General features: G+C 46.9%; 2 protein-coding genes across 2 annotated transcripts; one reads left to right on the top strand and one right to left on the bottom strand.

Moving 5' to 3' along the window:
• Nucleotides 1–66,346: 66,346 nt before the first annotated feature.
• Nucleotides 66,347–101,677, bottom strand: TEPSIN (TEPSIN adaptor related protein complex 4 accessory protein). Its single transcript, XM_066587703.1, has 13 exons — nucleotides 101,549–101,677; nucleotides 100,876–100,948; nucleotides 91,589–91,680; nucleotides 91,418–91,511; nucleotides 89,168–89,235; nucleotides 86,850–86,928; nucleotides 86,708–86,767; nucleotides 84,533–84,727; nucleotides 84,286–84,463; nucleotides 81,897–82,010; nucleotides 81,285–81,363; nucleotides 77,027–77,161; nucleotides 66,347–67,066 (listed from the first exon to the last, which is right to left on the bottom strand). The coding sequence occupies exons 1-13, from the start codon at nucleotides 101,582–101,584 to the stop codon at nucleotides 66,578–66,580; spliced, it is 1,692 nt and encodes a 563-aa protein (XP_066443800.1). The 5' UTR covers nucleotides 101,585–101,677; the 3' UTR covers nucleotides 66,347–66,577.
• Nucleotides 101,678–115,995: 14,318 nt separating this feature from the next.
• LOC136587441 (nucleolar protein dao-5-like) lies at nucleotides 115,996–119,378 on the top strand. Its single transcript, XM_066586009.1, has 2 exons — nucleotides 115,996–116,026; nucleotides 117,136–119,378. Exons 1-2 carry the CDS (start codon nucleotides 115,996–115,998, stop codon nucleotides 119,376–119,378), a joined length of 2,274 nt encoding a protein of 757 aa, XP_066442106.1.
• Nucleotides 119,379–119,635: the final 257 nt, after the last annotated feature.

Here is a 119,635-nt window from a genome sequence, read left to right as displayed (position 1 = left end):
CCCCAGTATATAGTGATATGGAGCATGCTGGTATATCACTTGAAAAAGACTGACTGCGTTCAGTCGAAACGTTGCTTCTGTATGCAAGGTCGTGGCAATAAAGAAAGAACTTGGTGAGAAGATTATGTTGCTTTTGAAATTCTTGTACCCTTGATGCTGCTCTATTATTGATTTATACTACGTGGACAGTGGATGATGGGTCCTCATCCGTGGAGCTTGCATTATTGCCTGTAAGTGCTCCCTTTTGAAAAAGGTGGATTGACAGTGTGCTGCATCCATACACGTTATACCGTGAAAACAGCCGCGCATCACTGCAGGGATTAAGGGAATTCCTGCCACGGCTGTCACAGCCACAGCAGAGGATCGCGAGCTTAGCTGCAAGTCAGCAGGGAAACATTAAACATGATACAAATAGCACATATTCACAAAAGGTGATGTCACATCTTACCTCCTCCCCATCTCTGCAAAATGACCTCTGTACAGGTCACAGAGCATGCCCACAACACTCTCCAATCAAAATTAGTGCCTCTCCTATCCATTATGTCTATGGCTCATGAAGCTGCTGTAAAGCATATCTCTAAATGATGTTAAAAGCCACTCAGACAAGATGGCCACCCCCATAGTTCTGTGCAGGCAATAAAAGATCTACAATTAGAAAATAACAATCAATTATAAGAATGGAAAAGCTTTCTTAATCTGGTTTTAATTTAGTATAAAAAAACATAGGTGATACATTCACTTTGTAGCATGATTTGTCACTCCATAGAACGTTCATTGCTCAACTGTTCAAAGATGACGCTCCTTGCACCACTGTAGACAGGTCAATACATCTTCTATGAGAGAATTTGGCAGAATTTGCTACGAGTCCCTAGGGTGCGTCACTAGAGTAGTCACTGATTGGAGCAAACAACTTGGAGCTGGCTTTTCTGGTTAGCTGCTCCTAGGGACTTCAGGTTTTCACCCTTTAACCCCTTTTTGAGGAATCTGGCCTACACTGCTACGAGTCCCTAGGGTGCGTCACTAGAGTAGTCACTGATTGGAGCAAACAACTTGGAGCTGGCTTTGCTGGTTAGCTGCTCCTAGGGACTGCGGGTTTTCACCCTTCACACCCCTTTTGAGGGATCTGGCCTTCACTACTACAAGTCCCTAGGGTTCATCACCAGAGTAGTCACTGATTGGTGGAGCAAACAACTTGGAGCTGGCTTTTCTGGTAACTGCTCCTAGGGACTGCAGTTTTTCACCCTTTAACCCCTTTTTGAGGTATCTGGCCTTCACTGCTACGAGTTCCTAGGGTGTGTCACCAGAAAAGTCACTGATTGGTGGAGCAAACAACTTGGAGATGGCTTTTCTGGTTAACTGCTCCTAGGGACTGCAGGTTTTCACCCTTTAAATCCCTTTTAAGGAATCTGGCCTTCACTACTACAAGTCCCTAGGGTGCGTCACCAGAGTAGTCACTGATTGGTAGAGCAAACAACTTGGAGCTGGCTTTTCTGGTAACTGCTCCTAGGGACTGCAATTTTTCACCCTTTAACCCCTTTTTGAGGTATCTCGCCTTCACTGCTACGAGTTCCTAGGGTGTGTCACCAGAAAAGTCACTGATTGGTGGAGCAAACAACTTGGAGATGGCTTTTCTGGTTAACTGCTCCTAGGGACTGCAGGTTTTCACCCTTTAAATCCCTTTTGAGGAATCTGGCCTTCACTACTACAAGTCCCTAGGGTGCGTCACCAGAGTAGTCACTGATTGGTAGAGCAAACAACTTGGAGCTGGCTTTTCTGGTTAGCTGCACCTAGGCACTGCAGTTTTTTACCCTTTAACCCCTTTTTGGGGGATCTGGCCTTCACTGCTACGAGTCCCTAGGATGCGTCACCAGAGTAGTCATTGATTGGTGGAGCTAACTGGCAACAGGTAGGTGAGTTGTCAATACTGTGAGGTCAAATGGAACTTCATATTTAGTTGTGGGAGAAGACAGATGATTTGGGAAACTATGTTTGATGGAACACTTCTGTTTTCTGGTCACAAGACATAAGACCTGCATATTGATCGACTTGGGAGAACTTGATCCTGGAAAATAGAACAAATACATCATTTACTTCTATGTAATTCTTAATCAATAATCAACCAAATGTTGAATTTCCTATTTTACTGGTAGGAGTTGATCATTAGTTACCTGGTTGGAATCAAAGCTTTAATATCATCAACTTCCAGGCTCCCACTCTGATGGAAGTTGGTCTCATATTGGGTTGTGGAAGACAATGGATCTTACTGGAAACTGTGATTGATGGGACATTCCTGTTTCCTATTCAAAAGACATAAAATGGGATTATACATTAATTGGAGAAGAACATACACAACATTCAAATACCTAACAGCTCATCCAATAATATACAAATAACTATTACTGCCACCTAACTAGATAACATGGGTTATATAGGAATACACTACCTTGCTGTTATCTGCTGCTGAACATTGATGGATTCAGGAGAATATGGCTCTAGAAAATACAACAAATGTGGTCATTTACTTCTATGTAATTCAACCAGGTCTTTGTCTCTTATTTTACTAGAAGCATTTTATTATCCTTAGATACCTTGATGAAGAAGAGCTCTATCCTCATCAACTTCCAGGCGCTGGTTCTCATGGAAGTTGGTTTTGGGAGAAGAAAGATCTTACAGAAAACTGTGATTGGTGGAACATTCCGGTCCACTGCTCATAAGACCTAATAGAGAATCATATATCAATAAAGGAGAAGGCCTAAGAACATACACAATATGAGACTACCTAAGTGAGAACACTGATGAAATGATAGGATTATATATAGGAATATCCTACCTCGCTGTCTTCTTCCGCACGGCCCTGCATTTAGTCGTTCTTCCTAATACCCGCTAAAAAAACCTTGCGGGCAAACTGTCCTCCGGCCAAGGGGATGCTATAATGAGAAATATATTGATGAAAGACATATGATAATGTTAAAGGTAACACCCAGGAGTATAAGCAGCTGCCCCGAAGTGTGAGCTCTGGTTATAATGCCCCAGTACTAATGGCAGACACTGAAAGTATCTTGCCCATAATGTACAGGAAAACAATACTTACTCATCTGTGCCGGGCGTGAGCTTGACTGCAAAGATACCATACACTGGTTTGTGGTCCGATGTTTTGATTAAAGGCCAAGAGTTGTATCTTAATACTTGCACATCCTCACAATTTTGGCTTTTGTATAACACCCTGTCCTGTAGAGATCACATAGTAATTAGAGATGAGCGAGCACACTCGTCCGAGCTTGATGCTCGTTCGAGCATTAGGGTGCTCGAGATGCTCGTTACTCGAGTCGAACACCACGCGGTACTCGAGTCAATTCCATTTCCTTCCCTGCATGTTTAGCGCCATTTTCTAGCCAATAGATATGCAGGGAAGGCATTACTACTTCCTCTTGTGACGTGCCAGCCCTATCCCACCCCCCTGCAGTGAGTGGCTGTCGAGATCAAGTGACCGCCGAAATACTTAAAGCAGTCCCGCCCGCGGCTCGCCTCAGACACACACTGGCAGAGTATAGGGAAAGTGCTGCTGATATAGGGAAAGTGGTAGTGTAGGTTTCCTGTCTTCAAGAACCCCAACGGTTCTTCTTAGGGCCACATCTGACCGTGTGCAGTACTGCTGTGGCTGCTGGGAGCAGTTTTGCACAAAAAAATTTTTTTTTTCATCTCAGGCTGTGCAGGCTATTACAGCTATAGCGTTCTCAGTCTGCAGTCAATCATACAGAGTATAGGGAAAGTGCTGCTGAGATAGAGATAGTGGTAGTGTAGGATCCTGTCTACAAGAACCCCAACGGTCCTTCTTAGGGCTACCTCTGACTGTGTGCATTTTACTGGGTGCCTGCTGGGAGTTGTAGTGCTTCAGTATTTCACAGCTAGGCCTGTTGGCAGCCTTCCATATAATTTTTTTCTGGCTGGAGTTAGCGTTACAATACCGCTGTCAGCGTGAAAGTGTACGCAAATAATTCTATAATTATTTACACTGGTCTGCGTTTGCAGTGAATTATACGCACAGCCCAGGGCCAACACAGACACTTTTTTTTTTTGTAATTCGTTTTATTTTGAAAAAGGCATTGCAAAATATAGAATGAAAAAAATTTTGTTAGGTGCATCCTTATTCCTATATACATTTTCCATTATGAATAAAGCAATGCAAATCTTCTTACTGTATTTCTTAGATTACTTGACAACAATAAACTTTACAACTTTTTTTTCTAACCAGTTCTGTTCTAACTTATTTCGGTCTTAGTAGAAAAACTAAAGTGTAGGCCTGCTGACACTTGTCTGGGGGGGGGGGGGAGGGGGGAGAGGAGAAGGAAGAAGGGAAAGTGGGGTTGTAGAGGGAAGGAGAGGGGAGGGTGTATAGATCGGGCCTCGAGGCTCATTCCATAGATAAGGTAGAGTGGGAATCGATCCACATCCCCCATATTTTCCTAAATTTGGCCGGGCATCTCCGGTTTTGGTAAATAATTTTCTCGTAAGAGGTTACGGTATTTACCAGTTGGGTCCAATGTAGGATTGAAGGGGTTTCCATAGCCATCCACTTCATGGCTATTACCTTACGGGCCAAGAACAGCACTTTTTCCAGAAAGGTACGGGTGTGGTGTGGCCACACCTCCTCCTCCAGTAGGCCAAACAGCGCCGCCCTGGGGTCTAGGTCGATAGCCAGTGGGGGAGGTAGTAGTGTGTTTATGAGGTCAGTAATTTCCGACCAGTACTCGTTAATTGGGGGGCATTCTCATATCAAATGCCAGAAGTTCGCCTCTGGTTGGCGACATCTGTGACAAGCATTTGAAGACGCAGTGCCCATTTTGTATAGGCGGCTAGGGGTAAGATAGGCCTGGTGCGTTATGTATAGTTGAATTAATTTGTTGTTTACGGTGGGGGAAACTGCCAAGTGGGATTCGGAAATGTCCTGCCACTTCTCGGGTGTGAGGGATGGAATAGCTTGTTTCCATCTGTCATATGCTAAAGCCGGGTTGAGGGCTATTTTAGCCAAAAGAAGATGCGTGTATAGGGCCGAGATTAGCCCCCTAGGTCCCTGAGACTTGAGGATGCCAATTGTGGGGAACTTGGATATGTGTGTTGAGGCGGGCGGAAATTGGGAGTTCAAAGCGTGTCTTAGCTGGAAAAATCGGAATAGTTGGAGATGCGGGGACTGCAACCTGTCGCGTAGCTCTGTGAATGTAGGGAATGCTTCATCTACATATATGTCACTTAGTGTATGTACCCCCTGAGCCATCCAATATTGTGGATCTGGGACTGATTGTAAGGTGGTGAGACCAGGATTATTCCAAAGGCGGAGCTTGGGTATTATGTCTTGGTATCGCTGCAGTATCTTCACCTCCCTCCACAAGCCAAGGGCTAGTTTGTGAAGCGGGACCATGTCGGCGGAGTTAGTGTATTGCGGGAATTCTAAGAAATTTAAGAGATTGTTACCTTTTACTTGCTTCGCCAGCTGTTTATCTGCTATGGGTAGTTCCCCGTCTAAGACCCAGGCCCGTATGTTCCTCAATTGTCCTGCCAGGTAATAGAGTCGGAGATCCGGGAGGGCCATTCCAGCTTGCTCTTTGGGCCTTTGTAATGTCGACAGGCTTAGTTTGGAACGGGAGGAGTTCCATACAAAGGAAATGATAAGGGAGTTTAATGACTGGAAGAAGCGTTTGGGGACGGTTACTGGCATGTGCTGCAGTATATACAAGCATTTGGGTTGGATAGCCATTTTAATGAGATTTATACGCCCAGCCACGGAGAGCGGTAGTTTAGCCCATCCTTTCAACTTGTGTTTTATATTATCTAATAGCGGGTCTATGTTTTCTGCTATGGCGTTATTATGGTCATATGGCATAAGTATCCCCAGATATTTGAACGTTTGAACCGGTTTTAGCCCGTACCTAGTAACGCAGGGGTCATTTCCGGGGTTGAGGTTTGTATACAGGATTGTCAATTTAGACCAATTGACATATAGACCCGAGAAACTGGAGAACCTGTCTATGTGGATCATAGCTTGGGAGAAGGAGTTTATTGGGTCTGATAGAAAGAGAATTGTGTCATCCGCGTATAGTCCTACCTTACTCTCGAGGTCTGCCCATCTAATACCTTTCACGCTAGGGGCGCTTCTCAGACAAATCGCCAATGCCTCAATGGCTATGGCAAATAAAGCCGGGGATAGAGGGCATCCCTGTCGGGTGCCTCTTGCCAATTGAAATTCGGATGATGGGATGCCGTTTACCACCACATTTGCGCTCGGGGATTTGTATATGGTTTTGACCCATTGCTGGAATTTGGGTCCAAATCCAAAGCGAACCAGACAAGCCTCGAGAAAGGCCCACTCCAGTGAGTCAAAGGCCTTTGCCATGTCCAGTGAGACTAAAGCCCAGGGCATATTGTATTGCTTGCCTAATTGCATGGCTGTCTGGACTCTACAGATGTTTATTGTCGTAGATTTCCCAGGCATGAAACCCGTCTGGTCCGGGTGGATAACGGACAAAATCACCTGATTTAATCTAGTAGCTAGGATTTTAGTTAGGATTTTGTAATCGGCGTTTACCAGTGAGATTGGACGGTAGAAGCTACAGTCTGTAGGGTCCTTCCCAGGTTTCTGTATCACCACTATGGAGGCTTTGTAGAATGAAGGCAGGAGGGTTTTATCTATTTGGGCTTGGTTTAGTGTCTCAAGTAGTAGCGGGGCTAGTTGTTCGCTATATTTTCGGTAAGTCTCTATTGGGAGGCCGTCCGGGCCGGGCGATTTATTAACCCCTTCCCGCTCCAGGACATACCGTTACGTCCCGGGAGCCTGGTACTTCCCGCAAAAGGACGTACCGGTACGTCCTGGAGATAGCACGGGATCACATAAGATCCCGCGCTATCCCGCAGCGGGAGCCGGCTGTCAGTCACAGCCGGTGTCCCGCTCCAACAGCGGGGGGACATCGGAGATGCGCCCGCCGCTGTTAACCCCTTCCCTGCTGCGATCTAAGTAGATCGCGGCAGGGAAAGAGTTCACAGAGGGATCGTGATCCCTGTGTGTCTCCGGCCGGAACTCGCGATGTCATCGCGAGAGCCCGGCCTGTCACCATGGCAACAGGACGCCAGACACTGGCGTCCTGTATTGCCTGTGCCTATAATCGCTGTACAAGCGATAAGGCATGGCAGAGCAGTAGCTCTGCCATGCGTTATGACAGCGATCATAGGCACAGTGATGTAAGTCCCTCAGAGGGACTCAAATAGTATAAAAAAAAGAAAAGAAAAGTGTAAAAAAAAGAAAAATGTAAAAAAAAAAATGTAAAAAAAACCCTTTTTTATGCTTTTTCTAATATTAGCATAAAAAAGGGAAAAAAAACTAAAACCCCACATATTGGATATTGACGCGTCCGTAACGACGTGTACAAAAAGTTGAACACACTTTTTATTTTGTACGACAAAAAGCGTAAAAAAAACGCTAAAAAACAGAGGCAAAATGCTAATTTTTAGCATTTTGCCTCACAAAAAATGCAATAAAAGTGATCAAAAAAGCCGTACATTTCCCAAAATGGTACCAATAAAAACTACAGCTCGTCTCGCAAAAAATAAGCCCTTAAAGAGCTCCGTACATAGAAAAATAAAAAAGTTACATGACTTTGAATGCAGCTATAGAGAAAAAAAAAAGATTTCCAAAAAAAGGGGGTTTTATTGCAAAAAAGTGTAAAAACCTAAAAAAATATAACAATTTTGGTATCGTTGTTACCATACCGACCCGCAGAAAAAATTTAGTGTGTCATTTATGCTACATGATTAACGCTGTAAAAAAAAAAAAAAATCTATGGCAGAATTGATGCGTTTTCTCTCCCTGTTATCATTAAAAAAAATAAATAAAAATTTTACGATATTGTCTATATACCCAAAAGTGGCACCGATAAAAACTACAGATCGCCACGCAAAAAACAAGCCCTTATACGGCCGCGTCCACGGAAAAATAAAAAAGTTATGGCTTTTGAAAAATGGAGATGGAAAAATACCAAAAAATCGCTTGGTCCTCAACGCCAAAATAGGCCGTGTCATTAAGGGGTTAAGGGTAGAGATGAGCGAACGTGTTCTTCCGAGCTTGATATTCGTGCGAATATTAGGGTGTTCGGTATGTTCGTTATCCGTAACGAACACCATGCGGTGTCCGGGTTACTTAAACTTTCTTCCCTGAGACGTTAGCGCTTTTTTTTGGCCAATATAAAGACAGGGAAGGCATTACAACTTCCCCCTGCAACGTTTAAGCCCTATACCACCCCCCTGCTGTGAGTGGCTGGGGAGATAAGGTGTCCGCCTAATATAAAAGTCGGCCCCTCCCACGGTTCGCTATGGATGCATTCTATATGCGCTCAATGGGGCCAAAAACGTAAGTAATGCTTTTTATTCTTTGCTCCACTGTATTGCCGGCGTGTAAGGTGACAGTTGGGGGGTCGTCTTATACGCCCGGTCGCCTTATACGCCGGTATATATTTTTAGTGTAACACATTTCTGGATGAATTGCAGGAAAGGGGTTATATATTTAACCCCTTTCCGACCATTCATCCTGCGATCGCGGGCAGCCCATTGCATTCAGTGGAACATGCTGTATTGCCGCTCCATTGAATTCAATGGGCAAACATCGTTCTTCTCTGCTACAGCTGTTACAGCTGTGCCAGAGGAGGACGATCTTTATGCTGACAGTGGGGGGGGGGGGGCACTCTTGCCGCTATTGTGGCTTAATAGTGGGACCTATGAACTTGAGATGCAGCCCACCATGTAGCCCCTCGCCTGCCCTATCCGTCACTGTGTCATTCCCATCACTTTCTTGAATTGCCCAGATTTTCACACATGAAAACCTTAGCGAGCATCGGCGAAATACAAAAATGCTCTGGTCGCCCATTGACTTCAATGGGGTTCGTTGTTCGAAACGAACCCTCGAGCATCGCGGGAAGTTCGTTCCGAATAACGAACACCCGAACATTTTGGTGTTCGCTCATCTCTAGTTAAGGGCCATATCCTGAATTATCTGCTGGACCTCCTCTAGCGTGATTGGGGCCTCCAGGAGCTCCACCTGGTCCGCGGATAGAGTTGGGAAATTTAGATCTTCCAAGTAACTCAGGATATCTGCCACTGTGCTCTGGGAGGAAGAGCTGTAAAAGTTGGTATAAAAGTCTTTAAAACAATTTGTGATAGACAGGGGCGTCAGTCAGTTCCACCCCACCTTGGTTCCTAATCTTAAGGACCGTATTAGTTTTGTTTTCGCGTCTGACGAGGTTGGCCAGCAGGTGGCTGGATTGATTCCCCACTTCAAAATAATGTTGCTTGGTGAAAAATAATTTACGCTTAGCTTTAACGTATATTTGATGTTTGTGGAGTCGGACTAAACTGAGCCAGGCTGTTTTATTGGCGTCTGTGGGGTTAGATGTGTACATCTTTTCAGCCTCCATTGTCTGAATTTCTAGTTCTCTGTCGGCCTGGGCTGTCGACTTTTTAATGTACGAAATGGCGGACTTGAGGAATCCCCTAACATAGGCCTTCAGAGTATCCCATTTCAGAGCGGGGTGGGTATTATCACTGTGGGCCTCTAGGAATAGGGATATATGGAAAGGTGTTTGGTCGTCTGGTCCGATTAGCTTCAGCCAGAAGGGGTGGAGCCTCCAGGTGGGTACTGTAGTGTTAACAGTATGGGGCTGTGATCAGATATACCACGCGGGCAGTGCGTGATGTTGGAAAGGTATATTGCCAGCTCTGCAGAGCTAAATATATAATCAATCCTTGCCAGCGCACTGTGTCCCGGGGAATGACAGGTGAACTCCCGCACGTCAGGGTGTTTAAATCGCCAGAGATCGATCCAGCCGACGCTTTCGATTAGTTGTTTTAGGGAAGAGCTTTGGGTGGGGGTCATACTAGGGGCTGTGTGGAATCTGTCTTCGGCAGGATCCATTACCATATTAAAATCACCTAAGCAGATCACCCCCGCCGAGGGGTATTGATGCGCATATGTTATAGCGGATTGTAAGAGATGAAGGTTATTGTGGGGCGGGTTGTAAATAGATAGGGTAACGTAGGGTTTAGAGTCTATTTCGCCGAATATGAATATGAACCTTCCTTCGGGATCCCTGCGAATATTGATAGGGTTCCAGCGCAATGACCTATGGATGAGCACAGAGACGCCCCTGGAGGAGGAGGTGTGGAAGGAGTGGGCAGCCCACTGCACCTACGGCTTTGCAAGGGTGTCAGCCTTTTCCTTAATAAGGTGGGTCTCCTGCAAGCTTATAATATGTGGGTTACTTTGCCTAATATAAGTAAAGACCGCTCTCCGCTTGAGCGCGGTACCGAGACCCCGGACATTCCAACTAAGACATTTTAATGTCATTGCTGGCTATGTGGACATATAATTGAAGTGTTACCTCTGTGTCCCTGGGGTAAGGAGGAAGGGGAAAGACCGGCGAGTGTAGGGAGGGGAATTGTGTCAGTACAGACCTGCTGAAAATATTGTTAGAGAGCAGATTACAACAACTTAAACATTTAACCTTTGACATCCTGCTTAATTTCGGCATAAGTGTCAAAAACAACATGCAAAAAATAAAACAATTTAGCTACAATCTGTTCGGAAGTAGCAGATGTTACTCTAATAAGGGGGGGGGGGGGAATATCCCGATGGCCTATAGAGGATCGTGGGTGTCTGCCAAGTCCCGTTGGCAATTCAAAGATATCGTCACCCCACGTTTTCACCGTCTGTAGGTCAGAGGGGTATCAGTCGCATGGGTTATGACTGGGTTTAAAGTCCTGCCATAGGTGCGGCGGGATCAGTCGTCCTTCGGTGTCTCCGGGTGCATGTCCAACCACTCCAAGGCCTCAGTGGGAGATTGGAGGAAAACCACCTTTCCTTGGGTTACGATGCGCAGGCGAGCTGGATACGCCATTGAATAAGGGATATTTCTTTCTTTAAATTTTCTCTTTGCTTCTATGAAGGTAGCTCTTTTCTTTCGTAACTCGGCGGAAAAGTCAGGGAATATGGAAATTGTTGCATTGTTATGTTTTAATGGGCCCTTTAATCTAGCTTGTCGAAGCGCAGCGTCGCGATCTCTGCAATTCAGAATCCTTACTAGAAAGGGGCGCGGGGGGGCTCCCGGCTGTGGTGGTTTTGATGGAACCCGATGGGCTCTTTCCACTGTGAAATGCGTAGAGAAGGCTTCGTCGCTCAGTAAAGATTTCAGCCATGTTTCGGTGAATGTTTCTGGGTGGGAGCCTTCTGATTTTTCGGGTAGGCCTATTATGCGTAGGTTATTGCGGCGCGACCGGTTTTCCAGATCGTCCGTCTTGGACTGGCAAAATTCTGCTACCCGTATGGCTTTTTTAACCGCCACAGAGAGCGGACGTAGGGAGTCTTCTGCATTGGAGATGCAGACTTCCATTTCCTGCATTCTGCCTCTCATATTCTGTAAGTCTTGTCTCAGTAGCGAAAGATCAGACTTTATCTCTTCTATTTTATTGGTGAGAGAGGATTTGCAGGTGTTGATTGCTTCAAGGAGCTGTCGCATGGTCGGTTCCGGGGGTTGCCCGCTCTCGCCTTCGGGCTCTCTCATCTGGGTAGGTCGTGTTGATCGCGGCGTATGATCCGGGGTTTCGGAGCGGGCAAACTCTTTTAGCTTTTCTGCTGCTGAGCCGCTTTTGGCTCGTGTGCTCATGATGGGGGACGTAGATTGGTATAGTGGTTTATGAGAGTGAATGGCTTTTCTTCTTATCCGGCCTGAGATTTTAAATTGTAGCGGGTTAATGCGCCTCTTACAGAGTTTAGATGTTATCAGCTATAGAGTCTTTGTAATTATGCAGTTGCAGTGCTTATTAGATGATAAAGGTCTTTTCCCGCTTGGTATAGTACGGTGTAAAGAGTATCAAGGGTTATTAATTGTAACAGAGGCCAGGGAACGATTCCGGCGGTTTGGCGTGACTTTGCCGAATTTAGATGTTATTGGTTATAGAGTCCTTGTAATTATGCGGTTGTGGTGGCTGTTAAGGAGTGAAGGTTTCTGTCTTTTCCCGTTTAGTGTAGTATGATATAAAAGGTATCAAGGCTGTTACTTGTGGCAGACGCCTGACAGCGAATCCAGCAATTTGATGCGACTTTTATGGGGTTTAGATGTGATTAACTATCCAGTCCTTGTAATTATGCAGTTACAATAACTATTAGAGGGCGAAGGTCCCGCGACCCCGGTCGCAACTATACAGGTTTTGACCAAGCCTGAAACTGGCGGTGATAGAGAGGTGGGAGATGGTGCCGGCACCTTGCCGCGACACTATCCGCTGCGGGCAGAAGCGCAGTTTAAGGTGCAGGGAGCGTTTTATTTCCTGTGGGTTCCGCTACTTGTCGGATAGATGGGGTTGTGAGCTGAGGCAGTCCACCCCTTGCGCACTCCCCGAGGCGTTGTTATATAGTGGCGTAGGCCGCTAAAGGTGTTTTCCAAGAGGTACTACTCACAATTTTGCTACCGGCTCCGCAGGGCTGGGTCTGGGAGGCAGGATCCTTTGGCACAGAGTCCCTGGGGCCGCCGGATGTCACGGAACGGGCCGCAGGTGGGTGACCGGTGGTACGGTCGGGCCGACCGCGGCTCCAGGTGGGTCTGTGGGTGTCTATCCGGCAGCTGTATCAGATGGAGGGACTCCCAGTCCGCCGGTCTGCAGGCAGGGCGGCTCTCCGGGCTGAGGTCGGGGCTCCGTGAGGTGTCTGGCACCACTAGAAGGCGGCGGCAGGGGGTTACAAGACGGTCAGCTGGCCGGGTGAGCTGCAGTTTCTGTGCAGCTCCCGCAGCGGAGGAAGGAGTCCGGAGGCTGTGAGCCAAGCGGCCCCTCCCGTCCAGGAAGGATTAATCTCCTGTCGGCTGCGGAGGATCTTCCAGGCGCACAGGAACAGATGTCAGAGCGGGCCGCGGTCCCGGCCGGGACCCCGCAGCAGGTACTCTTCGCTGAGGGTTGCAGAGCGGGCCTCCCAGCCCGGGAGGGTAGGTCCCATGCCGATCGCGCCGGAGCGCGAGTCGGCCCAGGCAACCGGTGGCAGAGGTCTCGGGACGGCGGGGCGGCCGGAGCGGCTTGCAGGCCGTGGTTCGTCCTTCAGTCCTGGCGTAGTGGCTCTTTATCAGGAGCAGGTCACTTCGTCCCGCAGGCCGGGGTCCGGCTCAAGGGGTCTCTCTCCGCTCGGGTCGGGTCCGGTCAGCGGCAGCAAGAAGGGGAGGGGGAGGGTCGGCCCAGGCAAGATGACCGGGTCCCGGGGGAGACTCGCCGGGTAAGCTGTGTCCAGGTGGGAGAAGGCAAGCCCACGGGTCCCGATCCGGCTTACAGGCAGGGGATTGGAGAGGTCGGCGTCAGGCTAAGCGCGGGAAAGCAACAGGGCGTTGGCACCACTCCTCTTCCTCCTCGGTCCACGGTCCTGTTATGGCTGTCAGGAGGCTTTAATTGCTTCCAGCCGTGGTCCAATTGCCCCCTCAGGATCTAGAGGTCCTTAGGCTGTGTTTTGGATCTCAGGATTTGAGTATGGCCAGGATTTTTTCAGGATTTTGGTTTTTCCCCTGGGGAGCTCTCCTCACATGCGACGGTCAATGTCGGTCACTGGCCAAGCCCCCAACACAGCCACTTTTAGAGGGAAAGTGATATAGACAGTATACAGCCTCTATTCTTTTTCAAACAAAAAAAAAATACAGCTCCTTCGTTGGCCTGCATCTCACCGTCTGCATTTTTTTGGGGGCCTGCTGGGAGTTGTACTGCTTCAGTATTTCACAGCTAGGCCTGTTTGCAGCCTGCCGTATAATTTTTTCTGGCTGGAGTTTGCGTTACAATACCGCTGTCAGCGTGAAAGTGTACGCAAATAATTCCATAATTATTTATACAGTCCTCTGTCTGCAGTGAATTACACTGCGGTCTCACCGCTAAACAGTACTGTAATATTACTGGGGCCACTGCTAAGTATTTCAGCTCAGCCGCTGTGCAGAGCGTCCCACAATACCATTTCCGTTGGTGGGGTTGAGATCGCCGCAGTTACCAGCACTATCCACTGGCTTTACAGTCTTCTCCCACTTCACACAGCCTCTATAATCTACAAATCTCTGTGAGCAGTAAATTACCCCTGGGTATCAGCGCTACCCAGCGGGTTACTTTTTCCTAGTCACAGCATAGAGCCTCTGCTATCTACAAGTCTCTGTGTGCGGTGAATTAAGGCCCAGTTGTCAGTGCTGTAGAATTTATTTGGCCCCTGTTCTATTCGTTATCCGCCATGATGAGGGGTAGGGGTCGAGGACGCGGACGCGGACGAGGAGGTCTAAGTGAGGGTGTGGGCACAGGCCGAGTTCCTGATCCAGGTGAATCACAGCTGGCTGCTGCGGGATTAGGAGAGAGGCAAGCTTCTGGGGTCCCCAGCTTCATATCACAATTTATGGGTCCACGTGGTAGACCTTTATTACAAACAGAGCAGTGTGAGAAGGTCCTGTCGTGGAAGGCAGAAAATGTATCCAGCAATGTATCGGCTACCCAGTCTTCTACGCGGTCCACTGCTGCAACTCTGAATCCTCTGGCTGCTGCTCCTCCTTCCTCCCAGCCTCTTCACTCCATGAAAATGACATATTCTGAGGAGCAGGCAGACTCCCAGGAACTGTTCTCGGGTCCCTGCCTTGAGTGGGGAAAAAATGGTTCCTCTTTCACCTCCAGGAGTTTGTTGTGACTGATGCCCAACCTTTGGAAAGTTCCCGGGGTCCGGATGATGAGGCTAGGGACTTCCGGCAACTGTCTTAAGAGCTTTCAGTGGGTGAGAAGGATGATGATGATGATGAGACACAGTTGTCTGTCAGTGAGGTAGTAGTAAGGGCAGTAAGTCCGAAGGAGGAGCGCACAGAGGATTCGGAGGAAGAGCAGCTGGACGATGAGGTGACTGACCCCACCTGGTTTGCTAAGCCTACTCAGGACAGGTCTTCAGAGGGGGAGGCAAGTGCAGCAGCAGGACAGGTTGGAAGAGGCAGTGGGGTGGCCAGGGGTAGAGGCAGGGCCAGAGTGAAAAATCCCCCAACTGTTTCCCAAAGCACACCCTCGCGCCAAGCCTCTGTGCAGAGGGCTAGGTGTTCAAAGGTGTGGATGTTTTTCAGTGAGAGCGCAGATGACCGACGAACAGTGGTGTGCAACCTGTGTCGAACCAAGATCAGCCGGGGAGCCACCACTACCAGCCTCACCACCACCAGCATGCGCCGTTCACCACCTCCGGGTCGCACCACTGCCTCTTCCCCTGTGCCCCAACCTGCCACACAGATCCAAGCCCCCTCTCAGGACACAGGCACGAGCGCCTTCCGGCCTGCACCCACACCCTCACCTCCACTGTCCTTGACCCCATCCAGCAATGTGTCTCAGCGCAGCGTTCAGCTGTCGCTAGCGCAAGCGTTGGAGTGAAAGCGCAAATACGCCTCCACGCACCCGCACGCACAAGCTTTAAGCGTGCACATTGCCAAATTAATCAGCCTGGAGATGCTGCCGTACAGGCTTGTGGAAATGGAGGCTTTCAAAAACATGATGGCGGCGGCGGTCCCGCGCTACTCGGTCCTCAGTCGCCACTATTTTTCCCGGTGTGCCGTCCCAGCCCTACACCAGTACGTCTCCCGCAACATAAATTGTGCCCTCACCAACACAGTTACTGGGAAGGTCCACTTAACCACGGACACGTGGACAAGTACTGGCGGGCAGGGCCACTATATCTCCCTGACGGCACATTGGGTGAATTTAGTGGAGGCTAGGACCGAGTCAAAGCCTGGGACCACTCACGTCCTACCCACACCCAGAATAGTAGGTCCTTCCTCAGTGCTGGTATCTGCGGCGGTCTATGCCACCTCCTCTAAACCCTCCCCCTCCTCCTACACAACCTCTACCTCTCAATTAAGAAGTGTGAGCAGCACGTCGCCAGCAGTCGGTGTGGTGCGGTGCGGCAGCACAGCGGTGGGCAAGCGTCAGCAGGCCATCCTGAAACTACTCAGCTTAGGTGACAAGAGACACACGGCCCCCGAACTGTTGCAGGGTCTAACAGAGCAGACCGACCTCTGGCTTTCGACACTGAGCCTCCAACCGGGCATGGTCGTGTGTGACAACGGCCGTAACCTGGTGGTGGCTCTGCAGCTCGGCAGCCTCACACACGTGCCATGCCTGGCCCACGTCTTCAATCTGGTGGTTCAGCGGTTTCTGAAAAACTACCCACACTTATCTGACCTGCTTGGCAAGGTGAGCCGCGTCTGCGGACATTTCCGCAAGTCCACTACGGACGCTGCCACCCTGAGGACCTGCAACATCGGTTTAATCTGCCAGAGCACCGACTGCTGTACGACGTGCCCACACGGTGGAATTCTACGTTGCACATGTTGCGTAGAGCAATAGTGGAATACCAACTCCAACATGGGTGGCGTAGTGGTAGTCAGCCTCCCCAATTCTTTACCGAGGAGTGGGCCTGGATGGCAGATATCTGCCAGATCCTCGGAAACTTTGAGGAGTCTACCCAGATGGTGAGCGGCGACGCTGCAATCATTAGCGTTACTATCCCGCTGCTATGCCTGCTGAGAAGTACGCTGCAAGGCATAAAGGCCGACGCTTTGCGGTTGGAACAGGAGACGGGGAATGAAAGTATGTCGCTTGATAGCCAGACCACCCTCATGTCTATATCTCAGCGCGTTTTGGAGGAGGAGGGGGAGGAGCAGGAGGAGGAACAGGAGGAGGGGGAATAGACAGCTGGGCACACTGCAGAGGGTACCCATGCTGCTTGCCTCTCATCTGTTCAGCGTGTATGGGCTGTGGAGGAGGAGGATCCTGAAAGTCATCTTCCTAGCAAGGACAGCCATGTCTTGCGTACTGGCACCCTGGCACACATGGCTGACTTCATGTTAGGCTGCGTTTCTCTTGACCCTCTCGTTAGACGCATTCTGGCCAACACGGATTACAGGGTGTACACCCTTCTCGACGCACGGTACAAGGAGAACCTTTCCACTCTCATTCCCGAAGAGGAAAGGGGTACGAGAGTGATGCAATACCACTTGACAGCGCTAGCGGCAGAAGGCGCAGTTCCGAGGGCCAAGTAGCAGGGGAGGCGCGGAGATCAGGCAGCATGTTCAGCGCAGGCAGGGGAACACTCTCCAAGGCCTTTGCCAGCTTTATGGCTCCCCAGCAAGACTGCGTCACCACTCCCCAGTCAAGGCTGAGTCGGACGGAGCACTGTAAAAAGATGGTGAGGAAGTATGTAGCCGATCGTACTACCGTCCTCCGTGATGCCTCTGCTCCATATAACTATTGGGTGTCAAAGCTGGACATGTGGCACGAACTTGCGCTGTATGCCCTGGAGGTGCTGGCTTGCCCTGCCGCAAGCATCTTGTCAGAGAGGGTGTTTAGTGCAGCTGGGGGAATCATCACGGATAAGCGTAGCCCGCCTGTCAACTGCCAGTGCCAACATGCTTACACTCATAAAGATGAACAAAGCCTGGATTTCCCCAGACCTCTCTTCTTCACCGGCGGAGAGCAGCGGAACCTAAAGATTTTTTTTGCTGCAACCGCAGATAAAAGCACTCTTCTCTATCACCAGAAAAACGGGGCATTTAGCTTTGTCATTTTGTCTCTGATATTAGTCCTCCTCCTGCTACTCCGCCTCCTGAAACAACATGTCATCACGCTAAACTGACAATTTTTCTGCGGCCCAAAAGGCTCATCTAACAATTTTTTTTACAATTTTTCAAAGTTTCAAAAGTATTAATACTTTAACATGAACCAATTTTTTTAACAGGGCTGCCTCCAGGCTCTGTTACAAATTAAGCAACAGCGAGTTGTATCTTTCAAAAAATATTTCTGGGTTTCACCTGGCCTCTCGGTTGATAAGTTTTTCTGAGATACACTTGTACTCTTGGTACACTAATTTTTCTGGCCCTCGCCTATACTCTTATCCAACTAATTTTTCCGGCCTTCGCCTACACTCATGGTACCCCAATGTTCCAGGGGTTGGCCTATACTCTTGCTACAGAAATTTTACTGGGGTCTGCCTGCCTATACTTCTGCCACATTAATGTTACAGGGGTCTGCCTATACTTCTGCCACGTAAATGTTACATGGGTCTGCCTATACGTCTGCCACGTAAATGTTACAGGGGTCTGCCTATACTGCTGCTACATAAATGTTACAGGGGTCTGCCTATACGTCTGACACATAAATGTTACTGGGGTCTGCCTATACTTCTGCTACAAAACTGTTACAGAGGTCTGCCTATACTTCTGCAACGTAAATGTTACAGGGGTCTGCCTATACTGCTGCTACAAAAATGTTACAGGGGTCTACCTATACTTCTGCCACGTAAATGTTACAGGGGTCTGCCTATACTGCTGCTACAAAAATGTTACAGGCGTCTGCCTATACTTCTGCCACATAAATGTTACAGGGGTCTGCCTATACTTCTGCTACAAAAGTGTTACTGGGGTCTTCCTATACTGCTGCTACATAAATGTTACAGGGGTCTGCCTATACGTCTGACACATAAATGTTACTGGGGTCTGCCTATACTTCTGCTACAAAACTGTTACAGAGGTCTGCCTATACTTCTGCAACGTAAATGTTACAGGGGTCTGCCTATACTGCTGCTACAAAAATGTTACAGGGGCCTGCCTATACTTCTGCCATGTAAATGTTACAGGGGTCTGCCTATACTGCTGCTACAAAAATGTTACAGGGGTCTGCCTATACTTCTGTTAAGGACCGCTTGGCGGCCACGTAACCTTTCAAGTCTTGAGGTTCAAATTAGTTCGTACCTGGATGCATCAGGGAGGCCAAAAACTATATGATTTATAGTAATCAGTTCCCACAGATATGTAGAGATGAGCCGCGGCAAGTATACAGCCCACTCTGCTTAAGGCGCGTACACTGAAAGTTTATTCACTTTGGTATAGTTCTAATACAGGAAAGGAATACGTCATTAGTCACGGGGTTAATGTCATTGGGTTAGAAAAACATTAAGAAACATGCATTGTTCAGCAATCAGTGTAGTGAGAATATATCTGTTATGTTCTCAAGTGTCTGTTTCTCCCAGCGTTATCTGGTCCTCCCTTGTATTCACTTTGTGATTCAGGTGGCTGTAGTACAGTCTGTTCCTTTGTCCAAGTCTCCGAATGTAGTCGTGGGAGGACTCCTCATAACAACCGTGTCCAGACTTGGTTCTCATGAAAAAGAACAGAGGCACATCATTAGACATTGCACCGCACCTTCTGCTCTAAAGCTATTTCTGCTTGAATTATTGTTTCACTACACACAAGCTTATTTACATCTTATAATGCTCCATTTTGTATCTAGCGGCCATTTTGAGACAGATTCTTCCATTTTATGAGCCTGTACTTTCTCACTTCTGCCATATAAATGTTACAGGGGTCTGCCTATACTGCTGCTACATAAATGTTACAGGGGTCTGCCTATACTGCTGCTACATAAATGTTACAGGGGTCTGCCTATACTTCTGCCACGTAAATGTTACAGGGGTCTGCCTATACTGCTGCTACATAAATGTTACAGGGGTCTGCCTATACTTCTGCCACGTAAATGTTACAGGGGTCTGCCTATACTGCTGCTACAAAAATGTTACAGGGGTCTGCCTATACTTCTGCCACATAAATGTTACAGAGGTCTGCCTATACTTCTGCTACAAAAATGTTACTGGGGTCTGCCTATACGTCTGCCACGTAAATGTTACAGGAGTCTGCCTATACTGCAGCTACAGAAATGTTACAGGGGTCTGCCTATACTGCAGCTACATAAATGTTACAGGGGTCTGCCTATACGTCTGCCACGTAAATGTTACAGGGGTCTGCCTATACTTCTCCTACATTAATGTTACAGGGGTCTGCCTATACTTCTGCCACGTAAATGTGACAGGGGTCTGCCTATACTGCTGCTACAGAAATGTTACTGGGGTCTGCCTATACTGCTGCTACAGAAATGTTACTGGGGTCTGCCTATACTGCTGCTACAGAAATGTTACTGGGGTCTGCCTATACTTCTACTACAGAAATAGTGCTGGGGTCTGCCTATACTGCTGCTACATAAATGATACTGGGGTCTGCCTATACTGCTGCTACATAAATGTTACTGGGGTCTGCCTATACTTCTACTGCAGAAATGGTGCTGGGGTCTGCCTATACTGCTGCTACAGTAATGATACTGGGGTCTGCCTATACTGCTGCTACATAAATGTTACAGGGGTCTGCCTAGACTTCTACAGAAATGGTACTGGGGTCTGCCTATACTCCTGCTACCGAAATGTTACTGGGGTCTGCTTATACCTTTTCTACTGGAATGTTACGGGGTCTGTTTATACTATGGATGCTCACAGACTTCCCATCGCGGTGTTTTACCTATCTGGCCCAAAAACACTCAAGGACTAGGGCATAAATTGTGGGCCGAGGCCAATATGTATTTTCTCTCGCGTTACCCCAGTTATCTGGGGCACTGCTTTGGCCCAAACAAGAGCAGCGATACTGCACGTATGAGACGTTCACAGCTGCACTAGCATCGGAGTCCGCTCTATGCCCGCAATTGCTGAGGATTTGTGCAGAGGCCTATGTCCTCGGCGCAGTGAATTTCTGCCATGTTTGGGCACTCTGATTTCTTCATGGTTCATTTCTTGGTTGCCTAGGACCCACCCATGTTGTGGGTGCACCCAGACTTCCCATGGCGGTGATTTACCTGTCTGGCACAAAGTCACTGACTGACTTGGGTAGGGTGCAGAGTGCAGATGGCTTTCCCCTTGCGGTGTCAATTGAGCTATCCGACACTAACACAGAATGAATAGTGTGAGGGGACCCGGATTGCCCATCGCTATTTAACTCGCGGCACCTTGGGTCACACAGTGTGTTTGCTGGGACCGAGCCTAACCAAGGGCCCGCTCACATACTTCCCACACAGGCTACAGCGGTTCCTGGTCATGGTTTCTTGGCCTTGTAAGGCCACCTCCTCCTCCTGCTTGGGGTCAGGGGATTAGCACTGGGCATCATGTATTTTCTCTCGTGTTACCACAGTTATCAGAGAAACTCGTTTGGGACAAACAAGAGGACCGATACAGCGCTAATGAGACATTCACAGCTGCGCTAGCATCGGAGTCCGCTCTATGCCCGCGATTGCTGAGGGTGTGGGCCGAGGCCTATGTCCTCGGCGCATTGAAAGTCTGCCATGTTTGGGCACTCATTTCTTTATGTGTCCTGTCTTTGGGTTCCTTGGACCCACCCATGCTGTGGGTGCACACAGACTTCCCATGGCGGTGTTTAACCTGTCTGGCACAAAGACACTGACTGACTTGGGTGGGGTGTAGAGTGCAGATGGCTTTCCCCTTGCGTTGTCGATGAGGTATCCGACACGCAAACACAATGAGTAGTGTGTGGACACATGGATTCCCTATTGCTATGTCACTAGCAGCACCTTGGGCCACACAAGGTGTTTGCTGGGACCGAGCCTGACCCAGGACCCGCTCACATACTTCACACACAGCGTATTACTGCATTGTGGAGATGTGTAGAAGTGCTGGGCTGGCACCTGAGTCCCCTTTATGCCCACGTTTGCGGCTCGTGACATTTTTGCGATGGAGGTGGCACGGGATTGGAATGATGATCGTACGTCAATTTCTCATCGATTCTCAACAGTATTGTGGGCTATCGACCACCCCTTTCAAAGAGGGTCGCTGCCTGGCGCTGCCAACCCTCTACAGTGTGTGCCTCCAGTTCCTCCTCATCGTAGATGCACTGAGAAATAGACATGAGGGTGGTGTGGCTGTGAAGCGAGCGTGTGGCATGAGGGCAGCTGAAGGCTGCGCAGGGACACTTTTGTGTGCGCTGTGGACACAGGGTCGTGCGGGGGGTTGGGCAACATGTAACCCAGGAGAAGAGGCAGCTGTGTGACCCGCAGGCAGTGATTGTCCTTGGTTGCAGGTAGTGTGGTGCTTAGCTAAGGTGTGCCTTGCTAATGAGGGTTTGTCCGAAGTAAAAATTGTTAGGGGGGGGGGCGAGACTCTTGCCCCTATTGTGGCTTAATGGTGGGACCCGGGAGCCTGAGATGCAGCGCTGCATGCTGCCCTTGCCCTTCCCTATCCGTTTCTGTGGTGTTTCCATGACTTTTGATTGTTTTCTGGTTTTTCTCAAGTGAAGACCTATCCGGAGCATCGGTCATATACAAAAATGCTCGAGTCCCCCATTGACTTCAATGGGGTTCGTTACTCAAAACGAGCTCTCGAGCATCGCGAAAAGTTCGACTCGAGCAACGAGCACCCGAGCATTTTGGTGCTCGCTCATTTCTAATAGTAATATACGCCATCAGTAATTATTATTGGAAGCATATTAAATCAATACAGCTAAAATGGACACAATTTTGCTCTTCACCGTGGACTCTGTTGCCTCTCTAGCCCTGTAGACCATTGAATGAGATCTTACCGTATAAGATGGGATTCTTTGTTTTGCAGAAGTGTCATAGTTATCAGTGTCAACACCGAATTTATAAGTTGGATGGAATTGTATGGTGTGTTCATGAAATCCTTTAAAGGGGTTGTCCCGCGCCAAAACGGTTTTTTTTTTTTTTCCAATAGCCCCCCCGTTCGGCGCGAGACAAACCCGATGCAGGGGTTAAAAAAGAAAACCGGATAGTGCTTACCTGAATCCCCGCGCTCCGGTGACTTCTTACTTACCTGGTGAAGATGGCTGCCGGGATCTTCACCCTCGGTGGACCGCAGGGCTTCTGTGCGGTCCATTGCCGATTCCAGCCTCCTGATTGGCTGGAATCGGCACGTGACGGGGCGGAGCTACGAGGAGCCGCTCTCCGGCACGAGCGACCCCATTCAGAAAAGAAGAAGACCGGACTGCGCAAGCGCGTCTAATCCGGCGATTAGATGCTGAAAATTAGACGGCACCATGGAGACGGGGACGCTAGCAACGGAACAGGTAAGTGAATAACTTCTGTATGGCTCATAATTAATGCACAATGTACATTACAAAGTGCATTAATATGGCCATACAGAAGTGTATACCCCTACTTTGTTTCGCGGGACAACCCCTTTAAATATGGACCCTTGAGTTAAAAGAAAGGAATCGTTATAAGAAGCAGCAAAAAAAAAAACTGAAACATTGCAACTGATTTTCATAAGGTCATAAGAATGTGGGGAACATATTAACCATCAGTTTAGTGATTGGATATGATTCTGTATGTGTGATGTGAAGAATGGATAGCGCTCTGCGTACTAGTAAAAATACCACTGTTCTCTGTGGTACAATCCATGACTGCCAGAATTCCTTAAAGGGCCACTCCTGCAATTTTTTTTCTATACAATTTCTTGGCCAATGAATTAATTGTAGGGGTCCTAAATCCTTTTAGGAATATGATCGGCCAATATGTTCTTCAGACACATTCAGTTACATCATGTATATTATGCACAATACATAGCTCAGCCTTTGGAGTATCTTGGCTTCTTGTGTGCTTATGTCCATACAGTATTTCTAAAATACTGTGTGATGGATACTGGATATATGACGTTTCACATTTTATGTGTATTTTGTTTGTTTAAAAAAACTTTTGTGAATGAAAATTTACCATTGTTCTTGGCTTCGTTGAGTCAGTCAAGCTTCACAAGGCTGCTCATGTCTCTTCCTTCGATGGTTTGGAGTAGAGACTCCACAGTTTTTCGGTCCTCTTTGAGTTGGTAATTGAGGTCCCCGAACCAAAATACCCGATCAAAACGGCTGGTGTCGTCAACTGTAGACTCAAATAATAAACAAGTCCCATAATTAGACTACATGAAAGCATCGGACCCCCAATGACGGGTAAGGCGTTGAAGAGAATCATAGGCTGCAGGTTGATAACTTGTACTCACAGGCACTGGAATCAGTTCTTGCTGGAATTTTTTTAGGCAAACGAAGACCCTCTGTGATGACCTTATTGTCCACAATCCTTTTCTCAGCTGCTCTAACTGTCAACAAAATATACATATTAGTAAATGTGACCTCCTGGAATTTAGAAGGAAGAATTTTGCACCAAAACATTCACAGCACAAATCTTTCTATCATCTATAATCATTCAGTTCTCATTACATAGCATCACTTTCCACAGTAATATATGGGGAGCAGACACTTACATCTGAGATGGGTGGTGATAAATAGGAATGATGTACCAAATATAGTGAAGGCCACACCCAGGGCTCCCTTTGTTTTTACATAGTGGAACCATCTTGTTGTCACATGGGCATTTCCGACTTCTATATAGAACAATTAAATATGGGAAGAAAGGTCAGTGGTTAGGAGAAGTACATAGAACAATTTCTTCTTTAAGGGCTTATACAGCATTAGAAAATCACGTCTTCCTTCTTTAAAAAACAGCGCAACACTTGCCCACAGATTGTGTGTGGTATTGCAGTTTTGTTTCATTAATTTTAATGAAAATGAGATGACATATCAGCCATAACCCATGGATGTGTGGAAGAACGTAAGCTATGCAACTATGGAGTCATCTCTCCAATATCCATTACTTCATATCATCAAGAGGCTTTCAGGAAAGAAGTTCTACCAACTAGGCCTCTTTCCCTGGCAGCAGTGTAGGGAGAGCAAAGTATTTGTAACATTTCAGTAGTAGCAGTATAGTCAGACCCCAGTATCATTTACGTAGAATTTGTATGGACAGAGCCCACTATTAGTTACATTTCTGTTATAGCAGTATAGACTTGCCCCAGTAACATTTCCGTTAAAGTATTATGGGCAGAGCCCAGTATTAGTAAAATTACAGTAGTAACAGTATACACCAACCAAGGTAACATTTCAGCAGCAGAAGTATCGGCAGACCGAAGTAACATTTCTGTTGCTGAAGTATAGTCAGACCCCTGTAGCATTACTGTGGCAGAAGTATAGGTAGGCAGAACAGAGTTACATTTCTGTAGCAAAAGTGTAGGCTAACCCCAGACACAGTGGTGTACCATGAGTGCAGGCGAAGCCCATAAAAATTACTTGGATTACATTGTAGGCGAGGGCCCGAAAAATTGGTGTACCGACAATACAAATGTACCCCAGAAAAATTGCCCATGCCCAACCCAGAGGGCAGGTGAAACCCATTAATCGCTTAGCGTACTGTTGCTTAATTCCCAAAGGACTTGCAAGAAGGTGGCTTAATTTTTAACTAGTCCTGGAGGCAGCCCAGTCTGAAAAACAATTGGTTCAGGTGGAAGTTTCAATGCTTTAATGAGATTTGAAACAGATAAATATTATTTAGAAAAGTTATATGAGCCTTTTGGCCCACAGAAAAATTGCCCATTCGCGGTGATTACGAGAGGTTTCAGGAGGAGGAGCCGGAGGAGGAGGACGAATAGCATACACAGATTGACAAAGGTCTTTAGGTAGCGCTGCTGTCCGCTGGTGGAGAACAGAAGTCTGGGGAAATCCAGGCTTTGTTCATCTTTATGAGTGTAAGCCTGTCGGCGCTGTCAGTTGACAGGCGGGTACGCTTGTCCGCGATGATTCCCCCAGCTGCACTAAACACCCTCTCTGACAAGACGCTAGCCGCAGGGCAAGCCAACACCTCCAGGGCATACAGCGTGAGTTCGGGCCATGTGTCCAGCTTCGACACCCAGTAGTTGTACGGAGCAGAGGCGTCACGGAGGACGGTGGTACGATCGGCTGCGTACTCCCTCACCATCTTCTTACAGTGCTCCCTCCGACTCAGCCTGGACTGGGGAGGTGTGAGACAGTCTTGCTGGGGAGCCATAAAGCTGGCAAAGGCCTTGGAGAGTGTTCCCCTGCCTGCGCTGAACATGCTGCCTGATCTCCGCGCCTCCCCTTCTTCTTGGCCCTCGGAACTGCGCTTTCTGCCACTAGCGCTGTCAGATGGGAAGTTTATCATCAGTTTGTCCACCAGGGGCCTGTGGTATTGCATCACTCTCAAACCCCTTTCCTCTTCGGGAATGAGAGTGGAAAGGTTCTCCTTATACCGTGGGTCAAGCAGTGTGTACACTCAGTAATCCGTAGTGGCCAGAATGCGTCTAACGCGAGGGTCACGAGAAAGGCATGCTAACATAAAGACAGCCATGTGTGCCAGAGTACCTGTACGCAACACATGACTGTCCTCACTAGGAAGATCACTTTGAGTATCCTCCTCCTCCTCAGGCCATACACGCTGAATGGATGAGAGGCAAGCAGCATGGGTACCCTCTGCAGTCGGCCCAGCTGTCTCTTCCTCCTCAGGCTCCTCCCCCTCCTCCTCCTCCACGCGCTGAGATATAGACATGAGGGTGCTCTGACTATCCAGCGACATACCGTCTTCCCCGCCTCCGTTTCCGCCCGCAAAGCATCAGCCTTTATGCTTTGCAGGGAACTTCTCAAGAGGCATAGCAGGGGAATGGTGACGCTAATGATTGCAGCATCGCCGCTCACCATCAGGGTGGACTCCTCAAAGTTTCCAAGGACCTGGCAGATATCTGCCATCCAGTCCCACTCCTCTGTCAAGAATTGAGGAGGCGGACTCCCACTTCGCCGCCCATGTTGGAGTTGGTATTCCACTATAGCTCTACGCTGCTCATACAGCCGGGACAACATGTGAAGCATAGAGTTCCACCATGTGGGCACGTCGCAAAGCAGTTGGTGCACTGGCAGATTAAACTGATGTTGCAGGGTGCGCAGGGTGGCAGCGTTGGTGTTGGACTTGCGGAAATGTGCGCTGACCCAGCGCACCTTGCCGAGGAGGTCTGACAAGTGTGGGTAGCCTTTTAGAAACCGTTGAACCACCAAATTAAAGACGTGGGCCAGGCATGGCACATGCGTGAGGCTGCCGAGCCGCCACTAGGTTACGGCCGTTGTCACACACGACCATGCCCGGTTGGAGGCTCAGCGGCGAAAGCCAGCGGTCGGTCTGCACTGTCAGACCGTGCAACAGTTCGTGGGCCTCTTCTCTCCTAAGCTGAGTAGTTTCAGCACGACCTGCTGACGCTTGCCCACCGCTGTGCTGCCACGACGCGCGACACCGACTGCTGGCGATGTGCTGCTTCTGACAAGTCTTGATTGCGAGGTAGAGGTTGCGTTGGAGGAGGAGGAGGAAGCTTTAGTGGAGGTGGCATACAACGCCGCAGATACCAGCACCGATCTGGGGCCCGCAATTCTGGGGGTGGGTAGTACATGAGCGGTCCCAGGCTCTGACTCGGTCCCAGCCTCCGCTAAATTCACCCAATGTGCCGTCAGGGAGATATAGTGGCCCTGCTCGCCTGTGCTTGTCCACGTGTCCGTTGTTAAGTGGACGTTGGCAGTAACCGAGTTGGTGAGGGCACGTACGATGTTGCGTGAGACGTGGTCGTGTAGGGCTGGGATGGCACACCGTGAAAAATAGTGGCGACTGGGGACAGAGTAGCGAGGGGCTGCCGCCACCATCACGTTTTTGAACGCCTCAGTTTCCACCAGCCTGTAGGGGAGCATCTCCAGGCTGATCAATTTGGCTATGTGGACATTTAAAGCTTGACCGTGCGGGTGCGTGGCGGCGTATTTGTGCTTTCGCTCCAACGATTCTCTTAGCGACAGCTAGACGCTGCACTGAGAGACATTGCTGGATGGGGCCGGGGACAGCGGAGGTGAGGGTGTGGGTCCAGGCCAGGAGACGGTCGTGCCTGGGTCCTGAGAGGGGGGTTGGATCTCAGTGGCAGGTTGGAGCCCAGGGGGAGAGGCAGTGGCGCAAGCTGGAGGCGGTTAACGGCCTTCGTTGCGATATGAAGCTGGGGACCCCAGAAACTGTCCTCTCTCCTACTCCCGCAGCAGCCGGCTGCTATTCACCTGGACCAGGAACTCGTCCTATGCCCACAACCTCACTTGGGACTCCGCGTCCTCGACCGCGACTGCGTCCACGTCCTCTGCCCCTACCCCTACCCCTCAGCATGCTGGATTAAGAATCGAGCAGAGGGACTTCCGCCCAAGACACAGAGGGAGCAGGACGTGTCCTACAGAGCTCCTGCCAACACAGCCTCCCAGAACCATCGGGACCCTCTGGTGCCTCACAAAAGCAGCTGTGGGGGATGAACATCTCCCCCGCTTGCTTGGCAGAAGCCCCCCAAACCTTAAAGACACCCGGGAAGCCCCCGGGAAACCCCACAACGCGACCCGCGGAACTGCCAAATCGGGACAGAGGCGGGGGGAGAAGGAGGACGTGGAGCCCACAGCACACCGGGACTTTACCTTATTGGACACCCCCGGTAAGACCTGCCGGACCGCGGACCTCCGCCCGAGACGCGCCGGGGATTCCCAAGGTGCTGCGGCCTAGGAGACGCCCGAAACTGCGGCCTAGATTTCTGCCGCGAAGGCCGCGATAACCCCTGGTCGGAGAGGACCCCGAGAGACTACAGAAGGGGGCCGGAAGAACCGCGGTCAGCCATGAGCCCGCCGGGAGATAGCCGGAAAGCGGAGGCCAAACAGCGGCGGGAACTGCGATCCAGCCCCCCAGCCGCCACAGCCTCCACACAGCGCAGCATGAGGGGAGAGACCCCCGCAAGACATCCAGACGCCTAGATTTCTGGCCGTGACACCCGTGGCAAGCCCCGCCCACCATAACAGCCGCCGGAGCGGCTCTTAGGAGACCGGCTTCTCCATCAGAAGCGCGCCGCTGCCCAGCGGCACCCAAATCACCGGCCCCGGCGGAGAAGAGGCTGTTGGCGGGCCGCGACCCAATAAAGCCCCAAAACTGCGGCCTGAGGCCCTGGCGGCGGCGCTAGTGAGACCCGCAGCGTGATCCTGTGAGTAAGGGGAAGGACACAGAAATCCCCCTAGAGGACTGGGAAGCCCCCAATCACACTTCACTCCAGAAAGAGGCCACAGGGAAAGCAGCAGGGGGAAAGAAACAGACACTCCACACAAAAGCCCCCATAATCACACAAAGGAACAGTAAACAAACCCCACCCGGCCACAGCCTTGGGCAGGGCCCCAACAAAACAACAAAAATATAAACAAAGCCTGGGGGGGAGGGGAAGGGGGAGAGAGAGGAAAGAGGAACACAGAAGGATAACACAGCTAAAAACAAAGTACCCTAAGGAAGAGAGAGGGAAGAAAAGGGGAAGGAAACAAACTGGAGGAGAAAACACCCACAAAACATAAACCCCCAACCCCTCGGAATAGAGTGGAGGTGAGAAAGGGGCAGAAGCAAACATAACAAGAACAATTATTACCAGAAGAACCCAATAAAATCCCACAAGCAAAAATGCAAGAATAATAACTAAATGAGAAGCCACATCCGCACTAAAAAAACAGCAACAAAGCAAAAGAGATCTTGGATACAGGCAAAAAGCAGCTCCTTGTACACATAGTCTGCATACTCACCAGAACTGAAAACTAAAATACGGACATATACCTAAAACGAACGTAACGCAAACACCTCAACACGAGCAACGCGCCACATAGATACAGACAAAACAAATATAGGAGGAAAGCAGAAAAACAGACCGATCAAAAGTACAAAAGAAAAAGAGAGCAAGAACATACAACAACCCATACCCTCCCCAAGAAACACCCCACCCCGAGCTACAATAACATCGGACCAAAACCCCGAAACCCCACCTCCGCAAACCACTGAACCATCGATGGACAACAGCGCAGAAATGACACAGGCCACAATGGTGGCGCAAGAGGTCTCAAAAATACTACTACCACTATTTGATAACAGACTAGAGACACTGCACAAATCCATAAACTCAGCTCTGTCGCAAATCACAGACAACACCCAAAGACTGACAGAGCTAGAAGCAAAGACCCAAAATACGGAACACTCCATAGCTACTCTAGAAGCCTCATTACAAAGAAGCCGACTAGAAACTGAAGCACTCCGGGAAAAAATAGACGACCTAGAGAACAGACACCGACGCAATAATCTACGCTTTGTGGGAATTCCGGAATCAATATCCAACGCCCAACTCCTAACATATCTAACCACAGACCTGCCACAAGCCCTTCAACTCAACATGCCAAATGACCCCCTAACAATTGAAAGGGCCCACAGAATCGGCCCACCAGGAGACGGATGCAACAACAGAACCCGACCCCGCCCAGTGATAGCCAAGTACATGCATTGGGCAACGAAAGAAAGTATCTTACAGGCTTACAGACGACGAGAAGAACTAATAATCCAAGGAACAAAAATCCTTATATTCCAGGACTTCTCAGTTGCAGTTTCTCAAAAACGCAAACTTTTCACTCCAATCTGTCAAGCCCTGCATGAGCGAAACACACGTTTCCAATTGCTATAGCCCGCAAAACTCCGGATCCAAGAAGGCAACAGATCTCTGATGTTTAACATTCCGGAAGACGCAAGAAGACACCAACGACTGGAAGAAGAAGACGGACAAGGATGAGACAGAAAGAAAGAGGGAACCAAGTCCCTAATTCCCAACACGACCCTGATCCAAATAACGCGGATGTGGCAGCACTAATGCAAAAGAAAAGACTACATTCATGTTTTATGTTTACATGTTTTTTTTCATGTTTCTCATTATGACCCATTTGATTTCTAGGAAAAAACCTAACAAGGAGATTGGAGGACCCCGCCAACATGGCACGACCACCATTCAGTTGCACCCACGGCTCGCTGGGACCGAGGGACGCGACAACAAAAAAAAAGGCAAACAAAATGGTAAATATAACCAAAACACACACATCAACATGCCTATAGACTCAGAGACAATAGAATAGCAAACACCCAAAACACTACAAATTCTATCTTGGAACGTAGATGGACTTAACACACCTATTAAACGAAAAAAGTAATAACACACTTGAAACGACACAAGCCAGACATTGTGTTTCTGCAGAAAACACACTGGAAAAAAGAGGGGAGGGGTGAGCTGAGAGCACCGTGGATAGATGCATGCTACACGGCCTCACATACATCAGCATCCCGAGGAGTAGCCATCCTAATCAGGAAAAACATACCATACACGACGAAGCAAACCATAGCAGACCCACAAGGGAGATACCTGGTGCTGAGGGTCAGCATAGGCTCACAAACATACTGCTTGGTGAATATATACGCCCCCAATGCAGACCAACCAAAATTCTACGCTACATTAACAGAACAACTACAACTTTATCTAAACGACCACATAATCTTGGGGGGAGACTTTAATGGCATACAAGACGACTCACTAGACAGGACAGGACCTTCCACTCAACCAACCTCAACTACGCAGGCACTAATCACATTAATAGACCAACTCCGCGTGTGCGATCCGTGGCGACTCTCAAACCCAACTAGCAGAGAATATACATGCTGCTCCAATGCCCATAACTCGTTCTCTCGAATAGACTTCTTTTTAATATCAAATAAAATATTTGATTGCCACCAGCAATCTATAATTCATCCGATATCCCTAAGCGATCACGCACCGATTGCAACAACACTACAAATGATCCCTTCTCAGAAGTTGTCACAGTTATGGCGTTTCCCCTCATATCTATGGGAATCGGAAGACTTCGGAGAGTACATAAAATTACACTGGAACAATTACGCAGATGACAACAGAGAACACATAGACAACATAACACTTTTCTGGCAAGCCTCAAAGGCAGCGATGAGAGGCCACATCATAAGCTACGTGTCCCACAAAAGGAAAAAATTTCAAACAGAATTTGAGGCCTTACATAACTCCCTTTTGGCAGCACAAAAAGAACACATAGACTCCCAAAATGACGACCAAATATTTCTCACAGCAAAACACCTGCTGAACGAATTCGTGCATACACATGCACACTGGCAAACACAATTAACAAAAAACAAATTTTATAGGTGGGGCAATAAGACAGGGCGACAGTTAGCAAATCTAGCTAAACAAAGACAGCCACACAAACCAATACTAACCCTAAGACACACTAATGACAATACCCTCACGACAAAACAGGAAGAGATAACCCAAATATTATACGAATACTTTGAAAATCTATACTGGGCAGAGCCAGCTAATATACAAGACATTCACAATTTCTTAGAAACAATGAGTCTGCCGAGACTTAGAGAGGAACAAAAAACATTACTGAACGCTGACATATGAGAGGAGGAGGTCAGGGGAGTAATCGCGACAGCAGCGGGGGGAAAAACGCCGGGACGGACGGTTTCTCAACGGAATATTACAAAATCCTGACAACAGACATAGTACCAGTGCTGACCCAACTATACAATGCAATATACACGGAAGATACCCAAATGGAGGACTTTGGCACTTCCAGAACAATTTTACTCCCCAAACAAAATAAAGACCCGACAGATCCGCGATCATACAGACCGATCGCACTACTAAATTGCGACTATAAATTTTTATCCAAAATACTAGCCGACAGACTTCAAACTATTTTACCGTCCATACTAGACACATCGCAAAAAGGCTTCACGCAAGGACGTAGTGCCCTAAAAAACATCAGAGCCGCCATAGCGGCGACTGTTGCAGCACAAAACCCTGAGAATCCCATAACAATGCTTCTAAGTTTAGACGCTGAGAAAGCATTTGACAAAATGGCCTGGCCATTTATAAACATACTACTGAAAAAAAGAGGGTTTGGACAGACCTTTACAAACTATATTAACACAACACAAACAAATGCCACCACAATCCTCACAGTCAATGGCCTTAACACCTTCCACATCGACTTATTTAGAGGAGCACGACAGGGCTGCCCTTTATGGCCATTACTCTTTAACATATCAATCGACCCGCTACTTAGATTCCTAACGCACACAACGCTCCACAGGGGCGTGCTATGGAGAAACAAAGATAAAGGTAGAAGCATTTTCCGATGACCTCTTACTCATAGTTAACAACCCCAGGGAAACACTAACACCCCTACTACTAGAAATAGAGAAAATAGGCAAACTCTCAGGCTACACCTTGAATTTGGATAAAACAGAAGCATTGCTACTTAGAGGGCCAGCTAAACCCACATGGGCAAACCAATACCCATTTAAATGGGAAAAACATTCCATACAATACCTGGGAATTCAAATCACAAAAAACCCTTCCGCACTTTACAATACAAACATTGAACCATACACCAAAAAACTAGAAACGACCCTAAATGTATGGAAGAACTTCACGGTCTCCTTTTTGGGGAGAATCAACCTCTTAAAAATGGTAGAATTCCCACGATTACTATATATCCTGCACTCACTCCCCATATTCTTAAAATTAAAAGACATAAAGAAGATCAATTACCTATATAAAAACTTCATTGGGGGGGGGGGGGGGAGGGGGGACGACCACGCATTGCTCTTAAAACCTTACACAAACACAAAGACAACGGCGGCGCTAATCTACCAAATATACGGGACTATAATCTAGCAGCACAAGCGTGAATTATACATGACTGGATTTACTCCAAGTCACACTTCACAAATGCACTATTCGAACAGATAATGGCTAACCCAACACAACTACAAAGCATACTTCACCAACCATACTCAGAATTGCCAAGAAAAATCAAACACAACCCTCTGATACTAGCAGCATGGAACAAACTACGCAGAGACAGTCAAACGTCACCACACAAATCCCCATACTTGTCATTTATTAACATGGGTTGGATTCAATAGACAAATTACTGCACAAAGGGGAAAGAAGAATTCTAACCCATGCAGAAATAAAACAAAAATACCCCGAGCTCCCTATTCCACTATTCTCATACCTATAGGCCAGACATTCTTTTACAGGACTCATACCACAGCTCCAAGAACATGACTGGACACAGACAGGAGACACTTGGATCTCCAAGAAAACGGGAACACGGGGAATGATATCTAAACTATACAGAGCAATAAGGAACATGAGGGAGGAAGAGGACACTGACCCAGGGGTCGAGAAATGGTCTCTGGACAACCCAGACCTCACATCCACACTAATTAAGGAATCTCTAGTGTCAGCTCATAAATATCTGCCATCGGCCAGGTTTCTGGAGATGAGGCTACAGATTGTCCAATCAAGGGATTTTACATGGGAATCTATCATACCCCAAATTGCTTCAAATGCCAGGAACCAAACACTAACCTATACCACAGCTTGTGGACATGTCCTCTGATAAAAAAAATTTCTGGTCCCAAATACGCGAATACACTATAACACACCTGACAAACTTCTGCCCACAAGAACCAGCCTGGGCAATATTTGGGTACCTAGACCCCAAGACATACCACTGTGCCAGAGGAATAAGAAAGTTACTACACTTTATAGCAGCAGCAGGATTAAAAGCCATCCTACAGACTTGGGTGCAACCAACAGGCCCCCCATTTAGATTGTTCCTGGAAAAACTTGCATTCTTATTTCAAATGGACTGGGCGGAAACATCATTATTCAAGGAGAAAATGGTACAAGCTTTCTTCGAAACATGGGGAAGTTTCATTCAACTAATGCCACAGAGAGTAAAAGAAAAACTAAAAAATTGCTTTCACCACACCTATTGGTTCCAGGAGCGAGCCGCAGTGGGGGATATACCAATATAGGGTAAATCACTGGTCGTGCCATGGCCGTGCGGGGCCTTCACACTTTCTGAAGATCTCCAGCAGGAAGTTCAACAGACTAAATATGTAAATATCAAAATGGGTCAAGAATTTGGTTTAATACAGATGTTCCCCTCCCCGACCCCCTCCTGCCTAACTGACACCCCCTCCCTTTTTTTTTTCTTTCTTTCTTTTCTTCCCCCCCCCCCCCCACCCCTGCCCCACTTCCCCTCCCCCTCATTCCCCTCCCTAACCCTCCCAGTTATATAAAAATGTTATGCAAAAGTGAATCAGGATGACTTACATATTCATGATGTTAAAGCAGCAAATAACACTGCCTCCGATCTCTGACTCCGCCCCCAAAATGGCGCCGTACCAGATGACCTGATGGGAGGATATCTCCAATGGAGGCAGTAACTCCGCCCCTCGAGTGATGCGTTCTTTTCGTCATGGGTCCTGCCCCCAGGATCACGTGGAACGGAGCCATGAGTGTAGACATATGATGACATTGACTATTATGTCGGAGGCTCCGCCCATATATGATGCCACTAACTCCACCTACCAATATGGCTCTGCCCAGGGATAGAACGGAGAGAGGACATCTCCTTTACACTAAGGTATTTATACTTGTGTATTTTACATCTTTTTTGTATATGACTTGAGAAAGGTACCCAGCAGGTGGTACCGAAACGCGTTGTCCGTTTTATACATGTATGTTGGACACATACGGTATATTTGTCTTGAGAAGGATTAATAAACCTAAAGGAATTTTCTCTACCACATCGGTTGTGAGAAGATTGGTTTTAAGTATCTGGAGTCTTCACTGCAAGGAGAGGGATTCTGCATCACACCCCCCCCCCCCCTCCTACAGAGTAAGTGTTTGATTGCTATTCCATTTTATAAAACATAGGCAATTCTTTATTTTTACCATCTCTGGCAGCGCAGGGCTTTTTTGCATTAACAATCCATTGTTTCTTTGTCTTTTTGGGGGCTCTTTCTGTGAGAGAACCCTCTTTTACCCTGCAGCTCTCCCTATACTTAGGCGATTGGTGATTTGAGAAGGGCACAACAGAACCTTGTGGCGCACATTCCATCTTTTTTTCAGACTGCAATGTCAAGGTTTGTCCTGATTTAATCAATAAAAACAGTTTAAAAAAAAAAAAAGAATCGAGCAGAGACAGAGCGGTGTAAAAGTGTTTGTGAATTATTGCCGCGCAGTTGCTGGCTGCCAGCAGTAATATAACGCTAAATGAAGTCAGAGATAAATTATAAGGAAGGCTGCACGCAGGCTAGGCTGTGAACTATGCAGTTTGGATGGGCGTGAAGTCCCACAGGCCACGCAGGCAAATGCACTGGGTAAGCGTTAGCCGTAAAAAGGAATTTTTAAAAAAATTTCCTTATTTTACTCTGAAATGCAGGCTGAGGCTAGGCAGTGTGTATTGCACTTTCAATCTATGGGCGTCGGGCAGACCGTGAACTTCTGAGACAGCACACGTATAACAGAGCGTTGTAGAAAATGTGTGGTTTCTTGGCGTACACTTAGAGGCAGAGTGAACTGACGCAATGCAAAGTGCGGACAGAAAAATGTTTAAATGAAGGCTACATGCAGGCTAGGCTGTACAATACAGAGGTACTACAACTCCCAGCAACCACGGAGTTAAATGCACACGGTCGCAGGTTGCCCTAAGAAGAACCGTTGGGGTTCTTGTAGACAGGATTCTACACTACCACTGTCCCTGCCTGACCAATACTGCCCCTATACTCAAGTACAGACTGCAGCCTGAGAACGCTATAGCCTGCACGCCCGATATACATAAAAAAAAAAAATGTGCAAAACTGCTCACAGCAGCCACAACAGTAATGCACTAGGTGAGCTGTGGCCCTAAGAAGGGCCGTTGTGGTTCTTGAAGACGCTAACACTGTCCCTATAGCAGCAGAAGCACTTTCTCTGATCTCTCTTAGCGTGTGTCTGTGGCGAGCCGCGGGCAGGGCTGATTTAAATACTCAGGGGTCACTTGATCTCGCCAGCCACTCACTGCAGGGGGGTGGGATAGGGCTGGAACGTCACAGGAGGAAGTTGTAATGCCTTCCGTGTTTCTATTGGCCAGAAAAGGGCGCAAATTTCTCAGGGAAGGAAATGTAATGGAGTCGAGCGCCGCGTGGTGCTCGCCTCGAGTAACGAGCATCTCGAACACCCTAATACTCGAACGAGCATCAAGCTCGGACAAGTGCGCTCGCTCATCTCTAATCTTCACTTTCAATACATTTCTGTGGGGTGTAAAAATGAAGCTTTTTGTTTCAGTTTTGCTGTTCCCAGCTAAACAGAAAGCAGAGCGCTAGAGTGCAAAGACCCCCGGGAACAGCATGAGTAACGATGGAGTACTTACTGGTCACATCCAACTGGTGAGTGACCGATCTAAGCCCAGCGCCGCCTTGTATACCAGAACTGATATCATGGTACGTCTTAGTGACATCATAGTTGTTACAAGGTTGGTTCTAGAGCCTTCACAGTTTACATATAATTTTTTTTTGGAAAGTTTAGTTTAAAAAAATACAGAACAATTTTAGATAAAAAATAGAAGTAAATCTGTCTGAGGTCTCATGTTCATGAGCGTATTACAAAGCCGATTATTCTAACGAGCCGACCACTTGCATGTCCGTCACGCGACCAGAACAGATTGTTATGTACTGGTGGTAAACAATAAAGGTTTCAATGAACCACTGCAAGGAGAGGTCCTAAAATCAGGAAAAATTGATCCAGGAAGTATATTGGAAAATGGTCCAACTTTTCTTACAATGACTCTTTATTAGCTGAAACCAGAATACACTGTTGCTTTAATAAAGTTTCAAATGAAAGTTAGATATGCTAGAATTTAATTGGTCAAAGGGGTCCCCCGGATCACCACGCGATCTCTCTTCATACATAGACCGCTGATACCGGCCATCATAAGGTGTATTGGCGGTCACTAAGGGGGTAAAACACCCGCAAATTTAATTTTAAATCTTAATAACTTTTTCTATGGAAATTAAACTTTTAAATTCAATAAAATGACTCGGACTATTCAGGTCTAACAGTTTACATATTTTAATATGACATTTTTAATGGTTTAAAATGTTTTGAAATTTAATTAATAATCTAATTTCAAAGCTTTATTGCATGAAACTGCGTTTTGTGAGCTCACAGTAATGGCCCCATTTATACGGGACGATTACCAATCAGAGTTGCTCAAATTCCTGTGCTTCTGTGGGAATTTGACTGATAATCGTCCAGTGTAAATGCGCGTTTAGTGTAAATGACTCGCCGTTTAGTGTAAACAGCAGACTTTCAGTTCTGAACAACTGCCTGCTTACAGTAAATGGAGGCTGGCGGGGGAAAACCGCTCCCCGGATGTACTGCCTGCATGCTGGCCGTGCTATGAGCAATCCAGTGATAATTGCTTCTATGTAACAGCACAGGAGCGAGCTTCACTGGGACGTGCTGCCGGCCATTGTTTACCCGACAGTTTGTCCCGTGTAATTGGGATTAAGGGCTCCTACACACGGGCACTGCGATTCTTGTACGGCTGCAGCGCGATCAAAAATCACATGAGTGAGAGGCAGCCATGTCCATGTCACAGCTGCATCTCCCATTTTTCCCGCCTGTACAGAGGAGCCGGTGCGGCGCTAAACTCTCTCCCCCTCTCCACCTCTTGCTGGCTGCCAGCAATGGGAGGATGTGGGAGCTAGTGTGCTAAACTTCCGCCACCTCCCTGGCCCTTGCCAGCTGCCAGCAATGGGAGGGGGCAGGATGGGGCGGGAGCTAGTGTGCTAATCTCCCACCCTGTCCTGCCTTCTCCCTTTGCCGATATCCGGCAAGGGGTGGAGGGAAGGGGGAGGGAGTTTAGTAGAGCTGCTGCTAAACTCCCTTCCACCTCCCTTTTCCGGTAGCTCCCATAGGCTCTTAAGAGTCCATGGAACTGGCCATCATATTACGGCCGGAAGATAGCTCCAGCATGCGCTATCTTTTCTGGCGGGTCGTTTTTATGCAACGGTAAATTAGCCATCTGATCGTCGCAATTTTCGGTCAGCGTTTTATCACAGCAAAATTGTAGCTAAATAGATAAAAGGACCCCAGCGCTCCAGGAGATAGATCATAAAAGAGTAGTAATAAATACGAACTTACTTCACAGGGGGGTTTTGTGCACAAAAAAAACCCCTAATCCTGGGAGGCAGTACAGAACAATGGTGCTCCCAGCGATGGCATATATATCCACAGAATTTTATTGAGAACAAGGCACGGGTAAAAAAAAAAACAGGAAAGTACACCACTTATAATAATAACAAAAAAGTAGGATTTTACAAACACATATAGGTGCTACGCGTTTTGGGGTTCCGAACCCCTTTCTCAACCCCAATTTACCATTGTGTAAAAACGGCCAGCCAGAACAGATAGCACTATTATTCTGTACTGCCTGCCAGTATTTAGGGGGGTTTTCTGTCCACAAAACGCCCCTGTGAAGTAAGTTAGTATTTATTACTACTCTTTTATGATCTATCTCCTGGAGCGCTGGGGTCCCTTTATCTATTCTGCTACTAGTTTCTTCTCCTACCAAATCTGGATTCTGGAATGCCCCGCTGACATTCTCCGAAATCAGGGAGGATCTGAACGGGGAAGAACCTTTACATAATATTACCACCGCTCCCAGGGACCCTAGGCGTAGCAGACTGCCCACCCAGCATGGTCCGCTCACGCCAGGTAAGTCACTTATTTTTGCCTCGAATCAAGGACCCGAGATCGAAAAAAATCTCAACCTGTCCTATTTTGGGGTGATTCTTGTCCGCGATTTTCATGTGAGTGCAATGCGTTCATCATTTAAACTATTGGAACAACATGCTTTTTTTTCTTCTACTTGCGTGAAAAACACACATACTGTGATGCGAATTGTACATTTTCACTTCTGAAACACATTACACGTCCCAGAAAATCGCAGGTTAAACGAGTGCGCTGTAAGATGTTTACTGACATATGTCGCACTCGTCCGTGTAAATACAGCCTTAGGCCTTATTCACAGTAACATTTTATCGCGGCTATTCTGCTGCGATAATACGCCGGCCCAAAAATCTCTGTTATCTGAAGCATTGAATTCCAATGCATTTGTTCAGATGGGCGATTTTCTGGTGCGTAAAATCATCCGTCCAGAAAAGATGGCACATATGCGGTCGATTCAGGACGGCGCCTTTTACACGCAGATGGAAAAGAGAGGTCTTGCCCTGTCTCTTGGCCGTGATCAGCCGGCAGCTTCCATAGAAGCTTATGGGAGCTGCCGGCAAAAGAAGGGGAAGGGAGTTTAGCATGACTTGTGCTGCTAAATTTATATTCACCGCAACCGATCGCATGAATGGGTGTGTAAACTCGGCAGAAAATCCCAATGCCCGTGTGAATAAAGCCTCAATGTAAGGGATTGCAGGCCTGTATTAAATTTATATTAAAGGGGTTGTCCCGCGCCGAAACGGGTTTTTTTTTTTTTCCAACCCCCCCCCCGTTCGGCGCAAGACAACCCCGATGCAGGGGTTAAAAAAGATCACCGGACAGCGCTTACCTGAATCCCCGCGCTCCGGTGACTTCTTACTTACCCGGTGAAGATGGCCGCCGGCATCTTCTCCCTCCGTGGACCGCAGGGCTTCTGTGCGGTCCATTGCCGATTCCAGCCTCCTGATTGGCTGGAATCGGCACGTGACGGGGCGGAGCTACACGGAGCTACACGGAGCCCCATTGAGAAGATAAGAAGACCCGGACTGCGCAAGCACGTCTAATTTGGCCATTAGACGGCGAAAAGGCAACCATGGAGACGAGGACGCCAGCAACGGAGCAGGTAAGTGAATAACTTCTGATAACTTCTGTATGGCTCATAATTAATGCACAATGTACATTACAAAGTGCATTAATATGGCCATACAGAAGTGTATAGACCCACTTGCTGCCGCGGGACAACCCCTTTAAACTTATTGGCATTGCTCCTGTTGTGTCGGGTTGAGTTTGACTTTGCTGGTTGATTTGGATTTCTTTCCTTTTGTCTCCTTTAGCGCTGGTGTTGTTATGGGAAGGGAAGTTGTGCGGTTGGGGTACACCTGAGGACAATTAGGGAGGGGTTTTATTTCTACTTTGCCTTGGTTCTGTGCAGTTCAATTTATGCAGTCTCCTTCTGTGGGTGGAGGTGAACATTGCTGGGTCCTGTGGTTCATCCAGCAACTCTTCTAGATAAGTATGGTGGTAATCTTTTGCTATAGGTAGCAGGGAATGTGCGTGAGTGCATTCTTATCAGGACGGGTCATTCACTATTAGGCTGCCTTCACAAATGCAAGAAAATCGTACCCCATTTAAAAAATATAAAAATATGAACCCCATTTTTTTGAATGGGTTCATACACATGAGTGATGATTTCCTGCATTGCATTGCGATGTGATGCCATGCAGGAAACAAAGGTCGTACGTCGCAGCTGCGTTGAAAGCAATGGGAGAACTCCGCAATCCTCTGCTGTGGCAGCAACAGCTGCAGCAGGGGATTCCCTTCATCCCCGCAGTGATGCAAGACTGTTTTCACATAAAAATGCCTTGCATCCACGGGGCGTCCACATGGATGTCGAGGGCGACATCAGGCTACTGTTATTGACAGCTTGTCTTATTGCCCACACACTGCTCCAGAATCCAAACACAAGGTGACATGCCATACGGGTTTTACATTCTCAGCGTGTCAAATTATATTGCAGATTTTCATTGTACATTTCACCCCTTTCAATGAGTTCGGTGAAATCTGCAGCAGAATCCACATATTCAAAGCTGATTCAAGCGGATTTGGTACAGATTTTCTGCAGCTGAAAATCTACACCAAAATTGGCATCAATCTTGGCGCCACTGGTGTAGATCAGCAGCAAAGTACACCCCATCAATCTTTACACCGCTGGTGTAGATCAGAAGCAGACTTCTCCCCCTATCAACCTCCACACCAGTGGTGTAGATCGGCAGCAGATTCCCCTCCCTCTACTAACCTCCGCACCAGTGGTGTAGATCGGCAGCAGATTCCCCTCCCTCTACTAACCTCCGCACCAGTGGTGTAGATCGGCAGCAGACTACACCCCCCCCATCAACCTCCGCACCACTGGTGTAGATTGGCAGCAGACTACACCCCATCAATCTCCGCACCACTGGTGCAGATTGGCAGCAGACTACACCCCATCAATCTCCGCACCACTGGTGCAGATTGGCAGCAGACTACACCCCATCAATCTCCGCACCACTGGTGCAGATCTGCCGCAGGCTACACCCCATCAACTGAAAGGCAAAATGTGCTGCAGATCCGCGTAATAATCCACACCGTATGATGCAGATTTTGGTATGGATATGCACCAAAATCTGTTCTGCAAAATATGCGTGGATTTTGGTGCAGGTCCAAACTACAATCCGCCATATTTGAATAATATCCAGGATGAAACAGCGCTGCCTGATGTATTACTTGGGGTAGGTAAAGGTAAAGTCCTTCAGGGTGACGTCACATTGTGTGGCAATTTGCCATTGCCTTCCCCAGTCATCTTTTACCCCCAAGCAAGCTGGATCTCATTTTACCGACCTCGGAAGGATGGAAGACTGAGTCAACCTTGAGCCGGCTACCTGAACCAAGTGGGGAATGAGCCCGCAACCTTCAGGCTGTGAGCAACAGCTTAGGACTGCATTTTAGCTGCTTTAACACTCTGTGCCACACGGAGCTCACCTATTACTTGAAGTAGGAGGCAATAACCTTACTGCTTTTGGAAGGTGCACATAGATTAGAGTCCACACAAGCAAAGTCACCACATCACTGGTTCTTGTGCGCTTTCCAAGCTCTATTATGTCCTTTCTAACTTTGGGTGGCATTATTTATGGATCTCTGTGTGTCATTGAGAGACTGGTATGACAGCTGCTTTAGTGCTATTCAACCCTTACATTTTGAAGCATCACTTTGAAATGTATTCTGTACTGTAGGACGTGACGTTCTAATTATTTGTAATTTTTGTGCTAGTCGGATGATCCTCTCTACTTGTGGTCTGTCGGAGGCATCCTGAGCCCGGTCAACTTGTGTGCCCTCACACATCCACTGGTCCCAACACCTCCTAACAGACTGGTCAGACACTCCTCTCTACTGGTGGTCTCTAGGGGGCGTCCTGAGCCTGTCACCTTGTGTACCCTCACACATCCACTGGTCCCAACACCTCCTAACAGTCAGGTCAGATGCTCCTCTCTACTGGGGGTCTGTAGGGGGTGTCTTGAGCCCGGTCACCTTGTGTGCCCTTACACATCCACTGGTCCCAACACCTCCTAACAGTCTGGTGAGATGCTCCTCTCTACTGGTGGTCTGTAGGGGGGAGTCCTGAGCCCTGTCCGTTTGTGTGACTTCACACCTCCACTGGTCCCAACAACTCCTAACAGTCTGGTCAGAAGCTCCTCTCCACTGGTGGTCTGTAGAGGGCGTCCTGAGCCCGGTCAGCTTGTGTGCCCTCACACATCCGCTGGTCCCAATACCTCCTGTCTGGTTAGATGCTCCTCTCTACTGGTGGTCTGTAGGGGGCATCCTGAGCCTGGTCACCTTGTGTGCCCTCACACATCCACTGGTCCCAATACCTCCTAACAGTCTGGTCAGACGCTCCTCTCTACTGGTGGTCTCTAGGGGGAGTCCTGAGCCCTGTCCCTGTGTGACTTCACACCTCCACTGGTCCCAACACCTCCTAACAGTCTGGTCAGATGCTCCTCTCCACTGGTGGTCTGTAGGGGGCGTCCTGAGCCCGGTCACCTTGTGTGCCCTCACACATGCACTGGTCCCAACACCTCCTAACAGTCTGGTCAACTGCTCCTTTCTACTGGTGGTCTGTAGGGGGCGTCCTGAGCCCGGTCACCTTGTGTGCCCTCACACATCCACTGGTCCCAACACCTCCTAACAGTCTGGTCAACTGCTCCTTTCTACTGGTGGTCTGTAGGGGGTGTCCTGAGCCCGGTCAACTTGTGTGCCTTCACACATCCACTTGTCCAATACCTCCTAACAGTCTGGTCAAACGCTCCTCTCTACTGGTGGTCTGTAACATAGTAACATAGTTCGTAAGGCTGAATGAAGACAATGTCCATCTAGTTTAGCCTGTCTATCCTCCTGTGTTGTTGATCCAGAGGAAGGTAAAAAACCCCAAGAAAAGAAGCCAAATAGCCCTTTTGAGGAAAAAATTCCTTCCCGACTCCCTAATGGCAATCAGACTGTTCCTTGGATCAACCCCTAATAGTTCCTACCTGCCTGTATACCCGGATTAACAATTAACCTAAGATTTATATCCTATAATGTCCTTCCTCTCTAGATAGACATCAAGTCCCCTTTTAAAGTCCTCTATGGATTTGGCCATCACCACTTCCTCAGGCAGAGAGTTCCACAGTCTCATTGCTCTTACAGTAAAGAACCCTTTTCTGTGTTGGTGATGAAACCTGCTTTCTTCTAGACGTAGCGGATGCCCTCTCGTTACCGTCGCAGTCCTGGGTATAAACAGATCATGGGAGAGATCCTTGTATTGTCCCCTCATGTATTTATACATGGTTATTTGGTCACCTCTTAGCCGTCTTTTTTCTAGAGTAATAATCCCAATTTGGATAGCCTCTCTGGGTATTCCAGTCCCTTCATTCCATGTATTAGTTTAGTCGCTCTACTTTGAACCCCCTCCAGTACTGTAATATCTTTCCTGAGCACCGGTGACCAGAACTGTGCGCAGTATTCCATGTGAGGCCTGACAAGTGCCTTATATAATGGGAGGATAATGTTCTCGTCCTTGGTCCTATACCTCTTTTAATGCACCCCAAGACTCTATTTGCCTTTGCAGCAGCTAACTGGCATTGGTTACTCCAGTTTAGTCTACAATCCACTAGTACCCCCAGGTATTTTTCCATATGACTTTTCCCTAGCAGTGCCCCATTAAGTGTATATTGGTAACATCCGTTTTTGCTGCCCATGTGCATAACCTTACATTTTTCAACATTGAACTTCATTTGCCATTTTTCTGCCCAAGCCCCTAGCTTATCCAGGTCCGTTTGTAGCCGCACATTGTCCTCCGTTGTATTAATTATATTGTATAATTTTGTGTCATCTGCAAATATTGATATTTTGCTGTGCAGCCCCTCTATGAGGTCGTTGATAAATATATTGAACAGAATGGGGCCCAATACTGAGCCCTGTGGCACCCCACTAGCGACTGTGGCCCAATCAGAGTATGAACCATTTATTACAACCCTCTGCTTTCTATCATTGAGCCAATTTTTTACCCACTTACACACGTTTTCACCCAATCCGAGCTGTCTCATTTTGTATATTAGCCTATTATGTGGCACGGTGTCAAATGCTTTAGAGAAGTCCAAATATACGAGATCAATAGATTCTCCCAGGTCCAGCCCGATAGTAAGACACCCCCGATTGTAAGACGTATCGGGGGTTTCAGGGGGGTCGGCCACTGTAAGCTGTACCCCGAAAGTAAGACATATGTCTTACTTTCGGGGAAACACGGGGGGTATTGCCGCCTCCTGCCCACGTCCGCACCGTCCCCCTCTCCATACGTCGCCGCGTCTGCCACCTCCCTCTGATCTTAATGAGCGCCGCCTCCTGCCCACTTCCGCGCCGCCCCCCCTCCATACGTCACCGCGTCTGCCGCCTTTGGCCGCCTGCAGACGAGTGGGTCGGATCCGGCAGCGAGAATTCTCGCCGCGCGATCCGACCCGAGAGCCTGCAGAGACGAGCGCGTACTCACCCGCGCCTGGCGGCCCCGGCTCTTTCATGTGCCGGCTGCCGCGCAGACCGGAGCCGGCGGCCGGGTGAGTGCGTGCCCCGCAGAAAATTAGGACATGCCGCGGTTTGTTTGCCGCGCGAGATTTCGCGCGGCCAAACCGCGGCCGTCTGCATAGGAGTGCGTATTTTAATGCACTCCTATGCAAACTTTCAGCGGCGGAAATCCCGCGGGAAATCCCGCGGCGGGATTTCCGCTCGTGTGGAGGCGGCCTTAGTCTGATCCAAATGAGCGCCGCCTCCTGCCCACTTCCGCGCCGCCCCCCTCTCCATACGTCACCGCGCTGTCCCCTGCACTTGTCACTGCCGCCTCCAATATAAGACATACCCCGAAAGTAAGACATAGTGGGGCTTTTGGGGATAAAAAGAAAGTAAGACACTGTCTTACTTTCGGGGAAACACGGTACTTCATCGTAGAAACTGATCAGATTTGTCTGACATGAGCGACCCTTCATGAATCCATGCTGGTGAGGAGTTATTCCGTTGTTCTCCTTGCTGTACTCATCGATGGCGTCTCTCAGAAACCCCTCGAAAATTACCTGTAGTTACCAGGCTCACTTTTGGTCCCCTTTTTGTAAATTGGAACCACGTTGACAATGCGCCAATCCAATGGTACAATTATTCACTGAGACAGAAGGGTTAACTGTACAACTTACAGGATTCACTGAGAAAACCCACGACTTGTTTGATGAAAAATTAAAAATTAACTTTTAATAAGAATATTTAAAAAAGTGGAACTCACTATTACAAACACGAACACTTCATACACATAGAGTGTCGAGAATTGCCCAGGTTATGCCCATGGGTTTTAACGACAAATACTGACCACTAAAGCAATTAATCAATTAAGATGGTTGTGGGACGTTGATCCCGACAGTTGTGTGTGTGTGTGTTGTGGAAGTTGAATAGAGAATAGTGATCACCTACTATTATAGATCTCAGCAGGCATTTGGCAGCTGTATTCTGGTAGCTTTCTGGGGCAAACTATATCGGACCCTGAGTGCTGAGGCCATCATCTTGGTCAAAGCACTTATTATTTAGGGCAAAAGTCTATGTATTCAAATAGACCTAACCATAGGTTATTTGACAGCTCAAGGCTACAGCACATTTAAGTGAATACTACTTACTCTAGTCGCTTTTATCATTTTGACTGAATAGTAGTATGATTGGAAGTCCCCACTGCCAAATACACAGCAGCAGTCCTGTTAAGTGCTTATAGTAAGCAACACCTCCACCTCTACCCTGCCTACAGATCTCAATCACGCACAACACTTAACAAGGGTGTATAACACGTAACCTATCCACAATCGTCTGATATTCAGTCTTCCTATCTGTTCTAAACACAACCTCCTAACTCACATTACAACTGTGTATCCCTAATGTGAAAATAGGAGTTATCAGTCCGCGCCAAAAATTGACAAAGGACTCTATAGCTCTAGCTCAAGAATCCTGATGAATCAATTGCATATTTTTTGCAATTGAGGAAACGCGTTGATTTTCTGACTACTTCAGGAGCTTATTTTTCTAGAACCTGGCTAATCAGGTATCAGCAACATGGTACCTGTAGTACTTTTGCATTAAATGCCATAAGAGCCATAAGGCCCCTTTCATCTGTGGTCCTTGATTGAACAGTAATTACTGTATGTAGACAGACTTATTCTCTATTCAACGGAGTGTTATAGATCCTAAATAACAGGACATATAAACTCTGTTGTTTCTCTCTTTTATAACTAATGACCACAAGCTCTTAACACCATACTCCAAGGTCCACGATCCGATTTGGAGTCTCCTGAGGTTTAAGGGTACGATCTCTTCTTCCAGCTACAAACAGCAACCAAGCAGAACATTGATAAACCCTGGAGCAATAAAAGCATACTAGGGGTTTCGTTAAACGTGACTTATTCTAGTCTATCTGGAAGCGACGGAATTATCAAGAAAAACTTTCCTATCAACTTCCCTGTTACTCTATGATAACCCAGTACCTGTATTTAATTGATTAATTGCTTTAGTGGTCAGTATTTGTCGTTGAAACCCATGGGCATAACCTAGGCAATTCTCAAAACGCTATGTGTATGAAGTGTTCGTGTTTGTAATAGTGAGTTCCACTTTTTTAAATATTCTTATTAAAAGTTAATTTTTAATTTTTCTTCAAACAAGTCGTGGGTTTTCTCAGTGAATCCAATCCAATGGTACAACACCGGTCTTGATAGTGTCTAGAAATATTAGATATAGCGGCCTAGCTATCTCATCACTTAGTTCCCTTAGTATCCTTGGGTGTATTCCATCTGGGCCTGGCAATTTATCGATTTTAATCTTCTTTACTCGGTTCCGCACTTCCTCTTGCGTTAGGTATGACATATTTTGTGAGGGGTTCTTTTTATTCTCCTGCATCCCATGTGGCATTTCCTTTTCATTTGTGAATACGCTTGAAAAGAAACTATTCAATAGATTTGCCTTCCCTCCATCATCTTCAATGATTTCTCCTACATCATTTGTTAAAGGGCCAGTGCTCTCAGTGCAAATCCTTTTGCTGTTAATATAGTTGAAAAATAGTTTCGGGTTGTTTTTGCTCTCTTTGGCGATCCGTCTTTCTGCTTCCTCCTTGGCAATTTTGATCCTATCTTTGCATATTTTGTTTTTTTCCCTGTACGATTTTAGCGCTTCTTCGGTGCCTTCTTGCTTTAGTAGTTTGAACGCTTTTTTTCCCCCATTTATTGCCTCCCTTACCGTCTTGTCGAGCCACATTGGTTTCCTTTTAGTTGAGATTCTTTTATTTTTAAAGGGAATGAACTGCTCACATGAGGTGATTAGGATCCTTTTAAACTTTTCCCATTTCTCCTCTGTACTGATATTTTTGAGGGTGTTGTCCCAATTAATGTTACTGATAGTAGTTCTACACTGATCAAATTTTGCTTTACCAAAGTTTAGTTTGTTTGTGGCTCCCTGATAAGGCTTCTTATTGAATGACAGCTGGAAGTTGATTATATTGTGGTCACTGTTCCCCAGGTGCCCCTCAACCTGCACCCCCTTTATACGTTCCGGTTTGTTAGTTAGCACTAGGTCCAGAATGGCCCTCCCTCTAGTTGGTTCAGGTAATTATCTTTAATTACTCTCAAGAACTTATCACCCCTATGAAATTTGCAGGTTTCGTTCTCCCATGTTATATCTGGATAATTAAAGTCCCCCATGATAATTACTTCATTGCGGTTTGACACCTCTTCTATCTGCCTAAGGCTGCAATTCCACGAACGTATATCGGCTCGGTTTTCCCGCCGAGCCGATATACGTCGTTCTCCTCTGCAGGAGGGAGAGGATGGAAGAGCCAGGAGCAGGAACTGAGCTCCCACCCCTTCTCTGCCTCCTCTCCGCCCCTCTGCACTATTTGCAATGGGGAGAGGCGGGACGGGGGAGGGGCTAATTCTCGGAGCTTAGCCCCGCCCCCATCCCACCTCCTTTCATTGCAAATAGTGCAGGGGGGGGGGAGAGGAGGTGGGAGCTCAGTTCCTGCTCGTGGCTCTTCCATCCTCTCCCCCCTGCAGAGGACAACGACATATATCGGCTCGGCGTGAAAACCGAGCCGATATACGTTCGTGGGAATGCAGCCCACATAGTAAGTTTTCAGTTTCTTCTGTTGCTTTTGGTGGTCTATAGAAAACCCCTATCAAGATTTTGTTATTTTTTTTCTCCCTTTATTTCTACCCACAGAGATTCCACCTGTTCTTCTCCTACCCCTATATCCTCCCGTAGTCTCGGCTTTAAGTACGATTTAACGTACAGATATACCCCTCCCCCTTTCTGGTTCCTTCGGTCTCTTCTGAAGAGGTTGTAACCCTGTAAATTCACTGCCCAATCGCACTTATCATCCAGCCATATTTCCGTTATTCCGACTATATCATAATTTTCATAAGTCATTGTTGCTTCAAGCTCACCCAAGGAGGCGTCCTGAGCCCGGTCTCCTTGTGTGTCCTCAAACATCCACTGGTCCCAACAGCTCCTAACAGTCTGGTGAGAACGGCCCGGGTTGCAGATAGTTCGTCGATAAGACCATCCATCTTTTCACATTCCAATAATGTGCCCCTCTTAAACTGCTAACTGAGCGAAATCTCTTTGATTGTGTCAGAGGCGTCTAGTGGTCCACAAGCTCTACACAAGCAGAAGAGATCACTACACACAAGAAGTCTCTGAGAACCTCTTATAGGCCAAGGGGGAAACCACTTTTAGGGTCTCAGGTGATAAAACCGTCCATCTAATCACCACAACTCTCATCATTTGTATATCTGCCTGAGATGGAACTGCAGGACAGGGTCTGCAGCAAAACAACAACTTCTAGATGCTTGATTATTTTTTACAAAGAGTGTATTAGCTCAATTTCTCTGTTTTATTATTATCCCTCATACATAGGACCCATTTTGGGACTAAACTGCACCTTCCTCAGTAATTGCTGGGAACACACATAGTAACATAGTAACATAGTAACATAGTAACATAGTATGTAAGGCCGAATGAAGACATTGTCCATCTAGTCCAGCCTGTCTATCCTACTGTGTTGATCCAGAGGAAGGCAAAAAACCCCAAGGCCAGAAGTCAATTAGCCCTTTTGGGGAAAAAATTCCTTCCCGACTCCCTAATGGCAATCAGACTGTTCCCTGGATCAACCCCTAATAGTTCCTACCTGCCTATATTCCAGGATTGACACTTAACCTAATATTTATATCCTGTAATATCCTTCTTCTCCAGAAAGACATCAAGTCCCCTTTTAAACTCCTCTATGGATTTTGCCATCACCACTTCCTCCGGTAGAGAGTTCCACAGTCTAACTGCTCTTACAGTAAAGAACCCCTTTCTGTGTTGGTGATGAAACCTACTTTCCTCTAATCGTAGCGGATGTCCTCTTGTTACCGTCGGGGTCCTGGGTGTAAACAGATCGCGGGAGAGATCCATGTGTTGTCCCCTCATGTACTTATACATGGTTATTTGGTCGCCTCTTAACCTTCTTTTTTCTAGAGTAAATAGTCCCAATTTGGATAGCCTCTCTGGGTATTCCAGTCCCGTCATTCCATGTATTAGTTTAGTCGCTCTTCTTTGAACCCCCTCAAGCACTGTGACATCTTTCCTGAGCACCGGTGTCCAGAATTGTACGCAGTATTCCATGTGAGGTCTGACAAGTGCCTTATATAGTGGGAGGATGATGTTCTCGTCCTTCGCCCCTATTCCTCTTTTGATGCACCCCAAGACTTTATTTGCCTTTGCAGCGGCTGACTGGCATTGGTTACTCCAGTTTAGTCTATTATCCACTAATACCCCCAGATCCTTTTCCATATCACTTTTCCCTAGTGGTACCCCATTAAGTGAATATTCGTGACATCCGTTCCTCTTGCCCATGTGCATAGTCTTACATTTTTCAACATTGAACTTCATTTGCCATTTTTCTGCCCAAGCCCCCAGCTTATCCAGGTCCGTTTGTAGCCACATATTGTCCTCCGTTGCATTAATTACATTGTATAATTTTGTGTCATCTGCAAATATTGATATTTTGCTGTGCAGCCCCTCTATCAAGTCATTAATAAATATGTTGAACAGAGTGGGGCCTAATACTGAACCCTGTGGCACCCCGCTAGCGACTGTGGTCCAATCAGAGTACGAACCATTTATTACCACCCTCTGCTTTCTATCGTTGAGCCAATTTTTTACCCACTTACACACGTTTTCGCCCAGTCCGAGCTGCCTCATTTTGTATATTAGCCTATTATGTGGCACGGTGTCAAAGGCTTTAGAGAAGTCCAGATATACAAGATCAATAGATTCTCCCTGGTCCAGCTTAGAGCTTACTTCATCGTAGAAACTGATCAGATTTGTCTGACATGAGCGACCCTTCATGAATCCATGCTGGTGAGGAGTTATTCCCTTAATCTCCTTGAGGTACTCATCGATGGCGTCTCTCAGAATCCCCTCGAAAATTTTTCCCGTTACTGAAGTGAGACTTACTGGCCTGTAGTTACCAGGCTCACTTTTGCTCCCTTTTTTGTAGATTGGTACCACGTTGGCAATGCGCCAGTCCAATGGTACTACTCCAGTCTTGATAGTGTCTAGAAATATAAGGTATAGCGGCCTAGCTATCTCGTCACTTAGTTCCTTTAGTATCCTTGGGTGTAATCCATCAGGGCCCGGTGATTTATCAATTTTAGTTTTCTTTAGACGCTTCCGCACCTCCTCCTGCGTTAGGTATGAGATATTTTGTGAGGGGTTCGTTTTATTCCTCTGCTCCTCGTGTGGCATTTCCTTTTCTTTGGTGAACACACTTGAGAAGAAACTGTTTATTAGATTTGCTTTCCCTTCGTCATCATCAATGATTTCTCCTGCATTGTTTTTTAAAGGGCCAGTGCTCTCCCTGCAAATCCTTTTGCTGTTTATGTAGTTGAAAAATAGCTTCGGGTTGTTTCTGCTCTCTTTTGCGATCCGTCTTTCCGCTTCCTCTTTGGCAGTTTTAATCGTATCTTTGCATATTTTGTTTTTTTCCCTGTATGATTTTAGCGCTTCTTCGCTGCCTTGTTGCTTTAGTAGTTTGAACGCTTTCTTCTTTTCGTTTATTGCCCCTCGTACCGTCTTGTCGAGCCACATTGGTTTCCTTTTAGCTGAGTTACTTTTATTTCTGAAGGGAATGAACTGCTCACATGAGGCGATTAGGATCCTTTTGAACTCTTCCCATTTTTCCTCCGTACTGATATTTTTGAGGATGTTGTCCCAATTAATGTTACCGATAGTAGTTCTAAGCTCATCAAATTTTGCTTTACTAAAGTTTAGTTTCTTTGTTACTCCTTGATAAGGCATCCTATTGATTGACAGCTGGAAGTTGATTATATTGTGGTCGCTGTTCCCCAAGTGCCCCTCAACCTGCACCCCCTTTATACGTTCCGGTTTGTTAGTTAGCACTAGGTCCAGAATGGCTCTCCCTCTTGTTGGTTCCCGCACAAGCTGGTTCAGGTAATTGTCTTTAATTACTCTCAAGAACTTATCACCCCTGTGAGATTTGCAGGTTTCGTTCTCCCATGTTATATCTGGGTAATTAAAGTCCCCCATGATAATTACTTCGTTTCGTTTTGACACCTCTTCTATCTGCCTTAGTAGTAAGTCTTCAGTTTCTGCTGTTGCTTTTGGTGGTCGATAAAAGACCCCTATCAGGATTTTGTTGTTTTTTCCCCCCTGTATTTCTACCCACAGAGATTCCACCTGTTCGTCTCCTACCCCTATATCCTCCCGTAGCCTCGGCTTCAAGTTCGATTTGACGTACAGACATACCCCTCCCCCTTTCTGGTTCCTTCGGTCTCTTCTGAAGAGATTGTACCCCTGCAAATTCACCGCCCAATCGCACTTATCATCAAGCCATGTTTCAGTAATTCCGACCATATCATAGTTTTCATCAGTCATTCTCGCTTCAAGCTCGCCCACTTTACCGATCAGACTTCGTGCATTCGTGATCATACAATTTATTTCATTTTTTTTGTTTTTTAAATTTGTTTTGTTGCTATTCGTACTTATGGCTGATCTGTCAGTTCTAACTGTACTAACCCCACCCCCTGCTCGACCCCCATTCCCTTTGCTTGGACCCGGATCGCTAGTTACACTGGCTACCCCACTATTTCTCATTTTACCCTCCCCCCCAGTCCCTAGTTTAAACACTCCTCCAGCCTTCTAGCCATCTTTTCCCCCAGCACAGCTGCACCCTCCCCATTTAGATGCAGCCCGTCCCTACGGTAGAGCCTGTAGCCGACCGCAAAGTCAGCCCAGTTCTCCAGGAACCCAAATCCCTCCTTCTTGCACCAACTCCGGAGCCACTTGTTTACCTCCCTAAGGTCCTGCTGCCTTTCTAGTGTGGCTTTAGGTACAGGTAGTATTTCCGAGAAAACTACCCTGGAGGTCCGCGCCCTGAGCTTGGACCCTAAGTCCCTGAAATCATTTTTGAGGGCCCTCCATTGTCCTCTAATTTGTTCATTGGTGCCAACGTGCACCATGACCGCTGGATCCTCACCAGCCCCTCCCAGTAACCTGTCAATCCGATCCGCGATGTGTCGAACTCGAGCGCCAGGAAGACAACACACCGTTCGACGATCCCGGTCTTTATGGCAGATTGCCCTCTCTGTCCCCCTAATAATTGAGTCCCCCACCACTAGAACCTGTCTAGCCTGCCCTGCGCTCCCCGTCCCCGTCTCACTGGAGCAGTCATCCCCCTGGCGTTCAGAGGGCGTGTCGTGCTGCAGCGGTGCTGGCTCTGTAATGGCATCCCCCTCATCTGCCAATCGTGCAGACTTGTTGGGTTGTGCCAGTTCAGGACTAGCCTCCCTGGTTCTCTTCCCTCTACCCCTCCTTCTTTCTGTCACCCAGCTGACTGCCTGCTCCCCCTGTACTTCCGTACTACCATCCGCCCCCGCCTCTACCCCAGCGAGTGTCTGCTCAGTGAGCACCAAACTCCTTTCCATGATGTCAATGGCTCTCAGTGTTGCCAGTTGCCCATTTAGATCCAGAATTTGGGCTTCTAAATTTGCAACGTGCATGCATCTTGCGCAACAGTATGCACCCTCGATCGGCTGATCAAGGACCGCATACATTGCACAAGTAGCACACTGGATGACATTGCCAGGCATGGAGCTCATCCTAATGGGGATCTACAATTTACTTGTGGAAGTAGTGAAGATAGCCTTGCTCACACTCCGCTCACACGCTGCCGCAACCGCTGTCCCGCTGCCGCAACCGCTGTCCCGCTGCCGCAACCGCTGTCCCGCTGCCGCAACCGCTGACCCGCTGACGCAACCGCTGTCCTGCTGCCGCACCCGCTGACCCGCTGCCGCAACCGCTGACCCGCTGCCGCAACCGCTGACCCGCTGCCGCAACCGCTGACCCGCTGCCGCAACCGCTGACCCGCTGCCGCAACCGCTGCCCCGCTGCCGCAACCGCTGACCCGCTGCCGCAACCTCTGACCCGCTGCCGCAACCTCTGACCCGCTACCGCAACCGCTGGCCCGCTGCCGCAACCGCTGACCCGCTGCCGCAACCGCTGACCCGCTGCCGCAACCCCTCACCCGCTGCCGCAACCCCTCACCCGCTGCCTCTCTCGCGCAACCTCTTACCCGCTGACACTTATGCACACGTTACAAAGAATTTGTCAGGAACTGGGGTTCGGGTACTGGAAGTCCCTAAGAACTACCCGCAACCCCTGTCCCTACCTACTCGCCCCCCTGGCCTAGGCCCCAGGGCAACAACTGAGCGACGGTCCCTATACACACTAGGGAAGCGGGGGCAGGGGGCAGACTTACAAACAAAAACAGACAAACAGACACAGAGGCAAGTCAGGAAGTCCGGGTCGGCAACAGGAGAATACACGGTACCAGGGATCAGGCAAAGTCAAAGTCAGGCCAAGAGCAGAGGGTCACAACGGGAAATCAGATCAGAAATATGCGGGTGTAGCCTGGAGACAAACATACACTGGCAATGCTGGAAAGAAACAGGCACGTTCAAATGCTGTCAGAACTCTCGGCCCAGCAGCTGATTGGGGCGGGGAGCCTGACAGCAGCCAGACCCAGGCAAAAGGCAGCGAGTGCAGATCCCAGAATCCAGCAGCAAGTGCAGATGCGGCTAGTCAGGATGTCATGGCAACGTGGACTGCATCGGTTGCCTCCCCAGCAACTAGACCACCCAGGAGCCGCTCCCTGAGCACAGGAGCACGCGCCCGGAGCCAGTGTGCGGGACCCCGATGGCCAGGGGAGGTCAACAAGACCGGAGCTCACCTGCGCCGCACCCGATCAGCTCGGGTGATAGGACCGGTGGTGCGGACGCGGAGACCCCGAGAGCTGCCGGTCCTAACAGAATTGTGTGAAAAGCACAAATGGGAGTTGGTTTTACATGTTTTACATGACTGATTTTCATATATAAGATGAACATTGAATAAATAGAGAGGAAATTATCAGAAGGAATGAAGAGTAAAAAAAGAAATATTCTATTGTTAACCCCTTACCTCCCCATGATGTAAGGATACGTCATGGGAGCGGGGTACTTCCCGCAAAATGACGTACCCTTACGTCATAGGGATAGTGAGAGATCATGACAGATCTCGCGCTATCCCGCAGCGGGAGCCGGCTGTCAGTCATAGCCGGCCTCCCGCTGCAGCAGCGGGGGTGCATCGGAGATGCGCCCCCCGCTGTTAACCCCTTCCCTGCCGCGATCTATGTAGATCGTGGTATGGGAAGGGTTCACAGCTCCCTCTGTGAATTTGCCAGGCTCTCTGGTTGCCATGGTAACAGGACGCCAGATACCGGCGTTCTGCGTGGCCAGACCTATGATCTCTGTATAAGCGATAAGGCATGGCAGGACTTCTGTCTTGCCATGCCTTATCACAGTGATCAACAGTGCTGTCCTTTAAGTCCCCCAGAGGGACATAGATGGTATAAAAAAAACATAATAAAAATGTACAAAAAATTAAATGTAAAATAATAAATGTAAAAATACCCCCTTTTTAATACTTTTTCTCATATTAGCATAAAAAAAGGTTAAAAAAAATTAAATTGGCACATATTTGGTGTTGTCGCATCTGTAACGATGTGTACAATAAGTTGAACATGCTTTTTATTCTGCACAGCAAAAAGCGTAAAAAAAATGCTAAAAAAACCGAGGCAAAATGGTAATTTTTAGCATTTTGCCTCACAAAAAATGCAATAAAAGTGATCAAAAAAGCAGTATATTCCCCAAAATGGTACCAATAAAAACTACAGTTTGTCACGCAAAAAGAAGCCCTCACAGAGCTCCGTACATAGAAAAGTAAAAAAGTTATAGGACTTAGGCTGGATTCACACGAACGTATATCGGCTCAGTTTTCACGCCGAGCCAATATACGTTGTCCTCATCTGCGGGGGGGGGGGGAGGATGGAAGAGCCAGGAGCAGGAACTGAGCTCCCGCCCCCTCTCTGCCTCCTCTGCACCCCCTCTCCGCCCCTCTGCACTATTCGCAATGAAAGGAGGCGGGGAAGAGGGTGGGGGCTAAGTGGCGGTAATTAGCCCCGCCCCATCCCTCCTCCACATTGCAAATAGTGCAGAGGGGCGGAGAGGAGGCAGAGAGGGGGCGGGAGCTCAGAGCACTGCTCCTGGCTCTTCCAGCCTCCCCCCCTGCAGAGAAAGACGACGTATATCGGCTCGGCGTGAAAACTGAGCCGATATACGTTCCTGTGAATCCAGCCTTATACAGCGATTTAGAAAAAAAATAAAGATTTCCAAAAAAAGGGGGTTTTACTGCAGAAAAGTGGAAAAACCTAAAAAGAATATTGGTATCGTTGTAATCGTACCGACCTGCAGAAAAAATATATTTTGTCATTTATGCTTCGAGATTAACGCTGTAAAAAATAGAAAACCAAAATCTATGGTAGAATTGATGCATTTTCTCTCCCTGTTATTATTAAAAAAAAAAGTTTTACAATATAGTCTATGTACCCAAAAATGGCACAATCAAAAACTACAGTTCGCCACGCAAAAAACGAGCCCTTATACGGCCGCGTCGACAGAAAAGTAAAAAAGTTATGGCTTTTGAAAATGGAGATGAAAATCCGCCAAAAATCGTTGCGTCCTTATGCCCAAAATAGGCCATGTGCGTAAGGGGTTAATTAATGACAGAAGTAGGAAGATTTACAATTGTACAATTGGGCAAAAAAACCTAAATAAAAATAAACCCAGTGTAGATGAGACTATTATATAGTCAGTGATGCATGTCCGGCTGTCTTCATATTGGCAGAGAAGTGGCTGGCTAAAATAACAGCTAAAACATTCCTTTATTAACTTTATTGTTAAAAACAAGTTCATATAAAATAAAAGACTATACAGGAGAGTAGCACACTAGCTCCCGCCCCCTCACCTTGCTGGCCGCCGGCAAGGGGCGGAGAGGAGGTGGGAGTTTAACATGCTAGCTCCCGCCCCACCCCCTTCCATTGCCTTAAGCTGGCAAGGGGTGGAGAGGGGGCGGGGGTTTTGCATACCTAAACTTTCTCTCCCCGCCCGACGATATCCCAGACTTGGTCACGGCTGCCTCCTGAGCATGCAAAATCGCAGCGCCCCTTTTGCAGGAGCCCTGAGTGGTATAAATATATCCGTGATCCTCTGAATCAACAAGAAGGGGGGAGGGGGGGGAGGACAGGCTGAACTGGATGGACATTTGCCTGTATTCGGCCTTGCATACTTGTTTTGTTACTGTGTGACGTGTGCACACATACTGTACATGCTAGAATATATTGGGTTATGCTTATTTGGATAATAGCAGTTTATAAAAGGAGAATGGAACAGTTGAGTAATTAACCCCTTAACGACCAGCCCATAGTGTTTTTACGTCCTCCCGAAGTGGGCTTTATTCTCTGAGGACGTAAAAACATGTGTCCTGCAGAGAATAAAGCCCCGTGGGCTCTGGACGTGACAGCTCCATGCTGTTGGTGTCCACAGGTAGCCGACAGCATGGAGCTGTCATCCCAGGCTGTACGGACCCCCCCCCCCCCACCCCGGCATTGCGATCGGCGCTATGGATAGCGCCGATCACAAAAAAATAAATAAAAAGTGGGAAAAAAAGTTACATATTCAGCTGCCCTGATGGATCGGATCCATCGGGGCAGCTGAAATTACTCACCGAGGTCCGCCGCACGGCTCCCCGCTCTCCCGATGCTCCGGGCCCCATAGCCGTCCTTCTGTGCATGCACGCCAGGCGGCATTACGTCAGCCGCATGCGCAGAAGGCCCGGCGTCGCGGGAAATTTTAAATCTCCTGGCTCCTGGAAAAGTGAAAAAAAGTAAAAAAAAAAGAAAAGCTTCACCTCCCCTCATGGATCAGATCCATGAGGGAAAGTGAAAATACTCACCCACCTTCCTCCATGTCCTCCAGCCAGTCTCTGGACCCCCCACTGGCTTCTGCGATGTGGCGCGCATGCGCAGAAGGCCGGCGAGCCCGGCTTATTCAAAATCTCCCTGCACCCGGCTGTCACAGTTAGCCGAGTGCAGGGAGATATGACTGGGGACCGCTGTATGCGGTTTCCAGTCATATGATCACCGTTATCCATCGGATAACGGTGATCATATAAAGTTAAAAAGTAAAAAAAAAAAGTTAAAAGTTTAAAAAGTTAAAGTTTCATCTCCCCTTACGGATCATATCCGTAAGGGGGGATGAAGTTACGTACCCAAGGTCCCCGGATTTGTTCCCTGATGGGATGTTCATCCGCGGACCTTACCCCAGCTTCTGCGCATGTGCCCGTCTGCATGATGGCGGACGCATGAGCAAAAGTAAAAGATTGCCCAAGAAATTTAAAATCTCCCTGCTCCTGGCTGCCAAAGATAGCCAAGAGCCTGGAGATGTCACGGGGAGCCGCGGTATGCGGTTACTGGTCACGTGATCGCCGTTATCCAATGCATAATGGCGATCACGTAAAAGTTCTTTAAAAAGTGGCAGTTTCGTCTCCCCTCACCGATGCGATCGGTGGGGGGAGATGAAACATCTTCTTGGAGGCTTCCGCATTTGAATCCAGATGCGATTATCCTCCATGGACCCTTCCGGCTGCTGCGCACGTACCCGCCGGCAAAATGCCAGACACATTCGCAGGAGCCGGGGAGCCCAGGAAATTTTAAATCTCCTTGCTCCCAGCGACCAACGGTCGCTGAGTGCTTGGAGCAGTGACCGGAGACCTCGTTGAGCGGTCCCCGGTCACGTGATAAAGTAGCGATCTAACATTAGGACGGTCACACAAGACCGGAGAGGAATTACGGGTTCTGCACGCGCTTGATCAGCGGTAATCCACGGATCAATCGCATGCATTGGATTACACAATTCCCCCATGTTATATTTTACCGCGGATATCCGCGACCTAGAGCCCATTGTGCTCTACGACCGCAGATATACCCACAGCCCATATGCAAACACATTGTGTACGGGCTGCGGGTACCCGGGTCATCTCTTAGCGACGGCGCAGGAAATAAAAACAAACAACGGTGTACTGCGCATGACCGCCTGTGTGAATAGACAGTTATGCGCAGTACATTACGTAGCCGTACGCAGGATCACAGCCGGGCTCACAGCTGGAATCCGCTGCGGGCCTCCGCAAGCGGATTCTGCATACGGCAGTGTGAGCCCGGCGTTATTCAGATCGCTACCTGTAATCCGTAATTTACAAGAAGCCCCGGGAAAGCTTGCCTTCCTGCAGTTCCAGGAGCAGCTTGTTGAGCGCCTTCTCTGTGAGACCGCTGCACCGCAGCAAGATTACAAAGCCTCACAGAGCGCCACTTTTTACACCCCATCCCCGCCGCTGAGGTCACAAAATACCCCCAAAAAGCATGAGAGGAGGGGGGGGATACCCGGTTTTCTTGCCCCATGTGCCCATCCCAACCAGCCTCCGTAATTACCCCTGTCTTCGGACATAAAACGCGGTTTATATTATTACCTTTATCTAATATTTAGGGAATGCCAAAAAATGGGGATGGCGGGGGAGGGATTATTTTTGGGAAGTGAATTTTTTTCCCGTATAAGTGGGCAATGAGGCCTGGAATTTATTCAGTTTTGCCCTGAAATCCAGCGGGCATTCCCTCCATTATGGGCCTAGCCATGTGTCCTGTAAGTATTTTAGGGCCACAATGGATATGTTTCTGAACACGGGACAAACAGGGGTATCCATTTTGGGGTGAACGTCTTCATTCCTATGTACACTGTACAAAAAAAACAGTTTTTAAATTGACAAAATTGCCAAAAAATGAAAATCGTAATTTTTTCCTTCTGCTTTGCTTAGATTCATTCAAATACTGTGGGGTCAAAATACGCAGTACACCCCTAGATGAATTTGTTAAGGGGTCTAGTTCTCAAAATGGGGTCATTTGTGGGGGTTCTCTATCGTTTTGGCCGCTCAATGGCTCTACAAGTGGGCAATGGGGCCTGGAATTTATTCCGTTGTACCCTGAAATCCAACGGGTGCTCCTTCCATTATAGGCCTAGCCATGTTTTCTTTAAGTAGATTAGGGCCACAATGGGTATGTTTCTGAACACAGGACAAACGGAGGTATCTATTTTGGGGTGAACGTCCTCATTCCTATGTACACTGGACAAAAAAAAACTGTTTTTAACTTGACACAATTGCCAAAACAATGAAAATCATAATTTTTTTCCTTCTGCTTGGCTTAGATTCATTCAAAAACTGTGAAGTCAAAAAAGTCATCGTACCCCTAGATAAATTTGTTAAGGGGTCTACTTTTCAAAATGGGGTCACTTGTGGGGGTTCTCCATCGTTTTGGTCACTCAATGGCTCTACAAGTGGGCAATGGGGACTAAATCTCCTTCTAGCAAAATTTCTGTTCCGAAAGCCACCGGTTGCTCCTTTCATTTTGGGCCCCATTGTGCATACAGACATAATACTAGGGCCACAATGGGTATGTTTCCGAGCACGGGACAAACAGGCTTATCCATTCTGGGGTGCAAATCCTCATTTTCATGTGTACTATAGAAAAAATTCCTGTCTTTAAAATGACATATTTGCAAAAATATGAAATTTTAGTTTTTCTCTTCTAAATTGCATTGACTCCTAAAAAAAACTGTGGGGTTAAAATACTCATGACACCCCTCAGTGAATACGTTAAGGGGTGTAGTTTTTAAAATGGGGTCATTTGTGGGGGTATCTATCATTTTGACTCCTTTCCAATCTTGGCTTGGTGCAGGAAAACAAAGTGTTCCTCAAAATGCTGAAAAGTAATGTTAAATTTGTACGTCTCCTAAATGGTTAAAAAAAAAAATGAAAGTTTTTCCAATGTGCGCCCAAAATAAAGTAAACGGGTGGAAATATATATCTTAGCAAAAATTTCTATATTATGTTTGCACATATTTGAGATATTGCAGTTGGAAATGTGAAAAAACAACGATTTTTTTCAAAATTTTCCCAATTTTGGCGCTTTTAATAAATAAGCACAAATTCTATTGGTCTTTTTTTTCCGCCTAAATGAAGTACAACATGTGGCGAAAAAACAATGTCAGAATCGCTTGGATATGCAAAACCTTTCTGGTGTTTTTCCATGCTAAAGTGACACATGTCAGATTTGCAAAATTTGGCCTGGTCATTAAGGCGCAAACAGGCTTGGTCACTAAGGGGTTAAACAAGTCAATGAAGCACATTTGTTAACTGAATTACCAAATAATATGGGGTCAATTGCAATACTAATTAAACAGATCTAATTCAGGTGTGTTTAAGGTTTTGAGCCTGGATAACAAGGTGCCCGATCACAGAACGAACAGGATCGCTCAGAGGTTTATAATGAATATATGACAAAAAAGGTTATTAGTGTATGCTTTATCTCAAGTAGGCACAGACAGCATTTGATTAAATTTAACAAATAATGAACCCCATTTATACTTCTGATGCAGGATTTATGCACCCAGTTGCCAGAGTAATCGGTTCTACCGGTAACACATGGCTATTTTTATAGTGTCAGTTTTTCGAGATGCACATTACGGCCCCCGCACAGCCGCATTCATGCGGGATCCGACTCTGCCAGCAGCAGCATCTGTGCGTACCTGTTTCGTTTCTTTTTCTTCTGTACTGTGGATGTTCCGCACGGCAAGCCATCGGACTTGTGCAGTGCAGAATTTTTTTTTTTTTTTTACACCATCTGCTTTTACCACGTCATCGCCTAGTGAGGACGCGGAATCCGCAACCTTTCCGCTATGTGACTACGGAAGGGCCACGGTGCGGACGGCTTCCAGTGACTTCATTGGAAGCTGTAAAAAAATTGAACATGCTGCGATTTTTCCTCTGCAATTGGTTTCCGCAAGTGTGCAAAAAGAATCAATTTCCCATAGCATGCTATGAGCGCCATTTGCTGCAGATCCGCGGTGCGCATACCCGCTGTGGATTCCACAACAAATATCTGTCCTCGGACAGGAGCCCTAAGGCCTCATGTCCATGGGGAAAATCAGGCCCGCCGCAGATTCTCCATGCAGAATCTCGCAGCGGGTCCCTATTTTTCTGCGGACATGAGGCCTAAAAAGAAGAATTACTCACCTGTCCGGACGCTGCGGATCTGCCCTCCGTCGCGGCCGGATCTTCTTTCTTTGGCCTGGCGGATGTGCTCCGCGCGCCGGAAGCGTGCCACGCACATGCGCCGCGCACTCGATTTTGTTTTGTTTTTTTTTAACTCCTGCTCTCCCACGCTGGAGAGCAGAAATTCAGGTGCGGGTGTGCCGCGGATCCGGACGGCTTCCATAGGCTTCAATAGAAGCCTGCGGGAGCCGCCCCCAAAATGGAGCATGCCGCGGGTGTTTTCCCGCACATGCAATCCGCGCCTCAGGGGAAAATGACATCCGCAGGTATTTAACTACATGCGGGTGTCCAATGCATTCCTATGGGGTGCGGATCACATGTGCGGGTGAAACGCTGCAGATTTTAAGTGTATTTTAGCCCTGGACATGAGACCTAAGGGCTCATGCCCACAAGCAACGCAGGATATGCCCGCGGATTTCCGTCGTGGGAGTACCGCGATTGAAAACAAAAAAGTGCCTGCGAGTGATCGTGGATTTCCGCGGTCTCCATTAATGCTATAAAAATAGGACATGCCGCATTATTTTCCCACTCGTGGAAATCTGCAGTATGGTTCCGCATGTGAGCGTTGGCAGTTCAATAGCAGCAGGAAACACAAAGGGATTCCGTCTGTGGGCATTCACCCTAAATGTGAGTGTGTCTAGCTGGAGGGGCAAGTAGTTAGGGGCATATAAGGAAGAGTTTAGAAAACAAGTCCTTGCTCTAATTGAATACTTACAGGTCATTCTGGGTAATATCAAGTTTGTTTTTGTTTTCTTGCACTGAATAAAGTGAAGTGTGAAATATGACTTGATTTTTTTAACTTGCTTTTTTCCCCATAGCCCCACTGTGACCATACTTTCACCGACACCACTGATGGGTAGCTGTATAAAATACCCAATAATTCCAATTTGATTGCTGGGGGATGAACAGAGGATTTTGTAAATATTTAGCTACTTTTAATTTACATACCGGAAAATGTTACTGGTTTCATTTCATATCTGACTCCACAGAGGTATTTTTGTATCTTGACGCCACCGGAAGTACCGGTGGCGTCAAGATACAGGGTTTTTGACAAGGGGGGGGTCACGCTCCATCTTTGTGATTGGCTGCATGCTGTCCCCTTGCTCAGCCTCTCAGGTCCTGCATCTGGCAGCTTAACAGCAGCGCTGAATGTCCTGTGGCCGGCTCCCTGTTACAGGTCCCGCACTGTGTCTGCCGTTCCTGGTGCTCACAGGTGCTGTAGGTACTGGCGGCTGCGCAGCAGTGGTGAACGGCGTGGGCTGCGCTCCTTTTTACCAGGCTATCGGTGAGTCTTCCTGCCGAGTTTCTTCTTACATCTCCCTTCACATTTGGTGTGACAGCGTGGAGGAAGGTAAGAGCCGGTGGTCCCCACATGTGCTCAGTGGCCGTGGATTTAGCTGCCAACCAGCACTTGTGCGACATGTTAGTGGGCCGCCTTGTGAAGAGCAGAGGAGTTCTCCGGCAGCGGAGACGGGGTCTATTTCCTCCGACAAAACTGTGCATTGCTTTTACCCTGGGCTGGAGAGTTAGGGATTAGTATTCATGTGCGGAACACCAATCCCTAACCGTAAACCTCCAGGGCACGCTGCTCCTAGGACCTTCTTGAATCTAGCCACGTGGAAGCTAGGGGTGTAACAGGGACATTCCCCTGTCAAACCTCTAGCTTCTGGTGGCGTCAAGATACAAAAATACCACAGACTACTGGCTGTAACTGAAAATACCAAAACAACCTACCTGAATGGTTAAAAACCGCTCTAATTGGTTTAACCCTTTCCAATCCACTGTCTGGAGCTGTACAGCCTTCAATCAGAATGTCTTCAACGTCAACGTCAGGGTATTCTTACTGTACATTACTGGTCGCTCTGTTGTCAGGGGCCTCTCCAGCATGTCCCATACCGTAGTACTGGCTCTAGCCAGCAGATGGCACCATTGTATAATGGCAGAAAAAGAAAGCCCCCTAGGAAACCCTGAATCCAAAATTGGATTGCAAAGGGTTAAGGGTATATTCAGAGAGGTAAGAGGCTTATTTCAAGCCACTGTGTACATTTTTTGGTTCTATTCTACTTCTATTGTATTTGTTTTTTCCCTGTTTTGTGTATTGTTGCATGCATATTATTGAGATAAAGTCTTCTAAGTTTAAAGACTTACCATTGGTCATGATGAAGTAAAGTCATAGTGTCAAGGAGAGGAAAGTGTACGGAAGGAGTTTTTTTTTGACTGCACGTCTTTAAATTCATAAACAGAAACTTGGAGGTATTTGCCCCCGAGCACAGGCTGCCACTTGGGAACATTCCATAATATTGCTTTACTTTTCTTTATGTTACTGATACACTATTTGCATATGTGTCTTGGATGGTGGGATCTTTCTCGATACCTTGTATATCTTCTGATCTCTTGCATGTATATCTACTTTAATCAATTAAAGTAAACTTGACCAATATTTGGCCTGTGTGTACGTGAAGCCATGTATTCTAGTCATGGAACCCGCCATAAGATATTAACCATGGTATGGGTTAGACCTTCCCATTTCTTTTTAAACCACGGGGTGGGGTAAAAAGGCTATTTGGGCCCTTAGCACATACATATCCTTCCCATTGTTTATAACTATCATGCGTTGCTTTAACCCCTTGAGTGGCACGCCCGGAAAAGTTCCGTGACGAGCTCCACTGCTCATAGCAACATAGCCCGGAAGATTTCCGGGATATGTATCACTATGGGAGCTGCAGAGCACAATGCCACAAGCTGTGACAGTGTGCTCTGCCTGCACAGACCCACAGAGAACAAAGCAAGGGCTTTGAAAAAACAGCAGAAGATATTGCCGATATGTCGGCAATGTCCTGCTTTGTTTACAGGTTGCCATAGAGACCATCGGCTTGTCAGAAGCAAGCCGATGGTCTCTGTGGCAGGGAGAGCTGGTTGTTAGCTGTCAGAGGACAGCTAGGTGCCAGCTCTTACAGCAGAGATCAGAGAAAACCTCCGATCTCTGCTGTGTTAACCCTTTACATGCTGCAGTCTATGTCACTGCAGCATGTAAAGGGCTGTCACTGCAGCATGTAAAGGGCTGTCACCATCGGACCCCTGGAATGTGATCAGGGGTCCTGATGGGTCCCTGTGGAAGTCCCCTAAAGGGACAAAAAAAATTTTTTTTTTAAAATAATAAAAAAAAAAAGTAAAAAAATTATTAAAAAAATAAAAAACACTTGTCTCCCTTTACTTTGTAAAAAATCAAAAATACAATCACACATGTGGTATCCATGTGCGTCGTAACGACCCAGAGAAGGAAGTTAATACATTATTTAACCCCTTAATGACATGGCCCCTTTTTTCTTTTTTCCCCCATTTCTTTTTTTTCCTCCCCCCTGTTTAAAAAATCACAACTTGTCCCGCAAAAAACAAGCCCTTATATGGCCGTGTCAATGGAAAAATGAAAAAGTTATGGCTCTTGAGACGCAACTGCAAAACTAGTTGAAATTCAATGATTAGACCATTTTAAAAAACCTGCCCTGGTGGGCACGACAGGGTGGTAGGAAACCTGCCACTCAAGGGGTTAATGGGTAAGTGTGGGCCCTCAGGAGAAACATTGTCTCCCTGCTTTTTTTTTTTAAACATGGGTTGGGTTAAAGAGTAACTGCACTTTTTTTAACAACTTTTAATATCAGAAAGTTTTGAACAGTGGGGATTCTGGTGCTGAAGTGAAGGGGCTGCAGCGCTCAGCCCCTTTGGGTGCCTCTGCTGCCTTTTCAGCTCCTCCGGCATATCAAAAGTAAAAAAATCAAAATGCAGTTACTCTTTAAACCAAGAGTTCTGTCTCCATACCATTTCTCACCATCAGCTGGAACAAAGAGGTAGAGTAGGATCCCTGGGTAGAAATGGGTTCTCTGGTATTTTTTCCATCAAGGACGGTGTCTGGATTTTTTTTTTCATGTTTTAAGGACAATCACCTTGGACCAAATATTTTATTAGTAGCATCCGCACCGTATGCTGTCATGTATGTACAGTACAGAAGCTTTACATATTTATATTTGGATGGGTTAGTGTTTGCTGGTTTCTGCTGGACAGTCCAGCTGCCTATATTTTTGATATCTTCACCAATGGATAAAGCAGATCAAATAGGCAGAAACCATGCATCCCCTAGCGCAGATACCACCGTCCTCTGGGGCTCCATGCTGGGTGCTAAGTGTTCAAGAAGGAGAAAGCTGATAGACCAGGATTAAAAGTCCTCTCCTGTGGCACCGTCTGTATGGAGGGTGTATCAGGGGCTATTTGTCTTGGCAGGTTTTGATCCTTCCCAAGATTCCTTACAGGGTTTACCAAGTCCATGCCATCAAAAATTGATAACTGCCCATGTTGCTCATCCTTGGCAGACAGTTCTATATTACTGTGGACACGGTCATCCTTCTCAATAGGGGCAGCAACTCCTCCGTCTGCATGGTAGCTTCCATTCTGGACAAGTCCACAGCAAGCCGGTGTTGAGGGTTCCAATGCTGCAATGGAGGAAGTAGGGATGCTTGAGGGGGTCAGCATATCTTCATGTCCTGCTTCAGGCAGGGCCTCCGTTAGTAGGTCTAAGGCATCAGTTTGGGGAGAGGGTGAAGTGGGTAACTGGAGGACAATCCCATGTTTTGGAGAGGTTTGTGTCAGGGCTTCAAACTGGAGAAGAATCTTAAAAAGAATACAAGCAGTTAATTATGATGCATTAACCCTTTAAGGACACAACCTATTTTGGCCCAAAGGACAAAACGATTTTCTGGAGCGGGCTTGTTTTTTGTGTGAGCTGTAGGTTTAATTGTTACCAGTTTTGGGGTATACACTGCTTTTTTGATCCCTTATTTTGTTCACTTTGCTCCAAAAAAACGCAATATGAACCAAATAAGCATTCTGCCTCCTTTTTTCCCCCCATGCAGGATAAATAGTGGTGTTCAATTTATTGTACCTGTATACAAAAATGTGAAAAAAAGCGCTAAAAAATCTTGTTTTTACTTTTTATCGGTTTTTAATTTTACACTATTTTTATAACCCTGTAGGGGACTTGAACCATTAAAGCTCTGATCGCTACGATAATACATTGCAGTATTTCAATAGCGATCATATGCCATGGCAGACCGGAACACCAGTGTCTAGCATCCAGTTGCCATGGCATGTAGGGGGTTAACAGCGGGGATCACTGTTCTTAAATCGATTCCCGCAGTTGCAGTGGGAGGCTGACTATCAGTTACAGCTGGCTCCTGCTGCAGGATGGCGCGGGCTCACTTTTGAGCCTGCACCATCCACAGGATGTAAGTTTGCATTCTGTAGCGTTAAATACCCCCCAGCCAGGATGCAAACTTACATCCTGTGCCATTAAGAGGATAAAAGAACTCCAATCTGTGATTGCCACACCAAATATATGGGGTTTTAAAAATGTTTATTTATTTTTTTATACAAAAATGGGAAAGTGCACAAAACACGTTTTTTATTTTGTTTTTTTTTTACGTCCCTGTAGGGGACTTGTACCATAAAAGCTATGATCGCTGCAATACTGCTGTGTAGTATAGAAGTACTGCAATGCATTATCGCTCACAAGAGTGATTGCAGGCCATGGCAGGCCCAGACACCGGTGTATGGCAACCTCTCGGCCCTCTTTGAACCCTTTACATGCTGCAATGTATACTGATTGTGGCATGTAGGTTGATCCTGGGATTATTCTGCAAGGTTGATCCAGGAATTAGTCTGATTGCCATTAGGGAGTCGGGAAGGAATTTTTCCGCCAAATGGGCTAATTGGTTTCTGCCTCTTGGGGTTTTTGCCTTCCTCTGGATCAACAAGGGGGAGGTTAAAAGAGGTTGAACTAGATGGACATTGTCTTCATTCAGCTTAACATACTATGCTACTATGTAAGGAATTAAAAGCGGGGATTGATGTTCTTTTTTTGATTAAGTATTTTTTATTGAACTTTTTCAACTTTTTTTTCTTTACAAATTTCAAACATATTTCAAGCACATTATACGTCTTTGGTGTACAAAATTGTCTCAAATTCGGAAAGTTCCAACACGTGTTTTAACTAAGTCCAAAGAGGGTTTTAACAGTAAATGTCCATTATAACTCAATAATAATTTTCTTCTTTGTTTTCCTGTCTCTCTTCCTCTAGGTAAAGATAAAGTTATTCCTGCTCAATTCGGGGGAAAGAACATATGTTTCCGTCAGTTATTTGATCTCTCTCTTCTTACTCTATCCCTCATACCATCATGTGACATTGTATCTTTGTTTTAATGCCTTTGTTTTGTATATCTGCTTTTTCTCACAAAACCCCTTAACGACCGGGCCATAGTGTTTTTACGTCCTGCCCAAGTGGGCTTTATTCTCTGAGGACGTAAAAACATGCGTCCTACAGAGAATAAAGCCCCTCGGGCTCTGGACGTGACCGCTCCATGCTGTCGGTGCCCGCAGGTAGCCGACAGCATGAAGCTGTCATCCCGGGCTGCGGTGACCCCCCCCCCCCCCCCGGCATTGCGATCGGCGCTATCCAATGGATAGCGCCGATCGCAATAAAGTAAATAAAAGTGGTGAAAAAGTTAAAGATTCAGCTGCCCTGATGGATCGGATCCATCAGGGCAGCTGAAAGTACTCACCCGGCTTCCCCGATGTCTGCCGCGATGAATGGGTCCCCCGGGAACCGGCGCGGCTCTTCTGCGCATGCGCGCCAGACGAATGACGTCACGCGCATGCGCAGAAGACTGGGAACCCAGGGGAGTTTAAAATCTCCTGGTTCCCGGCTCCTGAAGGTAGCTGGGAAGCAGGGGATGTCCCCGGGGACCGCAGCGAGCGGTCCCCAGGCCCGCGATCGCCGCTATCCAGTGGAAAAAGTTTTAAAAAAAAGTGAAAATAAGGTTAATTTCACCTCCCCTCATGGATCCGATCCATGAGGGGAGGTGGAAATACTCACCCCCGGTCCTCAGCGGTGTCCCGGTCTTCCGGGACCTGAGTCCCCTTCTGCGCATGCGCGCCCAATGATTGACATCGGGCGCGTGCACAGAGAGGCTCAGGACCCTGGAAATTTAAAATCCCTCTGCTCCTGGCTGCCATGTGTAGCCAGGAGCAGAGGGATGTCACTACAAAGATGATCACTGTTATCCAATGGATAACAGTGATCATTTAAAGTAAAAAAAAAGTGTAAAAAAGTTTAAAAAAAAAAAAAGTTTAAAACTCTTACATTTCATCTCCTCTCACAGATCATATCCGTGAGGGAGGATGAAATTACGTACCTAAGGCCCCCGGATTTATCCGCGGACCTTACCACAGGCCGTTGCCAAAGCGGCAGACGCATGCGCAAAAGCCGTGGATTGCCAGGATAACTTAAAATTTCCCTGCTCTTGGCTACAAAACTTAGCCAAGAGGCTGGAAATTTCACGGGGGGCCGCGATGAGCGGTTCCTGATCACGTGTTTGCCGTTATCCAATGGATAATGGCGATCACGTAAAAGTTTTAAAAAAAGTTAGTTTCATCTCCCCTCACCGATGCGATCGGTGAGATGAAACTTTTTACCGGAGGCCTCCGTATTTGCAGCCCGACGCGATTCTCATCCGTGAACTTACCTGGATTCTGCACATGTGACCGCCGGCAAAATACCGGACACATGCGCAGGAGTCGGAGAGCCCAGGAAATCTAAAATCTCCAACGGTCGCCGAGAGCCTGGAGCAGTGACGGGTGGCCTCGTTGAGCGGTCCCCAGTCATGTGATAAAAAGGTAGCGTTCTACCTTTGGCCGGGCTCACATGACTGGATAGGAATTACGGATTCCGCATGCGTCTGATCCGTGGTATTGCGCAGATCAATCGCATTGGATTACACAATTCCGCTCACATTAGTGGGTTGGAATTGCGTAATCCACTCGTAGAAAAGAGAACGCAGCAGGTTCTATTTTACTGCGGATATCTGCAACATATAGCCCATTGTGCTCCATGGTCGCGGATATACCCGCTGCCCATACGCAACTACCTTGTATACGGGCTGCGGGTACCCGCGTCATCGCTAAGCGACGGTGCGGGACATACAAAACAAAAAAAAATTGTACTGCGAATGACCGCCTGTGTGAGTAGGCAGTTATGCGCAGTACACTACGTGGCCGTACGCAGGGTCATGGCCAGCTCACAGATGGGATCCGCTGCGGGCCTCCGCAAGCGGATTCCGCCTACGGCTACGTGAGCCCGGCATTATTCAGACCTCTACCAGTTTTACAAGAAGCCCCGGGAACGCTCGCCTTCATGCAGTTCCAGGAGCAGCTTGTTGAGCGTCTTCTGTGTGAGACCGCTGCACCGCAGCAAGCTTACGGAGACTCACAGAGTGCTACTTTTTACACCCCATACCCGCCACTGAGGTCAAGAAATGACCCCCAAAAAGCATGAGAGGAGGGGGGATACACGGTTTTATTGCCCCATGGGCCCATTCCAACCAGCCTCCGTAATTACCCGTCTTCGGAAATACCACACAGTTCACATTATTACTTTTATCTAAGATTTGCGAACGACGAAAAGGGCGCGGAGGGGGAGGGGGGAAAAATTTTTAGGGAGTCAATTTTTATTCCGTACAAATAAGCAATGGGGCCTGGAATTTATTCAGTTGTGCCCTGAAATCCAACGGGTGTTCCCTCCTTTATAGGCCTTGCCATGGGTCCTGTAAGTAAATTAGGGCCACAATGGGTATGTTTCTGAACACTGGACAAATGGGGGTATCCATTTTGGGGTGAATGTCTTCATTCCTATGTACACTGTACAAAAAAAGTTCTTAAATTTAAAAAAATTGCCCCCAAAAATTTGAAAATCGTAACTTTTCCTTCTGCTTTGCTTACATTCATTCAAATACTGTGGGGTCAAAATACGCAGTACACCCCTAGATGAATTTGTTAAGGGGTCTAGTTTTCAAAATGGGGTCATTTGAGGGGGTTCTTTATAGTTTTGGCCACTCAATGGCTCTATAAGTGGGCAATGGGGCCTGAAATTTATTCAGTTGTACCCTGAAATCCAATGGGTATTCTTTTCATTGTAGGCCTAGCCATGTGTCCTGTAAGTCTATTAGGGCCACAATGGGTATGTTTCTGAACACGGGACAAACAGGGGTATCCATTTTGGGGTGAAAGTCTTCATTTATACATGTGCTGTACAAAAAAAACCTGTTTTTAAATTGACGCAATAGCCCAAAAAGTGAAAATCGTCATTTTTTCTTACTGCTTTGCTTAGATCTATTCAAAAATTGTAGGGTTAAAATACACAGTACACCCCTAGATAAATTCGTTAAGGGGTCTAGTTTTCAAAATGGGGTCATTTGTAGGGGTTCTCTATGGTTTTGGCCGCTCAAGAACTCTACAAGTGGGCAATGGGGCCTAAAAGGACTTCAAGCAAAATCTATGTTCTGAAAGCCACCGACTGCTCCTTTCAGTTTGGGCCCCGTTGTGCATCCAGACATAAGATTAGGGCCACAATGGGTATGTCTCTGAACACGGGACAAACAGGGGTATCCATTTTTGGGTGGAAGTCTTCATTCATGTGTGTGCTGTACAAAAAAAGCTGGTTTTAAAATGATAGAATTGCCAAAAAAAACGAAAATCACAATTTTTTCCTTTTGCTTGGCTTGAATTCATTCAAAAACTGTGGGTTCAAAATATGTAGTACACCCCTAGATAAATTCATTAAGGGGTCTAGTTTTCAAAATGGGTGCTATGGGGTATAAAAAAACTTCAAGCAAAATTTCTGTTTTGAAAGACACTGACTACTCCTTTCATTTTGGGCCCCGTTGTGGACTCAGATATAACATTAGGGCCACAATGGGTATATTTCTGAACACGGGACAAACAGTGGTATCCATTTTGGGGTGTAAATCCTCATTTTCATGTAAACTATAGGAAAAAAATATATGTCTTTAAAATGACAGATTAGCAAAAATATGAAATTTTACTTTTTCTCCTCTAAATTGAATTCCTGAAAAAAAAACGTTGGGTCAAAATACTCATGACACCCCTCAGTGAATACATTAAGGGGTGTAGTTTTTAAAATGGGGTCACTTGTGGGGGTATCTATCATTTTGACTCCTATGAGCCTTTCCAATCTTGGCTTGGTGTAGGAAAACAAAGTGTTCCTCAAAATGCTAAAAAGTGCTGTTAAATTTGTACGTCTCCTAAATGGTTAAAAAAAACCCGAAAGTTTTTCCAATGTGCGCCCAAAATAAAGTAAACGGATGGAAATATAAATCTTAGCAAAAATTTCTATATTATGTTTGCACATATTTAAAATATTGCAGTTGGAAATGTGAAAAAATGACGATTTTTTCAAATTTTTCCTAATTTTGGAGCTTTTAATAAATAAACACAAATTCTATCGGTCTATTTTTTCCGCCTAAATGAAGTACAACATGTGGCGAAAAAACAATGTCAGAATCGCTTGGATATCCAAAACCTTTCTGGCGTTTTTCCATGCTAAAGAGACACATGTCAGATTTGCAAAATTTGGCCTGGTCATTAAGGCGCAAACAGGCTTGGTCACTAAGGGGTTAATAAAGCATTTTTTTTACCCTTATTTCTTTTTTCTTGAGATTTTCATTTCCTTCCCCCTCCCCCCTTTCCCTTCTTCCATCGGATCAGATACCATTTTAGTAGATGTTGACCCACACGGCTTCCCACAACTTTCTCCATACGAGTCTTCTCTATCCCACTGTCTGGCCTAAATTGGTCTGGGTTTGAGCCTGTATCCATCTAAGCCGAATATCGTAGTATTTTTGGCTAGTTTTGCATTTAACGTGTTTTTTTCCCATGGGAGTATTTGGCTGACTTTGTTTTTAAATGCGCCTATTGTGGGGGGGCCTTGTCCAACCAGTGCTGTGCACTTGTTTTTCTTGCATGGTATAGTAACCTGGCTACCGCTATTTTTTTGTTTTCATCTAGCGCTATACCCCAATATACACACAAATGGTGTGAGATCCAAGACTATTCCAAAGGTTATGTTAATTGTATTGCCACTCTCCGCCCAATGTCTGTGCAGCTTTGGGCATCGCCACATCATGTGGATAAGGTCAGCCGTGTGGGTCTTACATCTTGCACACATAGGTGAATTTCTTATTCCTATCTTATGTAGCAATGCTGGGGTCCGATACACTCTATGTATCAGGTATATTTGAGACAGCCTGTGCGACTCGCTCAGGGACAATCTGGGTATCATTTGTAGGATTTCCTCCCAGTGTGACCCCTCAATTGGGCCTATGATCTGCTTCCCACTTTGCTTTGGTCAGAAATGGGTTGTGTTCGTTCACTGTATCCTGTACATAGCAGTATAGTTGTGTGATTTTTCCGGCTGTAGTTCTTGCAGTTCCTATTATGTCTACTACTATGTTTGTTGTTACTGTTACTTCCTCCTTGGCCACCTCTGCCTGAAGGGCATGTCTAAGCCGCAGGTACCTGCCTTATTTGGCAGGTCGTGATCCGGTCTTAAATTTTCAAAGGTTCTCATTCCCCCTTCATCTAGTATGGGAATCATCCTTATTATGCCTTTATCTTTCCACCCTTGAAAGTCCTGTAGTTTATGAATTTCTGGGAGGCATGGATTATCCCATATTGGGGTGTATTGTGTGCACCTAGTTATTCCCAATATAGTCCTAGTTTTCCACCATGTTTTGTGGATAAGCAAAAGCGTGGGAGTAATCTGCCCATTTCTTTTAAACATACATCTCTCTAGCGCTGTGACCCGGCGAAATGTTCCTTTAGAATCTGAAAACTAGCATCTAGTGTCTCCTCCGACTCCCACCCCTTGAGATGTTGTAATTGGGAAGCTATGAAATATGACATGGGGTTAGGCACTGCCAATCCACCCTTCTCTTTAGGATTAAACAGCACTTCCAGTTTGATGCGGGGGACTTTCCCCCCCCCAAATTAGTTCTCTAAACATTCTGTTTATTTTATAAGAGAAGCGCTGTGTTATCCAATGTGGGGAGTTATGCATCAGATCTAGTAACTGTGGCATCCATATCATTTTTATGAGATTTACCTTTCCTATCACTGATAGTGGGAGTTTGCGCCATACATGTAATTTTTGCTTCCATTTAGTGATAAGTGGTTCTAGGTTTATTTTCCCATATTCGTTGACTTTCCTAGTGATATTAAAGGGGTTGTCCCGCGGCAGCAAATGGGGTCTATACACTTCTGTATGGCCATATTAATGCACTTTGTAATATACATCGTGCATTAATTATGAGCCATACAGAAGTTATTCACTTACCTGCTCCGTTGCTGGCGTCCTCGTCTCCATGGTGCCGTCTAATCTTCAGCGTCTAATCGCCCGATTAGACGCGCTTGCGCAGTCCGGTCTTCTTCTTTTCTCAATGGTGCCGCTCGTGCCGGAGAGCTGCTCCTCGTAGCTCCGCCCCGTCACGTGCCGATTCCAGCCAATCAGGAGGCTGGAATCGGCAATGGACCGCACAGAAGCCCTGCGGTCCACCGAGGGTGAACATCCCGGCGGCCATCTTCACCAGGTAAGTAAGAAGTCACCGGAGCGTGGGGATTCAGGTAAGCACTGTCCGGTTTTTATTTTTAACCCCTGCATCGGGTTTGTCTCGCGCCGAACGGGGGGCTATTGAAAAAAAAACAAAAAACGTTTCGGCGCGGGACAACCCCTTTAACTCCCAAGTACTTGAATGTCGTGATGCATTTCATAGTTATTTCTTTATTGGTAATTTGCACCTCCGGTACATCCACTGGCATTATCACTGATTTAGACCAGTTAATTGTTAGTCCCAAAAAGGATCCAAATTCTTTAATTATCTGCATAGTTGTCTCCAGAGATATTTGTGCATCTCCTAAATATAGGAGTATGTCGTCTGCATATAAAGCAATTTTTTCCTCCATCTCTCCTCTCCAAAATCCCTCTATCCCCGGGTGTGTTCGTATTTTGCATGGCAGGGCAAACAGAAGTGGTGATAATGGGCACCCTTGCCTTGTTCCCCTGTACAATGGGGATGTTTCTGAGGACCCCCTCATTTATGAACACATCTGCTCCCACATCCGTATACAGCAGCTTGACCCAACGCTGGAACGCCGGGCCACATCCCATTTTCTCCAGCACTTTCCAAAGGTATGGCCACTCCACGCTGTCAAAAGCCTTGGCGGCATCTATGGAGCAGATTATTCTATTCCCGGTATTATCAACTGGTATTTGCAGATTTAAGAACAGTCTACGTATGTTTGCTGCTGTGGATCTCGCCGGTATAAAACCGTTCTGGTCCGTGTGCACCAGGGTGGATACCACCCTGGTGAGCCTATTTGCCAGAACCTTTGCTATAATTTTGACATCTGCATTTAACAGTGATATGGCCTGTGAGTCCATCAACAGGGGGTCCTTTTCTGGTTTTAGTATAATTGTGGTCTTTTTTCATGGATTGCAGTAGTTCACCTTGTTTCTCCGCCTCCACTATGGTGTCTAATAGCCGTGGCAATGGAACGTCCGCAAACTGCTAATAATATTCTATCGGGAAGCCATCCTCCCCAGGGGCCTCGTTATTTTGCATATTTTTCACAGCTTCCTGCAGCTCCTCCAGATCCAATGGTGCATCAAGAAAAGCTCTTTGCTCTTCTGATAGTTTACGTGTTGTTATTCCTTCTAGATATCCCTCTATCTGTTCCGCTGATTTATTCAATCTGGAGGAGTACAGGGAGCAGTAAAACTCTCGAGCGGGCTCCCTAATTGAGGGCGTGTCCATAACAATGTTACCCTGTACGTTTTTAAGTTGTAGAATGTAGTTAGAGCTATTCTGCACCCGGGCTATTATCGCCAACATATGTCCTGTTCATTCCCCCTCCTCATAATAGGCCTGTTTTCGGAACCCTTCTTCAGAGGCTGCCGTCTCTAATGAATATTTATTTAGTGCTTCTTGCACCTCTTTCCATATACTTAATGCTGTTGTAGTGCCCTCTTTCACAAATAGTCTCTTTTAAACTCTTTTGCAGTCTTTGTCCCTTTTCTTTGTGTCTGTTTTGTGCCTGAGTAATTTGCTGTATGAATATCCCCCTCATGTGGGCTTTCATGGCGTCCCAACAAACTGTCATATTTGTTGATCCTTTTATTTAATTCGAAATACTCCGCCAGAGGAGTTTGGGTGTTTTCTTTATTTAGTATATTTAGCCAGTGGGGGTTTAGTTTCCACCTCTTACTTGTGTATCTGTCATTATTACCGTGTTGTATGTCTAGACGTATTAAGGAATGATCGGATATGACTCTTGGCAGATATTCAATTGCTAATGTGTCACTGTACAATTTGGTATTACCCACTGCTAGATCTATTCTGGATAGGGGGGGAATTGATGTTCTAACTCATTCCTGCTGTGGCAGCGGGAGTCCGGCTATCGGTCACAGCCGGCTCCCACGGACTTCCAGAGCTGCATTTAAAGTTCTCCATGCTGCCACTTGGAATCCATCACTGATGTGCTATCGAACATGCTCCTACTAGCCTGTGCTGCAGAGAAATGTGAGGTCATGCACCCCAACTAAGACACCGAATTCTAAATGCAGCTTTGGGGCAATGCTGCCTCTGGTAGAACCCCCCAGTGTCTGGTTACATAGAGCCTCTCACATTCTGCACAGCCCTGTATTATCACAACCCCCTCCATTACCTTCCTGGCTTTGTCCTTCACTGGTCCGGATGGTCCTTGGCTCAGCTTTAGCAGATTGTTCCTCACTACTGCCAGCATGTGTTCATGTGACAGAAGGTCAGAGGTCATGAGGGAAGCCATAGCGCACATAGACCGCTGCAAAGAAACAAAATGCAAGGTAATCAATACGGTAATGTGTTTGCTCCTAAGTGGTTGGCCAGACTGGCTTCTATACTTATGGTGGCCACAGCAGGAGGTAGATGAGTGGCCACCAATCACTGCTTATCGCTAGTTATAAAACAATAGAGTAAAGGCAGGAAATAACCTCATTTTTTGTACTTACAACAAAAAAAAAAACAATTCAAGAATTCCTTGTTTTTGTTCATTTCCCACCCAAAAAATGGAGCAAGAAGTCATGTGGACCTCAATGGCACCAATGAAACAACAAATTGTCCTGCAAGAAACAAACCGCATTCAACTCCACCAACAGAAAAATAAGAGACGGAACATGGAAAGTGACAATTAAAAAAAAATAAAAAAATTAAATATATATATATTTTTTTTAATTTATTTATTGTGTTTTCATTGTGTGAAAGTAGAAAAAAATAAAACCTCTATTAAAGAGGTTGTCCCGCAAAAAGAAGTAAAGGTTAACACTTCTGTATGGCCACATCGTGCATTAAATATTGGCCATACAGAAGTTATACACTTATCCCCCCTGTGCTGGCGTCCCCGTCTCCCTGGCACCGACCGAATCCTTCTCGATTAGACGCGCTTGCGCAGTCTGCCTCTTCTGTCCCGTTGAAGGGGCCGCTCCAGCGTGCTCGCGCCGCACAGGTCGCAATTTGTTTGATATTATCGTAATGCGTGAGTTATGCATCACAGTCCCCCCCCCCCCCCCCCCGGAAGAGTTTGTAGAAGTCAATCAATATGTTATATGTACCCCAAAAGAGTGTAATAATAAAAAAAATAAAAATAAAACTCATCCCCCCAAAAAAGCCATCATACAGATAGGTTAATGGAAAAACAAGTTGCTGCTCTTACAATGTGATGATAAAAAAAAAAAACAATTTTGCCAACAGGGCCTAAAATAGTCAGCGCTCGTACAATGGGGATGGAGCTCACCTGACAGTTATTATTAAACACTAGCTTACCCGTCGCGCGTTGCTGCAAAGACAGACATACAGACATTCGTTTTTATATATCTAGATAACAACCAATCACAGCGCAGCTTTCATGTTACCTCAGTGGTATAATATATAACAACCAATCACAGCGCAGCTTTCATGTTACCTCAGCAGGATAATATAGAGAAACCAATCACAGCACAGCTTTCATTTTACCTCAGCATTCTCAATATCCATCAATTGTCTTGCGAAACGTTCGGCGGATGCATCATTTTGTAGTTGAACACTCATCCCGTTGCTCGTAATGCCTTTTGCTTTCGTGCTTGAGATGGAAATCAAACGATCTTTGTCTGGGGGGCATAACTGTCGACGATGCTCGCATGCGCGCCACCTATCGTAGGATAGATGTACTATGCCAGTAATCTTCCCAGGAGTGTACTCAACAACTTCCCAGAGTTTGATGGTGATTGGATGAATGGTGTAGTAATGCATAAAGGACAGACATTCATTCTATATATATATAACATCAGGAAGTGAGAGCATTAGATTCCATACGTAAATTTTGGACGCTAATTCTTTTGCGCATAGAATTGAATAATCGAATTGGGACCCAATAACTTTTCCTATTTATGACATAATCAATGCTCATGCCAAATTTCCCATTTCTATGACACCGGAATGTGAGAAAATTAGATTCCGTACGTAAAATTTGGATGCTAATTCTTTTGCGCATAGAATTGAATAATGGAGTTGGGACCCATTAGCTTTTCCTATTTATGACATAATCAATGTTCGTGCCAAATTTCCTGTTTCTATGACACTGGAAAGTGAAGAAATTACATTCCGCACGTAAAATTTCGACGCCAATTCTTTTGCGCTAGAATTGAATAATAGAGTTGGGACCTATTAACTTTTCCTATTTATGACATAATCCATGCTTGTGCCAAATGTCATGTTTCTATGACACCGGAAAGTGAGAAATTACATTCTGCACGTAAAATTTCGACGCCAATTCTTTTGCGCATAGAATTGAATAATCGAGTTGGGACCCATTAGCTTTTCCTTTATATGACATAATCAATGCTCGTGCCAAATGTCATGTTTCTATGACACCGGAAAGTGAGAAATTACATTCTGCACGTAAAATTTCAACGCCAATTCTTTTGCGCATAGAATTGAATAATCGAGTTGGGACCCATTAGCTTTTCCTTTATATGACATAATCAATGCTCCTGCCAAATTTCATGTTTCTATGACATTGAGAAGTGAGAGATTTAGATTATGTACGTAAAATTTCGATGCCAATTCTTTTGCGCTAGAATTGAATAATCGAGTTGGGACCCATTAGCTTTTCCTATTTTGGAGATAATCTATGCTTGTGCCAAAAATCATGTTTCTACGACATCGGGAAGTTGGAGAACTTTTGGCGAGTCAGTCAGTCAGTCAGTCAGTCAGTCAGTCAGTCAGTCAGTCAGTCAGTCAGTCAGTCAGTCAGTCAGTCAGTCAGTCAGTCAGTCAGTCAGTCAGTCAGTCAGTCAGTCAGTCAGTCAGTCAGTCAGTCAGTCAGTCAGTCAGTCAGTCAGTCAGTCAGTCAGTCAGTCAGTCAGTCAGTCAGTCAGTCAGTCAGTCAGTCAGTCAGTCAGTCAGTCAGTCAGTCCTTTCAGCTTTATATATATATACACACTAGCTGATATACCCGGCTTCGCCCGAGTTAATTTGGTACTGGTGTTTATCTGGTGTTCACACGGAAAATCTTATGAAGTCGTGGTTACTTTAGAGATACTGAGGAAAAACATATGTTCACCATTTTGCATAGTTCTCTGCGTTACCCAGGAAACACCACGTGGAGGTAACCATGCGACGTTTCCTTCATATAAAATGACATCAGGAAGTGAGAGAATTAGATTACGTACATAAAATTTGGACACTAATTCTTTTGCGCTTAGAATTGAATAATGGAGTTGGGACCCATTAGCTTTTCCTATTTATGACATAATCAATGCTCGTGCCAAATTTCCTGTTTCTATGACACCGGAAAGTGAAAAAATTACATTCCGCATGTAAAATTTCGACGCCAATTCTTTTGTGCTAGAATTGAATAATGGAGTTGGGACCTATTAACTTTTCCTATTTATGACATAATCAATGTTCGTGCCAAATTTCCCGTTTCTATGACACCGGAAAGTGAGAAAATTACATTCCGCACGTAAAATTTGGACGCTAATTCTTTTGCGCATAGAATTGAATAATGGAGTTGGGACCCATTCGCTTTTCCTATTTATGACATAATCAATGCTCGTGCCAAATTTCCCGTTTCTATGACACCGGAATGTGAGAAAATTAGATTCCGTACGTAAAATGTGGACGCTAATTCTTTTGCGCACAGAATTGAATAATGGAGTTGGGACCCATTAGCTTTTACTATTTATGAGATAATCAATGCTTGTGCCAAATTTCCTGTTTCTATGACACTGGAAAGTGAAGAAATTACATTCCGCACGTAAAATTTCGACGCCAATTCTTTTGCGCTAGAATTGAATAATCAAGTTGGGACCCATTAACTTTTCCTATTTATGACATAATCAATGCTCGTGCCAAATTTCCCGTTTCTATGACATTGGGAAGTGAGAGATTTAGATTACGTACGTTAAATTTCGACGCCAATTCTTTTGCGCTAGAATTGAATTATCGAGTTGGGACCCAATTTCTTTTCCTATTTTGCAGATAATCTATGCTTGCGCCAAATTTCATGTTTCTACGACATTGGGAAGTTGGAGAACTTTTGGTGAGTGAGTGAGTGAGGGCTTTCAGCTTTATATATATATATATATATATATATATATATATATATATATATATATATATATATATATATATATATATATATAGATAGATAGATAGATAGATAGATAGTTAGTAGCCAATTTTAAAATTCTCCTGGTTGCCCTTGGAAACAGACAACAGATTAGCTCCACCTCACTGTCAATCATGTGACTTGGTCACTTGGTTTAAATTATGCAACTCCCAGAATGCACTGTTCTTGCGGAAACGAGCAAAATTCTGAAACTAGCTTTCGATTTTCATCTAGAAGATAAAGTAAAGCAGAGTTCGTCAGAACTTTATATAGAGAACGATGTAAATTGTGTTCTCACCAGTTTGACGCACGTGTTGTCATCTTCCAACGAGCGGTTCAACATCTCGAACACAACTTCACAGTTCAGCAGTGAACAGCTGGTACAGAAACGCAAAAGTCAGCACAAAGCATCATAGTCACATCACACCTACCACTGCTGAGCTCAGCGGCTCTACAGAGCATGCTCTGCACTGCTGCAGGGGCCAAGCGGTCAACACGGAGCAAACAAATGCTTCCATGCAGCTTGGGATAGGAATAGAGGCTAGGACCAATGGGTTCAATCGGGGAGACACTGATTGGTCTGCCCACCTGGTTTTGGGGGATATATGGGGGGGGGGGTTGCTTTGTATGTAAAATAATATGTCCCTCCTAGTGGTGGGCTGAATGGGAGCGACTGGCTGGCTGTAGATTAGTGCGTGCTGGTCATGTGATCCCTCTTACACACCATCCAACTGCCCAGTCTTCCTAGGATTATCCGACAACAGGTTGCAATATAAATACACATACAAGTGGGGGTTCCCAACAGCTTCCCCCACAAAACCTAACGCGATACAATTTATACATCAAGCCCAGTAGAGCTCCCCCTAGTGGTGGCTGACACCATGTAAGCTCCAGTCTAGCAACTACTCACCCTCTCACAAAATGCTGCACCTCCTCTTGGGTGAGGAACACTTTCTGTCCACTGGTGACAGTCAAAACCAGCTGCGCCTCCTGGAGGCAGTCACCTGCATGAGCAGCTTCCACCCTGTGCAGAAGGAAAATAAGGGACATCTGTCTAAATATCGGATGACCTTTTAATGTACTTTGCGTCAATTCTTCACTGGTCGCAGGATCTGTGCTTGCTGTCAGTGAATGGGAACATTCTTGTTTAACCCCTTAGTGACAAAGGCTGTTTGCACCTTAATGGACCAACTAATTTTCTTTTATTTTTTCCATTTGTCGCATTCAGGAGCCAGAACTTTTTGATTTTTCCGTTGACACAGCCATAGGACGGCTTGGTTTTTGCAAGACAAGTTGTGTTTTTTAATGGGTACATATAATGCATTGTATAAACTCTTCTAAAAAATTTTTTAAAGGAATTGGGGAAAAAAAAAAAAAAAAAAAAAAAAAAAATCAAAAAAACAAATGGCAGAATCCTTTTTTATGACGTTCAGTGCGCAAAACAAATACATTATTCTCCGTGTCGGCGCAACTCCAGCGATACCGAGCTTATATAGCGGTTGTTATTTTCACATTCCAAGAGCCAGGACATTTTTATTTCCCTATGGATGGAGCTCTGTAAGGGCTTGTTTCTTGCTAGCTGAACTCTAGTCTTCATTTATCCAGTTTTTGGGAACATACAACATTTTGATTGCTTTTTATTCAAGATTAACAAAATCTGGAGTTTTGACATGCTTTTCATATTTAGCGGCGTTCACCGTGCGGTATAATAGGTTACGTCAGTACCAACTTTTTTTTGCAACTTTTCACATTTTTTTTTTAATCATTGCATTTAAAGACCCCCAACAACATTTTTCTTTATTTTTGTCAACAGCGCTGTGAAAGGGTTTGTTTTTGTGGGCCGAGTTGTACTTTCTGATAGTATCATTTGTTGATCCATACGACATTTTGATCACTTCCTATTCTATTTTTTGTAAGGTGAGACAGGCACATGTAGCCATTTTCGCAATGTCTTTTTGTATTTTTCCCCATGGCGTGCTCAGTGCAGGTTAGATAACGTACTAACTTTTTTCTCTGGGTCATTACAAGTGCAGCGATACTGCATGTGTTATTTATTTACTCAGTAGGGTCTTGGTCAGACTAGTGGTTTTTTTGCACACACATAGCTGCAAAAAACCCACTGCTCGCATGTGTAAGAATCGCGTGAACGGGCAGCTACTCCAGGAGGAAAAAGAGAAGAAGCCCCGCTATTGGTTAATCCCCTGTAGCCCCACTACAGGGAATTAACCCATAGCTCCACTCTGTCTCTCCCTGCTATGGGGATCCCCGAGGAATATCCCCATAGCGCAGGGATAGGGGCGTGACTAGGGAGAGGGGCGGAGCTACACTCACATGGATTCCCACAGCAAACAGAGGGGATTGGGTCTAGAGCGCTGGCTCTGATTCGCTCATAGAGCGCTGGCTCTGAATGGCTAAGCGTCAGCCAATCAGATGGAGTGCTTCCAGGAAGTGGGGATTTTTCAATCCCCGGATAAAAGCGGTGAAGAAGAACAGTGTCGGGGACCAGGAAGAAGCCGCAGCAGAGCCGGAAAGCGCTTCTAAGATGATATATACTTTTTAAAGTATTTTTTCCTGCAGTTAGAGCTTAGGTTATGGCTTTGACAGTAAGATTTCCTACTGTCAAAGTTGCATCGTACCGCACGAAAACCGCGTTTTCGTGCGATGCAACAGAGAGGAAGGCTCCATAGGAAAACATGAGCTACAAAACCTTGCAGGTTGCGTTCTTATTGCAAAACCCACAAGGCTTTTGTCTCGCAATGTCGCATGCTACAAAACATTGCTAATGTTAAGTAATCCATAGAGAAAGCATGGGCTTCACATACATGCCATTTGTAGCACTGTTGCATCGTGGGAAAATCGCGCAACTTTGTCGCCTGTGTGAAGGAGCCTAAGGGCTATAACATCTTGCTACAAAACACATGTATATGAAGCCCATGGTTTCTAATGGGTTCATCGACATGAGAAGTTTTGTAGCCCGAAAGAACCCACCGGAAACCACAGGCTTCCCATACATGCGTTTTGTAGCGATGATTTCGTAGCCCGTGTGAAAGAAGCCTCAAGTCCAGACTCTTCAGTTCCCAAAAGCTATTGTTCACACCAAATAACTGTAGCAATTCCTCAGCTGTGCCAAGTATTAGCACATGGATGCAAATATTGAGGTTTTCATTATTGACAGCAAGCAGATATATTTTAAATGGTGAGGAATTGAAACAAAAAAAGTGTATTGGAAAGTTGCAGAACTTTTTATAACGTAGTCATTAAAATAGTACAACCTCCCCCAACACACACAGCAAATCTACCTTTCAGAAATCTCCGCTCCCTCCCGGTGGCTGCTACGGGATTGGCCGTCACTGCCCGTTTTGCTGCCAGCATCTGAGGATAGGCTATGTGGAGACTTGTCTTGTAAAGAGTCTTGGGAGCTGTGACCACTATCACTGTCGTCCCATCCTCCCCCGGGTACTCCTGAGCGGTGACTACCTGGAAGGAAAGGTACATGAGTACACACTGCAGATAGGCTTCACCCCACCTAAATCAGGCATGACTCACCTCTGAAGCCGTGAGCAGCTGGAGGAACGGGCTTCCCGACTAATGGGTACCGCTCACCCAGGGGGACCACCACTGGCTTATACGTGTCATCTGCTTGATCTTGGAGACAAGGAGACTGCGCTCCAACCAGCACCTTCTGAGTCACCGCTACAGCCGCTCTCTGGATGCCGCTCAGCAGAGCTTCACTTGGACTGCCTGGATTAGACACCAAATTCTGCAACTTTATAATAGACTTTGTATTGCAACATTGATTGTTAAGATCTCTGCATGTATTCACAAAAATGATTACACTCAACGACAGCAAGCAAATACTTAACACAGCTGATGGTTTGCTTCAATTCTACCTAGTCTGGGCAATTCTTTAAATTACAATAAATAGTTAGGGGACCCACACTGCAGGTCAACAAATCTCCTGCAATTAAAGGGTTTGTCCAGCTTGATAATTAATTACCTGCCTTCAGGACGGCTCATCAACTGCTGACTGCCAAGGGATTTACTGATCAAAAGCACATACCGTATATACCGGCGTATAAGACGACTTTTGAACCCCGAAAAATCTGCTCTGAAGTCGGGGGTCGTCTTATACGCCGGTAATACCAAAAAAAAAGTGTAAAAAAAAAAAAAAATCATTACTCACCTCCCCCGGCGTTCTGTCGCGCTCCGGCAGGATGTCGCTCGCTCCTCGTCCCCGGCGCAGCATTGCTTTCTGAATGCGGGGCTTGGAATCCCCGCCTCCAGAAAGCTAATACACACGCCGTCAGCCAGTTACAGCCATTCAATGACAGCATTGAATGGCTGTGAATGGCTGAAGGCGCACGTGGCTTCAGCCAATCACAGCCATTCAATGATGTCATTGAATGGCTGTAACTGGCTGACGGCGTGTGTATTAGCTTTCTGGAGGCGGGGATTCCAAGCCCCGCATTCAGAAAGCAATGCTGCGCCGGGGACGAGGAGCGAGCGACATCCTGCCAGAGCGCGACAGAACGCCGGGGGAGGTGAGTAATGATTTTTTTTTTTTACACTATATTACCGGCGTATAAGGTGAAAGTTGGGGGGTCGTCTTATACGCCCCGTCGCCTTATACGCCGGTATATACGGTAGATACATTTTGAAGTGGCCAGACTCCTGAACTTTGATTGTGGCATTTAAATGCCGCTGTCAGAATTAACAGCGGCATTTAAAATGTTAACAGCTGCGATCAGTGGCGCTGCTGATTGGAGCTGTCGGCTGTAAAGAACAGCTGGCACCTGCATTGAATGGAGTGGGATAGACCCCCTCCATACAAATCCCAAACCTCCATGATGTAACTATACATCTTGGACCATTAAAGGGGTTGTCCCGCGAAAGCAAGTGGGTCTATACACTTCTGTATGGCCATGTTAATGCACTTTGTAATGTACATTGTGCATTAATTATGAGCCATACAGAAGTTATTCACTTACCTGTTCCGTTGCTAGCGTCCCCGTCTCCATGGTGCCGTCTAATTTTCAGCGTCTAATCGCCCGATTAGACGCGCTTGCGCAGTCCGGTCTTCTCCCTTCCGAATGGGGCCGCTCGTGCCGGAGAGCTGCTCCTCGTAGCTCCGCCCCGTCACGTGTGCCGATTCCAGCCAATCAGGAGGCTGGAATCGGCAATGGACCGCACAGAAGACCTGCGGTCCACCGAGGGTGAAGATCCCGGTGGCCATCTTCGCAAGGTAGGTAAGAAGTCACCGGAGCGCGGGGATTCGGGTAAGTACTATCCGTTTGTTTTTTTTTTAACCCCTGCATCGGGTTTGTCTCGCGCCGAACGGGGGAGCTATTGAAAAAAAAAAAAACGTTTCGGCGCGTGACAACCTCTTTAAGTAGTTAAACAACCAGAAATGTGAAAATCCCTTTAGCGTAGATACATACAAGAGGTAAGACACAGTAGAAAAATCCACCACAGCCTTTGCAGAGAAACCTGTGTGTGAGTTCTTAGCGATTTTTTGCTGCGGATTCCACTGCAGTTTACACTCCGCTCAACACCGCTGTGATAATCCGTAACACAGACTGACATACTGCCCCTCCACACTTGGTTTCTGGAGCGTGTGGAGGATTATTATAACATAATTTCATTGCCGCCAGGGTAATACTCTGCAGACCGTCAGCAGAGTGCAGCCTGCCAGGTGGACATCGCCTGCAACTCGGAAATTACCTTGATTATGTTCCTGAGAGTAGCCAAAGCCCTGAGAGCGGTAGACCTGAGACCCCATCCCTAAAAGAAAAAGGGGCCGCTTACAATAACGTACTGACATACAGAAGGGCTTATGTGAATACAAGCAGTGCTGGCACATTACCGGGCGGGCACCTCTCCTTGCTTGGCACCATGGTGGACGTATGAGGGGCAGAATCTGTGTACAAGCTGCCCACCAGTTCCTGGAAGAAGAATAGATAATCTGGGCTGTGACTGCAGGCGACCTCTTGTATATATATATATATATATATATATATATATATTATATATACACACACATATATACATACATACACACACAGGTTTACGTTTCCATACACAACTCTTTCCCACCGCTCTGTACAGTGGGTGGATATAGATGTAGATATATATGTGTCTGCGCACCTCTGGTAAAATGTCAGGTTTTTGTTAAGTTAAAAATTCCGACAAAGATGAATCCTTTCAGATTTTTTCCCGCCTTTAGCGTGATCTGTTATCTGTACCATTATTAGTTAAATAACAAACGGAAATCATTTAGGGTTGGTGAGTATTGTTTTTTTTTTATGTAGTGTAGCTAGAGCTTAGAATTCAAGCCCCCCTTGAAAATCAGGACAGGGCTTATTATCAGGGTAGGTCTTATTTTCAGTGAAACACAGTAATTCCCTCCACCTTGACTAAAGCCCTAGTTCCAGCAGCTGAACAGCTGGACACATAATGCTGCCTCCAACATCTTCCCTGCAGGCATGGTGGTCTTTTGGTGATGTGCAGTGCTGGCTTTGTATCAAACCTACTTTTTGGAATCCTCAGTCTCATCAGACCATAACACGTTCTCCGAAATACTTTTGGTAAACTTGACGTAGCTTTTAGCAAAACATAGCTGGGCTTGGATGGTTTTCTTTGCTTACCCCCCCCCCCCACCCCCCCCACAGACCAGACATATGAAAAATAAGGGAGATAGTTGTCACATGCACTACACAACCAGGACTGGCAGGAACTCCTGCAGCTCCTTTAACCCCTTGAGTGGCACGCCCGGAAATTTTCCGGGATGAGCTCCACTGCTCATAGCGACATAGCCCGGAAGATTTCCGGGCTATGTATCACTATGGGAGCTGCAGAGCACAATGCCACAAGCTGTGAGAGTGTGCTCTGCCTGCACAGACCCACAGAGAACAAAGCAAGGGCTTTGAAAAACCAGCAGAAGATATTGCCGATCTGCCGGCAATCTCCTGCTTTGTTTACAGGTTGCCATAGAGACCATCGGCTTGTCAGAAGCCAGCCGATGGTCTCTGTGGCAGGGAGAGCTTGGTGCTTGGCTGTGAGAGGACAGCTAGGTACCTGCTCTTACAGCAGAGATCAGAGAAAACTTCCGATCTCTGCTGTGTTAACCCTTTACATGCGGCAGTCTATGTGACTGCAGCATGTAAAGGGCTGTCACTGCAGCATGTAAAGGGCTGTCACCATCGGACCCCCGGAATGTGATCAGGGGGTCCTGATGGGTCCCCTAAAGGGACAAAATAAATAAAAATAAAAAAATAAAAAAGGTAAAAAATTATAAAAAAAAATAATAGAAAAAACTGGTCTCCCTTTACTTTGTAAAAAATCAAAAATCAAATGACACATGTGGTATCCGTGCATCGTAATGACCCAGAGAAGGAAGTTAATACATTATTTAACCCCTTAATGACATGGCCCCTTTTTTTCTTTTTTCCCCATTTCTTTTTTTCCTCCCCCCTGTTTAAAAAAATCACAACTTGTCCCGCAAAAAACAAGCCCTCATATGGCCATGTCAATGGAAAAATGAAAAAGTTATGGCTCTTGAGACGCAACTGCAAAATTAGTTGAAATTCAATGATTAGACCATTTTAAAAAACCTGCCCTGGTGGGCACGACAGGGTGGTAGGAAACCAGCCACTCAAGGGGTTAATGTTGCTGTCGGCCTCTTGGACCAACTTTCTTCTGGTCTTTTCATCAATTTATGAGGGACGCCCAGTTCTTGGTGAGGTCATTGTTGTGCCAAATGTTATCCCCTTCTTGCTGACGGTCTCCACTGTCCCCCATGGTATATGTAATGCCTTGGAGATGTCTTGGTCCCCTTCTCCTGACTGACACCTTCCCACAATCAGATCCCTGTGATGTGCTGTAAGATCTTTACCGACCAACTTACAAAACGTCCGGAAAATCCTCCGAGGAGAGCCGAACTTTATATATGAGGGGGAAGCAGAATCCCTGTAAATAACGGCAGCGGAGTGCAAACTGCTATCCATCAGGAGGTTACAGGGCTACCAACCACATCCCCAATACAAGAGGGTGTGAACACTTATGCAACCACATTATTTTAGTTTTGTTATTTTTATTTTTCCACCCTAAAAGATTCCAGTCTGTTTTCACAGAATTGTACAGATACCGGTCACATGGGGGGAGGGGGGGGGGTACTAAACTTACCTGACCGGCCGACCGTACTTTCTGGTACAAGCTGATACCGTGAAGAGGGTCTGGGGGGCCACCAACCGCTGTGAAGAGAAACAGACTACAATTAAAGTGATCACTGCAAAAGATCCCAGGGTGTGCGCCAACAAGAAATATCCAAGTGCAGTCCTGCTGGTTCATGCCGTCATCTCCCTGCACACTTTACTGAGAGGCATGGCCGTTCCTGCAGTACGGACTCACATGGTCTCGCTTCACATGTATTGCTGCACTCAGCATCATGTAATCACAAAGGCTTGGAAGCTCTACACCTCCTGGTCGTAAACTGACACAGAGGCCAGGCGGAAAAGCTTTATAGCGGCTCATGAGGATTCTGGTGGAAGGTGAAATTGTAATTTTTGGTTGGTGGTGCGATTTACGACGTGTTATAGGGAGAGCTGTAAAAACAAAACAACTACAGTACTCACCTTCCGGAAGTCTGGCAGCTGCAGTGCCAAAAGTTCCTGCAGCTATCACATGCCATTCACTGGCCTCAATGGTTATGTGTTCTGCACCAATGGCACACAAGTGCCGAGGCCAGTAATTGGGTGCAGTGGTCATGTGAAAGAAGAATGGCAAGTGACCGATGCTGGAGCTTCTGGGACCTTTAATAATTAAAAAAAAACACAGGTCACTGCTCATTTTTTTTTTAATCTTTGAAAACCCCTTTAAAGTGCCCCAAAGATTGCACACAGCACCATGCTGACAATACGTACAAGAGTATAGCGCACAGTACCAGAGAGTCAGCAGGTGTCCATCGAGCAGTGAGGGTGCAGCTTTTTTCCCAAATTCCCAGCCTCTCCAGAGTGACTGACATATAGTGCTCCTCTGTAAGATCCTGTGCGAGTGCTAATGCTGTACATGGCAAAGAAATGTTGGCCAACCCAGTGTGCTCCACTATTGGGCATATATTAGAATGCCAATCATTCTGGGTGGCCGGGGAGTCGGCACAAACTGGTTAATATGCAATCCTGGCGCAGGAGGACTTGTGTTTTCAACTTTAAAGCGCTTTTCCAGGACTAAAAAAAATGTTTAAAGGGTTTAAAATAAATACAAAGTGAATACTCACCTATCCCAGCTGCTCCCCGTCCAGTGCCGCAGCTTCGGTGCCCACCGCATGGAACTTAGAAAAAGCGGTGGGCGGTCTTGTGCACGTGATATCCACTCACAGGTCTCAGCTGCCATAGAAGAATCACGCCGAAGCCTGTGAGTGGTTGAGTGGTCATGTACACAATGAACAGCACGGTACCATCCACCGCTTCTTCTGGCTTCCGTGCAGTGGGCACCGGCGCTGCAGCAATGGACGGGGAGCGGCCAGGATAGAGGAGAGTATTCACTGTTTTACTCATTCTAAAATCTTAACTTTTTTATTTAGTGTCAGAAAAGCCCTTAAGGCCTCATGTCCACGGGGAAAATCAGGCCCGCTACGGATTCTCCATGTAGAATCTGCAGTGGGTCCCTCCTGCCCCACGGACATGAGCGCTTAAAATCGGAATTTAAAAGAATTAACTCACCCGCAGCGGACCGGGAAGGTCTTCTCTTCCTCACGGCCGGATCTTCTTTTTCGGCCGGCGGATGAACTCGTCACGCCGGCGGCACGTTGCCGACGTGCCGCGCGCACGCGCCGGGCACATCCGCCGAGCCGAAGCAAGAAAGATCCGACCGTGAGGAAGAGAAGACCTTCCCGGCCCGCTGCGGGTGAGTTAATTCTTTTAAATTCCTATTTTAGGTCTCCCGCGGATCCGGACGGCTTCCATAGGCTTCAATAGAAGCCCGCGGGAGCCGTCCCCACGGGAGACCCGCATGAAAATGGAGCATAGTCCAGGTTTTTTCATGCTCCATTTTTTTTAAAATCCCTTTTATTGACCATCCGTGGGTATTTATCTACCCGCGGGTGGTCAATGCATCCCTATGGGGTGCGGATCCGCGTGCGGGAGAAGAGTTAAAATCCGCTGCGGATTTTAATTCTTATTTTGCCTGTGGACATGATTTTAATTCTTATTTTGCCTGTGGACATGAGGCCTTAACGAGGCTGACCACAACACTTCCGGTTAGGATTTCTGCCAAGCTTAATGCCCTTGGAGACATTGTTCCATATAAACAGGCTTACTGTCCTTAGATTGTCCCTATTAGACAAGACCAGAGTACAGGGCAGGAAGGGTTATCATGAGGACCTGGTCATAGTGTAGCTTCAGATCTTATGGTTGCCTCTGAGGAGGACACTCCTACCTGAAGCCTCCTGTATGTAGACTGCATTGCGGCGGAGATCTTGGATGATCTGATCAGATCCATGAGAACACAGATAGAGCAGGATCTTCAGCACCTGGAGATAACACAACAATAAGAACTGTAAGTCATCTCGTAGGTGCCGCCAACCCCGCTTTACTACATTGTACCAACCTTCAACTTGACGTGACACGAGTTGTTCTGCAGGCGGTTCAGAAGGTACTCCAAGAGGCACTGGCAGCTTCCAGAAGACTCATGAGAGATCTCTGTTACTACGTTAAGGGGTTAATTATCATGCAATGAATTTACTCATTTATTGTTACATTCCTCTCATCTGCTTAACCAAGAGAAGAGCCATGGAGGGATGTGGAGAACATACAGACTCCATGAAGATGCTGCACTTGTTGCATTTGAACTCCGGGGAAAAGAAGGATCGGACACGATAAATAAGAAAAAAAACTAAAAAAAACTATTGCTTTGTCCCCCCTAAAGACAAGCCACCATCACAGCTGTCTGGCTGCGGCTTTCTCCACTAACCCCATGTAAAACACATGAACCTTTGGCCAAACTGAGCGTTCACATATATGGCAGGAAGGTCGGGAAACGGCCATCAGCCGAACAAGTCTTCAGCCAACAGCTACTGAAGGTGTATGGACACCCTAGAGGTGCCCGTATACACCTGACTAAAGTTAAAGGGGTTTTGTTTGTTCGGAAAAAAAAAAAGAATATATCTAGGACTCACCTATTACCACATCTTCTCATGACTGAGCTTCGCCTGTGTCCTGGGTCATCTCACTGCACGCTAGTCATCTTGTTATGAAGTCTGCATTCCTCGCATTCCTTCCAGCTGGGTCAGTGAAGGTCACATCCCTGTGCTGTAGCGTTCACTGTCTAGGAAGGAATTGTAATCTATTTCAGAGACAGCTCGCATGAGCAATTTCTGAAGATAGGCAGCCCCCCTGCTGGCCTGAGAGCTGTAATGTAACGTATCTTGCCTGGCAGGCAGAAGTCTGTCAACCAATGTACGTAACCTCACAGGAAGGAGAAGAATCAAGCAGCTGGAGGTGAGGTGACCTTCCCGGACTGCCAGAGACAGGAGAAGACTGGGGCAGTGAAGATCAGGTAAGTCGACTGACAGGGGAGGAAAAGGTAAGTATAGAATTTTTTTTTTCTTCAAAAACAGAATCCCTTACACAATCATCCTGACAGTAGAGAATACTCTTTCTACTCGCATGCTCATCAGTCAGGGTCCCGAATCGATTACACATTAGTAGCACAACACATGATCAGCAAAATACAAGAAACGGAAATATTAGAAATGGTAATCTCAGACCATGCGCCAATATCGATAACCCTGCAGGACGCACACCCAAAAGGCACAGACTTTATATGGAGATTCCCATCTCACTTAACCCGGGATGAGAACTTCTCTGCAGCGCTCCAAACATGGTGGCTAGATTATGTGACTAATAACGAAGAACATATAACAAATCCCACACTGTTCTGGGAAACAGCAAAAGCCGCACTACGAGGCAACTTAATGGGATATATGTCAAACCTGCGCAAAAGAATTAATACTCCGTATGACACAGCCAGTCTAGAGCTACGCAATGCCTACACAGCCTACTTACAGTCACAAACACCACAAAACAAAGAAAAGTGCTATTTAGCCAAAGCGGACTTTGACTTGTGGCTAGATAGAAAAGAGAGGACACGCAACAAGTATCTGCAGGCTGACTTATACAGACATGGCAATAAAGCGGGACGTTTGCTGGCGCGTCTGGCAAAAGGCCATTATGCCCCGACAAACGTCTCCTCTTTGAAGGACAGGACAAGAAAGTTAGAGAACCACCCGAGACAGATAAACACAATACTGCAAGAATATTACACAGAAATATACAAGGCCCCGTCAGAAAACATAGAGAAAGGGATGGAATGCCTTAAAAATCTGCCCCTGCCCTCTCTCAGCCCAGAACAGCAGCAAACCTTAAATGAAAGCATAACAGCAGACGGAATTAAGACAGCCATAACCTCTCTGGCAAATGGCAAAGCACCGGGTCCAGACGGTTACACCGGAGAATCTTATAAACACCTTAAAACTGAAATATCTCCCATTCTGGCAAGTTTTTACAATCACATAATACAAACCGGGCAGCAACCTCATCAATCAAAAACAGCACACATAAAATGGATCCTAAAACCGAATAAAGACCCCCAACTACCTGAGTCATATCGGCCAATATCACTAATAAACCAGGACATCAAAATACTATCCAAAATCATGGCTGACAGACTCTGTAACTATATGACATCACTGGGGCTGACCGACTCAGTAACTATATGACATCACTGGGGCTGACAGACTCAGTAACTATATGACATCACTGGGGCTGACAGACTCAGTAACTATATGACATCACTGGGGCTGACAGACTGAGCAACTATATGACATCACTGGGGCTGACAGACTCAGTAACTCTATGACATCACTGGGGCTAACAGGCTCAGTAACTCTATGACATCACTGGGGCTGACAGGCTCAGTAACTCTATGACATCACTGGGGCTGACAGGCTCAGTAACTCTATGACATCACTGGGGCTGACAGGCTCAGTAACTCTATGACATCACTGGGGCTGACAGGCTCAGTAACTCTATGACATCACTGGGGCTGACAGGCTCAGTAACTATATGACATCACTGGGGCTGACAGGCTCAGTAACTATATGACATCACTGGGGCTGACAGGCTCAGTAACTATATGACATCACTGGGGCTGACAGGCTCAGTAACTATATGACATCACTGGGGCTGACAGGCTCAGTAACTATATGACATCACTGGGGCTGACAGGCTCAGTAACTATATGACATCACTGGGGCTGACAGGCTCAGTAACTATATGACATCACTGGGGCTGACAGGCTCAGTAACTATATGACATCACTGGGGCTGACAGGCTCAGTAACTATATGACATCACTGGGGCTGACAGGCTCAGTAACTATATGACATCACTGGGGCTGACAGGCTCAGTAACTATATGACATCACTGGGGCTGACAGACTCAGTAACTATATGACATCACTGGGGCTGACAGACTCAGTAACTATATGACATCACTGGGGCTGACAGACTGAGCAACTATATGACATCACTGGGGCTGACAGACTGAGCAACTATATGACATCACTGGGGCTGACAGGCTCAGTAACTATATGACATCACTGGGGCTGACAGGCTCAGTAACTATATGACATCACTGGGGCTGACAGGCTCAGTAACTATATGACATCACTGGGGCTGACAGGCTCAGTAACTATATGACATCACTGGGGCTGACAGGCTCAGTAACTATATGACATCACTGGGGCTGACAGGCTCAGTAACTATATGACATCACTGGGGCTGACAGACTCAGTAACTATATGACATCACTGGGGCTGACAGACTCAGTAACTATATGACATCACTGGGGCTGACAGACTCAGTAACTATATGACATCACTGGGGCTGACAGACTCAGTAACTATATGACATCACTGGGGCTGACAGACTCAGTAACTATATGACATCACTGGGGCTGACAGACTCAGTAACTATATGACATCACTGGTGGGACCGGCACAGGTCGGGTTCATAAAGGGTCGGTCAGCAGTCACAAATATCCAAAAGGTTATGGCAACACTAGACATAGCACAGCGTCGTAATACGCAGCGCCGGACACAAAGCACAAAACACAACTCAATACTGCTATCACTAGACGCTAAAAAAGGCCTTCGATAACGTGAATTGGACATGGCTAAACTTCGTGCTAGACGAGGCAAACATTAAAGGCCCTTTCAGAAAATACATTGACAGTCTATACCAGAACCCCAAAGCTAGAATCCATACACCAGGCTTCATCTCAACACCCTTGGAGCTTCACAAGGGCACCAGGCAGGGCTGTCCATTATCACCCTTGTTATTCGATTTAGCACTAGAACCACTTGTACAAAAGCTAGATGACCCTAGTACATACGAAGGCATAAAAATTGGAGACCAAGAGCTTAAAATGACGCTATTTGCAGACGACATAGTGTTATTTCTAGAAAAACCAGAACAACATTTAAAGACGCTGCTGAAAACCATAAAAGATTTTGGAGACCTTTCCGGGTATCACATTAACCCCTTAAAGAGCGAAATACTGGAGCTAGGCTCCCCCTGCCCACCAGAGTTATGGACATCATTAGGCTGGCCAAACACTATAGTAAAACCATATATCACATATCTGGGGGTCAAAATAGGAAAAGCCCCAAGCTCTTTGTACACATTAAGCTATATCCCATTATTTGATAAAATACAAAAAGAACTGGAGCGTTGGATGTACCCCCCATTGTCCCTGCTGGGGCGATGTCAGCTCATCAAAATGATGAGCTTCTCAAAACTTCTGTACCCAATGCAGACGATCCCCTTACTGCTAAAACATAAAGATGTGAAACTTCTAAACTCAGCGTTCACCCGTTTCTTATGGGTGGGCAAGAAAGCACGGATATCATTACAAAAAATGATGCTAGATAAAGAGGAAGGGGGAATGAGTTTCCCAAACATATGTAGCTATAACATAGCGTGTCTCACAAGACATATAGGGGATCGGATACAACAAACAGACGCATACTCCTGCAGGACAATAGAATCAAACCTAGCAGCTCCTTGGAGTCTAGTTGGGTGCCTACATACGCCAATATCCAAATTACCGGGAGACATTAAAAGATCGCATCTGCTAAGAGACACCATAGTAACCTGGAAAGAGTTAAAGGGGTTGTCCCGCGGCAGCAAGTGGGTCTATACACTTCTGTATGGCCATATTATTGCACTTTGTAATGTACATTGTGCATTAAATATGAGCCATACAGAAGTTATTCACTTACCTGTTCCGTTGCTGGCGTCCCCGTCTCCATGGTGCCGTCTAATTTTCAGCGTCTAATCGCCGGATTAGACGCGCTTGCGCAGTCCGGTCTTCTCCCTTCTGAATGGGGCCGCTCGTGCCGGAGAGCTGCTCCTCGTAGCTCCGCCCCGTCACGTGTGCCGATTCCAGCCAATCAGGAGGCTGGAATCGGCAATGGAACGCACAGAGCCCACGGTGCACCATGGGAGAAGACCTGCGGTCCACCATGGGTGAAGATCCCGGCGGCCATCTTCGCAAGGTAAGTAAGAAGTCACCGGAGCGCGGGGATTCGGGTAAGTACTATCCGTTTTTTTTTTTTAAAACCCCTGCATCGGGTTTGTCTCGCGCCGAACGAGGGGGGCTATTGAAAAAAAAAAAAACCCGTTTCGGCGCGGGACAACCCCTTTAAGGAAGGCGTTCAACCTACCTCTTCTAATATCCAAGCACATGCCACTGATAGGACATCCTGAATTTCATAGGGGACTAGATGATAAGATCTTCAGAGATTGGAGTGCATGCGGCCTGACAACAGCAGCGCAGTTCATGCATGAGGAAGACCGGAGATGGCATACGCAGAAGGGAATCCATGACAAATACAAGATCCCCGGCGCACAATTCCTACAAACCAAACAAACCCTTTCTTTCTGTACAGACAAACTTATGAACTTAACCAGAGAAGCCCCGACCAATGATTTTGACTCGTTAATTGCGCAGGTACAGCAAACTCCTTCCTTGTCCAACATACAAAAAGCAATTACACACAAATTCACAAAAAAAAAAAGAAAAGAAAAAATAAGCTTTTTTCACAATGGAAAAGGGATTACTAATGACATGGATCTAGAAAGCAAAATACTGAAGGGCTGGAATACGATCCGTAAACATGTTCAAAGTGAGGGGTGGAGGGAAACTTATCAAGGTGATGCACTACGCCATATATGGCTTCAACATACCTGCCGTACCGCATAGACCTAATCATTTGGTAGAATGCACAAAGTGTGGCGCACACGCTACCAACTTTGAACATGGCATATGGTCGTGCACATATGTAAACGCCTTCTGGACCACCATAGCACAACATATCTTGAATAAATGGAAGATAAAAATATCGGTAGACGTACAATCCATGCTATTCCACGCTGCACCACAACAGACAAGGGACGCGCCGGGCCCACAGACAAGGGACGCGCCGGGCCCACAGACAAGGGACGCGCCGGACCAACAGACAAGGGACGCGCCGGGCCAACAGACAAGGGACGCGCCGGGCCAACAGACAAGGGACGCGCCGGGCCCACAGACAAGGGACGCGCCGGGCCCACAGACAAGGGACGCGCCGGGCCCACAGACAAGGGACGCGCCGGGCCCACAGACAAGGGACGCGCCGGGCCCACAGACAAGGGACGCGCCGGGCCCACAGACAAGGGACGCGCCGGGCCCACAGACAAGGGACGCGCCGGGCCAACAGACAAGGGACGCGCCGGGCCAACAGACAAGGGACGCGCCGGGCCAACAGACAAGGGACGCGCCGGGCCGACAGACAAGGGACGCGCCGGGCCGACAGACAAGGGACGCGCCGGGCCGACAGACAAGGGACACGCGCAGACCAACAGTCATTACCACCTTTCCTACATATTTTTCTCTTGGCAGCCAAACGGGCATTACGTAAACACTGGTTAGAACCAACAATGCCAGATGTAATGGAGGTAGAAGCACAACTCATACATGTAATGGCGCTAGAAAGAATAGAAGTGGAGCGCAACAAGGAGAAAGGGGCAAAACACCATTTTAAAAAATGGAAACATTTTCTGGTATCGCATTTCTCAGATTCTGAGATTTCGGCTATAGTTGTTCCCTTCAAATACACGAAATGGTACCTAATAGAGGAATTGAAAGGTACATTGGGGAGACTGGCGGGACGAGAGAGAAGCTAATCTTCCCAAAGAGAACCGACACACCTGCAAGAAAATCCCAAGGATCTGACAAACCACGACACGACGGGGGCAAACGGATATGATAGATTATCAGCATTATCTCCCCTCCCCCCCAGCCCATATTTTCCTTAATCAACTATGCTCCCACACAATAGTCTCAGGGAAAGAAATCTCTTTTTTTTTTTTTTTTTTTTTAATTATTTTATTTGGAAATTATCAGCTACATGAACATGTACAATATGAGTATGCTCCGTCTATGTTGGGTTTTTTTGTTAGTTTGTTTTAATTTAATACAAACAGCTGATTTAGTTTCTATATGCTACACATGGTATATACTATGTAAAACAACAAGCGTGATGTCAATGTCTTTGTACTATTTTTATTGAAAAATATGCAAAATCAACAAATAAAGAGAAGTTTGAAAAAAAAAAAACAACAAAAAAAACAAAAAACAGAATCCCTTTAAGAAAAATGAACGATTTCAACCAGAATGAACATTCATGAGAATAATCTTTTTATTCGAGCGTTAACACACAGTCATTGTCTGGACTGTTGTCCTTTTAAACATGTCCGTCCGATACTTAAAGGGGTTGTCCCGCGGCAGCAAGTGGGTCTATACACTTCTGTATGGCCATATTAATGCACTTTGTAATGTACATCGTGCATTAATTATGAGCCATACAGAAGTTATTCACTTACCTGCTCCGTTGCTAGCGTCCTCGTCTCCATGGCTCCGTCTAATTTTCAGCGTCTAATCGCCGGATTAGATGCGCTTGCGCAGTCCTGTCTTCTTCTTTTCTGAATGGGGCCACTCGTGCCGGAGAGCGGCTCCTTGTAGCTCCGCCCCGTCACGTGCCGATTCCAGCCAATCAGGAGGCTGGAATCGGCAATGGATCGCACAGAAGCCCTGCGGTCCACCGAGGGAGAAGATCCCGGCGGCCATCTTCACCAGGTAAGTAAGAAGTCACCGGAGCGCGGGGATTCAGGTAAGCACTATCCCGTTTTCTTTTTTAACCCCTGCATCGGGTTTGTCTCACGCCGAACGGGGGGGGGGGGCTATTGAAAAAAAAAAAAACGTTTCGGCGCGGGACAACCCCTTTAAATGATCTTTCCATCAAAAATTTTTCAGCCAGTGAAAGAAAGTTCATTGGTTCTTGGTTCAGTGTCACTGAACATTGTAGCAAGGCTATGCACAGAATGGCTGGCAGGGGGCAGTAACCAGGTCTTCTGTGCACTAAAAGTGTGCTAATCAGCAGGGACAGCTGTGCGGGCGAGTCTGGAGGAGCTAAGATCTCCAGATACATTCAATTCCTTGCTGAAAGTTGGGGCTGAAAAGTTCTGAGCCGGAGCTGCCGCCAAGAGAGCGGAGCTCAACGCCAGAGCAGTGCCAGCGCCGAGAGAGCGGAGCTCAACGCCAGAGCAGTGCCGGCGCCGAGAGAGCGGAGCTCAACGCCAGAGCAGTGCCGGCGCCAAGAGAGCGGAGCTCAACGCCAGAGCAGTGCCGGCGCCGAGAGAGCGGAGCTTAATGCCAGAGCAGTGCTGGCGCCGAGAGAGCGGAGCTCAATGCCAGAACTAGGCCAGGCTCAGAGAGAAGCTGAAAGCCGGAGGTCTGTGGGCACCCAGTTTAGTACGTGTAGTGGCGCTAGGCCAGTGAGTTAGCAGTGAGGGAACTGCTGTGTAGTTAGCGCCTTGATAGGCAAGCGTTTATTATTTTCCATAGCACGAAGTATATGTGCAGCCAGTGGTAATTTGGGTTTTTACATGGCCTGAGTGAGCTGCTGTGTGGTCGTCGCCCCCCACCCCACACATTGCCACATAACGTATGACCAGATGTGTATGGCGGGTCGGCGCAACGATGGTTTATTCAACGGTGGTGCAGCCATCAAGCACATTCTATCCAATATGTCTGCCAGCTTTAGGTCAGGCCCTCTCTAGGGTTCACACCTCTCGTCCAAGTGCAGCGATCTTCAAACAAAGGTGCATTGTCTTCTGACATACCATGGAGGGAAACACGCTGATCTCTATGGAAGCGGCTCTCATTGGGTTTGGGAAGTCTCCGGATTCCTGCACGGCCCCTCTGTTCTGTCTACTGATGCAGCCTCTGCCACTCAGATGTCTAACTGTCTCTTCTATCCGTTCGGACGCTGGCTGCACCATGATCAGTCGTTCCCTGCAGGGGAGCCGCTGCCACGTGCGGGCATTACAGGGTGCCAATTAAAGCCAGTGAGCAGCTGTCTTTAGTTAACCCCTGCAGGGTAGATACAGGCGTCTGAAGCTGCTTTCATATCGGCGGAGGGGATGCCAGTTTCCTGCTCTGTTTGGGGAACCAAAAGCGAAATCCACTTGCCAAACAGGTTAGTTTATGACGGAACCGAACAGCGCCGACGGACCCCGTTGACTATAAGGGGGTCCGCTCTGTTTCCGCTCAGCTGCCTGAAGTTTCACTGGAAGAAAAAGTCCTGCATGTAGCGCTTTTTCTTCCAGTATTTTGCGCCAGATCTGCGCCAGAACCTCCGGCTGGAAGTCCCAACGCAGAAGTGAAGGAGGACTTACACAGGTCCCACCACACGCTAATGCCTGCCGGGCACAGGTGGCAGAATTAAGGATACTGGCCATTTCTTCATAGAGGTAGCCCGGGCAAGGGGTGTCGTCATCGGAGGTCCCCTTTAATAGCAGTGGAAGCTGAAAAACAAGAAAGAAGGCATTAAAAGGAGCTGCAGTCCTGGTGCAATGCTCTGCAGCGGTCAGTGCGGCCATCAGATGAAGAGTCAATGAGTCACAGGAGGCAAGTTCATTCCCGTATCTTGTTGTGTCACATTCTTGGCACAGAGATCTGAGGAACGTAAACGAGGTCCCTTTAATGATCCCGTAACGCGTCATATATACCGGATTCCGTGCGTTTTTTATGCGCATAAATACACCGTGTACTCAAACACGTAAAGGGCCTGCAACAAAACGCAACGCAATACGCTGCGTAGTCACAGAATGACAAGACGCCCGTGTGAAGCCGCCCAGCACTTCTGGACTCGATATACAACCCCCATGACACTGGGGTCTGATCAGGGAACATTATGGAAGTCAACGACCTTCTGGCATTGGTGTTATCTAGGATCTGAGCCGCAGTGACCTTTCCCTTTAAGGCATCGGTGGGAGTCCCAGTACATAGAAATGGAAGAACCCTTTAAGAAGAGTTAAGTGGCTTTATATGGATAGATTAAATGAGCCCAAAAGTCACATAAACCGTGTAGCCATGAGCTCCAGAGGGGCTGGTAGCCCACTTACCTGCTGTAAGAACGTCAGCTTGCCCAGTACTGCCATCCTCTCCCCTCTCCCAGCCACTGGGGCCTCACTGACAGCCTGAACTGCGTCCACCAATCACAGCGCTGACTCCTACTCTGCCAGCCAATCAATGTGCACTATCCCAGAAAACAGCCAATAAGCGTCAGCTTAAGGGACGGTCCAATTGGAACGCGGACAAGGCGTCTCGACAGCTCTGATTGGCTGGGTCGTCAGTATGGCCGTGCTCTGAGGAAGGAAGCGTCCTGGGCTATAATGAGTGCGAGGACGGGGATTCCGGGGAGATGGACGATGAGGAGCATGCCGCGGCTCCTGGTGGAGTGCAGACTGCAGGTGAGAGAAGGTAGACGCTTACTAGAATGCACTTTACGGCAGGTGGTTGTGAACTACAGCGACTCGCAGGGCATGCTGGGAGTTGTAGTTCCACTGGTCACCTATCACCGTTGGTGCCGAAGAGCCAATCAGGTGGCTCTAATCAGCAGCGCTGCTTAACCTAAGCGTAAACTGCTAATATGCTCACCGTACAGGGTTATTCCTTTTCACATCGAGGGTGCGTTCACACGAACGTATATCGGCTCGGTTTTCACGCTGAGCCGATATACGTTGTCCTCCTGTGCAAGGGGGGGGGGGAGGATGGAAGAGCCAAGTGCAGGAACTGTGCTCCCGCCCCCTCTCTGCCCCTCTGCACGATTTGCAATGAGAGGAGGCGGGACGGGGGCGGGGCTAAAGGCCGGGCATTAGCTCCGCCCCCGTTTCGCCTCTCCCCATTGCAAATAGTGCAGAGGGGCGGAGAGGAGGCAGAGGGGGCGGGAGCACAGTTCCTGGCCCTGGCTCTTCCATCCTCCCCCCCTGCACACGAGGACAACGTATATCGGCTCAGCGTGAAAACCGAGCCGATATACGTTCGTGTGAATGCAGCCTGATGGCGTAGAGGCCATTTAGATGGAGCAATTTATGGAGCGTGCAGGCAGGTGAATCGTGCGCTTCACGAGAGCGACTGAACGCACGGCGACGGTTATTGATAAGCGAATGAACAATTGCGCGATTGTTGGGCGTGTTCACGCTGAACGATTGGCATGCCACCTCGGACGATCCAGCAAGTGATTGATTGATTTGGACGATAATCGTTCCGTGTAAACGTAAATGACAACCTGCGACCTTGCAGCGTGCGTCATGTGACCGTGCACAATGCATGGGGCTCCCCACCCAGCGGATGCACCCCTGCCCAGCCTGTAGATCAGGGGTGTCGGCCTCCTCTTCACCAAGAGCCACATTTGCATTCTGGTTGTCTTCAGAGGGACCGAATTATAAGCGCTCCTTCGCACAGGCGGCCATGCCCACCGTATTACATGTGTGTGACGCGGACAGCATCAACCTCATGGATTTGCATTGACGTATTCGGACATGCGGTTTGCGAAAGAAGTTGCAGCGTGTCCTGTTTTAGTTTGTATTATGGACCGAAACCGCGCATTAAAATCAATGGGATCGTGTCTAACGCAGTGAAGGCATGACACCTGCGGGAGGAACCTACCGGACCGGCTGACACCAGTTTAGTACTGCGTTAGGCCGGCTGCACGCGGCAGCGCTGGATCCCGCAGCGGCGATCGCCTGGTGATGACGCGGAATCCGCGACCTTTCTGCAATGTTAATTGCGGAGGTGCTGCGGATCGGACGGCTTCCATTGACTTTAATAGAAGCCATCTGCGCAAAAATGGAGCATGCTGTGGTTTTTCCGTAATTGTTTTCCGCAAGTATGGAGGAAAAATGGATTGCCCATAGCATGCCCTGGGCGCAGCAGATACCCGGCCGTGGGCAGGAGGCAGTCGCCAGTAATGTGTAACTGTTTCCAGCAAGAGATACCAAGTATCATGTAGATTGGAGACCTCGTAATGGAACCGGCGGTGAGATGCCGCGTGATCCGTGTCCAGACATACGCCGCTGCCACAGCTCTGGGTGGCAGGTTTCCATACGTTCCACTTTATTCATTTTAACCAGCAACACTTCCCTGCGAGGGTTAATGCTACTTCACTATAATTTCAGAAAATGTCGCCAAAAAAAAAAAGTTGCCATTTTTTTCTGCATGCAGTCGTGCCCAATAGCGCGCTTTCTTTTGCGTGATGGAGCGTGGCACGCCAAATACACGCTTGTGAACAAACCGTTTTAAATCAATGGCTTCTGTCTTCTGTGTATTGAAGACACAAACTTTCCGTGCGCAAATCCGTCCATGTGAATCCTGCCCAAGTCGTGGGTTGTCTGCCCAGATCCCACATCGGCTCCGTGTCCAGATCCCACGCGCTCCACTGCTACACTACACTAACACATCATTGTGCCAACCCTCTGTTGCGGTTCCTGGAAATTGATGACCTTTCATGTAAATGGACCATGTTCCTCTGACACCACCCAGCCAGGGCTGATGGTCGCAGACTGCAGGGGGACACAATGTATTCATATGCTTCCAGGAGGAATAACAGAGGAATAAAGCCAGGTTCTAAGGAAGATGCTTCTTTCATGTGGAACTAATATTTCCCACTTTTTCCCCAGGCAGCGGCCTACGGGCGATGTGTGTCAGCCGACGCCACGGAGCTGCGTAAAGGGGCGTGTGCGAGGGAGTTTGAAGCGTTTAAGCTCTGCATCACTGAGGCGGTAAGTTGTACTGCAGCGGCTGCCCAAAGTTCTGGATTTTTGAAACCGCCGCCATGTTTTTTTTTACTTGTGGAACCAGCAGTGCTGCTCTGTGTATAATGCTGCAAGATCCCCGTTACACGTGGAGGAGCCGCTCCGGAGGTTCCCTTATGGTTTTTTCTTAAAGGGGGTTTTTCTGTTAAATTTTTAATTTTTTTAAACTGGTTGGTCATTCTAAAAATAATCAAAGATCTAATGTCCCCGTAGCGGTCTCCAGCGCCGCAGCGGCCGGGGGGGGGGGGGGTTGGGGGGGGGTGTTACAACCATCCGGCGATCGCTGTCATGTGATCTCTAATATGATCATTATCTCTATTACAGGCAAGGCGAAGCACAAGGTGACAGAACGCTTCTTACCCATAAACCACTGCTCCCCGTGACCCAAGTACCCCACTATATACGGATCTCTTCGTCTCCACCGGTGACATAATAAAGTACCGCACTGATGTCACACTGGGCGCTGCGCCACTGTCATTTCTATAAAGCTGAATATACGATGAGAAAGGGGACTGGTGAGTGGAGAGTGTTTCAATTAAAGGGGATGTCCAAGTTATTTAAGGGTCTGCCTGAGCTGCTGCAGCCAATGATTACCACTGATTCCTGTCATTGGCTGCAGCAGCGGGTTTGTGGGATGTCCCAGGCTGACTGCAGCTTGTAAACCCCTTACACTGCCCTCTCATGACTCTGACAACCCCTTTAAATATAAAGTATGTACGCCCATAACTTGAGACCTCCTGCTTTCGCCATACTTGCCAGTCCAGTCTTAGACAAGTCTTCATGCACTATGGAGGATGGAAATAAAAATGCAGTCTTAACAATTTCAGTGGACGAAAAACTACAATAAAATAGTTGGTTGTAGTCCTGTTATTTGTGTGGCGCCAACTTGTTCCGCGGCGCTTACGGGTAATTTATTTATTAGGAGAGAACTCCTCATGAGCTTCATGCTGCCCGAGCGGCAGTCGCACTCCGCGAGGAGCCATGTTGAATTCGCACACTGAAAAAGTAAGCAGGTTTATCACTAGAAATGCAGCAGTTCTCTGGCATAAGGCCTCTTTTACACGGGCAACAGCGATATCCGCGCAAGAAAATCGCAGCGATATCACGATAATTTTTTTTTTTGCAGCACACTTGCTTGTAGTTTTCACACAGCGCTTCTGGGGAGGGGTTTCAATGCAATGGCTGTGATTGGTTCTCGAGCGCAGTGGCTCAGCCAATCACTGCAGTGCTCGATGAACCAATCTGAGTCGGCGCTACCTGGAGGAGGGATTTTGAACCCCTGACCAGGAAGGGCTTGCTGAAGACTACAGAAAAGCGTGCCGTAGCTGCAGATGAGAAGTGCGGCGGAGCGGACAGCGCCTGTTAGGTGACGTTTTTTTGGTTTTTTTTTATGCAGCCAGGGGTAATTTTAGGGGAGAGAGTAGTGTTTCCTACTGTAAAAGTTGCGTTACACCCCGTTTTCATGCAATGCAACTGAAAGAAAGGCTCTCACAAAGGAACTCCCAACTATCCATGACCTTTTCACCAGTAAACACTTGAACTTGCTCGCCCTCATGGAAACCTGGATACAGCAGTCCGATTCTACCTCCCCCGCTGCATTGTCCTATGATGGCCTGCAGTTCTCCCACACCCCCAGATCGGATGACAGACGCGGTGGAGGAGTAGGCATCATCCTCTCCCCAAACTGTACCTTCCAGGTCATTCCCTCAGCTCCCTCGCTTACCTTCCACTCCTTCGAAGTCCACACACTGCGACTTTTCCGCCCACTGCCCCTGCATGTCGCAGTTATTTACCCCCCCCAGGTCCCACCCACCTGTTCCTAGAGCACTTTGCTGCCTGGCTCCCCCACTTCCTATCCTGTGAAATCCAAACCCTCATCCTTGGTGATTTCAACATCTCTACTAACGACCTCAGCTCCTCATCTGCCTCCCGGCTTTTAACGCTTACCTCCTCCCTTGGCTTATCACTAATCTCTGACTCCCCTACTCACAGAGATGGCAACACTCTTGATTTAGTTTTCCTCCGCCTCTGCTCTGCCTCTCACTTTACTAACTCCCCACTTCCACTCTCCGATCACAACCTTCTCTCTTTCTCCATCAGGCACCCTAGCATCTCTCCTGACCCTCCTATCTATTGCACCTCTAGGAACCTCCAGTCCATCCGCACTAAACAGTTTGCCGAAACTATTCCTCTCTCCTCCACTGTCCTAACCTGGCAGCAGAATACTACCACACCACCTTCAGTCGTGCCCTGGATGAAGCGGCACCGCCCGTGACTCGAGCCATCAAACGCAGACCACGGCAACCCTGGCTCACGTCCCAAACGCGCTTCAGCCGGCGGTGCTCTAGGTGCGCCGAGCGGCTGTGGAGAAAGTCAAAGCTGCCGGCAGACTTCCTCCACTTCAAATTCATGCTTAAAACTTATAACCTAGCCCTTCACCACGCCAAACAAGTTTATTTCACCTCCCTTGTCTCCTCACTATCCCACAACCCCAAACAACTCTTTGAGACCTTTCACTCCCCCCTCAGCCCCAAAGAACAGTCCCCTGCGACAGACCTGACTGCTGGAGAACTTGCTGCCTATTTCAAAGAAAGAAAGAAAAAAAAAAAACCCACAACATTCGTAAAGAAATCTCTGAAAGCTGCATGGTTAGCCGCGATCCCAGCTTCATCAGCGCTGCACCCAGCACCTACTCACTACCTACGCTAGAACCAACGACAGAGGAAGAAGTCTACAGGCTGCTTTCCGTTGCCCGCCCCACCACCTGCGCTAGTGACCCTCTCCCCTCTCACCTCCTCCGCTCCCTTTCCCCAGCTCTCATTACTCACCTCACCACAATCTGCAACCTCTCCCTAACCTCTGACACTTTTCCCTCCTCATTTAAACACTCCATCATATCCCTTCTGCTTAAAAAACCACCCCTGGACCCGACTAATGCTGCTAACTACCGACCCGTCTCAAACCTCCCCTTCATCTCCAAATTACTAGAACGCCTGGTCTACTCCCGGCTTACTCGCTTTCTCTCTGACAACTCACTCCTCGACCCCCTCCAGTCTGGTTTCCGCGCTCTACACTCGACCGAAACTGCCCTTACAAAAGTAACAAATGACCTGATGACTGCAAAGTCGAGAGGTGATTACACCCTACTAATCCTCCTTAAGTCACAGTGGCCTATAAGTCCTCATGAAACTTCGAAGTAATTTGTCACTGACAAGAACTTTACTAATACTAAAATCATAAATTTTATTAATATTCGTTAAAAGAAAGGAAAGGGGAGGGGGGACCATACACAAAAATACACAAACAAAAAGAATTTCTTATAGATATTGGTCCGTCTTTAGAGTGACTTGACCATCACTACACTCGCTACTCTGTTATCTTCTAGGTGTAGTTGTTTTTTCTTTTCTTATTGTACTCCCTTCATAACTTACAAGTGCTGTATAAGGTTGATACTTGTCGCACCAAGTTATGTTGGGAAGAATAATCTCAAACATTGAAGGTGATGGAATAATCTGACTCTGTCACCAGCACGTTATCTTCATACGTCTTATGTCAGATGAAATCAAGAGCATTTATTCCTATAATACCCCTAGATAATGTCAGCAAAGAGGTTCATATTTGATAAAGAGTCAATATTTTTCTTATGCTTTCTATATCTGTACACACTGTCACATAAGCAACCTTAGATTGAGTAGATAGAGGGATCGATGTTTTATCAACACTCTGTATTATACTTTCTTATCATACTATCACATCGACGCGTTTCTATGACACTATTTTCTCGTGTCATTTCATCAGGATGGACTAACTGCGTACACTTCGAATCATGTATTTGCTTTATTAGGGTTAGTATTTATGAACTATTTACTCTCTCCAGAGCCAAAAGACTGTACTGATAATGACAGATTGTGGCTTAAAGCGTCAATAATAAGAGGACCATTAATGCTTTGTTGCAAGCTATGAACGGTCCGTTTTAATTTGACGCTAACAACTCCTCTTTATACCGCCCTCATATAAGATGGCAGACAAATCCACGCCCCCCAAGATAGATATATACGTGTCCGCAAAAAATCTTAGCGGGCAATAAATGTAGTAGCCTTAGTTAACTCTTGATACTGCACCTCTCACAATTGCGTATACAATTCCTATCGTAGCAAGACCCACATTTACGGGGTTAGCATGTTAACGCCAAACCTGCCTGTATAGGAGTAAGATGATAGTGGTAACCCTTATATATATCAGCTTTGAACTATTGAGGTCACAGTACTTTTGACCTCTCAGATTGAGCAATTACTTTAAGCGATAGAGACCCACATTTCAAAGGTGAGTACGCTTAGGTGATCAATTTTTTCAGGATAAGCACTCAGTATATTAGCCTCAATTTGTTATCAGAGAGGTTCATTAAACTGAGCGCATAGTTCAACTGCTAAAGGGGTCCATATTTAGCGATTTAATACATGAAACCACATCATGCATAGATATAATCGGATTTAGGATTGTACAGCTGAGAGAATCTGCAGAGCCCACATTTATGGGGCAAGAGAGGAAAAGAGGCCCACATTTACGGGGCAGAGGAGTATAGAAGCCCACATTTACGGGGCAGAGAGTTTAGAGAACCCACATCAGTGGGACAAAGATATGTTAGAGCCACGTCAGCTGCATTAGATAAGAAGCAGCTAGCGTGACCATAGGGAGACAGAGCTGGTCTGTATGTGTGCTTCACCTTTTATATGTCTAGCTCCACCCTTTCTTCCTGGGGGCTCGTCCTTTACAACCAATCAGCACAGTTTAGTCAGTTCGGGCTCATCAGCGAAATCTCGCGATATTCGTGACGTCATCACGTCACGTCGTTGCCCTGTACGTGGCACCGCTGGGCCCTGGGAGCTCCCCATACAGCCACAGCGTTGCCATCGTTACCGGAACGCCGGCAACGTAGCGGTGACGCTGAAATCGTCACCAGGCTACGGCCAGGCAGCGGAGGCGTGACCATCAAAGCGAAGGCATTGCCGGCGCTTCCCGGACGCTGGTAACGTAGCAGAGATGTTACCATGGCCACCAGGACGCTGGATCCTCACACATGCGTTCTGGCTCCAAAACGGGTGATTGTCTCGCTGTTACCTTATACAGGCATTTTATTATAGAGCCCCTATAGAGGCATTTGATTATAGAGCCCAATTTCGTTTATATATTGAATCAGGGATGTTATATATAGATGATTTGTATATCCCTGCCATGCTTTTTCAAAGATTTTTAGAGGAAAGGACAGATATGCCCCATTGAAGATGATGTGAACAGCCAAGGTCATTCTTTGTATCAGATACTTACAGGACATTTTTCAGGGTTTTCTACCAAACAGGTAAGTCTACTTATTATTGATCTCAGGAACAGGGGATCAAAAAGGATTCTTTCTGATATTTTTAGTATAATAGTTCTTACATAGATTTATGGTGAGCTAATGTATAACACCAAATCCTATTTACTTCACACGTCAATTGCAACGGCATATGGAATGAACAGAGTTAATACTCCAACTGCGAACGTTGTTATAATCATAATGTAAATCATGATTTTATTTATATCATCTAATAAGGCGCTATATAAAGTAGGTTTGATGTTTCTACCTGTACTTCAGTTATCAACATCAACCTTATCCATTTATTTTTGCGCAGACAAAATGAGCTCTGTTCCGTATATTCCTTTAGATGAATGACGTGAAGGATAAGCACTCATTTAATCCCTTTGGTGCACAAGAGTCCATTCTAAAGATCCATCCGGATTCTTTTTGCTGCAGTTTTCTATCCATATCTCCCCGTCTTCCGTTGCTTCTTATTGCCTCTATTCCACGGAACATCACTACATCAGGATTTCCACCATGTTTTTCAATGACATGTGTTGCCAAACTCGTTTTCTCTTTTCTGTTTATATTCCCCACATGTGCAAGCACCCGACGACGCAACTGTTGCATCGTCTTGCCAATGTAGTCCCTAGGGCACGGGCACGTTGCCATATAAACGACACCGCTTGTTCTACAGTTAATAAAATCCTTTATGATAAATTCTTTTCCTGTGGACGAACTTTTGAAGGTCTTGCATCGATGCATAAATTTGCACGCCTTGCATCCCGAGCAAGGGTACGAACCTTTAACTGGCTCTGTTTGCAACCACGTTGTTCTCGGCGATTTTTGAGAGAGATGGCTATGGACCAAACGATCTTTTAGATTTCTCCCTCGTCTATATGTAATCATTGGCCGTTCCGACAAAAAATCTTTGATATCTCCATCTTTAGTGAGAATATCCCAGTATTTACTTAGAATGTTACGTACATCTTGGGATTTCTCATCAAAGGAGCCTATCACTCTTATCAGCTTGTCATCCTTGATCTTTTGTTTGACCTCTAAAAGGTCCTCTCTTTTAGAGAATTCCGCTTGATTGTAAGCGTCTGTTACCACATTATCTGGATAGCCCCTATCAAGAAATCTTTTCTGCATCTCTTGAGATTTTATATGAAACTCCCCCTCACTGGAGCAGTTCCGCCTCACTCGAATGAACTGACTTTTTGGGATCCCCCTTTTTAGTGTGGCTGGATGGTAGCTGCTCCAGTGAAGGAGGGTATTTGATGCTGTCTGCTTACGAAAAATTGTAGTTTCCAACTGGTCATTCTCTGTTTTCGAGATGGAGAGGTCAAGAAATGTGATTTTTTTGCGGATTAATCTCTGATGTAAGAAATAGATTGAGCTCATTGTTGTTCAGGCTCGATACAAAGTTCTGAAATTCACTCGGATCGCCGGTCCATAGAATAAACACATCATCTATGTAGCGGAGCCACAAATCAATCGATGCAGTCCATCTCTCGTTTTCCTCGGTGAACACTTTGGTTTCCTCCCACCAGCCCAGGTACAGATTAGCATAACTGGGGGCACATGGGCTCCCCATCGCTGTACCCCTGAGCTGGTGGGAGAACTTACCCTCAAACAGAAAATAATTGTGTTCGAAGACAAACGTTAACAATTGTAGCAGGAAAGAATTATGTTCCTTTAGAAAATTCCCCCTTTGGGACAAAAAGAATTCCGCAGCTTCTAACCCTTTTGCATGGGGAATGGAACTATACAAGGACTCCACGTCGAGACTTGCCAGCATAGTTCCCGGAGATAAGGAAATACCCTCTATTTTTTTTTCAGTACATCCATCGTGTCCCTGACGTAGGTGGGCAGTGCTTCGACAAAAGGCCTCAATAACTGATCTAGATATTTACTAATGCCCTGGGTTATACTGTTAATACCCGAGACGATAGGTCTCCCTTTAAGGGGCGTTAAACCTTTATGTATCTTAGGCAACCCATAAAAAGTCGCAATCTGAGGATTTTTTGGATACATGAAGGAAAACTCTTTTTCGCTAATCAATGATTTCTCTTTTGCTACTGTTAGAATTTCTTTGAGTTCTTTAAGGAAACAATCAGTTGGATCAGATCCTAGAATTTTATACGTCAGTCTGTCATTAAGCATCTTGAGGCACATTTGTCGATAATTCTCCCTGTCAAGGACCACGATGTTCCCCCCTTTATCGGAGGGTTTCACTATAATCTCCGTATCCCTTTCAAGAGCCAGCATTGCATCCTTTTGTTTAGATGTTAAATTTTGTTGTTTGAAATTCCTCTTTTGGGACAGGTCTTTGAGATCTTTTAGGACCATGGACTCAAACAGATCAATAAAAGGGCAGTCCCCTGATGGTGTACTTGTACTTTTTAATCTGAGATCCGTAAATGGTCCATGTCCTGGATCCCTCTCATTTTCTTGTTCAAGGCATTCAAGCATTTCAAGAGCCTCACGGTCTTCAGGATCTAGACCCATCTCTTTGCATTTTTTCTTTCCTTCAATAATGAAATGTTTCCTCCAGCGCAACTTGCGCAGAAAAAGAGAAATATCTTTTGTCCACTTGAAACAATTAAATCGGTTGGTGGGAATAAACGAGAGACCTTTCTTCAGGTGTGTTTGTTCGTCCACAGATAAAGTTCTTGAGGAAAGATTTATCACTTGTAGTTCATCTTCATTAGAATCATGAGAATTATCTTTTAGATACCCTGCTTCTGTTGAATGGCCATTAGTCAATGCCGGGAGGACCCCTGATTTCCTTGGTCTCTTATTATGTGTTAGAAGGTCCCCATGCTTCCTCGATCCCTCAGCATATAGCTGGAGATCGGCTGACCTAAAAAACGATTATCATTGAGTCCATATCTCCCCCTGCCCCGTGCTCTGGATCTATTACCTCCCCTTCCTCTAGATCTTTCCGGAAAATGAGCTCTTCTAGATGTTTCTGTATCTGAGAGCTCACCCTCTGATGAGCTTAGTTCCGATTCTGTGTGGGAGTGAGATTCATACACCCTGTTTTCCTTAAAGTCGGCCAGATCCCTTTTAAATTGGAAATGTTTCCGTTCCTTTAAGTAACAGGTGTATTTCTCTATTGTTAGTTTAAGTGTATTTTCTCTTTTTTCAAAATCCTGTTCACTAGAAAAATTTTTGGTTTCTTTAATTAATTCCTCTAGTGTTTTACCATTTTTATTATTCTTCCCAACATAACTTGGTGCGACAAGTATCAACCTTATACAGCACTTGTAAGTTATGAAGGGAGTACAATAAGAAAAGAAGAAACAACTACACCTAGAAGATAACAGAGTAGCGAGTGTAGTGATGGTCAAGTCACTCTAAAGACGGACCAATATCTATAAGAAATTCTTTTTGTTTGTGTATTTTTGTGTATGGTCCCCCCTCCCCTTTCCTTTCTTTTAACGAATATTAATAAAATTTATGATTTTAGTATTAGTAAAGTTCTTGTCGGCTACTAATCCTCCTTGACCCATCTGCTGCATTTGACACTGTCGACCATAATCTCCTTCTCACTATGCTCCGCTCTATTGGGCTAAAGGACGCTGCTCTCTCCTGGTTCTCTTCCTACCTCTCTGACCGCTCTTTCAGTGTTTCCTTTGCTGGTTCTATCTCTGCTCCACTTCCTCTCTCTGTTGGGGTACCCCAGGGCTCGGTCCTTGGTCCCCTTCTTTTCTCTATATATACTGCCCCAATTGGACAAACCATCCACAGATTTGGCCTCCAATACCATCTCTATGCTGACGACACCCAACTATACACCTCCTCTCGTGAAATCTCTGGACCATTCCTCCAAAATATCACCGACTGTCTGTCCGCTGTCTCTAATACTATGTCCTCCCTTTTTCTCAAACTAAACCTCTCTAAAACTGACGATCTTGTCTTTCCACCTTCTAACCGACCTCCCCTCAACATCTCCATTCCAGTGTCTGGCACCATCATAACCCCCAGACGGCATGCCCGATGCCTTGGGGTCACACTGGACTCTGACCTCTCCTTTACCCCCCATATCCAATCTCTGGCCCAAACATGCCACATGCACCTCAGAAATATTGCTAAAATACGTCCGTTCCTAACCACGGACACACTAAAGACACTCGTGGTCACCCCCATTCACTCCCGGCTTGCCTACTGCAACTCGCTATTCATCGGCCTCCCCCGCACTAGACTCGCTCCGCTCCAATCCATATTAAATGCAGCAGCTAGGCTCATTTTTCTATCCAGCCGTTTCTCAGACGCCTCTGCATTATGCCAGTCGCGGCATTGGCCGCCCATCCACTGCAGAACTAAATTTAAACTCCTCTACCTCACTCACAAAGCTCTGTATGGCGCTGCGCCACCATACATCACCTCCCTACTGTCAGTACACCACCCAGCCCGCACACTCCGATCGGCTAACACCCTCAGACTAAACACCCCTGTAATACGAACCTCACATGCTCGCCTATAGGACTTCACCAGAGCAGCACCCATCCTCTGGAACGCTCTACCCCAAGGCATCCGGACAATCCCTGATGCACTTAATTTCAGACATGCCTTAAAAACGCACCTCTTCAGGGAAGCATACCAAATCTCCTGACCTAGTCCCCGCCCCTCCCTATGGTGCCCCACCCTGTTTGCCTTCTAATAATTGATCTGCACATGAAATCCCCTATTGCCTGTGTTCCCCATGCCTTGTTTCTCCCCCCCCACCCCTTGCACCTCCTGTACCACCCCCAACCCATTTGTGTCAAACCGAATGTACCTCACATTGTATTGTTTTGCATTTATCCATGCCTGAAAGCGCTGCGGAATAAGTTGGCGCCATACAAATACAGATTATTCTTCTTTAGGGAAACGTGGCCTACAAAACACTGCAAATCGTGGAAATATTCAGCATGCCGCGATTCATTTTTTTTTTGCAATGTAGCAGCCTACAAAATATCGCTACTGTGAAGGAACCCATTAGAAAGCAGGGGCTTCACATACATGCGGTCTGCAGCGCCGTCGCATCGCCAGAAAAATCACACAATTTTGTTGCCTGAGTGAAAACAGCCTAAATTGCACCACAAAGCGGTCATCCCTGCCCTCCACAGACGGCAGGTCTGTTCACACCAAGCTATTATCATTGGATGAGCGAATAACGTCTGGGTTTAGCTCATTGACTTGTGCAAAAATTGTTCCCACTCACTGTATAAGTGGCTGAGGGTGACCGAACGATAAGTGAATGAACCAATCAGGTTTTTTTTGCCTGCAGAAAATGAATGACGACCAAAAAGAGAATTATCATTCGCTCACGTTTACAGTCAGCGTCACGGTCACTCAGTTGGATAATTTTTTTGAAAGATTATAATTCTGTCTAAGGGTGCCCACCCACTAGCGTTTTTTTACTGCGAAATTCGCAGCGGTTTTTTTTTCTGCAGGGGTCTTTGGGCTATGGGACATGCAAAGCTAAAATCGCGATCGCGCAAAATCGCGATATCGCGGTAAATCGCGATTTTGCGCGATCGCGATTTTTACATTACAAGTCCCATAGACCCCCTGCAGAAAAAAAAAACGGCGAATTTCGCAGTGAAAAAAAAACGCCAGTGGGTGGGCGCCCTAAATCTGCCCTAATTAGATGGACAGTGTCTAAAGATCTATTACCCAGCATGAGCCACTGATAAATTTGGCACAGTTTTCGACTATTAGTAAATATGGCACTTTGGTTAAAAAAGAACTGGGAATGCGGAAGCGAGTCGGCCGGACTGCTGTCTGCTAGACTGTGTAGCTGGCGGGTGCCTCACTATACACCAATATAGGGAGACCTGTCAATCTAGCAGAGATGGGTGGGCAGACGCTGGTGGTGGAGCGGCCCCCAATAGCTCCTCACTCCCTTCCAGAGTTTGTTTTTTATTTATTTATTTAAAAAAAAAAATTATTTTCTCTTTTCTGAAAGGCTGCAGCGTTTTAGCTAAAGACCACTTTCTGCAGCGGCTGCGCCTCATGACAGATTCACTATTCTCCAAGGCATCTAATCCTTTGGCACCCTCTAGTGGACGAAGTGTGGAAGTGACTGCAGTTCGGCAGTTTGTACTAGTTTCCCCTTATAAAAGCTTTTGGTCAGCTGTGAGGGCAGCTTTTTTTTTACACTTGAACGCATGTATTTTGGGCAGAAAATCATTTATTTGTAGTAGGGTTTAACTAAAAATGTAAAGGGAACCGGACACTGGCTAAAGCTCAATAAACTAAGTTATGGTGCAGTTAGGGAAAGTGACAAGGAGCCGGTCATGTAGGTTTTTCTACTCGCCTGTCCCACAACTGAAGACTACACAACGGATGGAGTCCCATGCACGCACTCTTCCATGGACTTGTATGGGGGAACGCACACATAGAAAAGAGTCAGGTTTTCATGTGCTACATGGACTTCAGCTGCCGGAACCAGGGAGTAAGTGAGTATAAAAAAAATCTTAAATGGCCCCTCCCTGTCACCTTCCCTAATGGCACCATAACTTAGTTTATGCTGCTTCAGGCAGCTGATAGGTTCCCTTTAAGTTTGGCTTCTGCAGCTTCTACATATCACTGGATGGAGCAAGCTGCAGAACGCATCTCCCTTCAGATCAGTCGCCTCTACTGACAGCTTGGTTTTCAGCCCTTATCTCTCCTCTCACATGGGTCTATTTAGACCTGCTGATTTGTTTAACAAAATATTAATGGTTTTAGGATGTTCCAAAATATATCAATCAGGAATTACAACATTCCAGTCCTGTGTAAGGTCCAGAGGTAAGCAGACTGAACAGATAAGTCAGGACATTGCCAGATGTCATTTCTCATAAACATACAAAGTAAAATAAAAGTAAAGTGCCAATTTTCACTTCTTCAATTACTGCAACTCCTAATCAGATCAATCAGTATAAACATTAGAGGACTATAAATGAGAGTAACGAGTGGGGGAAGACAAGAGGAACACATAAGGGAAGAGAGGGATGGCTGCAATATGGTTTATTATGTAGGTGAGCCTGAAAAGGAAAAATAAAAATGAATGTATTCTATTAACCTGGCTGGATCCATGCTCCTCATAAATCTGTTGGGGGAGTAGATGAAATGCTCGAAGTTAAACTAGACAGCCCTGGAAGGGTCAAAGCTCTGGCTGTTGGGTTCCATAGGCGCATAGTCTGTAAATAATGGTACCAGGACCACCACATTTCTAAACCTGCTGATTTGTCGTTGGAACGAGCGGACGATGTCAGAGTTGGCTCATTATACAGCGGATACATCGCTGGCTCGTCCAAACAAGACATTTTTCAGTGGTTGTCATTCACTGCCGACCGATCAGTATTAAAACGGAACAATAAGTGAATGAGCCAACGATGCTTTTTATGCCGGCACAAAATGGCTGAACTAAAAGCCGGCAATTGTTTGTCGTTGGATCGTTGGCTTCGCTTACACTGAAAAAGCATCGTTCCGTGTTAGGAGGCCTCACGCGTTCTCCGCAGCGGATTTCTGGCCGCAACAAGGGAACTTTGAAAACCTCAATTATCTGATGGAATATGTTCAACAGAGCCGTCACCCAACACGCTGAAGGTAGAAGCCTCACCCAACACGCTGAAGGCAGAAGCCTCACCCAACACGCTGAAGGCAGAAGCCTCACCCAACACGCTGAAGGCAGAAGCCTCACCCAACACGCTGAAGGCAGAAGCCTCACCCAACACGCTGAATGTAGAAGCCTCACCCAACACGCTGATGGCAGAAGCCTCACCCAACACGCTGATGGCAGAAGCCTCACCCAACACGCTGAAGGCAGAAGCCTCACCCAACACGCTGAAGGCGGAAGCCTCACCCAACACGCTGAAGGCGGAAGCCTCACCCAACACGCTGAAGGCAGAAGCCTCACCCAACACGCTGAATGTAGAAGCCTCACCCAACACGCTGATGGCAGAAGCCTCACCCAACACGCTGATGGCAGAAGCCTCACCCAACACGCTGAAGGCAGAAGCCTCACCCAACACGCTGAAGGCAGAAGCCTCACCCAACACGCTGAAGGCAGAAGCGTCACCCAACACGCTGAAGGCAGAAGCGTCACCCAACACGCTAAAGGCAGAAGCGTCACCCAACACGCTGAAGGCAGAAGCATCACCCAACACGCTGAAGGCAGAAGCGTCACCCAACACGCTGAAGGCAGAAGCGTCACCCAACACGCTGAAGGCAGAAGCGTCACCCAACACGCTGAAGGCAGAAGCGTCACCCAACACGCTGAAGGCAGAAGCGTCACCCAACACGCTGAAGGCAGAAGCGTCACCCAACACGCTGAAGGCAGAAGCGTCACCCAACACGCTGAAGGCAGAAGCGTCACCCAACACGCTGAAGGCAGAAGCGTCACCCAACACGCTGAAGGCAGAAGCGTCACCCAACACGCTGAAGGCAGAAGCGTCACCCAACACGCTGAAGGCACAAGCGTCACCCAACACGCTGAAGGCACAAGCGTCACCCAACACGCTGAAGGCGGAAGCCTCACCCAACACGCTGAAGGCGGAAGCCTCACCCAACACGCTGAAGGCGGAAGCCTCACCCAACACGCTGAAGGCGGAAGCCTCACCCAACACGCTGAAGGCGGAAGCCTCACCCAACACGCTGAAGGCGGAAGCCTCACCCAACACGCTGAAGGCGGAAGCCTCACCCAACACGCTGAAGGCGGAAGCCTCACCCAACACGCTGAAGGCGGAAGCCTCACCCAACACGCTGAAGGCAGAAGCCTCACCCAACACGCTGAAGGCAGAAGCCTCACCCAACACGCTGAAGGCAGAAGCCTCACCCAACACGCTGAAGGCAGAAGCCTCACCCAACACGCTGAATGTAGAAGCCTCACCCAACACGCTGAAGGCGGAAGCCTCACCCAACACGCTGAAGGCAGAAGCCTCACCCAACACGCTGAAGGCAGAAGCCTCACCCAACACGCTGAAGGCAGAAGCCTCACCCAACACGCTGAAGGCAGAAGCGTCACCCAACACGCTGAAGGCGGAAGCCTCACCCAACACGCTGAAGGCGGAAGCTTCACCCAACACGCTGAAGGCGGAAGCTTCACCCAACACGCTGAAGGCGGAAGCCTCACCCAACACGCTGAAGGCGGAAGCGTCACCCAACACGCTGAAGGCAGAAGCGTCACCCAACATGCTGAAGGCAGAAGCGTCACCCAACACGCTGAAGGCAGAAGCGTCACCCAACACGCTGAAGGCAGAAGCGTCACCCAACACGCTGAAGGCACAAGCGTCACCCAACACGCTGAAGGCAGAAGCCTCACCCAACACGCTGAAGGCGGAAGCTTCACCCAACACGCTGAAGGCGGAAGCTTCACCCAACACGCTGAAGGCGGAAGCTTCACCCAACACGCTGAAGGCGGAAGCTTCACCCAACACGCTGAAGGCGGAAGCCTCACCCAACACGCTGAAGGCGGAAGCCTCACCCAACACGCTGAAGGCGGAAGCCTCACCCAACACGCTGAAGGCGGAAGCCTCACCCAACACGCTGAAGGCGGAAGCCTCACCCAACACGCTGAAGGCGGAAGCCTCACCCAACACGCTGAAGGCGGAAGCCTCACCCAACACGCTGAAGGCGGAAGCCTCACCCAACACGCTGAAGGCGGAAGCCTCACCCAACACGCTGAAGGCGGAAGCCTCACCCAACACGCTGAAGGTAGAAGCCTCACCCAACACGCTGAAGGTAGAAGCCTCACCCAACACGCTGAAGGTAGAAGCCTCACCCAACATGCTGAAGGTAGAAGCTTGCTGCATAGAAAGCAAAGCTTAACGTTACTGATAACTTTCTGTGACAAGTTACCATATCTTAAGCCATTCAAAAGCTTTTCTCTGATCACGGCAAAACTGATCGCAAGGCAGCTGAAAGTTTAAAGTGTACAGAATGTTAGAACCCCGTAAGTCCCGCTGAACTTTGCTGCATCCCTACGTACAGCGATATGTAGAAGCCGAACAGTGCACGTTTTTTTAAATTTAACAATACTGCAACATCGATTTTCAGCCCAAAATACACTGAAGTAACAAAGACAA

Source organism: Eleutherodactylus coqui, chromosome 13 (assembly GCF_035609145.1).
Source record: "Eleutherodactylus coqui strain aEleCoq1 chromosome 13, aEleCoq1.hap1, whole genome shotgun sequence".
Classification (NCBI taxonomy): Eukaryota; Metazoa; Chordata; class Amphibia; order Anura; family Eleutherodactylidae; genus Eleutherodactylus; species Eleutherodactylus coqui.
This window is presented reverse-complemented; position numbering and strand designations above follow the sequence as displayed.

Coding starts and splice junctions, on each gene's coding strand:
- LOC136587441 (XM_066586009.1), top strand. CDS start 115,996: ATGGACTTCAGCTGCCGGAACCAGGGAGTAA. Junction 116,027..117,135: donor CTGCCGGAACCAGGGAGTAA/GTGAGTATAAAA, acceptor TATGTTCAACAG/AGCCGTCACCCAACACGCTG.
- TEPSIN (XM_066587703.1), bottom strand. CDS start 101,584: ATGGCAGTACTGGGCAAGCTGACGTTCTTACAGCAG. Junction 86,768..86,849: donor CAAGGAGAGGTGCCCGCCCG/GTAATGTGCCAG, acceptor TTTTTCTTTTAG/GGATGGGGTCTCAGGTCTAC. Junction 77,162..81,284: donor ACAACACGTGCGTCAAACTG/GTGAGAACACAA, acceptor GTTTCTTTGCAG/CGGTCTATGTGCGCTATGGC.